Source organism: Brienomyrus brachyistius, unplaced genomic scaffold (assembly GCF_023856365.1).
Source record: "Brienomyrus brachyistius isolate T26 unplaced genomic scaffold, BBRACH_0.4 scaffold50, whole genome shotgun sequence".
NCBI classification, from domain to species: Eukaryota; Metazoa; Chordata; class Actinopteri; order Osteoglossiformes; family Mormyridae; genus Brienomyrus; species Brienomyrus brachyistius.
The window spans coordinates 2,322,745-2,462,481 of NW_026042325.1; the positions used below are offsets into that span (position 1 = coordinate 2,322,745).

At 43.0% G+C, this 139,737-nt stretch overlaps 11 protein-coding genes across 23 annotated transcripts; 5 read left to right on the forward strand and 6 right to left on the reverse strand.

Moving 5' to 3' along the window:
• Positions 1-311: 311 nt before the first annotated feature.
• On the reverse strand, positions 312-15,884 carry dgkab (diacylglycerol kinase, alpha b). The gene is made up of 24 exons (XM_049000298.1): positions 15,477-15,884; positions 10,749-10,830; positions 10,022-10,098; positions 9,520-9,664; positions 8,626-8,700; positions 8,457-8,506; positions 8,084-8,158; positions 7,292-7,408; positions 6,602-6,719; positions 6,359-6,447; positions 5,404-5,514; positions 5,123-5,221; positions 4,730-4,786; positions 3,948-4,021; positions 3,788-3,862; positions 3,525-3,610; positions 2,999-3,088; positions 2,736-2,896; positions 2,572-2,636; positions 1,966-2,056; positions 1,608-1,791; positions 1,156-1,276; positions 860-920; positions 312-653 (listed from the first exon to the last, which is right to left on the reverse strand). Exons 2-24 carry the CDS (start codon positions 10,822-10,824, stop codon positions 576-578), a joined length of 2,175 nt encoding a protein of 724 aa, XP_048856255.1. The 5' UTR covers positions 10,825-10,830; positions 15,477-15,884; the 3' UTR covers positions 312-575.
• A 2,553-nt stretch (positions 15,885-18,437) lies between these two features.
• On the reverse strand, positions 18,438-28,063 carry LOC125723573 (E3 ubiquitin-protein ligase NRDP1). Of its 4 annotated transcripts, none has more exons than XM_049000305.1 (7): positions 27,176-28,063; positions 25,803-25,921; positions 24,760-24,874; positions 21,728-21,999; positions 20,598-20,733; positions 19,573-19,676; positions 18,438-18,918 (listed from the first exon to the last, which is right to left on the reverse strand). In XM_049000305.1, the coding sequence occupies exons 3-7, from the start codon at positions 24,847-24,849 to the stop codon at positions 18,564-18,566; spliced, it is 957 nt and encodes a 318-aa protein (XP_048856262.1). In that variant the 5' UTR covers positions 24,850-24,874; positions 25,803-25,921; positions 27,176-28,063; the 3' UTR covers positions 18,438-18,563. The 4 variants fall into 4 exon arrangements, with proteins under 4 accessions (XP_048856262.1, XP_048856260.1, XP_048856261.1 ...); XM_049000303.1 differs by lacking the exon at positions 27,176-28,063 and adding an exon at positions 26,939-27,156; XM_049000304.1 differs by lacking the exon at positions 27,176-28,063 and adding an exon at positions 26,939-27,156 and having other exon boundaries at positions 25,794-25,921.
• Positions 28,064-28,213: 150 nt separating this feature from the next.
• On the forward strand, positions 28,214-31,869 carry nabp2 (nucleic acid binding protein 2). 3 transcript variants are annotated; one of them, XM_049000309.1, is made up of 7 exons: positions 28,214-28,375; positions 28,758-28,911; positions 29,165-29,303; positions 29,556-29,627; positions 30,169-30,244; positions 30,700-30,760; positions 30,950-31,869. In XM_049000309.1, exons 2-7 carry the CDS (start codon positions 28,833-28,835, stop codon positions 31,120-31,122), a joined length of 600 nt encoding a protein of 199 aa, XP_048856266.1. In that variant the 5' UTR covers positions 28,214-28,375; positions 28,758-28,832; the 3' UTR covers positions 31,123-31,869. The 3 variants fall into 3 exon arrangements, with proteins under 3 accessions (XP_048856266.1, XP_048856265.1, XP_048856267.1); XM_049000308.1 differs by having other exon boundaries at positions 28,761-28,911; XM_049000310.1 differs by having other exon boundaries at positions 28,761-28,911; positions 30,953-31,869.
• Positions 31,870-41,738: 9,869 nt separating this feature from the next.
• On the reverse strand, positions 41,739-56,547 carry ankrd52b (ankyrin repeat domain 52b). Of its 2 annotated transcripts, none has more exons than XM_049000297.1 (28): positions 56,326-56,547; positions 55,017-55,100; positions 53,609-53,687; positions 53,449-53,519; positions 52,812-53,009; positions 52,632-52,719; positions 51,856-51,998; positions 51,300-51,512; positions 51,046-51,124; positions 50,846-50,960; positions 50,643-50,725; positions 49,570-49,687; positions 49,353-49,421; positions 48,217-48,357; positions 47,904-47,957; positions 47,561-47,672; positions 47,358-47,429; positions 45,862-46,063; positions 45,690-45,777; positions 45,481-45,598; positions 45,137-45,356; positions 44,742-44,829; positions 44,587-44,670; positions 44,236-44,381; positions 44,025-44,107; positions 43,325-43,407; positions 43,137-43,228; positions 41,739-42,283 (listed from the first exon to the last, which is right to left on the reverse strand). In XM_049000297.1, exons 1-28 carry the CDS (start codon positions 56,350-56,352, stop codon positions 42,036-42,038), a joined length of 3,198 nt encoding a protein of 1,065 aa, XP_048856254.1. In that variant the 5' UTR covers positions 56,353-56,547; the 3' UTR covers positions 41,739-42,035. The 2 variants fall into 2 exon arrangements, with proteins under 2 accessions (XP_048856254.1, XP_048856253.1); XM_049000296.1 differs by having other exon boundaries at positions 52,812-53,012; positions 56,326-56,546.
• A 1,349-nt stretch (positions 56,548-57,896) lies between these two features.
• On the forward strand, positions 57,897-62,993 carry LOC125723575 (coenzyme Q-binding protein COQ10 homolog A, mitochondrial-like). The gene is made up of 6 exons (XM_049000307.1): positions 57,897-58,049; positions 58,386-58,518; positions 58,909-59,055; positions 59,273-59,465; positions 59,589-59,690; positions 59,801-62,993. Exons 2-6 carry the CDS (start codon positions 58,403-58,405, stop codon positions 59,966-59,968), a joined length of 726 nt encoding a protein of 241 aa, XP_048856264.1. The 5' UTR covers positions 57,897-58,049; positions 58,386-58,402; the 3' UTR covers positions 59,969-62,993.
• A 1,544-nt stretch (positions 62,994-64,537) lies between these two features.
• Positions 64,538-73,792, reverse strand: LOC125723572 (citrate synthase, mitochondrial-like). Its single transcript, XM_049000302.1, has 11 exons — positions 73,635-73,792; positions 70,676-70,723; positions 70,446-70,553; positions 69,970-70,035; positions 69,571-69,702; positions 69,237-69,425; positions 68,720-68,919; positions 68,011-68,140; positions 67,620-67,721; positions 66,695-66,904; positions 64,538-66,205 (listed from the first exon to the last, which is right to left on the reverse strand). The coding sequence occupies exons 1-11, from the start codon at positions 73,683-73,685 to the stop codon at positions 66,035-66,037; spliced, it is 1,407 nt and encodes a 468-aa protein (XP_048856259.1). The 5' UTR covers positions 73,686-73,792; the 3' UTR covers positions 64,538-66,034.
• Positions 73,793-74,447: 655 nt separating this feature from the next.
• On the reverse strand, positions 74,448-77,185 carry cnpy2 (canopy FGF signaling regulator 2). The gene is made up of 6 exons (XM_049000311.1): positions 77,070-77,185; positions 76,550-76,661; positions 76,273-76,388; positions 75,418-75,615; positions 75,118-75,214; positions 74,448-74,962 (listed from the first exon to the last, which is right to left on the reverse strand). Exons 1-6 carry the CDS (start codon positions 77,070-77,072, stop codon positions 74,919-74,921), a joined length of 570 nt encoding a protein of 189 aa, XP_048856268.1. The 5' UTR covers positions 77,073-77,185; the 3' UTR covers positions 74,448-74,918.
• Positions 77,186-78,737: 1,552 nt separating this feature from the next.
• bin2b (bridging integrator 2b) lies at positions 78,738-90,485 on the forward strand. 2 transcript variants are annotated; one of them, XM_049000299.1, is made up of 14 exons: positions 78,738-78,893; positions 81,410-81,451; positions 82,011-82,142; positions 83,288-83,368; positions 83,757-83,811; positions 84,887-84,981; positions 85,150-85,245; positions 86,122-86,229; positions 86,619-86,704; positions 87,088-87,163; positions 87,455-87,537; positions 88,234-88,822; positions 89,513-89,608; positions 89,798-90,485. In XM_049000299.1, exons 3-14 carry the CDS (start codon positions 82,050-82,052, stop codon positions 89,909-89,911), a joined length of 1,572 nt encoding a protein of 523 aa, XP_048856256.1. In that variant the 5' UTR covers positions 78,738-78,893; positions 81,410-81,451; positions 82,011-82,049; the 3' UTR covers positions 89,912-90,485. The 2 variants fall into 2 exon arrangements, with proteins under 2 accessions (XP_048856256.1, XP_048856258.1); XM_049000301.1 differs by lacking the exon at positions 78,738-78,893 and adding an exon at positions 81,183-81,252.
• A 1,854-nt stretch (positions 90,486-92,339) lies between these two features.
• On the reverse strand, positions 92,340-95,544 carry LOC125723578 (DAZ-associated protein 2-like). Its single transcript, XM_049000312.1, has 4 exons — positions 95,360-95,544; positions 94,388-94,506; positions 93,960-94,208; positions 92,340-93,631 (listed from the first exon to the last, which is right to left on the reverse strand). Exons 1-4 carry the CDS (start codon positions 95,370-95,372, stop codon positions 93,503-93,505), a joined length of 510 nt encoding a protein of 169 aa, XP_048856269.1. The 5' UTR covers positions 95,373-95,544; the 3' UTR covers positions 92,340-93,502.
• Positions 95,545-102,768: 7,224 nt separating this feature from the next.
• Positions 102,769-112,587, forward strand: LOC125723595 (transcription factor CP2-like). 3 transcript variants are annotated; one of them, XM_049000329.1, is made up of 17 exons: positions 102,769-102,874; positions 102,995-103,340; positions 103,696-103,871; positions 105,148-105,299; positions 105,887-105,963; positions 106,477-106,582; positions 106,686-106,792; positions 106,977-107,129; positions 107,239-107,349; positions 107,504-107,589; positions 107,741-107,789; positions 109,610-109,703; positions 110,007-110,097; positions 110,270-110,385; positions 110,550-110,692; positions 110,807-110,858; positions 110,970-112,587. In XM_049000329.1, the coding sequence occupies exons 3-17, from the start codon at positions 103,750-103,752 to the stop codon at positions 111,005-111,007; spliced, it is 1,497 nt and encodes a 498-aa protein (XP_048856286.1). In that variant the 5' UTR covers positions 102,769-102,874; positions 102,995-103,340; positions 103,696-103,749; the 3' UTR covers positions 111,008-112,587. The 3 variants fall into 3 exon arrangements, with proteins under 3 accessions (XP_048856286.1, XP_048856285.1, XP_048856287.1); XM_049000328.1 differs by lacking the exon at positions 102,769-102,874 and having other exon boundaries at positions 102,885-103,340; XM_049000330.1 differs by lacking the exons at positions 102,769-102,874; positions 102,995-103,340 and adding an exon at positions 104,346-104,505 and having other exon boundaries at positions 103,732-103,871.
• A 611-nt stretch (positions 112,588-113,198) lies between these two features.
• Positions 113,199-123,459, forward strand: LOC125723622 (cysteine/serine-rich nuclear protein 2-like). 4 transcript variants are annotated; one of them, XM_049000380.1, is made up of 5 exons: positions 113,199-113,702; positions 118,885-119,111; positions 120,206-120,468; positions 120,871-121,035; positions 121,537-123,459. In XM_049000380.1, the coding sequence occupies exons 2-5, from the start codon at positions 118,919-118,921 to the stop codon at positions 122,329-122,331; spliced, it is 1,416 nt and encodes a 471-aa protein (XP_048856337.1). In that variant the 5' UTR covers positions 113,199-113,702; positions 118,885-118,918; the 3' UTR covers positions 122,332-123,459. The 4 variants fall into 4 exon arrangements, with proteins under 4 accessions (XP_048856337.1, XP_048856338.1, XP_048856340.1 ...); XM_049000381.1 differs by having other exon boundaries at positions 118,885-119,078; XM_049000383.1 differs by lacking the exon at positions 113,199-113,702 and having other exon boundaries at positions 118,969-119,997.
• The last annotated feature ends 16,278 nt before the right edge of the window (positions 123,460-139,737 follow it).

The following is a 139,737-nucleotide window of genomic DNA, read 5'->3' on the forward strand; positions in this document are numbered from 1 at the left end:
AATACCACACCAATTCAATTGCTTACGAAATGTTTTGTGTAATGCCTTCATAAAACAAAGTAATTGTTTAGAAAGCAGTTCTATTTTTTACACTCAGGACTCGAATGCACTGAAGAGCTCTCATGCAAAACGTCATTGTGCTTTGCCACTTCAGCGCTCTTTAAATACCTATAAATTCATAAAATTGTTAAGCGCATTCTTAAGTAATGCAGAACGATGATCACATTTCAGCAAACTATTTTTTCGACGATCAAACACATTCACCCTTTGCATTCACATTTTTGGAGAGAAAATGAGGCGTGAACACCATCTACTCCAAATGCAACACACAGACCATTTGTTTTATTTATAATGCAATACATCACATATAACATCAAAATATGATAACATTTAAGAATGAGTTTGATTGAAATCAATTACGACAAATGCACATACTAAACCTGTTCGGATCCTTGAGATTTTAGCGATAATGAAAACATGTTGAAGATTCTGAAACATTAAGGCATCGTACAATGTAACGGCCATTGTGTTTAAGGAAGAAAATCGAGGAGCAGCTTCGGCTGAGATGGGGGGTCCTACTTATGGGTGAAGAAGGCAGACCGAGATGCTGGTCCCATCAGCATGTTTGCCTGGTTCTTGTGCGAGATATGGATCTAGAGGGATCATTAACAATAGCAGGGATGTTAATGAAAAGAAGTACATCTGTAAATGTGTATTTTTTGACATGACAATGTAAATTAATAAAAAAAAAAATCTGTCAAATTAAATAATGGTGTCACATGGTGTTTGTCTCAGACGTGCACATGAACTGTGCTGTCTTACCCCTGGCAGTGTGTTAGTGCTCCGATTTCACACTTACTGTGCAGGGGGGCTGTAGCCAGGGTTCGCCATCAATCTGCATGGGCAACCGCTTATTTGTCCTGGGAAGGAGGAAGTCATTGGGAGAGTGATAAAGGGGGTGGGCAAAATGGCAGGGCTGAAAAAACAATTGTCAAAATCCACCCTGCACTTCATTGACATTTGTAAACTAAGACTTTATGCAAGTCTATGTGGAAAAACTTTTAAATATAGATATACTCAGTTCAGGTTCACTTTTTCAAGACAAAATACGAGTCCTGCTCTTTGGTGAGTACTGATGACCTTTTTAGCCGGTACCTTATTGTGATCTGTGATGTTTTGGCCAGTCGGTGCCCGGCACTCTTCAGCCCAGTGTAGATCTGGCCCATTTCTATTACGCCCTCTAGGCCAACCACCTCCAGCCTCTTGTCACTGAGATCTTGGAAAGACGACAGAGATCAAAATAAATGTAGTGAGGCATCTATGTTGAGAAGGTTGCTGTATAACATTAAACTTAATTGGATTGGCAAAGATGGAATATAAATGATAGAAATTTGGAGGAATGCTACTTATACTTCTTAGCAGTGTTTCCCAACCTGGACCTTGGCAACTCCCAGACACATGTTTGCTCCCTCCTGAAAGTAGGAGCTGAGAGGGAGCAAAAACATGGACTGTCTGGGGGCTCTCGGGGACCAGGTTGGCAAACACTGCTTTATAGCATGAAATTTTATAGCACATGTAAGCACAAGTAATAGAGGATATGAATCTACCTTGTGAGCTGAATTTCAGGTCGTTGTGGTCAAGGACGACTTCCTGTGGTTTCTGGCCTGCTAAGTCTTTGTCTGACTTCTTGGGCTCCCCCCACAAGTTGGAGCCCCCATGCATGCTGGGAATGTTGACAACAGCTATCCCTTCCAAGGACCGGCTGCTCAGGTCCAGTGTGGTACCACAGCACTTTCAAGGCAGAAAGAAACAGATGAACTGCCTTAAACGACACTGATTCAGTCGAATAAATAATCGAGATTAAGATTTGCTTCATGTCAGCTGTTATTCCAAAGCGAGTATAGACTTGACTTCCAGTCTCTGCGACGTAGACTACATGCAGCACCACGTAATCAGGCTCAGCACCTCGACTGTAAGACACTCCTTCAGCTTCTTGCAGGAGGCGGAGATGGTCTCAGAGGTGGCAAACTCAAAATACCGTAGCTTGTTCTTTATCCTAGAAGCAAAGGGGTCAGTATGTGTAAAGAAAAACTCAACTACAATTGTTTTACAAGACGGATTAATTATTTTTTATAAGTTAACAATTCAAATCTGACATTTGGCATTTAAAGTAGCACTAGTCTAAATTGTTGAGCAATGTGCACTTCAACCAGACTATGGAGTATTGCTCCCCCTGGTGGCAGGCAGTGACTTGTGCCGCTTGGGTTTAATTATCTTAGAAGACCGAACAAAATTTTATTTACAGGAATATTTCAAACTCAGTTGGTAAAAAAAAATAATTTAGTTTGTATAAAGATCTGTATTGAGAAAATAACATATAAATAGTGTCATATGAAGGGCAGGATTGGGATTATAAAAAGGCTCTGGACTTCAGTAAACTTTGGCCTCACAGTAAATTTTGCCCATTGGCCCTCCGGGAAGATGCCCAGTATGTCTGATGACCTTTCCTGCCCTGGCAATATGCCCAATCTGTAGTTTGTAGTTCAGGAACCGACTCAAGTGCAGGTTTACCTGCTATTAAACTTCTGTGGGTGTTTCTCTCTCATCACATGGAAACGATGAGCGATAGACGCATCCTGTTAACGGCAGGGAAAAAATTAATAGCCTTAGAGGGAGAATGCGTAAATGGATACCCCAAAAAATTACGACATTTTTCTCCTTTGTGTCTGACTCACCACTCCAATGGAGAAGTAATTGTTGATAATCTCGTAAGGCACCTGGTCCCCTTCTTCTTGGCTGTCCTCTGGAATCACCTGTATGCTCCAGCGATCCATGAGAATGCAGGAGCTCACCTCGATCTCCTTTAAAATCAGTGACAGATCCATCCCATCGTAGCCTATAAGAAGAGAAAGGCCGTAACACAGGCACTGGTTATGCCACTGCTGACATGCTGCCTTGTTCCTGGAACTTCCTGGAAGCAGGGAATATTGATCCTCACCTCCACCCCAACGAAGGCAGCGTGCCAAGTCATTCCCTGTGCCCAGGGGCAGCACGGCCACAGGAGGGCATACTGGGAGGTTCGCTTTGTCTGAAAAGAGGCACAGGCTAACTTTTAAAAGTTAGTTTCCTAGAGTTTTACTTATTCAGTTATTTATTCAACGTTTATCCTCAGTCATTGTTCTAATTTACAATGCTAGATTATTTTTAAACCCATCTGTGATGGAGAGGTTGAAGGGACAGTGTTTATTCCAAATATCCACCAAAAACGTGAGCCTTAAGCTTAGGTATTCCAGCTGCATAGAGTGATTAGTAGTGATGGACAAAATGACACTTCATGAACCACTTGCTGTATTTGTTTGACCCCACTAGATGGCGATCTTGGTTTGCTTTGGGGCATGTTTTGTGCATTTCTTTTTAACAGGGAGCACCATCAAGCAGGGTGAAAATAATGCAGCAAATGGTTCATGAAGCATCATTCTGTTCATCACTAGTGATTAGACAGAGAGCCAGGTAGGAATTCTCACCTATAGCATCTAGAACCCAGCCAACAGTGCCATCCCCTCCACACACCAGGATCCTGTAGTCCTTTAAGTCCTTGAAAAAATTAAGTCTGACAAGCACAAGAATCCAATTAATGAAATTATCCTAAATGTGTTTCTAATATTGTACTTTATATATAGTAACACGAGTATCACATCAGGCTAGCAGACCATAGGTGAACCACACAGTGTTTGATTAGTTACTGCCCGCCCTGCATGATACTGTACAGATTAGAGACAGGTCTTACCCTGGTCCCGGTCCTCCACTACACAGGTTGAACACCTGTCGTGGGTTCAGCAGGTGCTGGAATTTACGCAGAACCCTAGAACATGAGCCAGAGGGAGGTCAAGATCAGGTTTTCAAACCATGCAGGTTGTTTAGCGGAAGATGAGTAGGCTGCCTCTCACCTCTTACCCTGTTTACCTCCACTTTTGGGGTTTACATATACCAGTAGAGGGTGAGTGCCTGGAACAGGCATGATCTGCGCAGAAAGGGAGCCTGACTTTAAAATTCAGGAAGCATGGGGGGAAATGCAACAGAGGTGAGATATGTGTAGAACTGGTGTATTAAGGCTGGTTCATACCTCTCCACAAGAGGGCAACACTCGCGTATCCACTCTGCGCATGTGCACACAGAATCGTTTATAGTTCTCCAGTCAAGCCGCGTACTTTGTACATGAATACATCGTGCTGTATTTATATTCTTAATAATAATATAAAGGATAATTCTGATATTCCCTGCACATGTACCACAGCAGTGAGGTTTGTGTCCATTTTTCTGTGTTCAAATTCAGAGAGTCAGCTCACAGGGTTGCCAACTTTGGTCAGCTGGCTGACGTGAGATTTTCAATTTGAGAGAAGTCTGCACACACACACACACACACACACACACACACACACACACACGTATGTAACAGTTTAATTACTTTGTAAATAGTCCACACAGTTTTCAAACTAACCCAATGCTCGTCATCCATGTTGGTATTTAAAGTGGACACTAGCGAATCGATCATGCACAGTGTGACCAGAGCTGCGCGTACACCACTGCGCGTACACCACTGCGCGTACACCACTGGAAGGACACAAATTTGGAGGGCAGCAAGCGTTCATGCGTGTGGAGAAGTATGTACCAGTCTCTAGTTGAAAGGGGATAAAGGACCTTTGGCTGGTTGCGTTTGGCAGGAACATACCTGCAGCACCTGCCCGTCAGCCATACTGTTCTGCATATCAGTAATCTTTGAATTTTCCTGCAACACAGAAAAATCGTCACTTACTAGTGTCAGAAACCCAGTACTGACCAACCACAGAAAGGCACTTCTGCAATTTTTTCCAGTGCTTTAATGCAGATGTCGTGGTCAGTGTCTTTAACTGTGTTTCAATAGCAGATATATTTTCAGTAAATATGGAACAGTGTTACTGGTATCCTGTCCAGAGTTTGCCACTGTTTTACGCATTATGCTGCCTGGAATAGGCTGACACCCTCTGCTGAGTCCATAATAATACAACCTCATTCCCAGAACTTATTTCTATTATGTGACAAAGCAAAGCAGCCACATATGTCAAATCCCACCATGCCATGGTACCTTGATCACTGAGTATATGGCCCAGTGAGGCAGGACATGATCCCTCAATGGCCCACAACTGCACTCAGAGGGCTCTTTAGATGCACAGTCATCGTGACGCTAGGAAACAACAACAACAACACCACCATTGAACAGCTTGCCCACTTTCTCACGGACCTCCAGGAAACTGTCATACAGTTAGTGCATCTGAGCAGTACAGGCTCACAGACAGCGAATGCTCTGGATTCATGTATGTTTCCCAGGTTACTGAATGGTCTCCCGGTGACACGTCGGGTCCTCACCATGACGCGGCACCACACGCAGTGCTTTCCGCTCAGGCTCTTTATCTTGTTCTGGCACTTCTCACACCGACCCGATGTGTCGTTCCCACTGGCCCAGGAATGCACTAGTACCTGAATCACCGGAAAATGTCAGACACGCACCCCAGGATGACACAAAGGCCTCCCACCACATAGTCATTCCTAAACACTGAGTCCCATTAAGGATGTTCTAACGGTCCTTGGAGACCACTAGACAGTCCATATTTTTGCTCCCTCTCAGCTCTCGGCACCCCTGAAGCAAACAGTCAAGGACACCAAACACCTGGTACAGGTGTGTTGGGACATGGGACAATGCGGACTCTCTGGAGACTCTCTGTGCGGGACAATGCGGACTCTGGGGACTCTCTGTGCGGGACAATGCGCACTCTCTGGGGACTCTCTGTGTGGGACAATGCGGACTCTCTGGGGACTCTCTGTGTGGGACAATGCGGACTCTCTGGGGACTCTCTGTGTGGGACAATGCGGACTCTCTGGGGACTCTCTGTGTGGGACAATGCAGACTCTCTGGGGGCCCCACAGGACTGCATTGAGAAACACTATTTGAAGATAAATTTCCTTCTTTAAATAACTTTAGCCTGGTTTTGATTACATTTTGATTAATACAGAAACCACAAACTGCAGTTTAACTAGCAGAGCAAAAAAACCGTAAGGGAAGTAAAGTTTTGAGTAATAGAGTTAATGCATATAGGATAATGACTATCCTCACAAACGTAAAAACCAATTCAATCAGCCATTCTTTTAAGGAAAAAAAAAAACTTTTATTATGGTTATTTATTTTCCAGATCAGTGATTCTCAAGTTGTGCAATATGTTCTCCAAATTTCATAATCATTATGACAATGATGTGAGTTCAAACTCTGACACATGAAACTGACCATTCCTGCAGTCCAGAGAGCCCAACCCCCCCCAGAGCTCACCCCAATGTCTTGCTTGGATTTGACATAGGTGTTGATGCAGGGGGCAGGGTTTTTGTTGGCACAGCGGCTGTGGACAATGTACTTGCAATCTAACAGAAAGGAAAAAGGACAAAAAGAAGTGCTTGTAAGATACAACGCAGACATGACTTTGTGTGCACGCCATGCATGTACGCATCTGCTATGAGATTTTATCGAAAATATGGTGACAAACTCATGCAGATTTCCTCTCCTTGCAGCACTCACAGATGCAGCATAGCCCCTGGCGATACAACCCCAGCAGCATGCTCTGGCAGACGTTGCAGTAAACAGGCCTCTTAAAATTCTTCATCCTCCATAAATGTTGCCCGTCTCTCTGGGTCACCTTAAGATCGGGGAGAGGCAAACAGACGGCGATTATGTCATTCAGAAAATAAATTCAAATAGGGAGAAAAACCTATTAAAACCTCCAAAAATGCCATGAGAGGAAAAATAAGAGATTGTGAATATCATATTGTCAAGGTCTCGGGGGTTTCTGAGGCGTGGGGCAGGCAGGAAAAGAAATGGACGATCGACTGGCTGCGACGAACACGACAGGGGTTTCACAACAGAAAACACAAAATGGACCATGAGCGGTCAAAACTAAACAAATTCTTTGACAACGAGGAGGAACAGGACGGCCAGCGACACCTGCTGGCCAAACGGGGAGGAGACATGGAAGATTGGGACAAACAGGTGCCGACCGTGACACATATGGCAAAAATAAAAAAGAACATTGTGATTTTGCTTGTACATCAGATATATATTTAATGCACTGGCTATTTTAAAACACTCCTAATTTGAAAACTCATAAATAAACATAAAATTCTGCTCGTTGGCCCCCTGGTCTTTGATCGAATGGGGAAGACTGACTGGACTGGAGAGGACCCTGTGCCCCCCTCCTTAAATGAGTCCTACCTTAAGCCCAAGAAGCACCAAGAGGGGTGTGTTGTTCATTCCGCCCTGCACCCACTCCTGGAGGGAGACAGTACCGCTGCTGTCCACATCGAATGCCGCCAACATTTCCTCTAGCACCTGACCAGAGACAGCAGGGTCACGACCAAGCTGAGCAAAGGACCTCAAATCTCACTGAAGGACGCCCTTGTCTCACATTCCAGCCCGTTACCCCAACTAAACTGGTCAATTATTATTCAATCTAATTGAAAATGTATGTAATTGCCACTGAACATGAATACAGTATCGATTAAATGAAAGTGCACCCAGCTGTCTAAAAGCTAACAACAGTTGATCACAGAAAAAAGCACAGCTACAGTAAATGAACAGCATTCATTAAGTGATTAAAAAGATTAGTGGAATAAAGGTCTATTTTACATGTGACCCATCACCACGAGATGAGTCTTATGGGTGTATTTCTACCAGTGCGACTTCAGACTCATTTCGTGGTGATGGGTCACATATCGTCCTATATGAGCTTAGTTTGAGATCCTTGTTTTTGGGTAGGACAGGGTCTTACCCATGGACAGAGCACCCCTCAAAAAATGCAAATGAAAGAACCACCTAAGACTAACAAATCAATATTATAGCTGACGTGGTTTTTAACAGACCTGCCAGACACACATCAAGTGACCAGTGGACGACCTCGTTACAGATCTGATGCGTACAGCTTTGATACACGTTGACCTTGAGTCAGGGCTTAGCTCTTCAGTTTCGTTCGTTTCACATTTCAGGTTATACAGTGAAGTCCCTTACCGGTCTGAGCTCAGTCACATCCCAGCCCAGATATTCCGCAGCCTTCATCATCTGCGTGATGATCCGATCCACCTCCTAAAACAAAGGTTTCCGGGAGTTCCGAAGAGTCAAAATCTCATAACCTCAATTGAGGAGCTTTGTGAGATCATTTACAGGTGTAATGAGGCTTTGAAGCTCAGGCTGGATGGGACTGACCATGCATTGTCCTTCATTGCTTGGTTTAACCAATTCACAATCAATAAAAAAACTAATGAAAAGTGTGTTAAACCCGTCTGTAATTCATTGGGAACAACCATAGATTCAAAACCTTTTTTGCTCAAACTTACATCGACTATAGATCATTTTTATATATGAATGTATTTAAGTCACTTACTGTGCTGTCCAGAACCCCATTACCATCTTTGTCATAAAGTTTGAAAGTGTCTAAACAGACATAAAAAAAACGTATCATTATAAATACATTCCAGATGCTCTTGTGTTATTATCAGGATGATCTAAGCTCACAGATCACGGCACAGATAACTAGCTGAAAACACACTCACACTTCAGCTTTTCTGCAGGTTGTCCTTCTTCCAGCAGAGAGAAGTAACATGACACATCTTTAAGGAAGACGGTGCCTGGCAGGAAGTACATCATGTGTTTTCGTGAACAGATGCAAAAATGCCTGCTTATCTTTATAGACCCAGCACCATTATTGATAATTAATACAAGCAGTTCTGCCATTTCACAAGTTTCCAAAAGGCAAAGTTGTTCATATCAGTAAACTAGGCAAAGACCTCTGTATAATATGACGACATCTGAAGTGGCTTACACTCTATTTCACCCTGACATGCTTAGATTTTGGAGAGGAAAACACCTGATAATCAGTTAGCTCACATTCTTAATTTTGGAAGCGCTAATTTTCAGCTAATCTACTCCATTGCCAGGAATGTCAGTGAAGAAGGTGATAAGAAAGTTTCTAAGAAGAGTATTGGTGACATTTCAGGCGTTAACGGTTGAAAAGTATTTGATTTTATAAAGCATGATAAATTAAATCTGGTAACACTTGTGTTAAGCATTTGGTGAATCATTGACTGGTCTGCGCCCAACTATTTGTTCTTGTAAGCTGTTATTTTTATTGCGCAATTTTTCATAACATGAAGTTTTGTCGGAAAACACTGCGGTAAAATACTTAAGATACTCAGCTAACCTGCTTATGGATGTGCCCGTTATATCTGGATCCTGAATATTTCCAGTTCTGATACATTATTTACATTCTGTAACGCGCTAAACACAGAGTAATTCATTTAAAGGAGGGTTCAGTGACTGATAGCATGATAGCGTGACGCAGCAGCGGCAGTTTCTGAGGTTTCCCCTATTTAAAGACACTTCCATTATAATAATTATAATGGGATTATAAACTGCTTATCTGGTGAGGTAGGAAAAGGAAACCTCACTTTTCGCGGTTTGAGCAGCACTGCTCTGTCCATTTTGGCCACATTTCTGGAAGGAGTAGAAGAGACGCTGACAAAGGTCCACAGGGATGTCCTTCACTTCCAGGTAGATCTTTAGGAACTGAACAAAGCCCTCCTCAGTTATTTGCTAGAAAAAAAAATAAAGAAATAAGGTCATATAAACAAAACATCAGATATAAAAGACTGAAGTATGAAAACATTGATGACTAATATATTCCCCAGTGAATTAAACCAGGGTTTTGTCACAGTAATAACAGAAAGGTGCCAGGCGAGATCATGTAAAAGCTACATGTTATACTGCAAAGAAATTCTGATTTATAAGGTCAATTCCCAGTCTTGGGGAAGCTTATATACCAACTTCTACAAGTATGGGTCTGGCAGGAATGTTCTGTGTGTTTTTTCAGCCATCCTATCTACAGAAAGAAGTTGACTGAACAGGCCTGGACATTTTCACACTTGCAGACACTGGGGGTGGGTGACTCACTTCTCCCTGGCGACACTGAAACAACTTTCCGTCCGAGTCGAACTCCTGCATCACATCTTCTACTTTCATGCTGCTGTCTGATGGGAGAAGCAAACAGCAGCTGTGATCCATAAACAGGCAATGCTTTTCTTTTTAACGAAACAGGATTACCAACCGAAATCCATTGCAAAACATTATGTATACAGCTTAGTGCGTAAGACTGGTAAAAACAAATTTCTATGTTTGGTACATATATGTTTGTATGCATAACTATGGTATAACAGATTTATACATTTAGTGTATATATTGGCTAATATACACAAAATCACAGGAGAAGGAGAAGGGGGCGGCATGGTGGTGCAGTGGTTAGCGCTGTTGCCTCACACCTCTGGGACCCGGGTTCGAGTCTCCGCCTGGGTTACATGTGTGTGGAGTTTGCATGTTCTCCCCATGTCGTCGTGGGGTTTCCTCCGGGTACTCCGGTTTCCCCCCACAGTCCAAAAACATGCTGAGGCTGATTGGAGTCACTAAATTGCCTGTAGGTGTGCATGTGTGAGTGAATGGTGTGTGAGTGTGCCCTGCGATGGGCTGGCCCCCTATCCTGGGTTGTTCCCTGCCTCATGCCCATTGCTTCCAGGATAGGCTCCGGACCCCCCATGGCCCAGTAAGATAAGCGGTTTGGAAAATGGATGGATGGACGAAGCGGGGAAGAGGATCCCTCAGGATCCACCTCCAGTCAGACACTCACATTCCATGTACTGCTGCAGCTGGATGAACTCCAGAGGACGCAGGTCCTTCTCCTCATCGTCCGCCGCGGTGGACATGTTTCACTGCAGACAAAAGCCCTGTTCACACCTGACATTAACATGCGTCCTGGGTGACCCGCAGGTTAATCACTACCGCATGCAGAATCTGCCGAACATTAAAAGCAGGAGAAGAAATCAAAAGGTTTTTTGATTTGCGAGTTTTAGGGTAATCAAACCGCTTAAAATGTTTGTATGGAACGCCATAATACTCACAATGAAATAAATAAAAATATCTACAAATAAATACATGGATGGGGCAGCATGGTGGTGCAGTGGTTAGCGCTGTTGCCTCACACCTCTGAGACCCGGGTTCAAATCTCTGCCTGGGTCACATGTGTGCGGAGTTTGCATGTTCTCCCCATGTCGTCGTGGGGTTTCCTCCGGGTACTCCGGTTTCCCCCCACAGTCCAAAAACATGCTGAGGCTAATTGGACTTGCTAAATTGCCGTAGGAATGCATGTGAAAGTGAGTGTGCCCTGCGATGGGCTGGCCCCCCATCCTGGGTTGTTCCCTGCCTCGTGCCCATTGCTTCCGGGATAGGCTCCGGACCCCCCGTGACCCAGTAGGATAAGCGGTTTGGAAAATGGATGGATGGATGAAATACATGGATTAATATTATAATGTGTAATGTGTCCTTTTATTTTTAAATAATTCACTAAAGGTATCATATTTCATAATGTTTGTCGTCTGCGTATAATATTCACACTGTATTTTGTAATAACCTTGTCATTTTCATTAGACAGACTGAACATTATTATGAAATGTTCAGATAATGCAAATGTGATTACCTAAAAAATCTAACTAGCCTATATTACACAGTAAAGTTTTCATGTTGTAGACATGCATTGTCACGTCAACACAGTACAAATATACGTGTTAAAAATATCTTTCAGTACTAAGTTATAGCTGTAGGGCAGCCTGATACTCTTAAGTTGGTTAAGGGTTTCGTCTATAATTCATTTTGTTGGTAATATTTCTGCTTTTGATCATAACCAATGAAGCTCAAAATTTGTGATACTTTTAACAGATATTAATTATTTTTGTCTGATACGCTGAATTATACATCTGACTTGGAGCAAGTGAAGTAAAAGAAGCAAAGTAATCAGGGCCGGAGTGGGACTGAATTTCTGACCGGGAGTTCAAGCCCCCGGACAGCTCAGCATAAAACTATATGAACAATGCCACTGTTATTATATGTTTATATTAACATATCAGTTCTGTAGGCTATTGAACGCTATTGATCATTTTACGTTCATTTATGTTTTTACCGGCACATTTCACCAATATTAATAAAGCGTGGAGCAGTTTTGACATAACTATGAAAGTGTCAAAGTTCACATTAAATATGGTCTGTGAGAATTCCGTAACATTTTAAAGAAATTACCTCTTACAAAATGTATTAAACAATTTATTTTTCCGAATTTGCACGGAATATTAATGATGCGCACTTTTCACAATGTTTCCATACGAATGGGCCGCGATAGCCCGATATCGAACTTCCCAGCAGATTAAAACTTATTAGAAAAAAAAGATGCGTTATTCGCAATGCAGCTTACTACACAGCAGCCCATGTTGCACTGACAGACGTTGTGACATAAATCACGTGTAAGTACTGCTTTAATGAGTACGTACGCCACAACGAGGACGTCAGCTGAGTAGCCGGTCCCTCAGTGCGGCCTGGGGGCAGATATGCGTTCACCGTGGTATAAGAATTTGTACCAGACTACCTCCGAATGTGGTTTGAGCGATCCGATGTCAAGGCGTCCTCAATCCATTTTGGGTGCGTTCACACCTGTATTTAGCGCTGTCCACTTGTGATCGGATCACCCAGGACGCATATTAATACCAGTTGTGACCAGGGCCAAAGGGCAGGACCAGACATCAACAATGGGACCAATTGCCCCTAGGATAGACCACGCCTGGTGGGGACGTTGGCTGCAACTGGACTGATGGCATTCTCGGGAGGACCTGACAGAAGACTCCCTGACAAGCAGTCATCTCCATCGCCCAAGCTCTGTCATTTCATCCACCCATGAAACGGGTCACAACGATTTTTTGCAACTAAATGTAAATTCTGCTTCCTGGTGAAAAATGCAAATGGGGAAATGCAGCAAGTGCCCTAGTTTTAGACAAAATTGTTGCTTGTAAAAACAAGTTAATAAGAAAAAGGTTTGGTGCTACTTAAACACACATAACATAAAAAAGGAAATTACAGCAGCTAAATACTTGTAATATAATTTTATTACATTTTTTAAATAGTAACAAAATCTAAATTAAAATAACACAATCTATGTAAGGTTTGCAACATTAAGCAAAAACCAATAACTTGATTCTTCTTGTGAGATAACTTGCACTGCCAAGTACACAGACTGCATGCTAGTTTCACGAAAGCTTGATACGGCAAGGAATCCATGCAACCTTGCAAGAAGGCTGGTTCTCAACACGACTCGACTTGATCAGCTCTGACATCACTACGCCACTGATGACTCGAAAGAAGAATATATCATTTGGTGTGTCTGGGTTATACGCTAATCTGTCGCCCCCCCTCCTCCGTATTTTTCCATCGATGCTTTGTGTACCCAGGCAATAATGTTCTACGAGTATTTTAAAAAAATAAGGGAAGCTACGAGAACAGATAAAATACTAATAATAATCCATCCATCTATCCATCCATCCATCTTTCCAATACAGGATTGTTGAGAAAAACAAACAAACATATGAATTAAATCAGTCATAAAGCCCTACAGTCACCTTTCCCCCTTTTCACTTTGTCATTTTCTGCCTTGTGATCTAGGCTGTATCCCAGTGGAGCAACCTGGGGTTGTGTCCACGTCCCACTATACCCCTGACCAGTGTAAGCAGTTGAAGAATGGATGAACGGCTAGATGGATGTATAACAGTATTTAGCAACCCTCTGACTGAAACACCACAACAGAGCAAGCTGCCACTTTCAGTGTGAGGGGGTCTTAAGCAGACTGCCTATCGGAGTCAAGCAGGAAAGAGGGAATTGAATAGTTTTATATAGCAGGTAATAGGAAAACCACGCAGGGCGTTATAGTAAAAAGGAGAACATTAATGGCGTGTCATGCTTGTGAAGGGAGGCTGGTGCAGTTCCCAAAGCATGGAACAAGTTATAGCAGATATGAGACATGCAGGGAAGTCTTAGATCTGTTGCAACCTGTGGCAGGTGTGGAGGGGAAGAGCGCAGCATTCCATTATTGTGGCACTTTCAGCCAGAAGGCACCAAATCCTACAAGCTGAACATTATAAAGGGAAAAAAGAAAACCTGTAAAACGACTTTTTTCTGTTTTGATTTTAGTATGGAGAAATGTGATGAATGGATAGACAAGCTGCTATTGTCTGAAGTATTACTTCATAGCTCACCCCTATCCTCACCCCACGCCTGTCTAAAGTGAACATCATTCTTACACCTAGGTTGCTGAGGGGTTAAAGACTTTAAGGAAGGAAACATATATTTGGGATCAGGTATCCTAAACTTACAGGTCAAGGTGTTTGCAACAAAAGGATGAATTTAATACTATCTTCTGTTTCTGTGTGATTCCCTGCACACCTCCTCAGACTTGGAGGTTAGTTTAATTTCTTACCAAAATTAATAAGAAGCCACAATTCCTACTTGCTGAAAAGATTGATTGGTTGCAGCCAGAGACTAACGTTTTAAAACGGCTGTAGCAAACTCTTAAAAGCCCGGCATATAACTGTGAGGCAAAGAAAACAACAACAAACGGAACAAACGGATACGGGGGTTGAAACGCAAATCCTCAAATACCTCAACAGACTTCATCTTTCTCTGTTTATCACGGTGTGGCAAGGGCCAAGACTAAGCAGAAGAAACTGGTAACATTGATTTAGCGGAGTTTTTTTATAAACCTCTGGAACCGGCCCATGAAAATAATACGCGGCTTAGGAGGTTTTCTGCGCGATATTATCCGCCTGTTTTTGTTTCACCTTAAGAATATTGAAGACGCTATGAGTCATACTGGGTGACCCGCACAAAGGAGAGAAGAAATTACCTGGCGAATGTCGACTGGAATAAAATAGACTGAGTTAGTATGTAAAAGGTTTCAGATGTCATGATAAACTAGCAAAAAGGGGCCGAGTCGTCTCCTCCCGTTTGTAACCCTCTCATATGGCATATGTATCGCAAAAGTAATTTGAAAGAATCCTTTTACAGATTTTCTGTGGTTGCCTGAATAATTTTGTCTGTTAACAGTGCTGGTATAACTTATTCTAACATTTATGCTCGTAACAACTAGGGAAGTTTGCAAAAAACGGACATTAGTTTGCTCGGCAAAAACGTCGAGAGCTTAGATTCCTGGCATTTCTCAGTGTAAACACTCTGGATAATATGCATCTTGTGTCCTTTTCGGAAACCCACAAGCAAACAGGGACATACAGCGCGGTACTGGGAAGCAGCGCAGCCCACATGCGCAATAAACCCAAGCGAGGTGAAGAAAGATCTTACCAAATGTAAACATGTATTCCCATATCTTACGTGGGACCCAGTGTTAAACAGATCGGCTTTACATAGTACATTTTAGCATGCAAACAACATTGGGGTTTTCTTTTTTAAAGTTCAGACGATAGTTAGGCTATTTAACAACACACCCCGACGTAAAACTAATACAGAACGTTTAACAGGACGGAGTTACCTTGTGTTGCCGGGTGTTAGACGACGAGTGAACGTGAAATAAAAGTCACGACGAAGACGTGTAAAGGCGGCAAGAGAGAAATGGATCTGGGCGGGTTTGGTCGCGACTGCTTAGGCTTGATTTGCCGGATCCAGGAGGAAAGCGAGAGAACCGTGACCTAACACGCCCAAGTCTGCGTGTCCTGCATGGGACTGTCCTTTGGTTCGATGCGCACTTCAAACTCCTCTCCTTTTCTTGTCCTGTCAGCAATGGCGATTCTAAGCTTAACAAGGCTGCATTTAGATACGGACATAGAGCTTGGCTACGTTGCCAACATTCAGCTGCACTGCAAACCGAACCGACATTTCCAAACTACGGATTTATGCGTCCCGATCTAGCCGCCCCTCCCGGACTCACTGCGCTTTTTCTTGACATCAGGCGACTGACACATAATGACGCATCGATTATTTTACACTTGAGACACTCGAGTAAAGCGATTATTTTTATTTCACAATGCTTATCTATTTATGCTTTATATGTGCTTCGCTACATACCCAATCTCCTATCATTACTTCCACACGCAAATTATATGAACCTAATACTAACTGTCCTGCGAAAGTCTCATTGCAGTACTACTGTATATTTAATACAAAAAAAGACAAAAATAATTCAAGGTCGGTACGTCTATTGCCATTTTAATTAAATAATAATAAAAAAAAAAAACACACAAACACCAGTAATCTGCTGCTGAAACAAACACAAAGAAAGGTACATGAGGAGATTTTGGTTGAAAGTGCTTTTCATTATTTATAATATCCATTATATTTACATACTTCAAAAATAAAATTCAGACAAAATTTAGAATAAATCTTTCCTCACTTAAGTGCTTCTCCCAGAACAGAAGTTCAGCTGTGTAATAAGCAGGACTATTGCCACAGTTCAGACCTACACATGTTCAGCCACGACATGGTTGTTTCGTGCATTACATATATCCCATCTTGTGGAAGAAACAGAAGAGACTAACGTTCCAGTTCACAGAATTCAGTCCTTTTCAAAGAGTAACACTCCCCCCGCCCCCCGGGAGAGGAGGTCCCTCTGCATCATGTGGTCGACTACAGCATTATTTACAACGCTGAGCTAGGGGCTGCAGCCAACCAGTCCTCCCAATCATCTCTACAGATACATGCCTACTTTATACCGCACTGAACAAAACAGCTGGAAACACTGCACTCTAAAAAGGCCCAAACAAACTGGCAAACCTAATGGCCATGCAGAACCAGAAAACTGGAATAAGAACATTGATAACCAGACGCTGCTGAGAAGCAAACATCTTTATGAGGAGTTCATGGGTTACTATGCAAGCAGGATGTTGTCCTACTAACTCTGCACAAACTGTACCATGTTGTACTAATCCTAATGTTGAACAAGTAACCACAAAAAAAACCCACATTAAACAAAGAAAAACAAGCATAAACACAGAATGCAAGACGAGCCTGATGTTCCTGGTGTACATGTGATATTTTGTCTGCCCTAGAGTCAAGCTCACCATTAGGAAATCCTCATTCAAATTTCAACACAGAAAGTAAACCGTTTCACCACTGCTGTCACTGTTGTACACATTTTGGTAGCAGGAAATAAAAAGTACGACAGAAGAAAATTACCAGTTATATACAGCACAGCAATACACACAAAAGTAAACTTTCTTCCTACAGAGATAAATTCCGCAGTCAAAATTATACACTGCACACTAAATGGTTACTTGCCTTTGAGAGGGTAACAAAAGTCACACACAGATCACTACAGTATTCAAAGGAAAAGGTTATGAAAAATAAATTTGTGAGAAAGACTATGATCGGTGAAGTGAGAAGCAGCACAATATGTCAGCTACCATGTTGGTTTTCAGGCCTTTCAGTATCCATGACTGTGGGAACAAAGAAAGGCCGTCGTAGCCCGTCGGGGAGCATATGAGCCACCAGTTCCAAGTCAAAGGACTCTTGCGTGCCATATTGTGTCCGAAATCCCATAGAACTGAGTTGCACCAGTGTAATTTTGCTAAATTGACAGAAAAACCGTGACAACTTATTGACGCAGGGTGGGTCCATAGTTGTTGGAATTCCGGGTAGTGCACACTTTGGGAACCAAGTACATTTCCAAGGCAGGGAATCCCAAAACAATCCAGACAAAAATGGAGAGCGAAATCGTAAGTCTTTATTGGTCCAGCTGACACTCACCCAGCTTGACCGTCACTTCAAAAGCACAGTGGTCTCCCAGCCAACACATCACCCACACAGAAGCCTTTGCAGAGCCGGGATTGGGGCGGCAGATAAGACGGCGGCACGCGTTCCTCCTCACCTGCAGCCCACAAACGGAACAGACCAGCGCTTCTGCATTAACTTCCAAAGAGGTGAGCTGAAGTGGAAACGATTAGGGGTCCTGAGCTTCGCGACGTTCAGAGGTAATTATGGCCAGCTAAAGTGGGAAATAACGTGGAACCACTTATTCCAAGCTACTCATGAAATCCGCGTGACAGCATTAAAATCACGAAACGTATCATTTATTATATACTAAATCTAAATCATATTCTCTGTTTATATTATTTATAGTTAGATAAATACCTTTTCAGCAGACATCTGCATGATTGGAAGCAACTGGGGGAAGGAATTAACCTTAGGTTTTATTTTGCCTTTGGAAGCCTACGTTAGCGGAGCCCAAGGCAATATCAGGGTTGGCATACTAAAGTACGATTCTGTCTCATTGAGTGACACCATTCTACAGCTGCGCATCTCCTGACCGTTGGTAGTGTTTAAGGACCATAGATACACATTTTCCTCCCTGGTCCATCTGCTTGACTGTCCACGTAAAGGCAGGGAAAGCTACGTGGCTGGTGGTCATCTGCTTCCCAGGAATGGTTATGCAATTTTAAAGAGCCCTCTCCCCCAATGGACATTTATGCAGCATATATAGGAATGGGGGGGGGGGGGGGGGGGGAGGGCGGGGCAGATGTGTAGGCAAAAATGAGGTTTAGAGGTGGCCAGAGTCCAAACTGATGTGCACTCCATGTAGGCGTCCACGCCACATCACTCCCAGGCTCACTGCTCCTCTCCTCCATTACAAGATCTCCTCCACCCCGTGGGCGAAGATCATGACCAGGCCCGGCTCCAGGATCATGTCCTCGCCCATGTGCTGGTTCTCGCAGGCCATCACCACCACCGCCTGTTTGCCCGGGATGCGCTTCGCCACATAGTTCTCGTAGTATCGCCGGTTCATCTGCCGCGTCTCCAGCGTGGCCAGGCCCTGCGGCCAGCTGCGCTCGTGGGCGTTTTCGATCAGGTCGTTGACGATGGACAGCGGGCAGCCGCTGTCGATCAGGGAGCGCTTGATCACCGCCTGCAGCACGGCGTCCGGCGTGGAGATCATTCCACCCCAGCGTGTCACGCGGGCCGGCTGGAGGGAGTTCACCCACCTGGGAAAGCAGATGAGGGGGGTTAGGGTTACATCACACGTTACCTAGGTGCAGATAACCCACAATTATAAACACAAAGTCTTTAAGATACAGTGCTAGGCTGCCAAAATGTTGCAACTCGGCAAACCATCACTAGCTTTGTAGCGCTGGAACTGCAGTAAAGGATATCAGAAATGTGCAAATTATAAGGCTACAGCCCTCACTCATGTGTGGCGAACAAATTGTTTAAAAAAAATTAAAAAAAATCGACAGCATTGCATTCTGCTGTAAAGGAAATATATGTTCTATAGTAACCTGTGATTTAGGACATGCCATTACATAAATGTTCTTAACCTGTGAGGTTCCTGACATTAGCTGGAGGAAGAGGAAGTGCATGAGAACATTGGAAGGTTACCATCACTGGCAAGGAATGACAGAATAATATATAACCATTTAACAGAAATTAAGCAAAACTACGGAGCTCAGGCGAGTTCAGAGACCGAAATCATGCTGACGGCAACAGGAAAGTCTTTGTTGTACGCGTGTATAGGACAGGAAGCGCCTTTCTCTTGGAAGACGCTTGAAGATTTTGTCTGAAAGTGCTTCCCGATACTGCAGTGAATAAAGGCGTAGAACCGCTCGCTAGAGCGGCACGCAAGACTGCAGGGTACTCACTCTACGATTTCGTTGTACTCGATGGTCTCTTCCAGGTTCTGAAGGTTGGGGTTGGCACTGCGTATGGCTCGCATGTAGGCCTTCAGCAGCTGGATGTCCCGTTTCTGCCAGGACGACAGTGATGCACAGAGATATGACCCAAATTAAAATCACACTATCCCTGTCACAGTTAATACTTCCAGCGGACTGATGACATATAACCAAACAGAAAATGAACCACTGTACATTATTCTTGAAGATTAAGGTATCAGTAAAAGTCTAGATTTTGGTACCACATGTTCAGACATCAGCAGCCCAATTTGTCGAGGAGTCACCGAGTGAAAGATTTACACGTCTTGGTAACAGTGTGGTGCCCCACCCCCTGCGTAGAGAGATCAGCGTCACTTAATCCAATTCACAGGTGTCTACACTGTATGCCTGCAATCCCTTCTGATGCCAATGAGCGGTGCATTGATGTGTAAAGAACGTGGGCAAGCGGAGGCCATGATGTCTGCCAACACTTCCTTTTCCCCATCTGTTCTCCAGACTGTGCAACAGAAGGTGAAGTGTGCTTACCATGAACAGTCTAATGCCAAGTATTACTTTACGGGCTATGAAATGTCAAATATTTCATAAAGGAAAATATCACAGGTAAGATCTAAACGCCAATGTTTGGCCTTTATTTGCCATGTTCAGCAGACCTTTGCTGCCTTCTCATTTAGAGCCTCTTGGAAGAGCTTGACAGCAGCTGGCAGCCTAAGGCAGCGTTTCCCAACCCAATCCTGGGGGAACCTCAGAGTGTAAATTGTTTTTTTTTTTTTTGCTGAGAGGAAGCAAAAGTGCACCTGTACCAGCTATTCGGTGTTCCTGATTGGCTGGGAGCTGAGAGGAAGCAAAAATGTGTACTGTCTGGGGTTCCCCGAGGACTTGGTTGGAAAACACTGCCTTATGGGAATCTAAACAGGGCTCTGCACACCCTTTGAAAGACCAGGAGGCGGCTTGTAGAGCACCATGGACCCCCCCCCCCCCCCCCCCGAACCTCAGACCTGCTCGGCGAGTTGGTGCTTGTGCTCGGCCGCCGTCTTCTCCAGCTCGGCGATCTTGGTCTGCTGCTGCTGCACTACACCACGCAGGTGCCTGATGCAGTTGTGGTTCGGCAGCTCATCCTTGGGCATCTCAAGCCTGGGTTGGGGGGAGGGAGCAGAATCATAATTATGAAACCGCATCTGATTCAGGACAGCCTGTCCAGTGATTTTACACAAGAGGAGTCCCAGTGAACACTAAAGGGTCTGTGTTTCACTGAGAGAGTGAGCATGGTGTGTGTGTCCATTATAGAGCAGTAGGGAAAAGTAAGCAAACAGCATCTCAAAGAATAAGGCCTAACCATTGTGAAAAGAATTTTCCAAAAGTAGGGAAAAAAAATTTATGTGCACGTCATTCTTAACCAAATTAACTTCCATGGAACAATAAAGTCCAGAATATTAGATTCCACAGCATCTCAAGCCTGCCTCATGTGATCAATAAGGTAATCTCATAAAGACTAGACGGAACAAAATGTAAAAAACAAAAAGTGATTTTTCTGAATTTTTTATTTTGGGCGAGTGTAATGCACATCTATTTTGTGGCAGATTTGCAGAGACGCCACAATAATTTTGTCATTTCTTTTCATGTTCACAAGGTGACGGTGGTTATTGACCCAAATAATGAATTCATCCAGGCTCCCCGGAAACACCATGGGGAATTCCAGATTGTTACAAGGGTAATAAGGACTGGAAGATTCCGAAAGGGTTTTCGGCAGGTTTCCTGCTGTTCTCCGCTTTCGTTTACAAACGTGTCTCTGACGTGCGAGTGCTCTCGGATAATGCTAGCATGCGTGACAAATGAGAGAAACTCCCATCCTGGGAACACTGCAGCCCTGTGATGCCTGAAGTAGCCTCTCGGTCTCGGACGCTGCCACTCCAGATAAACAAATCGAAATGATTAACAATTACCACTTTAAAACAAAGTAGGGATTTATAAGGAGCGCGAGACAGAAAGCTCTCTGACTTCTGCTGACATCACAGATGGGCAATCAGCTGTTTTGATGACGTGGGAATTCGATAAAGGGGTGTTCCAGGAGAGGTGTGTGATGTGTGTGACCCCCCCCAGCAGAGCAGAGGGGCGCTGGGCCGCTCACCCGCAGCCCTGCTCGCACATCACGGGCCTCTTGGGGTTGTGCTCGCAGTCCTTCAGGTGCGACTGCAGCTGGTCGAGGCGCAGCACAGCTGTGCAGCCGAAGGCGGCGTTGTCGCAGGTTATCTGCAGCTTGGACAGCATGTTGCGCATGATGCGAGGCACGGGCCGCAGGTGAGCCAGTGTGACCACGGTGCGGTCCACAGGACAGATCTGCTGCTGGGAGAACCACTGGGTGATGCAGGCGTTGCAGAAGGCATGCTCACAGTGAGGAGCCTGTTGGGAAAAGAAAACTCACAAAATTACAGCAAACAGTCTCGGCAATGGAGTACATGCACATTTTATACGTCTTGTAGGCTCAGTTGTCCTTTATTGGCCTACAGATGTCTTTGTAAGTGTCCATAAGCAGTCATTACAATTCATTTTCAAATTATTATTTTTTTTCATACAAAATAGGCATGTACATATAATCCACTGGATCCATACCGATGTTCTGATGCCCAAGCCCATCCCCTGTAAGTTCTAGTCTTCATTTGACTAGCTGAAGAACTGCATTTCGGGTTCTAACACCACATTAAAAACGTCAAGTGCCAAATTATAAGAACATAACCAAGCAGAGGCCTGCACTGTGATGCTTTAATTCACGTCACCGAGCCTGACCAGTTTGAGAAGTTGCCCACAGCACGACTGATTAAAGGGTGGCCCTCGGGGATTATAAGATTAACTGAGCCCTTTTGAAAGCACTACTAGTCTGATAGATCTCGTACTCGGTGTAAACATGTACAGGTTTGTGTAAACAATGTTACAGAAAATAATTTTTAAAACTATATTTAGACTCCTCCTTCCCATGACTTCTACCAAGTTTCACGTTGCAGTCAGTCACATCGTTCCTCGGCTGAAAACAAAGCAACTAATTATATTCTGGAGACTAAATAGAAGATGCACGACACACACAGTCTCACAGCAGAACAGCATAGTAGCTACAGTCAAGGGCTAATTTTTGCCTTGTAGGTTATGCTCCGTTTCCTACATCATAATCTCCCCCCACCCACTCCAGAAGCTGAGCAAGACACATCGGCTCTTGTATCACTGCCAACTCGCTGCGCAAAGTAGCTGAACCCAGCGGCTGGTAGAGGCACAGTGACAGATCATGTCCAATGACACCAACATGTGCCTGCAGCTGCAGAAATATGGCTACCGAAACACACAGACATACAAGCAAGAGTTCCGGGATCTCACCACGTCCGAAAGAAGCATACAGCAGCGACAGACGTCTTAACAAAATTGTGACACGTGCAGCGCGCAGACATGACACACACACACTCACTCACTCACCGGTTCAGGAGGGGCTTAGAATAATCAGACACAGCATGGAGGAAAACTGAATCCCTGCAGCGAAGGGAAGCCCTGACACTCCCATGACCGACACTCCATGCAGATCTTTGTGCACAAAGATGACATTATGCGGGACAGAGCAGCCAGCATCACCGCATATCTTCACAGGGATGTAAACAGTGCACATGACACAGCGTCCTCTCTCTATTACAGCTTCCAGGGTATCTCCCCCCAACCCCCTTCTCCTCAGCCAGTTCCGTCTCCTGCTCCAGCACCCCACCCCCACCTTGCCTGAAATAGGCTCAGTTCCAGCTGTCCACTTTTGCACAATGCGGGTTCTTGCCAGCCAGTTACTACAGTATTTCAGTTCACATTTGGGCCACACAGAGTAGAGAGAGAGGGTAATCACAATGTCAGTTTCAGAGAGTCAAATGAAGAAGAAAAAAATCTGACATTGGCAAAGGCTGCAACATAGAATTTATGACTTGTGTCCTTGGACACAAGAACACTAAAGGGATTCTGGGAGATGTAGTACAACATCGAATTTCACCCCTTCCCAGACCATAAAATATCCACATCACATTAACAGAATTCAATTACAGTGTTATAGCAATCAGACTGCTTCCTACTACTAGTCACAATTTATATATATATATATATATATATCTGATTTCCTCCCAGTAGAATCATTCTCTGGAGGGTCCCAAAGACGCATCAATGCAGACTGGCATTTTCATCAGCTGGAAGCAATTTTTTCCCCCCCCCCTCTCACTGTGAGTCACTGCATGCCAGTGCTTACAACTTCTGCTCTGCTGGGTTAGCCCAGAAAGAGGATATCATTCCTTAAGGCCGAATTTTTCACTCTCAGAATCCTACAAGACACAATACCTACATCACCACCAGGAAATTAAGGAGCCAAGGACTACTACAGGGTTATACTCTCAGATCACTCCTAAACTAATGCCAGGCACTGCAGCTACAACCAACCAAAAAACTGCAGCCCTCTTTCCTGATTAGGTTTAGTAGGACCTTGAAGAATCTGGCTCCCTGTTACACAAATGAAGTCAGACCCACAAACAGGAAGCACTTTCCCAGGTGAATTCTTCTGGATGTCATGTGACAATAGAGCAATTACACTTTGATTTAAACGGCCCTAAGCTCCAGAAAAAGCCAGCCATCATTTGACATGGACCTCTTTATATCCAAAATGAAGTCTTTGTATTTTAACCAAGTCTATTCTTATTAAAACACTGCTTTGATTGCTATTGTCTATTGGCTATTGTCACTGGATGATACTGATCTGTTATGTGGTATTCAGACACTGATTTCTACTCTCATCTCCGGCACCCCAGACAGCTAACCGAGCACAGAGCATTTTGCTGTTCAAAAGGTCTGAAGGGACCAGGAATCTCACTCCTCCCAGTGCTGCTCACACAGTCGTTTCCTTTTGCCCTCCCTCACTTTACCTACTCTGAGTCTTTTCCCGATCCTCTGGTGTCTTTTGGACCCTCACCCAGAAATGGTGCTTTCGACCATATAACACTCATCATTTGTGTCCACTGCCCCAAATCTACTTCTCCTGATTTTGATTAATGTCACATAAAGTGCTTTTGAGGGACTTTCGGAAAGGGCACTAAATAAAAATTGACTTAACAGCAGCACAAGCACCAACAAAATGGGGGAAAAAAAAAAACTGCTGACCTGCACAGGTTCTTCTAAAACTCCACTGCATATGGGACACAGCAGATCCTCATCCACTTCCCCCTGGAACCTGGTGACCTCGTAGCCCATGGCACATTACTGGAGCCACCCAGACCTACAGAGAGTGGTAAACAATGAACATTATTGAATATACATTACTTGCAAGATTTCTTCCTATACTGCTTCATTAACACAGACAAGCAGGTTCTCTCCATATGTTTACATGCACTAATATTTACCAATCCTATCAGGTGTGTTACTGTATTGGAGACCTTGTATATTCACTTTTCGGTGTGTTACTGTATTGGAGATCTTGTATATTCACTTTTCGATGCCTTCATTTCAAAATACTGACTGAAACTTTTCAGAGTCTAGCTCATCACTGCAATTTAAGACATCAATCAAAATTCTAGAAAGGGGCACTTTCATTACAAATTAAATCCTTAAATACAGACTACCTGGTTCCTTAATACTTAATAGTCATATTATGATAGAACTTTTTTTTAATTTGCCAGAATCAAGTGACTCTGCCCGGACCCCAAGTTTCACGCTCTATATACATGTGTGTATGTCTCAATGGAAAGCAAAATGTAATAGACGAGTGTACCAACACTTGTGCAAATAAAGGACACTCATTTCGTCATTTCTATCAGATAAGAGGCAAAAAACGTACACATCTGTCTTCTTGTGCATTAGTCTTGATGTACACAGAAGACAAATCTATATGCCTGTGCTCAACAGAAACGTTTCATTTAATAGAAAACAACAGTTATCCACATACTGTCACTATAGAGCATTTAAAACGTATTGGTAAAAACGTACAGAAGTACACAACCAGGAAAACCAAAATGGATTTCCATAATAAAGTAAAAATACGATTGGTTTAGCATTTAGGAAAGGGGTTTACATGCAGATGTAATTTACTTTGATCAAAAACTACTCCAACTCTGCCATTTTAAATATATGGCTTAATTGTGTAACAAACGAGAAGGAACAGGACAACTCCTAAGCCAACACACAACGCACGTCTTTACCTTACTCACATGTGGTTTTCATCTCTTGGGCGGAGTGGGCCCCAATGTCTCTCCTGGGTCTTACGCACCGCCAGAGTCCAGGTGGAATTGATACACAGACCGGTCACGACACGTGTGCGCCTGAATGACTGCATGACAAAAATCCATTGGGCTTGTATTAATAATAAAGAATGATGGCACCGAGAACAAGACCTGAATTCCTTTCTGACGTGGATTTATCGTAGCAAGACCAAAGTACATGAAAATGAAACCAGCTTCACATTACACGACAAAAATACAAGCATGTACACAGCTAATAGTATATAGTATGACCAAAGACATTTACTAAATCAGTTCAAAATCGTGAAATGAGTACACGGGTTACAAAACCAAAGTGGTAACCAAAAAGAAAAACCCTAAGTAAATAAAGTAGAAAACGGCACAGAGTGTAGAGGAATAGATGGAATGGTAACAGATTAAAAATATTTTGCCATGATTGGGTCATATATTCTGTGGTCTTTTCACGTAAAAATGCAGAGACCCGGCACATGATCGCTAACTAATTAATTACATCGATGACGACGATGATGATAATCTGGACGTTTATGTAGCATAATTATTGTGAACATCATCAGAAATAAAAGCACAGGTTCTGTCATTAATGGCTGCGGTAACAGACTTCACTCGTGATACTACCTGTATTGCTAAACTAATAGCACAACGCGATAACACCAACCCTTTATCAACTGAAACAATTTTTGTACATTTTCTCCAATAATACGCTGCCTTTAAACGCCCCGGTAGCGGAAGGCTCGTTTAAAGGTGGACGGCGCAAAGGCAAGACGATGCTCAGGCTGCATGTCGCGGTCTGCTACACTCGTACCGGTCCCCAAAACAGTTACCTTTAATCAGTGGACAGCTTTCACACAATTTGGCTTTCATTTCTTTTTACTTATTCCGATTTAAATCGCCGAGGCCCTGACTCACTTCGCCGACTAAACTATATTTACCCGGCTAGCCAGCGTCTTCCGTGCCAAAACCACCCTGAGACCCCATGCTTTTACGAAACCCAAAAAGATACAGTAGTAACATTCAAAACATCCATAAATGCACAGTACCAAAGGAATATGTAAAACTAACTTATTTTAAAGTATAAAAACAAATACCTTTTTCAAAAGGTTGCGTTTTAAACACTAACAGCTGTCCGAACACGTTAGCCAAATGCCCAATTTAGCCATCTCCCCCCCTCAGCCAGTCAGTACGCCGCGAGCCCACCTCCGCTGCTCAAATCCCGAGTCAAATTTAAGATTGACAGCTCACTGCACCTATCATTATCGACAGTTTTTCTTTTATTATTTACAGTGAACGCTTGAACCAATCAGATGTAAACGACTGTTCCGTACACAGAGGGGTGAGAGCCCCCGTTGAAGAGGGAAGGCTAGTCAGAGACAGGTTTCTCATTGGTCGATTCCATACGGTGTCATCAACACTCTTCCAATCGCTGCTCAGTTACGCTTCTTATGTTCTTGCAGTATTCACTCGTTTCCCGCAGATTTCGTCATTGCAATTGCCTGCTTGGTCAATGGAGAGAAGTTTTATTATTGAGATGTATTTGTTTTACTGTCTTGTCATATTTGGATGACATTTCAAAAACTATACAGCATTACACATCTGACATGTATGGTATACAAACCTTCATGCATTATTAGTACACCTTCGAATAATGGCAAATATAACAAAATGCGTTACCAGAGAGGCATACATAAATACAAACTTTTTGACAGATAACGAAAAATACATAATTATAAACACCATACAATCTTGCATTCGGTGGATCTCAAATTCTGTCGGCATTAAACATCCATATATCTGAAATATGTTTTTCGTAACATTGTGACACATTATGAGCAATTATTTTTAAGTCCCTAGTCACTAAGATCACGGGAAGAATATGATTATGGCTTATCCCAGACAGCACAGGGCACGAGGCAGGAGAGCACTGCAATGGATGAATGTCTATCGAAGGATACATAAACTACAGGAAACATTCACAATATGGAGATGGCATCACACGGAGCCATCTTTAGTTATATACATTTCACTAGTTCACTATTTTAACAGTGTGTGCACCAGGTAAACCAACATTTAATTCCTAGTAAATGTAACACTAACTATATTTCATTATGAGCAACTGTAAACGGTAGTTAAACACGCATTCATCGCGATTCACACCCGCTTCGCACTGTGCAATTATCATCAGCAATGCTCACGGTTCGGCGGGTGCGCGCGATTGAGTGACGCCAGTATCGCGCGTCACCTCCTGCATACCGCGGCCCCGCTCTGCTCGCTCCCGTCTCCAAATGTCATTGGATAGACGATGTGTAGCTCAGAGAATCGGGAGGCGGGGCCACTCTGCTTGCCTTTTGCGCGTCCTCGGGAGCACGGGGGAGTGCCCAGAAAAAAAACGCGACATTTCGCTCGGGAAATAGTGTCCCCTGGGTTTCAGCTGGTCCCTCCGATGGGTCTGAGTTCCCAACTGCACAGCGACAACCTGGACAACCGCGCTGCCTTACTATTAGAAGAGCAGGAGTAAACAAGGATAGGTGGGTTTAAACAGCCTGTCAACTAGCTGGGTCCCGACCCTACGTTGAGTTAACCAGCTTCCATGACTGATAAGTGGCTTCGGGCTACTAGTCGCTGCTAAACCGAGTAGAAACGTAACAGCCCAGTCAGCATCTCTGCCAGACTAGCAGGCTAGGCTTTTTGAGCAGCATGAATTTTTTACATTCCGCATGGCTATATAATTCTAATGTTAACTTTTCTTACTATTATTAGGAAGTTTGCATGCACTAGTTGGCTCTGTGGTGTTTTGCAAGATAACCTGTTGGGTGTTTGGAGTTACTTATTTCCATACGGCGCTGGGCGCATGAATGACACGGACGGTTTAACTGCTGGACACGTTTCATTAATGCTGCCTTCTGCCAGAAGGTCTAGGTCTGGTGGCCGTGGGCACTTGAGCACCGATACAGCCTGGGTTTAACACCGAGAAAGACCTGAAAGATGACGACGGAAACCCACGTAAAGGACATCAAACCGGGACTGAAGAACCTGAACGTCATCTTTATCGTTCTGGAGACAGGTGTTTGGTTATTTACTTTTCAAAAATGTTCACATCCTGACTGCTTCAGTGTTTAACGGTTTTATGCAATTGCAGTTAAATTATATTTAGAATGAGCTGAACCTATAGTACTTAGAACTAGTTTACTCTCCGGGTACCATTGTTTGTGTTTTGAAGTTAAATGGTCCTGTTTAGGTCAGGCGTAGGGCATCATTATTGATGCATGCATTGGTGTCACAACTGGCTGTATCCTGTCATAATCTGTCCTGGAAAGGCCGAGTGACTAAGACGAAGGACGGACATGAGGTGCGCACCTGCAAGGTGGCAGACAAAACGGGAAGCATAAGCATCTCTGTGTGGGATGAGGTTGGGGGCCTGATCCAGACTGGCGACATCATCCGGCTCACTAAAGGGTCAGTCAGTTGCTGCCATGTGCTGCTATATTTTGGTCACAAAAATGACCTATTAACGTTTTCTGTACGTTTTGTATTTTAAAATGACAGAAGGTGGTAAAGTTGAAGGTATAAGTGTAAGGTAAACTAGGGCTATGTACTGTATTAGATCGACATTTTTCCAACAGCTCCATCAAGAGCAATGTGCAACAATATTGCTTTACATTTATTATATCTATTAAAATGGCCAAATTTTCTTTCATTCATTTTCAGATATGCTTCTGTATTCAAAGGCTGTTTGACCCTGTATACTGGTAGAGGTGGGGAGCTACAGAAGATTGGAGAGTAAGTTCTGCACTGGAATTTCAGTTTGCATGGTGCGGCTCCTGTCCTGACCCTACCACCCACTGGTGCTACAGTATCTTAAACTGAATCCCGTTATTCGCTTTTCATTTCAGTGATGCTGCTTCCTTGTTGGTCACTCATTTTTCTTAACTTTTTAATCTGTAATTCAATGCTTAGAATTAACCATGTTTATGAACTTCTAGGCGAAAAACATTTTTTGAAAAATCTATTAAAAATAGATAAATTGCCTTACATAATAAAATAATTAATCTCGTGCATGTGTGAGTGAATGGTGTGTGAGTGTGCCCTGCGATGGGCTAGCCCCCCATCCTGGGTTGTTCCCTGCCTCGTGCCCATTGCTTCCGGGATAGGCTCCGGACCCCCCGCGACCCAGTAGGACAAGCGGTTTGGAAAATGGATGGATGGGTGTTTGTAGTAAAACTTCCTTTGAAGCATTCCTAAGCATTGTGGTTGTAATATTGATGTCGGTATGATGTGAACCCGCCCACTTTTTACTCCTTATTCGTAATGTGACACATAGGTTCTGCATGGTTTACTCCGAGGTCCCAAACTTCAGTGAACCCAACCCTGAATATTTGGCCTTAACGAATAAGACGGTCAGTTATTTTTTATTTTCCCTGTGCTACAGTAATAACCTGCTCAACCAATGGAGAACCTCAGATTCAAACCAACTAGGGATTTGAATAAGTTGTTAAGCAAGATAAACATTTGACCTTGAAAAGGTCACTCTTACGTTTTTTAGTTAATAAATCATTACCAAAGGGTTTCCAAGAAACCCCTTTAGTCTCAAATGTGTGGCGTGTTTTGAACAAACTGAAACAGTAACAGGCAGCCGGGGCGCAAAAAATGTTTACAGTGTTTTATTTTGTTCATTAGTGTGATTTGTCCCTTTATATCATCTTGGCCTGTGTTTCGGGGTAAATCTGTATCTAATTGTCTCAAACGTGCAGGATTGTGAATCTCCATGAAACCAATTGGTCTTGAAGGTAGTTGAGAGGAGTTTGTGTTTGTCATTCTTGATGGGATGATGGTAGATGTTCCTCTGGTGCAGGCCCTCAATGACCAGTCCAGCACAGCCCTCAGTAACAATGGCACTCCAGCCAGCACATCAGGTGAGTATGCGCTTCAGTGACGTTGGTAAGAGTTTTATGTTTAATTTAATTTAGGCTGGAAAATATTCATGCTAGGAGTATTATAGTATGTCTGCAGCAACTTAGGATGTTATCTGGGGGGTCAAAAGTCTGTTTTGTGTTACTGCGATAAATACTGTTTCAGAAATGGGTTTAATTAGCATTTTCCAGCAGGGAGTGAAACGACCAATGGGAATGGGGAAGGCACCCCGGTTCCTAGCAGCTCAGGCAGTAACCAGCAAGGAGGACGCGGAGGAGGTGGTACCAGAGGCTCAGCCAGTCAGGGAGCAGGAGGGACAGGTGTCAGCAATGGGAAGGAGACCCGGCGTTCTGCTAAGAGATAAGCTGGCAGAGAGAAGAATCGAATCCCCCAACTTGCACCCCCTCACCCCTCCGACCTTCAGACCAAAAACAGAGCAGGCTGATTTGTGCCACTAAAGCCTTTTATGTGTACTCCATTACCCAGCTACTACGTTCATGCTAATAACCGTCATTCATGTCAGTGCAATGTTTATACGTTTTGCCCTTGAATCTGACCCTGGATCAGTTTGATAATTTAAGTGTTACTGAGTAAAGAGGACAAGCGGACTCTGTATCAGCTGCTTTTGTTACACACTATTCTGGACTCTCAGTTCACTTTTAAGGAATATGAGGTATAAGGCTTACAGGTCATCATATCCTTATTGTGCTTCACTAGAATATTTTTACATTCATGAAATGGTTTTATTATGAAGACCCCAAGTGGGACTGTTATTTTTAATTATTTGAAGCAGATTTGGTTGATATTAATTTTCTGTCGGACCAGAAAATATGGTTTGGTTTGATCTTTCCTCAGTGAACCCATGAAACCAAGAGGTTTCCAAACAGTCACGTTTCCCTAAGATGGCCCAATTGTCACCAATCACGTGGTATAAGAATACAGGCATTTGCACAACGGTGATTGTCGTTTGAGAGCTGTTTCACATATGTAATTTGTTTTTGCTACGGTGTTGTTTTCCAGGTCATGTTAGTAAAGGATGTAAACAGGATTTTAGTTACTGGGAAAGAACTTTTAGGCAACATCCATTTAATAAAATGTTTGAGTTATTGCATTTGATGTATTTTTTTCGTTTAGACAACATATTTTAAATGTATTTGAGTAAACAGAGAAGCCTTAGCATTGATGGTGTGATTTTTGAATTGGTGAAATCTGTCATTTCTGTACCATTTCTCAGCTAATCTTCTGAAAAGACAATTTCATGTAGAATATTTCCGATGCTCAAATAGATGTTTTGCTCTTTTTATTGATAAATTTACCACCACTGTTTTGGAAAAACATACAGAATCAGGAGGGTTTATGCTCTCTGTGTGTAGACACTGGGTGTAAATACACCATTCACATGGTCATGCCAACATGCAGGTCTGCAGACTGGAGTGGCAGAAGTTCTAAAGGTTTTCTCTTGTGTTTTACTCTCCATTTCAGTGGTGTGAGGTTCAGAGGATTAGGGTGCAGTGCCTGTGATCGGTAGGTTGTTGGTTTAAATCCCAGTTGCTGGCAGAGTGACTGTTGGGGCCCCTCAGCGATGCATCTTATGTAAAACCTACCAAGGACCATATTTGAAGACTGGGTGCTCCAAACAAAACGCAGAGCAGTATCAAAGAAAAACCCACACTTTGAATATCCAAGAGCACTTTATTTAAATATGATCAATTCTAAGCCATAATACTGGATAAACACTCATTGGCTGCAGCATACATTGTATAAAATCTACCAAGGCTGAATTTTTAACTTCTTCAATTTTTAGTCAGTGTTGATGTTTGATATAGGCTATTTATTTTAATGGTGATTGTTTTTAAACATATCGCACTGTCTTCTGACCATTAACCTCTTAGTATTACAAGGCAAACTTTTTTTTTAATAGGACAGTACCAACAGGAAGAAAAAAAAAACAAGTATCTTTAATTTGGAGGGCTGTGGCTGGGGGAGGATATGGCACAAGGAAATTTAGGCAACCCCCCCCCCCCCCCCACCACTACTACCGCCAACAATCTGACCCAAAACACCTTCTCTCATCCTAAACTAGTGCTAATCTATACCAACAAAAAACAAACAGGAGAAGCTCGGACACACAGAGACACTAATTTACTCCTTACATCAAACACGGGCATCTCAAAGGTATAAGGCTAGATAAAAATCACTTCTCTTGCCACAGAACAGATAGATTTAATCCACCTGAAATTTGTTGCTTTTGTATCCAGTATACACACACAAAACACACCACTCTGCTGTACAACGTGCACATCTAACCTTAATGCACATAGAAACACATTTTACGGATGTGAAAAACGACAATGAGAGATGTTTTGCACGAAACACACCATCAGTGTCCCTGATGTTAAAGGAAAGTCAGTATCTAGTTCGCCTTCGGACAAGGGAATACAGATTAATTAAAACTGCATCACAAAAATATCCATACAAATATGTGTTACACTTACACCATAAAATGGAACAGATCTGAGAATTAAATCATGGCTTCACATTTCCAGGGATAACTTGAGGTGTGATGTAATGTCCTGTCACATACACACAGACAAACTTCTCCCACTAACGGCAAAATAATACACATTAAATCATTGTTTCATATAAATATCACCAAGGAAATAACAAATCAGCTGAATTTACTGATCTGCAAATCAGGGATGAAGACGGCAATAATTACCAATAGCAACTGCTTTTACGTTTTATAATATTTTATAATATATTTACTGATGTCTATGAGGTAAGCAGAGGCTAATATGGAAGCCTTATTGTATGCACTTCATAAAGAACTCAAAGTAACCAGAAAAAAAAATACCCAGGCCGGCCTTACTATCAGTGCATGCTGATACTTCTTGTTCAAAGCCATTTAATGTTTTTCCAACATACTATGCAAAAAATGCTTTTTTTCTGGAGTTAGTCATAAAATGTTATTTTTTCCCTAACTACTCATTAGCTTGGGAGCCTCTTCAGGCTCTAAATATGGGGCGTGCATGTGTGTGTGTGTGTGTGTGTGTGTGTGTGCTAGCACAAGCCCTTAGCTCTGATTGGTCACAGCTTAGTTAGAATTAGAATAAAATCTCTTTATACAACACAGTGGGAGGAGCTTCACAAAGTTACCACAAAATGCTTGTCGGGACAAGCTGTAAAATATTAGGCGATGCCGGCACAGACAACACAGTACTGCTGAAAAGTGTAAAATGGAAGCTAAAGGACATATTACCGGTCATCTTTTAAGGGCAATATAACTACTGTTTAGTAAGCAAAAGGAGGTATTTATAAAGCATTATCCTGTCACTTTATCGATGAAAACTGCATGAGATTGCAGGAATCTGTGTAAGGTTGGCACCAACGGTACACTTCAAAATGGCAGACAGAATATTTATTTTTCAGAACGTCTATCAAGCCCATGATCACAGCAACCTCTTCAATATTTCTTCAGAATTTCATATTAAAACTGCATTCAACACGTACTCTCTCAAGACACCATGAGAAAGAATTATCATACACTTCTATTCAACCTTTATAATTACCAGGAGGCATAAGCAGTAGCCACCATGCTAAGACTACAACAGCAGGAGTCTAAATTGAGAAAAGATCCATAGCAGCATGTCAGCAAGTCAAACTTAATTTCAGGCCACTGAAAATGGTGCCCTTGACACAACCTTAACACTAAAGCTCATGCTGGTTTTTTAGTTAAAAAAAGCAGAGTGTCAGGAACTGTACGGCGTGGAAACTACACAACACTACACATGCTTCTGCTCACTACGGCAGGTTTGCCAGCAAAACGTCAAACGTTAAAGCAACACAATAAAAAGACCTTTGTTAAAACTGCATGCTGGAGTACGACTAGAAACATTTTCTGACATTCCAGATCACGAGTATTCAATTTGGCAGTAAAAGAGAACATCATCATTTACAAGCAGTTTGCGCCCCCCTACAAACTTGACCATGTTTCAATAGATTGTGGGTTATTTGAAATTTCCTGTCAGCGCAGTGTTATGAAATGAATCGTACATCACATGCTGATGAGATTTTATACAGGAGATGCTATGATATGGCTTGCTAGGTACTAGCAGCACTACTCATCTCAAAGGTCCTGCCCCTAAACAGTGTGACGGTCAGAAAGGGCAGAGAGCCCATTTACAGCGAGTCAAGGGGTTTGGAAGTGAACAGTCAACAATCCTGCAGGTACGAGACTCCCCACTGCACTCTGCTGTGTGCACTACAGCTGACACGGATTGATACAAGGTGTAGGCTATACTAAAACAGAACAGCCTGATGATGTATTAATCATCCCCTCAACAAGTTGCATTTATTTTTCCGTTTTTACCCCACTTCCAATTGTACCTGAAGACCAACTGTCATCATTTCATGTTTATTTTTTAAATTATTTTCTGTTCATTGAAATGTATATATTTTCAGTTTCTACATAAAGTGAATTCTTAACTGAGCGTCAGTCACTGTAAAATGACCTGAGACCTGAGAATCCACTATAGAGTATTACTAATACTACAGAGTATTAATGTCAAAGCAGGTGGAAACCACTACACTGCAGGCAACAATAAGATTCCAAGTTGTTCCACTTTCTGATCACGGGAATGAAAGAAAAATATGTACATTTTATCAACACACAACCAGCTGACAAATAGAACCACATGCAAACATCCCCCTTAAAAACAACAGAGTATGCAAAGAAAAATATATCCAATGGTTAACGTGCAAATAAATTACAGGGGCTTTGAACTGTACACAGCGTCACTCGATTTGTGAGGATGGCCCAAAGATAGATGACATGCAAATTCAATTACGTCTAGGCTGAAGGAAGTTTGTTTCATAAGAAATACTTCTGTTAATTAATAAGGCTAAATCTTGAGAATGGAAGACTGCTGACGACATGTGCGTTTACATTCATGGCTAAAAAGTTCAAGTTAGCTGACAGTTGCACGGGTGGCTCCATGTCCCATTACCCTAAGTGCTTATGTTGGATACAAAAGGCCAAACAAGCGTAAAACCACGAGTCACATCCTTTGTGACTCGTTATGGCAAAGAATCACCATGTCATGTGTGAGACCATTTAAGGAGAGTTTAAATCAGTAAGATCTGAAAAAAGTTCATTCTTTTCCCCCGAAACAGTGGAAAGACAGGCACTGCCCATCTAATAAAACTTTAAAAGAATATGATTAGTATCCAGAAAAAGACTAACAAAAATACTGATAGAAAAGTGATTGAAAACCTGCAGGTTTTGCCCATTAAAATGTCTGTTAAAAAGTGTCAAAAGAAAATTTTATTATAAATTTACTTGGTTTGTTTTACCTATGAATATAAGATCGCTTCGTACCAGCTGGAAAATAATCATAACACACTTCAAACCAGAGTAAGAAATTATATCTAATCAACCTGAACTATGTGGCCAAAATCGTTGGTAAATTTTCCTAAAGAACCTGGCTTGCCGTCTCAGAAGCAGTAGGATTAAATAAAGAGAGCAAAAGGTCGGGATCATTACAATTCAAACTTCAGCCCTAGTGCATCAAGGTAAAAACGGTCAACTTCCCTTTATTCCCATTATCAAATATCAGCATGGCATGTAAGGGAGGGGTTACTTTTGTCTTATTATCGTCAGAGATTACTCGATTCAATTTACAAGTCAACAAAGAACACTGACAACAAACACGCACACACCCTTCTTGCATTTCGGTCCACAAAAATCCATTTGGTTGTACAATTTAAGCCTCGCTGAGAAATAGCCTTCGCTCGCATCCACAGACCCATAATGCCATAGGACAGCACGATGCAGTGACTTTCCTCAGCACACCTAATGAGTGTCTGAGGAGACGCACGGCAGCCAGCAGGGAAGCCAAGGTAAAATAGCAGTGATCGTGCCAGATTTAAATTAACCAACAATCAGCTCCAGCTAGATTTGTACCACGTTCAATTTGTCCCCTTGATGCTTTCTGTTATGATTCAGGCATTTGTTTAATACATTTGTTTGGCAGATGATAAAACAGGCAAGTTACAGTATTAAAACACCATCCAATCAAATGCTTTTTGTGCTATATTTACGAGAACAGTGCAGGGAATTTCCTTTTTCTCCATTTGCAGATGATATGTATTTATATGTATGGGGGTTGGACAATGAAACTGAAACACCTGCTCAATAGTGTCTGAGGTTCTTCTCTGATGAGTCCACCTTCACCGTCTTTCCCACATCAGGGAGTTACGGTGTGGAGAAGCTCCAAAGAGACTTACCACCCTTACGGACGGCTGCAGCATGGCGGTGGATCAGTGACAATATTGGGCTGCGATATCATGCCATTTCCTAGGCCTATTACTTGTTCTAAATGGTCACATCACTGCCATGGACTATTGAACCATTCTGGAGGACCATGTTCACCCAACGGTTCAAACATTGTACCCTGAAGATGGTGCCATGTATCAGGATGATAATGTAGCAATACACACAGCAAGACAGGTGACAGAGTTGTTTGATGAATAGCTGGGCGTATTATGGGGAGATGGGTGGTTGTGACCCCCCCTAAATGGGGGGAGAGCTCAACCCCTCCCCCCATTGTGCAAAAAGTTACGCTCTTGGATTTACATGAAAGTGAAGCTGAGCATCTCCCTCGGCCTGCAGAGTCACCAGATCTGAGTATTACAGAGGGGTGTTTTGGAGGAGCGAGTCAGGAAACGTTTTCCTCCACCAGCATCCCGTAGTGACCTGACCACTGTTCTGTGAGAGGAACGGCTCTAAATACCTCTGGCCGCCGTGCAGGACGTGTGCCTGTCATCCCCAAGACAGACTGACGCTGTACTGGCTGCAAAACGAGGCCCTACACCACACTGATAAATTACCGTGGTCTAAAACCAGGGGCTTCAGTTTCATTGTCCAGCCCCTACATGTAAATTCAGTCTTTCCCTCATTTATTTAATGGTGTCCCGACAGCTAAATACTCCCATTCTTTCACACTGTATACAAACACCAACATTAAGCACGGTGGTCAGCTAGTGCTTTTCTTTGTACATAAGTGCTTTGTATCAGGACCAAACGAAAAAAAAGCAAACAAAGAATATATTTATTCTTTAATGGCCCCTTAAAAACACCCATCTGAGAGGTACATCGAATAAGATTTTTTGTAATGAAGAAAAATGTATCTTTACATTGCCAGATTTATTCTAGATATCTTCTATCATGTGGTCACATAGGGGATGATCTGGAAATTTCTATCGGAGGAAAAATTGGTCCGTTTGCCCACACAAAAGTCAAAAGTGAAATTTGTATGGCAGAAAGACTGTAGATCGATCAACCAATCGACTCACTCACCCATCATCCATTCATCCATCATAGAACATCCAGTACAGGGTTTTGGTGAGCCTGTCTCGTGGACCAGAGGACCATGTGGGATGGAACGCCAGTCCATCAGGGGCACACTCAGAGTACACATACCTGACATTCAAAAATAGAGCTTTGTCTCTGATCTCGGCTGATTTAAATCACTAGAGGCATCAAATTCCCAGAAATCCAGCCCTATACAAGCACTTTCAGAACATTTCAGTGCAGGTGCTGCTAACATTTTGGCATTTGCTGTTCCTATATGACGTAAAGCATGATGACTGCCTGCCCTCCAGCCTCAAATGCTTCTGAATTCATGTTTCGGCTTTTGTAGAAGAGCAGACTAACCTCCCAGGGCACCGAAATGAATCTCAGTTCAGGACTCAGACTGCATGTATCTATGAGGTGCTCATGCTACCGCTGAAGGTTTCTTGCTCACCCTCAGCAAGCTGTGCTCTCGTCAAAACCAAAACATTCAATCGCACATATAACCAAAACCAAACACGAAAAACACACACCAAATAAAATACGTTTCAACGAAAAACAAAAAGGGAAAAAAATATTTTAGCTAGAGATGCTACCTATTTAGCAGTTTCTTCTCCTAAGGACATCTGAAGCACACATTCTCTCCCTTTGAATAATTTTAATTGCATTAACTGAGCATACAAATGCCACTTCCAGAAAAGGTTAAAGACTGATTGTCATCCAACACACAACAATGGTGCTGTTGCTATTTCAGAAAAACATGGGGGGATAAAACAGCACCAAACAATGAGGGAAAATCATGAGAAGAATCTCGTTAGATGACGCAGCACCTCCACAGCCACATCAGCCTGAAGCTCCAGGCAGACAAATAGAAGTAGCATGACCACAGTGGCTGTTAGTCGCGAAAACCTCTCAAAGGCAAAAGCTCACTCCCAGACGAGAAAAAAAAAAAAAACAGTACTGATCCGACTTAATATCGCAAACAAAATCAAACCAAAAATCAAAACCTGTATAAAATGATAAATCAAAGAGAGATTAATTAGCACCAAGACATCCTTCTGTTTAGTGCATCAAAGTAGTTCAGTGCTCATGGTCAAAGGGAAATGGGGTGCAATAGTTTCAGCAGGGATTTCTGCAGAGCCAGACCTCTGGCTTGGGGGGGGGAGCTTTGACAGTACTGGAGGGCAGCAGAATATATATACGTGTGTATATATATTATATTATATTATATATATATATATATATATATATATATATATATATATATATATATATATATATATATAGATTTTTTTTTTTTTTAAGCAGGTCAACAAATTATACAGCCTCATTTCCACAGTAATGTGAGGTAAACATGTTGGGAAATTAGGGTGAAGGGTGAAGAGAATAGCAGTCATGTGACATCCATTAATGGATGACTGTCATTGGAAGATGCCCTTAAATAAGTGGTGTGCACAGTATCAGCCTGAATGAGGTCACTGTTGAATTTTATAAAGCTTACATCAATAAAAACGGGTTGCCTTAATTGAATGATACCCCTGAGAAGGGTCCTGTGTAAATTTATGTATAGATGCATATTTTCCCAAAGGTTGTGCATGTTACGATGATTCCCAAGAAACACAGAACTCAGCGTCAGGCCAGTCACTACATTAATGGAGAATTTAACTTGTCAGATGTACGTATCCAAAAAAACTATTACACACAGCTGTAACTGGCCATTTAAATGTCCCAAATATTATATATCCTTATGTCTAGAGATATCTGCCATCAACAAACGTCAGATGTATCTGATTGTCTCCCATTACTCCTTTACAGTAATTTTTACATTAAAGAAAAGGCCTGCATGAACCTCATCCTGGTCCTAGATTTTAGTTTCCCATAAACCAATGGTGTTATGAAGACATAGCAGAGACTGTGCAGTTTGTCTAAGAAATGCCTAGAATTCTATAAAACTGTCAAACTAACAGCTTTGATCCTCACAAAAATAAATCTGGTTTGGAGTAGATTCCTATCACCATAAACATAAGGAATAACAAACGTAACGGTCGGTCCCTTCAGCTCCAGATCACCTTTGCTGTGATAACATCATTACGACTGAATAAGGCAAGTTTGGCCAAGGCTTCAATTTCCTTTGATCACTGCCATATGTAGAGCCTTGCTCTGACTGTAAAGAAGGGTGAAACAGGCCCTTTGGGGAGTTCAGTATTTCCAGCATGAACACGTTTGTCAACCCCTGTGACGACCAGGATGTAATCAAGTGCAACATGATGCAGGAAGAATTCCCAGCTACATGAATCTGCTGCAATAAGTCAATGAACTTCAACAGAAAACCTGAAGGACAATAAAGAGAATCCAACACTTTCACCTTTACACCACACGAGTAAAATCACACTCTGCTCACATGTAAATACTGATGGTACCAAGTCCATGTATCGAGCAATGACACCTCCCCCCCCCCCCCCCACAAAGTTACATTCCTTCTAAAGAAATTAACCTGCAATTCCTAGCAAATTATGTCTTTACAGCGTCTAGTGTGGAAACCCAGTGGCTCTTCAGGGCTTAAGTATTCATAAGAGTGATTATATAAAACGTCCTTTGGTCTTTTCCTGTAAACATGTTCCTGTGCCTCACATGTGATGTTTTTAATAAATCCTGAACCAAACGCTCCCTTTATTCCTATAGCACTTGCAGAGAAAGTTTCGAAACAAACAAAACAAGAAAAAACAAAGATGTGATGGTACATGTTCAAAGAGAACCTTAAATGGCTTCTTTCATATCAAGCTGGCCAGTATGTGTTGCATTCTTGTTCCCTTATGCAGCTTTGATTCCTTTAACTCACCCTAAAACCGAACTCACTAACTTCCTTTCATTTGCATCTTACAGGCAAAATACTGAATTAAATTCAGTAATTCCAGTAAAATGCTTACAGGGCCAGTATTTCCCTCCCCTGATAACCCACATCCTACAGCTTCGTACTGCTGGAAAAACAACCAAGACTAATTAATTTCTCCCCTCAGTCTAAAAGGTGTTTCAAGACTCTTCCCATCGGGGCTCTGCGTTTCCTTGGAAACGTTTGAGGTGAGGTAGGCACTGCCAGTCTCTTTTTGACCAGCATCTGAAAGCAGACCTCTGAAAAGACAATTAGCGGAGTCTGCTTTGGATTAGAGGGTCTTTTAGACTCTCCACCTCCCCAACTAATTTGTGCAAAATGTCCTCATATATAATGAGAAATTATGGACGATGTGTGATAGTTCTGGAACGACACCTGGATATAAGATTGCTTTTACTTGTTACATGGTTAAGTGTATTAAAAGTGTTGTAGGATTAAATGCTCTATACCCCAACTCGCCACCTAGTTTCAGTCAAAAACATACCTTGTTACTCTGCAACCTCCTGCACCTGAAGTACAGTCTGACTGCATTAACTTAAAGTTTAACAAGCATTTTCATGAACGTTTCAATTCACACTGACCAATACCGATGCTTCTGGGTTAAAAACCGCGCCACTCTTTCCCACCAAGTCACAATTTGTTCTTAAATTGTGAGAAAGGACAGGGTAGGAAGAGTTTAGGGAGCTCAAATGCATGACGTTTAACTAACTTCCCTGCTGACTACACGTGAGGGGCACGGTTACAAAGTATCACGGCTGCTTGTTGTCTTAAAGCTTGTGCATTTGACTGATATGGACGTGGCCTCGTGGCGCTGAGCTTCTCCCAGCGTTAGATGCTATTGCACTTGAGGAGAGAGACGACAGACGGGAACGTAAAGTGGCGTTTAGCTGCATATCGGTTTAACTGCACTGTCAGAGAAAACTGATCCCATGCAAGCTTACAAAAGACACGGTTCCCTGCTTTCGAGGTGCAGGGGGGGTGGAGTGAGGGGGTGGGCTGGGGTGGGGCGGCGGGACACCAGGTCCAGGAGGGAGCTTCACTCGGAGAGGCAGCCATCGGGGCCGAGGGAGCGCCGGCGGGGGCCGCCGTTGTAGCCATTCCTCAGGCCGCCGTTGGGCAGGGGGCCCTGGGCTGCTGCGATGCCGCAGTGCTTCAACAGGTTCACACCCCCCAGCGGGGGGGCCGAAAGCACTCTGGGGGGGAAAGGCTTCATGGTAGACAGGATGAGGGCAAGGCAGTTGGCCACGTCTTTGTTCGGGGCACAGGCCAGGGCAGGAGTGTGACCTGAGGGAGATGCAGACAGGGATTAGGAGGAGGTCCTGCCAGCAGGCAAAGTCCACAGCAATAACCATACGCAGAAACAGCCCCCTCCCCGGAGCTAAGCGTCCTCCGACAGACTGAGTGACGCTTACCAGTGCGTCACAAACAAAGCTGCATATAATCAGGCCTTTTTTAAATTCGTGACGGGACAGTGTTTGCTTGGGTACCGATTCGTAAGTATCAGGTTACGCTTGACGAGCTGGAAATCAGCTCGGGTCAGGGGCTGAATTTGGAATAAACGTAGTCATTCGTAAAGCTATACAGTCCAGTGAGGTCAGAGGCACATAAGTAACCTAAATCCTGGACCACTGTAACAATGCATAATGTAATAACTCAACAGAATGCATGAAACTGAACGATGATAATAATGACAACAACAGTAATAATAACAATAATAATAATAGGGTAATGTTGCAATACAAACTTATAATGTAGCCTATATATTTGTAACATTTTGTCGCATTATTACGTAAGGTGGCATTACATGAATCATTGTTACACGGTGTGTGACAATATATTATGTAGTAACGCATTATGTTATGAAAATGTTACGTTTTGAGTTATTACACAATGCGGCTTTATTAAATAATGGGTTGTAACAAACGCTTTAGTCTACTATTACTGAATTATACCAATCAGCATGCTGTGCAATTAGGCTCGCAACGTGCAACGGCTTTAGCCATGGATGTGATCATTAATGGATACATATATTATAGCAGTACAGCATGGTTTCAATGGCGGGTCTGGTTAGCGATACAGGGGGTGGGTTTAGCTGGGGGTGTGGGCAGCATGCGGGCAGCATGCGGGTGTGACTCACCCTCCTTGTCCTCTGCCAGCACCGCTGCCCCTCGGCTCAGCAGCACCTGCACCACGGTGGCCAGGCCGTTTCGCGCTGCCATGTGCAGAGGCCTGTAGGCGAAGGCCGGCCACACGTCAGCGGGCCCTGTGCTCAGGCAGGGCGTGACACGTTCACAGGCCACCTTGAGGGAACAGCAGCAGACTCACATTTGCAGGGCGCTGTTAGCTGCGTTGATGAGGGTCTGGTCCTCCAGCTCTGAGAGGATCAGCAGGGCGCACATCTCCTGAGCCTGAGGACACCACGGCACTTAATAAGACCTCAGGGATGGAAGGAAGCCCTCAGGAGACAAACTTTAATAACAGCAGGCTCTCTCTCTCTCTCTCTCTCTCTCTCACACGCACACACACAGGTTTGTAATTATATCTTTATGGGGACTCATTTCTACAGGGAAAACTCTAACCCCAACATGACGACCTTAACCCCTAACCCAGCATAACCATAAGCATAAGTAACCCAACAAAATACGAGACTTTTAGTATTTTTAGTTTTCTGATTGCCTTTACCTGAAAAATGGTCCCCGCAACGTCAAAATAATAGGCTTTTATTACGTTTTGCTGGACATTTGGTCCCCACAATGTAATATAAACCTAATCTACACACACACACACACACACACACACACACACACACACAACCCAGCCGACTGTGCCACAGTAAACACATGTTACAGCGTTAACACATGTAACATTAAAATCAGCATTCTTAATCCTATAACAAGCTCGCCATGACAACTCGGTACAACTGTCACACAGGGTATCACACTCTTACACAAATCACAGCCAATTAAGGTTGAGTGTGAAGCGTCAGGGGGCGGGGAATGCCGGGGGTGTTCTCCTGCATGCTCACCCTGCTGCAGGCCAGGTGCAGGGCTGTGTTGCCGCTTGCGTCCGTGGGGTTCAGGTCAGCCTTCCCCTGCCGCACTAGGATCTCTGCCGGGGTCAGGAGGAACTCATTAGCACGTGCGGGTTAGAGAGCTGACGTGCTCAGCTAACAGACATTGACACCCGCTCGCAGTTCTACACAAAGAAACGGATCCTTTGAACTTCCCCCCACTCACCCACAGCTGCACTGTGCCCCCTGTGCGCCGCCACCATCAGGGCTGTGCGCCCCACGCGGTCCACGGCGTTAACCTGGGCACCATGGGCCAGGAGCAGCTGCAGCCCCACCGAGCTCTCTGCAAAGGCGGAGGCGTGAAGCGGGGTCCTACAGGCACGGCATAGGGCAGCCCGTTACCTCAGACACATGGAATAACGCCGTCTTTAAGCACATATCTAAACGTATAATGATATTATGATAAAAGCTAGCAGTAAGCCTCAGACCATTTACACAGGACCGGTTCCTCTCCAACAAAGTTAACGCCTGCCTTTCAAACCTTTAATCACTGCCATAGAGGAATCGGCATACTTGCCTCCCCGCTGCATCCGGAACGTTCACTGCCCACGTGCCAACTGCCTCCACCAGCAGCCGCGCCGCTGCATCATGGCCGTTCATCCTGGGAGACAGAGAGCCAGAGTGTGTGGGGGGGGCGGGATGTGGGGGGCCTGTGGGTATGGTTATACTTACAGGGCACAGTGCAAGGCAGTGAAGGAGTTCCCCTCCTGGAGGCTGACAGCGTTGAGTTCAAGTAAAACTTTCAGACAATCTTCGTGTCCTGAGAAAACAAGATGCCGGACAGACGGAAGTCAAAAACCCAGCAGGTCCCAGGTCACTTTTGTTTAAAGGCAGACAGCAATTTTTGAGCAATATTTTTATAGCCTTGTTTTACTCGTACGCATTTTCATGTACATGCATCCTTAGTGTGACGCCCTACTTGCAGAGCTACAAGAGCCAGTGGACGCTTATTTCGTTGTTTAATGGATTAATTCTTTTTCTCTCATAAAAGACAAAGAAAAATACTTTTGGTGCAAGTTAAACAAAAAGGAGATCAGAAGTGGCAGGGAGCCTGGGGCCGGATTCACCGTGGTATGCGGCCCAGTGCAAGGGTGTGTAGCCCCCATAGTCCAGCAGGCAGTCCAGGGGGTCAGCGCGGGCAGCAGCCCCCAGCAGGCAGCGCAGGACTTCCGCGTGGCCGCGGGAGGCAGCCATGTGCAGCGGAGTGAGACCCCGGGTATCCCGGCACAGGGTGTAGGCCTCGTGATCCAGCAGGGCTGACACACAGTCGCCGCGGCCCAAAGCCGCCTGCTCGAGAAGGAGAGCGAAGCTCAGGCACTTTGAAAGCCTTGGACACAGGTTCAGGCCTGGTTATGCCTTAACAAGCGTGAGTAAAGGGATCCTGGGTAAAGGATAGACGGCGGTGGGTCACCCCCCGGTGCAGGGCTGTCCGGCCGGCCTTATCCGCCATGTCTGGCAGGGCGCCCCTTTCCAGCAGGTGGCAGACGCAGTCAACGTGGCCACCCAGCACGGCCAGCATCAGGGGCGTCCTGCCACGGGGAGAAGGGGGGGGGCACGTCACCAGTTATCATGCCCGACAGCCTGGGGACTCGCCGAATGTGACAGGAGACGTCGACTTACTGTCCGAGGCCATCCGTGACGTCCACGATGTCTGGATTCTCCCGGCTGCCGACCAGCTGCATCAGGCACGTGGCGTGGCCGCTGGACGCTGTGGGAAGGACAGGCCTCAGCAAAGGGAAGGTACGGATCTGGGGCTCAGGTGTGTGGGAAGTGTGGGAAACAGGCTCCGCACCTGCAGCGTGCAGGGGGGTCCACCTCCGGCGGCGATCCCTGACGAGGCAGGAGGCCCCGTGGGCTAGCAGCACCTCCACACAGCGGCAGTGCCCCCTCTGGGCGGCCAGGTAGAGCGCAGTGCGGCCGCCCGCATCGCGCCCGTCCAGGCTGACCAGCGTCTCCGCCAGCACATGTACCGCTTCACAGTGACCGTTATATGCCTAATTGGCAGGGGAGGTGAGGGGGATGTCAGAGAAATATGTTTTATGCTGTCATGTCCAGGTACCCAGAAATCAGCACACCGGCTGTAATGCTTTTTAGGGTAACTGCTCCACAATGTTTTATTTATAACACATAGCATAAAATCCGCATTAAAACCTATAAAAACAATTTTTACACTATTCTAAATACAACCTTAAAACCAGCTCTCATCCTAATACCAAAACTAATACTATCCCTAATGCCAAGCCTAAACTTATTCCTAACCAGGCACGGATTAACTTATCTGCGAGCCCTAGGCCGACATCAGCATGAACACTCTGGTGCTGCCGATTGAACTAACTGTCCCATTTTTCCCCAGGAAGGACAGGGCGCTCGTATTTTCCAGGACCCTCAGCTATTGCCTATGCAGTAATCAACCCCTGGCCCTGATTCCAAATGTAACCCTAGCCTAAACTTAACCCTAATGCCCTAACCCCTAAACCCCAGCACTAAGCCCAATGCCAGCGCTAGCCCTAAATTTAATGTCAAGTGTAACCCGAGGCGAAGATGGTTTCTTCAGATTTCAACCAAGGCTATCACATTACAGCTGGCAGAGTTTGCAACAGGGCTGGCATAAAGGCTAGCATTACAGCTGGCATTAGGGTTAGGGCTGACATCAGGCATAAAGCTAAGGGGATAGAGATGATTTTAGCATTAGGGTTAGAGTAGAGTGACCAGATAATCCATGTCAGGGAGGACATTTTGAGCAAGGACAGGTTTTGTAAACTAGCATTTCAATTAAAAGTACTTGGATTTCACTTAAGCATTGAGTTCTTGCTGTGTGCTGATTGGTCAGTCTCCTATAATCACGCATGTGTCACTAATGTTAATGTGGAACAGCTGGATGAGTCTCTCAATCAAGGAAACATCCCAGGCAAAGCACAAGAAAAACTGAACTAATTAGCCAAACACAGGGGCCTTTCAGTTTTAAAGTAGTTTGTAAAACCTGAAATAGCTCTAAGTGTCCCCCCCTGACAGGGATTATTTGGTCAATCGATGTTAAAGGTAGCATTAGCGTTAGGGTTAAGATTGGAGTTGGATATTTTCAACAGTTATTCGTTACACATAAAAACAAATTAAAATCCACAGCTTGAGGACTTGAGACTTGTTTAAAGTTGTTGTTCCTGCATGCACAGTGTACCGTGTGGTTCTACCTGCAAACGCTAAGCACTCTTTGGTGACCTTTGTGACTGTCTTTCAAAGAGGGTCACATAAGCACAAAGTTTAAGTCAACGACTCGCGGTGCAGACTTACCGCTAAGTGCAAAGGACTAACAGGAAAGCTGCTCTTCACATCTCCCAGGGAGTTGAAAGACATTTCCAACAGCTGGAGTAGAAATGAAAATGGCAGCCGTGAATTCAGCGGCCAGGATCACTGCAATCCTTGGCATTTCTCATGCTGCTGCCAAACCTAGGAAGGGGGGCGGCTGCAGTTTCCAGCACCGCTGCGATACTCACCAGTTCGATATTTTTCTTGTTGCCGAAGGCAGCGGCATAGTGAACGGGACTGTAACCGCTGTTATTGCGCAGTGTCAGGTCGGCACCGTTGTCCAGTAAATACTCCAAGCAGCTGACGTTAAAACAGGATTGTGGCGCATTAACACAACGTCCACCAATAGGGTGCTTGACGATCACCCCCCATCCCTCCACACCCATAACCACAGCTCACTGGACACTCATGAAGTGCAGCGGTGCAAATCTTGCTGTTTCTTTGCCAGTTTTTCAATAGCTACCAGCAGCTAAATGCAGTTGAGATGCACGTTACAGATTAAGTGCAGTTGAACCGGCAGCAGACACTCACAAAAAGGTCTCCTTTGCACAGTGCTCCTTCTCCCCAGAGTAATGTCTGTCCACTCTGCAAAGACAGCATCACCCCACAAGCCGTCAGTCACAGACGGGTAGCAGACCCACAAATACACAGAAATGCTACTCATTTCTAGCTAGGAGGAATTCTGGGTAACACTTTACTTAAGGGGACACAAAAAATGTAGCAGGCCACTCTTACTTCCTTTTCAGACACATTAAGTCATTTCAAAACCAAGATCTGGCTCTAGGAAATCAGTCCACAGTATCAGACGAAGCCCATTCATCAGCAATTAGCCGGGCCAACATACCGGCGGAAAGTCTGAGACGCAGCGGAGTAGTGCAGAGGGGTGCAGCCCTTGCTGTCAGCCGCGTTGACCTCGGCACCGGTGGTCACCAGGGTCACTGTGCACTGGTAGTTTGCATTCGCTGAGGCGTAGTGCAGTGGAGTTCTGTGTGAGGCGTAAGGGAGAGTGAGCAGGACTGCTCTCTACTTCACTGCTCTATTACTGTGACTGTTTAAGCTCATCTGTTTGGCTGAAACAAAGCCTTGGTCTCTATTTATACTTTCTGGACCTGAACTTTCCACCCCTGTCTTTAATGGATTACTGTGGTGAGTAACGTCCCGGACACTGCTCCCCCTCACCATAGTCAATAGCACTGTGTCTGCCTTCCCATTTCGGGGATCTATAAGCTCCCAGACCCTTAAATGGAAGACGTAAACATCATATAAAAGGCCCAGCAGAGGACGTATCTCCTGCACCAGCTGAGGATGTTCAGCCTGTCACAGGAGATACTATACAGGAATCAAGGGGTCTCTGTTCGTCCATCACAGTCTGGGATGAATCAAGCAGCAAGAAAAGACAAGAGAAGCCTGCAGTGAATAATCAGGCCCATGGAAAAGATCATCAGTGTCAACCTGCCCTCCTAGGACCTGTATTCATCCTGAACCAGGAAGAGGTCGGGAAAGGTCATCCCAGACCCTCACACTTGATCCGCAACCTTTCTGAACTTCTCCCCTCCAACAGGTGCTACAGATCAGTGTGCTAAACAGACAGGTGCAAGAACAGATTCCTCCCACAATCCATCACTCTTACGAACAGCTGCCCCAGTTGCCTCAGTGCAGTTGACCTGTTAACCCCACCAACCTCTTAATATGTCACTTATGTAAATGACTCACTGTACTTATTCCACATATTTATTCCTGAATGTCTTACACATGCACTCTGTTTTATACACTTACCAACCACACATGCACGTTGTACATATCAACTGGACTGTACGTGACCATTTAATTGCCTAAATTGTCTCAAACTACGTACGAGAGCCACTGACCGCAGAGACAAATTCCCTGTGTGTGAACATACTTGGCCAAATAAACCTGTTTCTGAAACCCTATGTAATCATTGGTACATGTTGGGGGTTTTGAGGTCTATGTCTTACTTACCTTCCAAACTTGTCCTTCTTACTCATGTCAGCGCCGCTGCTCAACAGCAAGTTAAGACATTCAACATTTCTGAAAAACACAAAATACATTTCTGGGAAGCAGTGGTGGACCACAAAGACGTGTTAATCTTCCTCATGCAGTCTGACTCCAAGTCATAGCCGGTCGAGAGAGGACTGGTGTTCAGATTTCCTGTAGGACCAGACCATTGCTGACTCACCCTCCGGATGCAGCAGCGTGCAGACATGTCCTCCCAAGATTGTCCGGGGTGTTTATGTCAAACCCGGCTGACAGCACGTGATCATTGCTCAGAGACGACACAATGCTGTACAACTGACCTGCAGGGTTGCCAGACAAGGAAAGGCACTCAGCATGACCCCATAAAAGCAAAAGCAATTCAGACACAGCTAGAAGTGAGCTGAGATCCCACTGAGGCAGCATTCACTCGCAATGACATTTCTTGGGCTTCCTATTTTCAAAACACAATTAAATTTGATAGTACATTCCATTATGCAGGACTTGATAACATGAAGAGGTCTTTCTGTATTTTACAGGTGTTTCTGAAAAGCGGGTATCATGAAATTGCAGGTTCATGTTAAATCTAAGGGATGTATATTATTGTAGCTCAGCTCTACGTTTTTCAATTTACATCTTTTTGTAGTTAAACCGGCTAAGTAAAAAAGTTAACTATGCAAAAAATATCATAAACACTAAGGCACTACTGTCTCCAGCCAATGAAGGCTGCAAAATTAAATAAAAAACAGTTTTACTCTGATTACTAAAATGTCTGTGTTTACTTCACTTCCTTTAAAAAGGACAACACAATCGTAGGAACAGTGCGGCGCGTTTGTCCTGCCTACACTTAGAACGCCATTAAAAATACTCCCTTGACCAAAAAAAACAAGTCACGCTACTCGGTGTCACCACCTTCACGAGCAGACCGTTTTTATGCATAGTACAGAATTAAAACTGGCAGTGTCTCCCCCCCCCCCCCAACTGCAATATCAATGTGCAACTACAGCAGATTTAACATTAGAGTGTCTTAACATGTTGAATTAATTTTTAGAAGATGACTAATGACCCCGTAAACCCAAGTAGCGGCAATGGCAGAATTACCAAGGATCCTTCTGCTAAATACCACCAACTCAGCCAATTTGCACAGAACGATAAATCAGAAAAGGACTTATTCTTAACCCTTAAAGACTGGCATTACACAAAAAGCATAGCTAAATCTGCTAAGATGAGTCTTCATAGCACGTATAGTCCGAGGGAGGCTGACTCCGAGACCCTCACCTGAGGAAAGCAACTTGCGACAACAGTCTGAAAACCCGTAGAGGACGGCCAGGTGCAGGGGAAACATCCCACGGACCCCCTGCCTGAACACAGAGCTTTGTATCAAAAGCGGCTCCACACACAGATGACTGACAGGCCGTCATCGCACTCAAAGCCGATCCGAGTCGGCCGTTTGGCCGGGGAGGTGTCATCCGCGCGCTTACCGGGCCGTGTCGGCACCGTTGGTCATCAGGGTGCTAATCAACAGCTCATAGCCGTACTTAGCAGCAATGTGAAGAGGAGTATTGCCAAACTTATCCACGCAGTCAATCTCCGCACCTATGAGACACATGGGTGAAATGGTGAAGTGATATCAGGTCACAACAAGACACAGGCGTGAAAATGTGAGTCCCGGTCTTCTCACCATTCTGTATGAGGATCTGTGAACGGGTGAAGCGTCCATGGATGGCTGCCATGTGTAGGGGGCTTTTCCCTTCTTTGTTCTACAGAAGAAAGAAAGTCAACGAACCGCTGCCAACCAAACAAACAGCTCATTTGATACAACTGAAGAGCCCTGATAAGGTCCTTAGATGTTCTCAAACATTGAACGATTTCTCCAGAAGGCAGCTACAAGGGGCAGATTCCTCCCATGACAGTAAGGTGGCCACCTCCACGGACCTGCATGTTGACATCAGCTCCATTGTTGACCAGAAGCTCCAGGCACAGAGCCCCGTTGGTGGAGACAGCAGCCAGGTGGAGGGGGCTGCAGCCCCGTAGGTTGGGCTGATTCACGTTGGCCCCCCGGTTCACCAGCACGTTGGCTACTGCCTCCTGACCAGCATAGCAGGCCATGTGCAGCGCTGTGTTCCCAAAAGCGTTAGGCTCGTCAATCTGGACGGAGAGCAGAACAGCGTGGGGTGGGGGGTTTGGAAGGAGACAGCAACAGGTGGTACTTTAGACAGGCACTCCACTGGGCACCCCAGACAGCCCCTGAGGACCAGCTTGTGAAACACTGCTCTAGAGATCAGTGATGATCACCAGGTAGAAAACAGCTCCAAAAAGGTGAAGAATCCAGTTTCAGAGAGAAGAATAAGCTCTTTGAAAAGTACGCAGAAGAAAATATGTAAGCAATGGAATTTTTCACTCATTAACCTTTTAATTAAAAATAATGCCCGTAGCAGGCTCCCTTTGGCTACACATTCTTTGATCTGAGCACAGGAAACTCTGGAATCACCTCAGCCCCTAGCTGGAGGAGGTACTTCAGCACATCAACCTGGCCAGCGGCAGAGGCGACATGGAGTGGGGTGTAGCCCTGTGCATCCCTGCAGGCCGCGTTGGCACCACGAACCACGAGGACCTTCACCACTTCCAAATGCCCTGAAAGAGCAAGGGGCAAGATGGAGGCAGAATTTACATTATGTACAGAAGTTACAGGCCGAAAATATCTTGACATTTCACATCCTAAAATACAGCACACTGTCTGGCACACCGTCACCCCCAACTCCTGCAGGGAGCAAAAATGTGGACTGTCTGGCAGGGAACTTGGAGGGAGCAAAAACATGTACTGTCTGTGGGTCCCTGAGGACTAGGTTGGGAAACATGCTGTAGGCTAATAGTAGGGTGACCAGATAATCCATGCTAAGGAGGACACCTTCAGCTACTTCATATGTGGCTAATTAGTTCAGTTCTTCTTGTGCTTCAACTGGTTTGTTTCCTTGATTGAAAAACTCGAATTAAAGCGAATTCCGGGTCCTTTTAATTGAAGTGGTAGAAATCCTGTCCTTGATCAAAATGTCTTTCATGACATGGATTATCAGGTCACCCTACTAATAGCATTACGTCTGAGTACATAGAATTTTAATTTTCTTTTATTATTAATGTGTGTGAAGAAAGCTAAAGAGTCCAACAACAGGTATAATCAACAAGGGAGGGGGGAGGCTCATTATTTAATTAAACTGCTAAATATTCCCCCACCCCAACATTATTACTAAGATTCTGGGTCCAACTCACCCATGTAAGCTGCCCAGTGCAGTGCCTGTCTGTCCTTCTTGTCAATGGCACTGAGATTAACCCCTCTATTCAGCAACAAAGTCACCATCTGAAAGCAGAAGACAGACGCGTGCGGACGATCCACACATACTAGATGTTGGCGTCCAAGCATGGGTAGACCTCTGACCTCAGGTCCCTCACCTCCAGGTGGCCACTGTGGGCCGCATGGTGCAGGGCTGTCCTTCCCATCCGGTCAGCCAGGTTCAGGCTGCTCAAGTGGGGCAACAGGGCCTCGGCACAGCGCACGGCGCGACCAGCGGCTGCCACGTGCAGCGCCGTAAGCCAGGACTTATCCCGCGCGTTGACCTCTGCCCCTTGCCGCAGCAGCAAATCCACTGCCTTCTGGGACAGTTCAAACGTGACAACACCACCTCATTATCTCACTGGGTTACTAGGCATGGCCAGATTAAATGGCTACAGCATGTGTTTACTACTTCCACAGCAGGAGGTGATGTGGTGCGATGAAGAAATTTTACACCGACTCCAAAACTTCTGTTTTTATTCATTCTGAAACACCAATTTTTTTTTTTTGAGCTGCCAGGAAAAGTTAAAGGCGGCGTGAGGATCTTGCATCACTGGCAGGTCCCTGATGCTTGTAAGGAGATAACGACCGAATAAGACACGCCGGCTGATGCAAGCCCCTCTCGCTTACCAGTTAAGTAACATTCGGAAGAACACTTATAGCTTACAGACATCATTAAAAATGTTCCCGTTAAGGTATAGAAGAAACACTGACACACACACTTCCTGCTCATTTTTTTTAGACAGGTGTGCTTACTTCATTTCGTGATGCAGCAGCCCGATGCAGAGGAGTCAGCCATGCGTGGTCCTTAGCATTAACACAAGCACCTGAGAGAGAGGAAATCGGCATCTTAAAGAGAAAGACACACAGTTTAACCGTGAAGTGCATCTACTCGGGTTTCGGAAGTGTGGTGGACCTGAATGAATGAGGAGCTCCATTATATAAACATCACCGAGGCATGAGGCAGCGTGGAGAGGCGTACGACGTTCTTGGTCCTTTGGAGGAAGCACAGGAGGGAAAGAGAAAGAGAGAGAGAGAGAGAGAAAGAGAGAGAGAGCAGCTGATTTGAGCAATACCAAAACACAAATCTACCCTGCTGTGATGTCATTTTGGTACATGCTAGAGCAAATCAATCAGGCTTATCCAGGCATACAGAACAGACAATGATAACACAAACAACAGGGGAATCAGATTATTTTTTAACCACTCTTTTTTTTTATTTAGCATAAGCAAGTGTCTCCTGGCAAGACTGACTAAGCTCACAACCCATTAACTGAAATCACAGCAAGTATGGGGACCTAGTGACAGTCTGAAGCATCTTCCAGGAATGTGTACAAGCCCCCAACAAGAAAACCGGGAACAACCAGGCAGCTACTCTGTTGGGCTCTCTGTCCCATGCAGTCCAGCATTCACACTCCAAACTACCACCTGCATTAAAAGTGCAAACATACTGTCCAAGAGGAAAGAATGCATGGAGTCATGACAGTAACAGGCTTAACATAAATGCAGGTATAACCACCCGAAAACCCTCAGCCATGTTTAATGTCACTATTCCTCCCTCGATGAATTTCAAAGCACTGGTCACTGCACGCTGCACCAGCATCAGAGGCTAATCGCACCCTTCAGTCGTGATATTCATTGCTGCGTCATTCTGTGAGCAATCATCTAGAATCCTGATACAGGTGAGCGGCACAACCAGGTGGGCAAGGTCCAGGGGAGGAGAAGCGAATGACGAGAGGAACACAGAGGTCCACTGACGCCTCTGCACGCCATATAACTATCAGAATGAGTTCAAATAATTATCTTTTCAAAAATAATGCAATGATTTAAAAATATGACCACAAAAACTATCGAGTTCAACAAAAAAACATGATAACAAATGTGATCATTTAATTCAATAACGTTGAATTAAAAAGTAATTGACCAGTAACGCTTCACAAGAACCAGCACAGGGCTTGGCGACAGATAAGGACCATCCACTCTATGACTTGGGGGTTCCTCGATATACTCCAATTTTCTCCCACAGTCCAAAAACATTCAAGTTAGATGGAATGGTGTCTCGAAATTGTATCCAATCCAGGGCCCCCTGCCTACTCAGGACAGGCTTCAGGCTCAGTGTAATCCGGGGGTGCTTAAAGAATTATGGGAAATGGGTGGATAGGGTCCCGAAAGCCAAAAAAAGGTGAAGTACTGAAATATTCCGGTAATCGCAGCCGTCGGAAACTGCTGCTCAGCCTCATGTTTGGGGACCAGTTATCAAACAGTCATTTCTTGGTCTGTTAAGAGATGGACATAGTTTAAAGAAACACCTTCCATGTACTTACCAGCACATTGACATCCTCCTTCTTGTGCAATAATGCTTTGACTTCATCTGTATTCCGGTTGAAGATGGCCTGAACCAATGGGGTCTGCAAAAATGACATTATTCACATAGTAGCCAATAGCTAGTTAGCACCAAATTCAATTATATATAACTGATCTAAAACACATACTACAAAAAACATCAACACCAGCAATAACAGGCAATCTGCCAACATGTTTGGACAATTTTAAAAAATCTGATTTTACAAAACTACCGCAAGTTTTGTCAGAGTCCATTTCATTTTCCATTAGAATATTAGCAATGATCACAACTGCACCAGTACAATACCATTTATACTCTCCCTTTTATTCAGTCTAGCAATGGGCAACCCAAATCTTTTATGATTTCTAATGTCCTAGGCCCTGAACACAACTATTCATTTGCTGGTGTAAGGTTGCAAGTTCTGTTCAAAACCTGAAATTGTGTTTTCGTATAACTCCATTAAAGAGAGTTTTTACATTTAAGTTCCTAACTGGGGCGAGTTCTAATGGTTAATTAATACATGTCATTAATGCCCGTGTCATTTTAGTGTTTATTGGGCAGATAAAACGTTTTTCGAAAATGCAGTGCAGTAATTTACCACAATATAACAAGTGAGTTTGACGTCCTGACTTCAAGAACTGTGGGTAAATACAATTAATTAAATCATGCATCATCGTAGTCGCACAGTACGACTTAAAAAGACGAAACAGGGTTAACATTCAAGGACGTCAATAATAAATACTTGAAGCTGCAAAAATATTGAGTCATCGGGAAAAAATGCATGTAGAAAATGTCAGGCAGCCTGCTGTACAGCCCATGCCTGGTACCCGAGAGACCGTGTCAATAGCCGGCAATGCGGGGCTGCGACGTCCCTCCGTGTCCCCGTTTAAAAAAAGCAAATGTCGCTGTATATGTCAAAACTTACAATCAACCTTCTCCCTTAGCAGCTACCCACACAAGTTACGCGAACCACTTAAAATATAAAAATATAATTAACATTAACTAACCACCAGCAAAGACACAAGAATGGAGACAGGCTATGTAGAGATGTACACACTTACATACACACTATTAAATACACACTTGACTGCATATTTATTTATACCATACGGATAAGAACAATATTTAAATTAATAGATCAGTAAAGGCCTTTAAAATGCCAGTTTTCCAAGTCCGCGTATGCAAGGCAAAGCAAAATACATCTGCAACGATTTAAGGAGGAAAGATACATGCAGAAAGCGGCCGGATAATTAATGTGGTTATTTTGCGGCAATGTTTTCCGTTTCTACCTGGTCTGTTATACTGAGTATTCCCATCTCCCGTAGTCAGTCAGGGCGGAGCTCCTTCATCAGGCCGCGATTGAGAGGTACGCCTTGCTTGTTTTACCGTGGTATTTACAGAAGGGCTGCTCCAGCGGCCGTGCATGCACGCAGTTGTTTATTGCTCTGACAGATAGACGACGGAAAAGCTGTCCGTCCGCAAGGGTGGCGGCTGCGCGGCAGTTCCTTCACGGACGGAACAGCGCCACACCGCGGTACCCCTGCGTAAGTGCCACTCCGATCAGTGGCTGTCATACAAATTGCAGCCCACGCTGTAGGCGAAAGGCTTCCTTGGTTCCAGAAAGCTGCAGTACTTCTGGATTTTACACATGTTTTACCGAAATATTCACCTTGTTTGGCGCTTGGGCAATTAAAAGTTTGTTAATTAAACCTGGCGTCCTAAAATCCCACAACCCATCGGCATTGCTGGATCCCTCCCGCGACTCCTACCCTGCCTTACACAAACAAGATTAAACTCTGTTCAACTTTATAATTCGCAAAAAGCTGGCATTTTCTGCCGCTGCATTGTATAATTATAGCCTGAATTATACTGACATTTCTGACGCTAAATGTAGTGTAAAAATAACCACTTAAATGCAGAAGTTCCTTACATAACCTTGACAGCTTCCTTGATATCAGGAACAATTATGCCCCAGACCTTAGCATGCCCGGTCCTCTTCATGATGGCCCGATTTGATCTATGTGGAGTCAGGATGTCCTGAAATAAAGATTTAAATATTGTCTTCTGGCAAGAACTGTATATATCCCTGTTCTGGCAAAAGGATAAGTCTTAACAGTATGAATGAGAAACAGAAGCAGCTAAGACTAATTTTGACATTTACATTCAAATTTAAGGGTAGCATGGTCACACTCCTGGCCCTGTTGCCTTTCACCTTCAAGGTTGAGGACTGAATTCTGCCCCTGTTGCGTACATGGAATTTGAACGTTTATTCTATGTTGCATGGATTTCCACCTACAATCCACAGACATACAGTTAGGTGAATCGTGTTTTCAAATTTGCGCTGTTCACCAGGATAATCAGTTAGAAGGTGGATGGATGGTTGAACACAGCAGAAACTTTTAGGGTGCAATTATGGTAAATCGTTTGCTTTATACAGAATGTCAAAATCCTGTCAATAATAAATTAATAACACCTTATATATGCCCTGAACGTCATACCTCTTAGAATTCTTATTGTTGAAAATACCAGACAGTATAAATCCCCTTGGATTTAATTACGCACATTTTTCGGATATCACTTTGAATGATTTCCAGACATTTATATATCACTTTTACTGATTACACACAAATGATTTTCTTCTGTACGAATAAATTCACCTGTCAGTAATTCTAAGTTTTTGAACATCTCGTCTGACTACGCAATAGTAATACACATATATAATGCTTCAGGTGTGTAAAGGTTTATTTTGTTTCTTTTGAGATCTGATGTCTATTTTAAGAGCCGCTAAGCACTTTGTAACCTCGCGGAGCAGCGGTGCGCGCAGTGACGCATACTTCGATACTTCCGCTTTGCCAATAGCTGTTCGGCGTATCTTGGAAACGGCGTGACGTTTCGTGCGATGACAAGCGAAGGGAAAGGCGATCAGCCGACACCGGTATGCGGCGCAAGGTCGGTAAAGAGGGGGTTTGAACCGAAGCTGGAGAAAACTCTTTTCAACTGAGCCAAATACAAGGTAACTGTATAAAAAGGCCGGATTGGAGCACATTTTTGTTAGCTAGCTAACCAGCTAACATTTGCTTAGTTAAACTATGTGACTCGATAACCTTGTTTGGCTGAAGAGAATGCGGGCATTTATGATTCAGCTGAAAGACTGATTACCGGCTTGATCCAAATCTCCCTCAATTTATCCATTTAATATTTTTTTGAAACGAGCTTTTTTCATGTGGACTCGGCGAACAGGATTTAAACTTAGTAACCTGACGTTTGGATCTTAGGTTGGACATTTATGGTAGTATTGTGCAAAGCATCGAGCTAATTTTTTGACATTTTATTTGCCGGGTGGTGGAAGATATTCTAACTTGGACAATGGCCGTTTCGGCGAGCCGCCGGTTACCAGCGGCAGTAAGGACATTTGGCGAGGTCGCTGCCATGGGCTCGAGCCGGCCCTGCGCGGCGTTGCCCAGACCTCGGCATCCAATCAGGTGAGGTGGAAACCCTGACGTGAGAGGTCACGACGGGTAGCGGACCAATAGCGTGGAAGTATGATTCACTGCCGTTGTTCTGAGTGCAACGAAATTGTGAATAAAATTTCTAAACTGCATTTAAACAATATGATCAGAAATTTTGCCAAGCTTTCTGTATACGGTCATATATGTAAATTTATTGAAGTATCTACGGTATATATGCGTGACTTAAACCTGTCTCATTTTTCTGTACCTGAAATTACTCCTGACAGCTGTAAACGATTTTCAGAACAATTCTTTAAAAATAGAAAAAAAATCAGCATATAGATATAATATGAGAATTTGTAGTAAACACTTGGGATAGAGGGGTGATGCTGCATGACTGACGATAATTTCCTTTTACATTAGATACCTGTCATCTTGTGGCATTTTAATGACAAGGACCCACAGATTGCTTTGCTGCTTAGATCTGGAAGCAACACCTTCTCCACACTGCAGGACTTTCCTCAGTCTACCCAATAAGAGAAAGGAATACTCAGAGCGTAGAATACTAGGGTAAGTGTGTGATCCTGGGCACAATCTTCTAATCTGCCTTGTTCTATTATATGAATGACAGCAGCACTAATTCCATGATAAATTTTACTTGGAGCAGAAACTATGACCTAAAGCTCTTATTTGTTTCTGCTTATGTTTGCATTTCAAGTCAACGGTGGAAAAAGACTCCACAGTACAGTATAGTGCAACACTTTCCGTTCACTCTTGCCGCATTCAGGTACTCGATGCAGGAGATGTACGATGTGGTGTCCAATGTGGATGACTACAAGCTGTTTGTGCCGTGGTGCAAGAAGTCCCAGACCATCATGAAGAGGACTGGGCATGCTAAGGCCCAGCTGGAGGTTGGCTTTGCTCCAGTTGTGGAAAGATACACATCCATGATCACCAATGTGCGACCTCACCTAGTCAAGGTAACAGGGCTGCTTTCTTAAAGAACGTAATTTCGTAGATTCCTGGATTTTATTTCAGATGAAAACACTGCAGATTGACTGAGCCAAAGCGTGTTCCACCTGTGATGTGTGGGTTCTCTTTAGGCTGTTTGTACAGATGGGAAACTCTTCAACCATCTAGAAACGATATGGCGCTTCAGCCCTGGAATCCCTGGTTACCCCCGGACCTGCACAGTGGATTTCTCTGTCAGTAACTGTCTTTGACCTCCTCTATCATACTGCAAGGCCTGCCTGTCTGCCACCATCATTCTCCAGTTCCTGCCGCTTATGCTCCTGTTTTTATCTACTTCTCCCAGATATCCTTCGAATTTCGCTCCTTGCTGCACTCCCAGCTGGCTACGGTCTTCTTCGACGAAGTGGTGAAGCAGATGGTGGCCGCGTTCGAGCGCCGCGCCTACAAGCTGTACGGCCCAGAGACCCGAATCCCACGGGAGCTTATGTTCCATGAGGTGCACCAGACGTGAGCCTGGCTGTGGCACCTGTGTGTGCCTGTGTGTGTGTGCGCGCGCATGTCCTTCTGCTCCTTTGTATTTCCGCATCACAGTGAATGATATGCACATTGTCCTGGAACGTTATACGGGACTGATAAAACACAGGCTCACCCCCTGGGTGTTTACCACCATTCCCTTTACACAGTTTCTATTCAGTTGGTGTCTCCATGGCAACATTGTAAGGAACTCAGTTTTTTTTTTTTATTGCATTGGCTGCCAATAGAATCCATCCACGCCTTGTTTAGAGCTTCCTCTACTTAAGTTTGTCCTGCAAGGTCCATTCATTTAGATGGATACATGTGTTGGTTTTGGCTTCCTGTTTTGCCAGTGAATTTTGATTTCACCAGTCCTGTCCAGTCTGTCACCTCCATTGTATGCGGCAGCTTTTTAAAAAAAAAAAAAAAAAAAAAAATTGTGATTTTATTTTTTCCATCCACATATTTCACCTGTATTTATTGGAATAGAAAGGAACAAACAATCCTGACTATTGTTTTTATTTATTTGTCTAGTGTTTGACTTAGGAAGTTGAGAGGGACTCTTTTCTAAGCCCCGAAGTTGCTCAGTGTGTCCAGATGTCCCTAAACACAAGCACCTATTGAAAGAAATAGGAAATAAAAATGTTAGTACAGTAACCAACCCCCCCCCCCCATTTATAGGCCTTTCCAATAGAAGTACCTGTCGTTCCACTTGGCATGCAGCTAATAAATTCCGTGGTTAACTGGTGTCCTATAAAGTCCCTCAGCAAAGTTTTAACAGGAAGTACTCCAGTGTTTGCTATAATTTATGTAAGGGCTGTAGGTCACCCTGGGCAGGAGATGATAGAGGTGAAGTGGAATGCATTATTTACCCCCCCCCCTTTACTCTAGCCAGTTTGAAGGCAAATGATTTTTTTAAGACACAGCAGAGAAATTCAGTTTTGTCAGTCTGTGGATAGATCGTCTTGCTTTCTTACTACTGTGGCGTACTGGACATGCAGCAGGCCTCATGCAGCAGGCCTCATGCAGCAGGCCTCATGCAGCAGGCCTCATGCAGCAGGCCTCATGCAGCAGGCCTCATGCAGCAGGCCTCATGCAGCAGGCCTCATGCAGCAGGCCTCATGCAGCAGTTAACAGAACAGGGAGAGAGTCCATCTTTTCATTGGACTAATTTGCATCCGGTTGGATGTATCAGACCAGCTTTGTTTTTGAATTCAGCCTAGGGTTTTGTAAAATTCCCTTCAGTAGGAAAGGGATTAGGATGCAGAGCAACAGCGAGTAGTCAGGGCAATTTAATCATCACGGTTATTACATGGAAGATGTACTTGTGTGAATGGGAATATTTCCTACAGTAATTCATCCAATATCCTGGAAATGTACTGTTATAAAGGAAGAGACTCTATATATGTATATTATATATGCAACAACGTCCATATAGGGTTGTAAGTTACTGATATACAATATTAAAAATACAAAGGAAAATATGTTTTTAGTGTAGAAACAATGTAAAGTAATTTGAAATACATTTTCATATTGTAATGAAATAAGCCTGAATATTACTAGACTGTTATAAAACTACAATTATAAATTTGAATTGTAATTCCATACAGAACTATGCTAAAGTGTTAAGCAGCTATAGAGGATGCCTAAGACAATTTCTCAGGGTGTTTATATTTGCTAAGAAAAAAACACCATATTACATTACAACTTTTGCAAATTAACTGTAACAGTACAAAAATTAATCAAGAATTCCTTCTGTTCTCCAAAAATTCAGTTGTATCTTGTTGGGCGGCTAGATGAGCATCACTTTGCTTCTCAAATCTCTTTTCAGGGGCACCTCAGCCATTCCGTATATTTGTTAGATGTCACCACCAGTTCAAATAATTAACATAATTAGTTAAATGGCAGCATGGTGGTGCAGTGGTTAGCACTGTTGCCTCACACCTCTGGGACCCGGGTTCGAGTCTCCGCCTGGGTCACATGTGTGCGGAGTTTGCATGTTCTCCCCATGTCGTCGTGGGGTTTCCTCCGGGTACTCCGGTTTCCCCCCACAGTCCAAAGACATGCTGAGGCTAATTGGAGTTACTAAATTGCCCGTAGGAGTGAATGGTGTGTGAGTGTGCCCTGTGATGGACTGCCCCCCCCATCTTGGGTTGTTCCCTGCCTTGTGTCTATAGCTTCCGGGATAGGCTCCGGACCCCCCGCAACCCAGAAGGATAAGTGGTTTGGAAAATGGATGGATAGTTAAATGGCTCAGTGAGATATTAATTAGGCAAACAAGGTGGTGTAACGGTCAAAAAATAGACTGATACATTGGACAGTTGTAGTAAATCCTGGGGTGACCTTAGGAGAGGTTTAGGAATGGTTAATACACTCTGACAAACATCAGTTTTACACAGAATTTGCAAAATTCTGTATTTGATAAATTTATATTATAAAAATTGGCAAGGTCATTTAACCAGTTAACAGATACAATTACTTAGTGTGAATAAGCAAACAAGCACATTAGGAATTTACAGCTTCCTTTAACAGGAAGTAATCTATGACCATAAGGAGACAGCATTTGGTAATGAGGGCCACCCTGCAGCTGCAGTGACTGCCTCGCAGTGAAGGACAATGAGACCACAACCATGTTCTACATTTCTTCTGTCGTAGATTCACTTAGAATGGAGCCTCTGTTTCATCCAACAGTTTCTCTCCTGATCTTTATCTTTAATTTTGGTTATGGTGCTATTTATATTTATGGAGTAGACTTCCTATTGTATTCAGTTTAAAGAACATCTTTTTGATTGTAGTCTCAGGGTTTTAAAGTGAAATGTGGGACAAACAAAATGTGTCGCTATATTCTGTAAATGTTACACAATGATGTGCAGGACTGACACGGATATTGCCGATTTATTTGTATCCCAGTGTAAAAGACCTGCGATGATTCTGCTTTATTTTGGTAAATAAAAATCACATGAACGTGAACAAACAAAAGGAAACGTGCTGTCAGATGCCGTCTCGCGTGTCACACACCCCCCCATCATAATCTTACTGTACTATTAAGGCAGTTTGTCAGAGATTGACATCCTTCATTTACAGTCTTTATGTCAGATCCTGATGAGCACTTTGTACCAGATATACTGATGTGACGTTTGGATTAACGGCCAGTTAATAGTTAACATGTCTTACTGTCATCAAACTTGCATCTCATTATAAACTAAATGATTAAATCAACACTCCATTAGAGGATTTTGTCTTTTAAAGTATATATAAGGGTTAAAATATGAGCATCCCATAGATTTCTGGTTTTATAATCAAGCACAAATCTATGCAATAACTAGGAGAATTTTACTGGCAAAATTAGATCACTATTGCAACTATGGAACAAAGATAACTGTCAGCTGTGAATAAGCGTCAATCACAAAGGCGGCACTCTGCAGGCGTCATTACAATCTGACTGCTATGAAGAGAGCAGTGCTCAGCAAGTGTAGAAACAAGTGTGCACTCTGCACCCAATAGCCAATAATAGCCAAGGATATTTTTAAATTTGCCTTGACACCCCTGCAAGCACTAACAGCTCGTGTGCAGCTCCCATTCTGAGAGAACATCCAATAAACCTAATCCATTTGTCACAAAGATCCTTCTAAGTAGCTTTAATGAACCATGGCGTAAAGGGTAAACGCACAGTAAGGTTCACCAGTTCTGGTGCTATAGGGCAAGAATCCAACAGAGAGTTTGCCCGCTCAAACACAATCAGCTAATCACCAGGTTTAAGTGTAAGTGTCTGAGCAAGGAAATCTGAAAGCTGTGTTGCAAACTGGCTCTCCAGAACTGGAATTAGGTAACCCGGTTTAATTTCACCAATACTTTTTTTTTTAGATTCCAGATATCGGTCTAAAATCAGATGGGTCTCCGTAGTCATTGCCAGGTTGTTACACTGGTGAGTTTCCTGCCCTTTGCTTCTGCAAAAACATCGCTCCTCCATTAATTTGCCAAACTGCATTGTTGTTTTGAATCGGGGTTTCAGAGATAACCAGGACATCTATGCTGTTCACACGGGAAGCTTGAAGAGTCACAAATAGGATGTAGCCTTTTAAAGGGCAGAAGCAGGAGCAGAAATCCGAGTACAGCAGGGGCATGTGGAACAGCTATTAATAAGACCTCAGGGAAAGATGGAAGCCCCGAAATAGACGAGATGAACATTCAACAGCATTCGCTCACTCACACACAGAGCACTATAACCAGTTCAAAGGGGCAGACAGAGAAAGTGTTCAGGCCACTCCATGTACCATTCCTTTTACCATTCCATTTACCATTCCATTTACCATTCCATTCCTATTTTCACTACAGACCTTGGTATCTATACACCACTAAGACAAAATGGCAACTGAAGTTCAGGTTGGGCACAATGAGTTACCGTTTTTCGTATGAGTTTACAGAAGACGTGGATACAAAGTTCCTCTTGCGGCAGAGATGTAAATTGTGGCCGAAATTGCACTGAGGGACCAGCTTGAGTAGTCAAGTTCTAGGCTGTGAATTGAGAAGAAAAAAAAAAAAAAAAACTACACACACAAAAGGCAAATGATAATAAAAACATTTATTTGTATTTCCAGGTTTTTTATTCCATTTCCACCCCAATTCCAAGGCCCAAAACTCTGTTTTTTTTGTAACATCAAAGTTAGTCAAGCTAGACTTTCAGTCCTACTTTTTACCAAACTACTTCCATTTCATTCCAATACAGAACACCCTGCAGGTTTCTCCTTTATACAGGGTAGAACATAGACAGCGGACAACATAAGACACACAGCAACATAAAATAACCCACAGAAAAGTAGCACCCAATGCACCGTAGCCTGTTGTAGCAACATCAGACAGACCTTCAATGAGATCATAGTAAATCTGACTATATGCAAGAAAGAATGGAGTGTATTAGGTGCATGAGTCCCACCTCCTTCTGAAACCAAAAGGCCATTTAAGCTGGGAGTGGTGAGAGCCAGCACTTATCCGGACTGGGGAGACACAGCCGCACTGCCCAGGGAGTGTTATGTACATTAAAGCTGAACATGCTGTAATCCCCCAGTCACTTTCAGAGATACTGTAGCAAAGTCAGAATCAGCCTCACGATTTTTATTCCCATTTTTAAAACCCCGATCCTCACACTGTTTAAACTGCAAAAGACAATCTGACCATATAAAAATAAAGCCTCGTTCTTGCTATAAAACGTCTCTGAACAACTGCATAAGACATCACACTAAGTGGAGTATCACACTTAAATAAATAAAAGTAGTAAACCCGACTTTGAATCCTATATGCTTTCACCTGTAACGTATCAGTGAGCCATTCACAAAACAAGAAAAATACACCAATTGTGATTGTAGATTTATGTATTACTTTGATAAGGCTTCATTATTTTGTCAAAATTTGTCAAAAGTAATTTCCTGTGGGCTTTGAGTTACATTTGGGATCTTCAGCCACTCCTTCACTCCCACCTCATTAAAAAATAAGATATAAAAAGGACTGTAAATATAAGATCTAAATATAAGCTTTAAACCAAATACTCTCTTCCACAAATAAAACCGATACAATTCTGATATCGGTTATCCAGAAAATCCGCATCTTAACAATGGGTAGTTTTATGATAAGTGCAACTCAAATGCAGCATGACAACCGAGTACAGACAGTTATAGCAATTAAAAATAAATAAATAAAAGTCAGGGACCGAACACTAATGCAATGTGGCCTTCAGTAAACAGTAATAACATTTCAGCTGGCCTTCAAAAAACGTTTCCAAGCTGGACTCCAAGATCGCTTCTGCAAGTTCCCCCGCATCATGTCAGTCCCACCAATCAAAGCATGCAGAAGTTCTGGATGGACGGCCAGTGGTGGCCTCAGCTTATGAAAGACTGGTGAGAGTTACACAATCTGACAGTGCTCTATGGGGGTAAAAAAATCGTTGATATAGTAAGTGTAAAATTATTACCCTCAAATGTGGACGGACACACACACACACACAGGTTCTCTTTTTAAAGCACCCTGCCTCCTCTGAAGTACAAGTATATTCTTTCCTTTCCTGACAGCTCTAACCAGACTTGGCTCCCACCATGGCCATCAGCCCATCGGTGCTCATGGACTTGGGGCGCTCCAGGGGAAAGCCCAGTGCTCTGCTCCACACCAGCTGGGCCAGGACGCCCAGCGCCCGGGATACACCGAACAGCACGGTGTAGTAGTTCATCTCTGTCATGCCATAGTACTGCGAAGAAGGAGGGGGGACGAGAGACAGCTAAAGATCCACCTGTCCATTGTGAAGAAACATCCCTGCATCCTGTACCCTTAGAGCAGGGGTGTCAAACTCCACTCCTGGGGGGGGGCGCAGTTTTTGTTTTCCCCTCATTTAACACACCTGATTCAGCTCCTTCTGTTAATTACCACACAGCTCTTGAGCTGAATGATTTGTGGTGGAACAGGGACAGAATTAAGCTACACCGGGCTCTGGCCCCCCAGGACTGGAGTTCGATTTATGGTGAAGATGTCTTCCCCATCTGAGAACACCCTCTAAGGTCAAACCAACCCAATAAGGACAGGGGGTGTCCCCAGACGGGGAAGACACTCTTCATAAATCAAAGTCTTTATCAAACTATGATGGATAAGAAACTGATTAATAGTATTCTGATATCTGGCAACTAAAAAAAAAATCTTTCAATAAAATTATTTTCATAAAGGGATCAGATCCCAAAAATACCTGCAGCAGGACCCCGCTATGGGCATCCACATTGGGCCAGGGGTTCTTGGCCTTGCCCTGCTCCAGCAGCACGTTGGGCACGATCTTGTATAGCTGGGCCACCAGCTTGAACATGGGGTCATTTGGCAGGTGCTTCAGGGCGAACTCACGCTGACAGGTGTACCGAGGATCCGTCTTCCTCAGGACCGCGTGCCCGTAACCTGGGACCACCTGGGTAAATGAGGAAAACCAGACATGCTGGTGGATTATGGGAGTTCAAAGAATTTTTCTCATGCCATTTGGTGTGCAGCTTATTCTTAGGAAGGCTGCCCTACATTTAGATCACGGTAACCAAAGCAATGCTGTCAGTATGTTTACTAAAAAATAGACATTTCTGTCAATGAATACAGTGGTACCTCTTTTCCAGAATTGAGTTTAAACACCGATCCGTTCGAGAACTGAACATATTTTTCCCATAAATTATGCGAATCCAAATAATCAAATCAAAAAATTACACATATAAATTAGTTGATTCAAGACTTTAACTCAAAGTTAACAGGCCTATTTTGCATCTAAAACATCTAAACACAATAAATAAAACAGTAAATAGCAAAACAATAAATTGAGTGAAAAACTTTTTGTAATTCACCTTAACTTGGAGGCTTCTTGGCGAAAAGCTTAAGCTACAGCGTCTCCCATTTGTGTTTGCGGAGAAATGTGGATGTACAACATTTTCACACGTACAGGTTCTTCTAGGTTGGCGTCTTGGTTGAAATACTGAACAATTTTTTCCGAAAAAAGCTGTTCGGGTGGTGGATCGTTTGGGCTCGGAGCCGGTTGACGGCCGAGGTACCACTGCACTCAGTAATTAGTGATTCAGAATCTGTCCTCGGATGCCCAATGCACAAGGCAGCGCATGCTCTGGACGGGACACCATTATCCTCACCCTCCCAGACTTCAGCGTGTTCCAGATGTAGTCCCTCAGCTTCTCATCGGACACCTCCCCTCCCAACTCCTTCTGCAGGGCCGTCAGCCACACTAGCACCTCCTGCATAGACAACCTTACATTAGGCAGCGTCCACTTTCCCAGGGAATGGGAGGTTCTTTACATTTACTTTCATTTATTTAGCAGATGGTTTAATCCAAAGTAACAAACAATTGAGCAGCAGGGTCAGTCAGTTCCTGGGAGCAGAGTTAAGGGCCTTGCTCAAGGGCCCAATGGTGACACTGCTCTGCCAGCCATGAGATTTGAACATGAGACCTTCCGATCATGAGCACAAGAGTCCTAACCCACAGAGCCGAACGCCGCCCCTTAAATGTGTTTCAGATGCACCAACCTGATTGGCCAGTCCATGCAGAGGCCCAGCCAATCCATTCATGGCGGCACTGAAGGAGAGGTAGGGGTCAGACAAAGCACTGCCCACAAGGTGAGATGTATGGGCACTGACGTTGCCACCTTCATGGTCACTGTAGAGGGACAGAAACATTTTTATTCACACCTCACCTCTATGTGGCACCACACATGGAGATTTTTGTGTGTATCTATGCTAGCAATCAGAAGGTTGCTGGTTCGAATCCCATGGATGCCTGGAGTGATTCTACTCCGTTGGGCCTTTGAGCAAGGCCCTTAACCTGCAATTACTTCGCCCTGGGTATGACATTAATCTACATGCAGCCCTGCAAGGAGGTCTTCCAACTTACAGGGAAAAACTTGGCGGTTGGTGGCAGGATCGGCACTCCAGCCACCGGAAAAAAAACACTGGTCCATTTTGGAGTAGTGTGGTGCTGAGGTCGTTTGTCATATGGTCGGTATGGCAATGTGCTATAATCAGCACATGCTCTTTACCTCTCTCATTAGCACTGATTAGCACTCATTCCCCCCCGCAGCAAATGCGAGTTACTGATAGCTATCTATTGGCTTGATATTTTTAGATTGGCTCACACAAAATGACATATTGGCATGACAACACAATCCAATTCAAGTGTAACCTGTCAAATGAGGTCAGCCAAGTGACAGACAAATGTCCAGTTTCCACAGCTCCCCACCTGTGAATGGTAAGATACAACCGCATCAGCTCCGTGAACTGTGGGTCGCTGTAGCCCAGCATGTTGGTGAAGTTGTGGGACCAGTCCAGATTGGGGTTGATGGCACCAATGCCGCTGCCCTCGCGGTAGAGATTGCGGTAGATCTTTGCTGCGACGCACGGCAGCTTGGCGATCAGGTCCATGGAGTCCTCGTAAATAAACTGACAGAGGAGCCCAGAAGAAGGGGTCCACCAACCGAAGGAATGAATATGATATTCAAATCAGGATCTGACAAATCATGCAGACCATGTCAAGATTCTGGTTTCCTCCAGCACTCTAAAGATACGGTGTCTCTAAGTTGCACCTATAATGCATGACTGTGTGTGTGTGTGTCCTGCAATGCACAGGAATCCCATCCAGGGAATCCCCTAGCCATTTGCTGCTACCTTCCCCCACGACTCTGACCAGGATCAGGGTTAGGAAGCTGGATGGATGGGTGGGTGGGTGTACGGAATAGCAAGAGTGAGAGAGGCTTTACCTCCCAGTATTTGGTCTTGCTGACACCCTCCGAGTAGGCATGGGCGAAGGTGCTCTCACTGTTCAGGGCAGTGATTGCGGCACTAAACTGGGACATCGGGTGCAGGTTGGTGGGGAAGTTGTCCAGCATGGTGGCCACGTGGGATGGAAGCGCCGCTCTCTTGGCCCACTCCTTCGACAGCCAGCTCACCTGAATGTACACAAATTGGAAATTCACGCAGCCGATGAGCAAGGCCTATGACGACTGAGACTGGCTTCCACTTTGAAAACAAATCTTCTATGTTTGGGTAACAGCAAATCGGCCCGTCAAACTTGAACACTTCTCCTCAAATCACCTGTTCTTCTGTAGGCACTTGGCCAGTGATCAACAGCCAAAACAGGCCCTCAGGTAGTGGTTCGTGACTTCCGGATGCTTTGGGCAGTAGCTTTTGGCATTCTGGGATGCTGTAGCCACGGAAACGGATTCCCTGAAAACATTTAATAACATTCAACTGGGCAGAGTACAGCACTGATGTAGTTCTCAGTGCAAAATTGCCAATATTCAACTCATTTCTGTCATTTCTTACTTGCATCTTAACCATTTCATTTATAGACAAAAGCTTCTCTGCTTGTGAATGTGAAGGCCCGTTGTGGGTAGGTCTACCTCTTTACCATGACTACCCTCCCCCCACAGATGGGATACTGGGTGTCCTGGTGCCGTATCTGTTCAGGACATTGAGGTTAGTACGCCTCACCTCATCAGGATCCAGGACAGATGTCTCGTACACCAGGCCCTTCATGCCTCTCATCCCTCCGTAAACCTGTAGGGAAATCCAGCCAGAATGGACCTTGAACGTTTACATTGCACCCTGTAGCCAACCAACCAGGGGAACTACACAGAAGCTCTGAGGCCGACCTGGACCACAACACTGAATAGTTTAATCAAAGAGCTGAGTATAACTCATATTACACCATGCTCTGATAAGTTATTTATAGTGAACGTTGCATTTTAAACGGTTTATACTGTTAGCAGAGGTAAACAGACAATGTTATTGTAACAGAAGAAACATAAAAAATTATTATTGAGCGCTGACAAATTTGTGAACTTAATGGATTGGAAATTATAGGTAAAATTTAATTGAGACACTCATAAAAATGGACACTAACATGGCGTGAAGTTCCAGTAGAAGGTGGAATACTGTCACCCTGGCAGAGTAAGAGTCCTCCTTACCATGTCCACAGTGATCTGGCCAATATTGGTTTTTCCATATTGCTGCTTGAAATTCTTGACCCGGCTCTGTTCTTTGGGGATGAGATCGGCCAGGATGTCCTTTAGGTTCTACAACACAAAGGAATGAGCAGGTGAGCAACTCACAGCACGGTTGTCTGTCTTCACAACACTGCATGGTAACTTCTTGGTTCAGTCAAGAAAGAGGCAGTAATGGGCATTTAGACACTTACTGTGGATGATGTGACGCTTCTAGAAGCTACAGAGACACAAGCAGCATTCTGCAAGAGACAAATAATGTTTTAAATAAGGCAGTGTTTCATTACCCTTAAAGCAGGGCTGTCAAACTCCAGTCCTGGAGGCCCAGACCCCTGTGTATCTTAGTTCTTTCCCTGTTTCACCACAAATGATTCAGCTCGAGAGCTGTGCTGTGATTAGCACAAGGAGCTGGATCAGGTGTGTTAAATGAGGATAAACCAAAAACTGTGCCGGGCTCCGGCCCCCCAGTGGCCTGTACCACGAAGTGGGGTTACTGGCTTATCGGGTAACTTGTCGGATTTAAGGTACCGCAGTTTAAATGGACTTCATATCCGTTCACTTACATTTTGCCCAGACTACCCTAAATCCGACAAGTTACCCCGATAAGCTAATAACCCCGATTTGTAGTACAGGCCACAGAAGTGGAGTTTGACACCCCAGCCTTAAAGGAAAATACTATGAAACTATCCATTGATAGACAGCACCGGGACCAGCATTCAAGAAGAGCTGCTCTGAGTTTTGCTTGACATTCATTATACTTAGATATATTTAGATTCTTAACACCTCTGAAGATTAATGTAGAACTGAAACAAAAAAAAAAAACAAACAAACAAGAATGGAAGGCTGAATGAAAGTTAGTTATAAACCTCATTCCCTACTGCTGATCCTCACCCCATCACTGTGTAGCATTGACTGGTTGCACTGTGAAATGGTTTGCTAGTTACTGCTTTTTAAAATAGCATTTTAATCTTTTTAAGGTGTACCTGGGCAATCAGTGGAAGCTCAGCCTAGCAGCACTGGTATCCAAGTCAGTTCCATCAAACAATCCATCTCAAAATGTAGTAAAATTCTAGCTCCTCGCCCATAAATGCCTCTTCAAAGTGAAGGAACTAAAGGAACAAAATTAATGTAATTTGTGACAACATTTTAAAAGGGTAATGGGATCCAGAAGAGACCGTTACACTGAACAAAAGAACGAGTCAGGTGTCATTCAACTGCCAAAGAGAATAAAAATACAGGCAAGCCCCAGGTTAAGAACGTCTGACTTACACACCTAGCACTTATGAATGGACTGCCATAAAGCCTAGCATACTGAATATTGGGTTAAATGCAATGATCCCTAATAACGAAAGCACACACTACTTTGTGACACTCGTGACAACATTGCACGGCTCCAGCGATTCGTTGCTTGAACTACTGCATGCATTAACTTTTATCACTACTGTATAATTATCATTAGTATGTGCTGCATTATTTTTGCAACTTATCTATAAATTCAAAAACAGACATAGGAAACATCTCTTTGGTAACCTGTGTTTCAAAAATGAATAAAAGATCACGAACACTGAATGAAAATGAACTACGTTTTACATCGCAACACTGACAGTCCCATTAAATCCCCAAATCCTGCCGTAACCCTTTGGTTACGGAGAAGGTCTGTAACTGACATTAAACTGAATATGACACAGAAGAGTTCAGCTGCCTTCAGTTGGCCCCAGGACATCACCAAGCAAACAAAGTGCCAAGCACAGAGCAAGACAGACCAGCACTCTCTGAAACCCACAATCAGGGCATGCTTACACATAAAAAAATGTTTCATTTTTTTAAGCATCAAGCATGTCCCGTATTTTAGGTGTTCACCTTCCAACTTGTTTCATTGAACACCAAACCCAAAACAGCCCTGTTTTCTAAAATATAAGTGCAAGCATGACGATCTTATTTCTACATGATGTAGTTCACATAGGTGACTCTGGCAGGTGCTCAAAAACAGCATTAAGTATTACACCAACTGGGGCTTCCTTCAATACTGAAGTGTTCATGCCACTTTCCTAGTCTAAAATTCGTAGAAAAGTCAGTCAAGGTCAGCACAGTTCCAGGCAAAAAAAAAACTTGAATGTGTTTCCTCAGATATCATACAGTTACTGCAAAATCTTCCAGAAATTCGACACCCTTTGACAAAAGATGACCATTCAGTAACTAGAGGACAGACTTCGAATCGCAGAGGGAGCGTTAGCTTACAGGTGCAAACAAAGACCAGACTGTTAACCTTTACAAAGCAGAAGGCGCTGAGAAACCTTTGTAAGCAAGTAACCAAGGGGAATCTGACCAACAGCTAAAATACTGTAATGCGCTGTGAAACTGTGGCACACAGCGGCTCCCCCTGCACTGACTATGACATACCCTGTAAATGAAGAATTGATGTAGTGATTTCGTTAATCATTTATGACAAATGCATTGTTCTCTGGACCACGTTCAAGTTATAAACCTTATGTTTCTCCTAAAAACCGAACTAGCCACCGTCACATACAACCCTTCCTCAGCCACAGTGAAATTGGGCATCTTCCAGCCTATCCAGTACGTAAACTTGACTGGCAGACAGTTACTGTCAGACTAATCTGATCCAATGATAAGTTATCAGATACCTAGTTTAACACCAATCATATCAGTTACGGCCGCACTAAACAATTTACTAAACGGCCTGACGTGTTCAATCGAACACGAGGATGAAACACTCCGGTGAAACCGGCAAGGAAGGCCCTGACAGCCGGTCCTGATCTCTCGGTGCGTGGGGATGGCCATTTAACAAGCTTTATTTAAGTCTTTGATCGTGTCGCCGGTGCCTGGCAGGCAGGCTGGACGTAGAGAGGCGGACCCCCCAACCAGGGCATTAAGTTACAGCATAAAATTAGGTAAATGTTTAACCAGCACAGAAAACCTCAAACATTTACGCTTAGGCTTTTAAACTTTGTTTTTAGAAGTATGTTTAAACTGTGTGGAGCTCATAGTGGTGGGTGGCTGAGCGAGCTCGCAGCCAAGAGATTCCGCTACACCCGGAACAGGCCCCGCTAGCTTGGTTAGCGAGCCAGCCGGCATATAGTTAACCACTGAAATCCCCAGGCAGGAGCCGCATTTCTTTAAGCGTCTCTTTCTTACCTTTGACCTGAGGAGCCTAGGTGCTGCCCTGCCGACAATGAAGAGCGACATGATGAACCTGTAGGCAAATGTCTCCTGCAGCTGGCCGTTCCCGCCTCAGTCAGTGAAGGTGCCCCACTGCAGTAGTGCTATCGGGAACGGATCCAGGCCCGCGCGTACGCTGGATTTGGATTGGATAATGTCCCTCTTGACGACCGCGAACTAATTATGTGATTGGTCAGTAGGACCACAGTTGAAGAAAATGATTGGTAGACGTAGCCGGCATTTTTTTTTCCAAGCTGAACGTTCTAGTGGATGTCTGCATCACTGATGACAGATTTTAAATACCATGTTTGGAAAAGCCTCATAAATCAAATGTCTAAAACGAATGACCATGCATTACTTTATACTGGGAAATGTTTGAGCACAGGTAGATTGCTTTATTTATTTTACCAATTTAGTGCCTTTAAAGCGGCATTTGCCACTGACTGTGGTTATGACTTGTTTTTGCTCTTTCCACTTTTATTCCATTGGATCTACCTGTACAGCATTGTCCAATTTCTGGACTTTCTTTTAAGTCTTCATCAGTTTCAAATGAACCGAAAACAACAGACTTGTGAAGTGACTATATTAACTGCTAAGCCAGTGTAAGGCTAAGAAGAGGAAGCTTATTCACGTTGTCTTCCCAATTTAATATTAGCTTATTGGCTGCTGAATGATTCAAAAGCAACAAGCAAGCATGAAAGCAATGTACATACCATTTCCCCCATACACAAGATATTGCGGCTGCAAAAATATCCCAATCTTATTAAAAAAAGAAACCCAGACTGTGGATGTTGTTGTACAAATATATTTCCATCAAATGTAAAAAATGGTTAGAAGTAAACCAGTTCCAAGTGTCAAAGAACTATTAATCCCAAAAAGAGTAAATGGATCGATCTCAATGCCTCTTCAAGGATTGTGAAATTTGAAATGTATGCAATAATTTCAAACTGATCTTGGAAGTGCTTTAGGAAGGCTTCAGTTAAGATATTTTGTAGTTTATATTCAGAAACGGACTGTGACCTTCTACACCTTTTTCATTTTGATTTCTATTCTGACCTTCGTATTAGAATGCGCATCCTACTGAGAATGGCAAATGATATGAAACAGGGAAACGGAATGTATGCAGCAACTAAACGAATGGATATTTTTTAAGTTCTAAGAGGTAACTGTTGCTGACGACGTGTGATATTTTGTGCCCCCACATATGAGGGGGTGCTGCTCATTGCGAGGTTGAGGACATGGGTGTTCTTCACTGTTGAGTTAAAGCTCATCATGGGACATAGTGAGGGCGTGGTCACAAAGATCTGGAAATAGAATGAAAATAAAGGTGGGGAGGTAAGACCAATGCAATTAGGTGACCAAAGACAAATTGATTATTTATAGGGTTACACACACTAGATAAACCCAACAGTGTAGCAGGATGTAGGATTTTCATTCTTGTAAGTCAGGGGAAACTTACCAGTCCGTTTACTACAGAGTTTGTCTTTGACATTGTCGGTCTCATGTGAAAAGAATTCGATAATTTCATCCTCATGCTGTTCCACAATTGTTTCACACTAGAAGAAACAAAATTGAGCAAAAATAACCAATTTAAAGTACATTAACATTATACAGAGTGGGTAAGACCTTTTTCTGGAAAATACTACCATTGATGTTTCATGTACATTTAATAGCACTTTGGGAGAGCGACGATGAGCAATGCATCATGCCAATCTAATTTAGAAACATTCAGGAAGTACTGTGAAGGCTGGGAGCTTACAGCGTATTTAAGGCTTGAGGTAACTCGTGAATCAAAGCTGGTTTCAGAGAGGTCCATCGTTTTGCCATCCCTTGAATTTGCCCTTGCGTAGGTCTTCCGGTTAGTTGAGGTGTCAATACGTTCCCCGTAGTCCTTCATCTTGTCACACACCTCCTCAAGAAGTTCAAGGAGGTGACCTTCAGATCGGGCAAAAGGAACCTACGAATGACCAAACATGCATGTTAGGTTGACCAGATTCAAGCTAAATTCCTACAGATGATATGTACAAAGAAAACATCAACAAGTAAAAACCACTGGACCCTAACAAGCCAAAGCTTTTTTGAAGGAAGTCAGAGAGAGAAGAAAGCTGCCTTGACTAACAGAATTTAGACCAGTTTACCTCTGCCAAATTACTTGCATTTTTTTAAAGAATGAAATAAAATATAAAACTTTGCAAGTCAGTGCATATCATCAGTTAACTCAAATACCACATTCTTCAAAACAACAAGCTTAAGAGCAATTTAGAGGAACATTTCATCTTTCAACAACACAATGTTTAAGGGAGCTTTCTTAAAAAAGAAAGAGAGAGACCAGGAGACATAAAATTACGTGATCAATATCAAAAAGCAATAAAATTAACATCAATGGTTTGTTTGGATCACTACAGAAACAATAAGCTGGAGCCTGTATGGGAGACGGATGGAAGATAAGATACGATAAGATAAGATAAGATAAGATAAGATAAGATAAGATAAGATAAGATAAGATAAGATGAACGTTTTTATCCCAGGGGCATATTGTCTAAGGCAGGACACCAGAGATCCATTAAAATATTCAATGTACAGCCAAGCTTTTTTGAGACCTTAATCTTCTGACCTCTTTGACAGACTGGCTGCCATCTGGATTGATCCTGAAGGACCCAGTCTGGATCTTTTTTTTGGGGTCCACCTGTGAGATTGCCCATTCCAGCTCATCCACCAAAGCCCTGCATGCTGCACACAGGGTGAAGAACACCATTAAAACAGCAGAAAGACCAGAGAAGCTACAGAGAGCTAAATGCAATATTCTTAAAGATATTCAGCAGGCACACTCAAGTGTATTTATGTAAAACAGAAGTGATTAAATAAAAGGAATATGTAAACCAATATATTACCTCCACATCTCACATCTTGTCCTTGTCTGGCACTTTGGCCAGCATGCAGAAAAAAACAAAGGAACAAACAGAAAGACAATACGTGCAAATAGGTGCTCATTTTCGCCTGCCACTAGAAAAAAAAACAATTTGCATAAATCATTATTTCTCAGTGTTCCAAATAACAGATAAAAGCAGAGCAAAGAAAAAAAATCTTGCAAACGTCTGTATTATTTACAATATATCTTTTCAATTAAGTGCGATTCGAGTAAATAATTTATAATAAATGCGAATATCACCATGTTAGATAAATATCAATATTTCTCCACATGAAACCGAAATCATGGGATAATAAGACACAGATGACGAATAGAGCTCGTACAGTATAACAATCATTAACATTACTGAATGAGGTTAAATACTAAATACAGAAAGAACTGTAATCTATTGAAAATGGAATAAACAACGATCCGCAGTTTTATTTAGGATGTTCAACTAAAAAATATTTTAAGAAATAACATTTTCGTGTGAAAATATTTACCATTTCAGGTAACGTCCACCACCTTTACGATAAAAGATTCATTCCACGCTTTTCCATTGCATTCTTCAAATCGATGACGTAGCCAAGTAGGCGCTTACAAAATACGTCATCGCCCCCGCCCCGGTCGTTTCCTATTCCGTCGCATATTTAATATGTTAACATCTTGACAGTAATTCATAGTAGTGTGTTTTAATTTATGCGGTTTCATCATCTATCCATCCATGTCCATTCATCCATTCGTACTCTAACCGCTTATCTTGGTCGCGGAGAGGCCTGTCATATCATTCATATATATAACCACACACAAGATTATTGGCTATAGGCAGAATAGTAATACTTCTATACTAGCTGTGAGTACAATGACTGACCAGTAATAAGTATAAAAAAGCCGTGGGGTATTTTGTAGACTTATTAAAAATGTTATATTTGTTACTGGAAATGTTGCAACTTGGGACTATCCGTTATGCTGGGTGTCACGGTAGTTCGGGAGATAGGCGGGTTAATTCGTGTCTTTCCGTGTTACACGGCTTTCTTCGGGGATGCTCAACGTGTGCGGTTGTGAAAGACGGATGTTACGGAGCTGTATGATCAGTCTGCTTAAGGGCGTCTGCCACATGCCGTAAATGTAAAGACTTTTACTCTGCTATTCTTCTTTATATCTACATTACACCATTCTTTAGAATCATATTAGTCTCATAATATTTTGAAGACACGACGAGATTTTCAGCAACTTTCGTATGGAAATAGTTTTATATCTAAAATACTCGTACATAACAAATAAACTGCCAATTATTTAATCATATTTGTTTGCTTGTAACTTGACTTGTAGGCAAATATTTTAGAAGTACAGTTCTGTGACATTTACGGTAACATGTTCATACATTCAGTTCGAAATGCACGTGTTGCACTTAAGTTTTACAGATTCTCATGTTACATTAATAGTTTACACGGATAGTAGCTGCTAAGGTGTATTCGATTTGTGGGCGTAGGTAGATAAATGTACGTCTCAAGTAATCATACTTATATGTCATGACGATCTCGTAATTTTATAAAACGCAAATCCATATTGGGTTTCAAAATGAATACCTATACCTGTCGCCAACTTTTACGAATACCATCTTCCTTTTACAATTACGAAACCCAATTTACGATGTTCAAGTTGCAATTACGAATCAGTTCATGCATTTGCAGCTTCTTAACGTTGGCGAGTCAGTAGTTATGGGGGAAAATTTCCGTTGCCAATGGTCACAAGAGGCTCTAGCTGCAGACGCCTGTAGAGTGGAGATCCACCAGAAATACGTAATCTCCAGAGTTCAGTTCACATGTTTCCTGTGGAGATGACGCATTTCCGATGGATCTCCACTCTACAGGCGTCTGCAGCTGGACCCTTCGCAATGGTCAATGGGTTTAGACAAAAACATGACCGCGTCTTCCATTCCTATAGGCGGCTGATAGGTGAACTGTAGAGGGTCCATCGAAGACTTCACCAGGGGTCTGAGATGGAAAAGGATATGCTTTTCCGTGTGCTGTGATGTCAGTGCCACTGATCTCTAGTCATTTAGTTCCCTCAGGTGGTACCGTCACTAGACAGGAGGTCTTCCACAGGACTGGGACTCCTCCAAGCTCAAGTTGAGCTTGAAGATGTGTTGAACCACTCCACACAACTGGTCTGCAGAAGCCTTTATCACTCTGGAGCTGATGCATCTGGTCCAGCAGCTTTGATCACCCTGGTCTTCCTCAGCTCTCTTCACATCTGGAGATGTCAGGAACCATCACCATCACCAGCCATCACCAACTACAGGGCATCTCCACCTGCCTGTGACGGTGAGGCCTCCCTTCCAGATGTGCTGAATAGCTTCTATGCACGGTTTGAAGCCCAAAACATCATACCACACACACACATCTGTACATCTGTATATACTATTTATTGTTAATTATTGCCTCTCAACTCCTTACTCTTCTATACCACGGCATTTTTGCACAGCATTTTTGCACAAATAACCTTCGCTGCTACCATACAGTAACTTAAATACTGTATCCAGACTGTTACCATCATTAATTTGCATTGTATGTTGTCTTGTCTTGTCAGTTTGTGCTGTTATGCTTGTGTCCTGTCTGCACTTATGATGTTGCTCTGTCTTTGTCCTGCTCTGTGTTGCACCATGGTCCTGGAGGAACGTTATCTCATTTCTCTATATACTGTGTGTACAGTTGAAATGACAATAAAACCTACTTGACTTGACTTGAGGAAGGAGGGGAGGGAGGCGAGGGTCGAGGGAATCACAGCAATAGGTTGTTTAGTCAGAGCAGCTGCTAAGGGTCAGAATATAAGATGGGGGTGGGTGAGGGGCATGAAAGTAGAAATTAAGGTCATAGACGTAGGGTTAGATTTACAGATAGAGTTAGGATAAGTGTAGCTATTAGGATTAGATCTTAGAAGATTTTAGATTTAGACCTAAGGTTAGGGATACGGTTGCCAGTAAGATTGGGGTTGAAATGCGATTCCTGGACACTCATACCATCCATCCATCCATTTTCCAAACCGCTTATCCTACTGGGTCGCGGGGGGTCCGGAGCCTATTCCGGAAGCAATGGGCATGAGGCAGGGAACAACCCAGGATGGGGGGCCAGCCCATCGCAGGGCACCCTCACACACGCATTCCTATGGGCAATTTAGGAAGTCCAATTAGCCTCAGCATGTTTTTGGACTGTGGGGGGAAACCGGAGTACCCGGAGGAAACCCCACAATGACATGGGGAGAACATGCAAACTCCACACACACGTGACCCGGGCGGAGACTTGAATCCGGGTCCCAGAGGTGTGAGGCAACAGTCAACATAATATCATAACAGACACATATTTGATTTTATTTGCAATATAATTTAGGGCAACCAATCAATTTTAAACCTATGTATTGCAGAAAAAGATTTTTCAATTCAATTATGCTTTCTGTTTGAATAATTATTGTGTTAAAAGTAAATAGCTTTCCCAAATGCTTGAGTTGTATGCTGTCATTATATGTACATGTATTTCATTAAGAGTGTTCTGTGTCTGAATTGTTCGATGTTTTTTGTACGATTGTACGATGATCAAGTGTGTCAGTAATTAAATCTTTTAATATGAATACATATAAACATGAGCCCGTGAATAACACGGTATTACTTTATTATAATGTACAAGTAAAGTGTCATTAAAAGTTTAATCTGCACAACTACCTACTAATTGATCGGAATTCATAAACTTACACATAACTCCACAAATGATATCCTTTATTAGCATAAGAATCCACGCAGTGCCAGAGGTGAGTGTTGTGTCATCCAGTCTACAACTTAGGAACCACCAGAGCGAGTCACGCATTGTAACTCGATCATTTTCCAGGGAAATTTGTATTGTATTTATATGTAATGGGGTGTGCCGCCATTTCCTGCCACAGTGAGAAGACAGATCGGAGCTGGGGGTTCATTAATCACTGGTTCCCTACATACAGGCCACCGCATATAACGGAGATCTAATGAAGTGAGGGGAGGAATGGCTCTTCTGTCGCTAACCTCTTCTGGGGGACTAACTAATTAATTAAATCAGAAATAGTTTCCAGCGTGCTACTGCGACCTGTACGTGATACTTCCACTGTATAGCATGAAGTAGTCGTCATCAGATTGATGTATATTTTAAACACACTATCTTCTTCTAAAATCAATTTACATTGTTCCCCCCATTCGTAACCGAAAATGACTCAGTATTTCAAAAACATTTCTAAATCTAAAAGTTCAGGGAAATTAGATACATTTCTAATCTGTGTTATTGCTTGAATATCTTGCTGAGACGCATAATTTGCAAGTTTAACGAGGACTATAAATTCACTATATGTGTATAAAACAAACACTGGAATTTAAGACAAGCATTCATTTTATAAAATAAAAAACCCACCACATAGAATCTTTTAAAAATTATTCTCACCATAGGTTAAGGGCGGGTGCTTTATTGACACTACAACTGAGTAATACCGGATACCAAGTCCCCCCGCCTGTAAATACCTGTATACAGTGGTTTGCACATGGTAAATAAATTTCAGCTTATACGCATTGTCCTGTTATACGTAATTTGCGGGGGACCAACGACCAACCCACGGAAGGTGGCCGCCCTTCCGATCTCAGCACTGAGCTTAGCGACACCCCAGCATTGTGTGAGAAAAAGCGAAGCATTTGGTCAAAATATACCGGATCCCGCTTCAGCAAACGTCAGATAATAACAGCCGCTGTTTGGTGTTATCTGCCTTTCACTTGCATGTTGGTTTCCGAATGGCTTTTTCATCTTAATTTTTTTGTCCGGCAATCTTATAGAGAACGTGTACAATCCTGAGCGACACCACTGCAAAGTTTCAGGTGAGTTAAAACAAAATAAAAATAACCATCATTATATTATATTAAAATAATTATCCGACGAGTAAATCAGTCCAGCTGGTCAGCACACTGGGATCGAGTTGAATATGATTAGGATTAAATAGTTTCAAACTATGATGTTTATTCGACGATAATGTGGTGAAAAACTTGTGAATATACCCTCACCCAATTCCTGTCTAACTGGTCATAACTTCAAATCGGTGGTTGTGCTTGTTTGGGCATGAAGTCCGTAAAACGATAGGACTGTTAAGGTCTTCTTTCTGCAATGTGTCCCGCAGGTTATCTTTTAAAATCCTGGCCCTGTTCATAAAGTCAAAACAAAACCGAACACTAACCTGTGTAGATCATTTTGCAGCAGAACTTGTTCTGACAGTAGAGCTGCTGCAGGTTGAATTTGTGTTAAACACTGTCTTTTTGTAAAGTTTAGAGCATATTGTGGCAGATAATAAGGTCCCGAGGGAGACTGACACACGTACTGTAGCCTACTTTCCTTCGGCGTGCCAACTTGCCTCCGTCTCCTCCACCTTGCTCTCCATCACAGGGAAGCCATTTCTGGAGTCTACAACAAGAAAGAGCAGAGATGGCAGAGAACAAGTCAAGCGGTGCCGGGAGTGGCGGAGCTGGACTTATCGCGAAACGGTTTCAGAAGCAATTGAGTCGGGCACAAGAGAAGGTAAACCACGGGTTCAGCTATTTCAAGTTCATTGGCAGAAACATGTATTTGCGTCTGTCCAACTTTAGGTTTTAAAAAAAAACATTGGTAATACTTTTTAGTGATGCAATATGTTTGGATTATATGTTATTTTGCTTTCTGATACTGGAATGTGTGTGACCTTGTAGGACGTGATATCGTACTCAAGGCAGAAGTATATTGTGTAGTTCCTGTCTCGGGCTTACTGGATTGTCCTGATAATGGTGGTTACCTCGTTTATTTTGGAAATTGTTATATTCAGTGTTTCATCAGTATGCTCAGATGAGTGTTTGTGGTATTTTGTGTGCCGTTTTAAAGCTGAAGTGTTTTTACATCCAGATCAAGTCTAATCTTCACATTTAGGTTTAACAAACCACCTCTCTAGAAATTACCAAAGATTAGGCCTGAGTTACTCATAGAGTTTCTGAAGACTTTTGAAGACAACAGTGTAGGAGAGAGTTTGATATTGGGAGGAGGAACCAACTTAATGATTTTAAATACAAAGATCTGTTTATTGGGAGATGAATGAAGCCAAATTAAATATTAGGAGATACACCCTTCGGTTTCTCCTTGTTATAGAGTGTTAATCCCATGGATGCAATGCTCTCAGCAGGTAAATGCATCTGAAGAGCAAAACTCTCTGTGCTCATTTGGGGTTTCTTAGCATCTGAATATGTTGACATACATGATGGATTTTTTGGCATTAATGTTTCAACTCCCTAGTAAATCCCATGCTAAAGAGTAGCAGTATTTACATCGTTGTTCTGTCGCTGGCAGATATGGGCACAAAAGCACAATGATTCGCAACGGCTGCGCAGAGGCTTGTTACTTCCTGCCTACTTCTCACTTCCTCTCACATGTCTTGCCGAGCCATTTACTGCTTAGTTGTTGCATGTTACCTTTTTGCTGATCGGTGCATAGAACCAGGTGGATGGCCCAATACAAAAGTCTGTATTTCCCAAATCCCGCGGAAGAAGTCAAACTGATATTGGACTTGAAAGTCTTTGGGATGTCCTGCAGTTTGCTCTTCCAAAAGATCGTCCATATTAATGATCTTATATTGTTGAGGTGACACAACCTCTTAGATTAGTTCCAACTTTTAAGTTAGATTTGTTGCTTCATTTCAGGTGTTGCAGAAGTTGGGTAAGACCATGGAAACCAAGGATGAGCAGTTTGAGCAGTGTTCTCACAATCTGAATAAACAGCAGGTACCGGCGCACCATTGCAAAACCACCTTTCTAGTGTAATTTACTTGCGTCACATACCGTGACGATCTTGAATGTGTGTAGACAGTATTAGCTGCTTCTAACTCCTGTGATTCATTTGATGAGACACGTTTGTCTGCAGACAGAGGCCGATGAGTAGCTTGTTGACTGAGAATATCAGATTTCAGCCCGATACAGGAAGTTCCTTTACCTTAAACTATATTTTGTTTTTAACCACAGCACTTTCAGCTACCAATGTTTTGTTACTTCAGTTAAACTGACTAACAACCAGAAAAAAAAACTTCGAATAAGAATTGAAGGTCAAATGTTTAATCTTGCTGGTGACCTACAGTATAATGGCATAAAAAGGTTTATTTCTGTGTATTTGCAGAGTGACGGGAACAGGCTATACAAAGACATTAAGGCATATTACAATGCCGTCAAAGGTACTTTTTAAATATTACTTTGTGTTTAGTGAGTTTTTTTTTACAAAAAAATGCTGCTTTTGGTTAAGTTTGATTTAGGTGTAGAAATGTAAGAAGCTAATGTAGTTTGGAAGCCGTTAAGGTGGAGGTCTGCTGTCGTCTTGTATGAGATCTGCATTCAGGGTCAGATGGTCTGTAGCCAAAACCCAGCCTTGTATCTTTGTTGTATCTTCTGTTGTCTCACAGCATACGGATCAGCAGTTTTCACCATGTACTTTTTATAAGTTTTTTGTAACAGTTTTATTTATTTGTTTCTGCTTGCCACTTGAAAAGTATTTCCCTTTGGGGGTGGGGGGGGCAGGGGGTTAGAATTTCGGAGTTTCCCTAAAGAATTTTTCTGTTCTTCTTTCATGGGATTAAATGAGGCAAATGAAGAAGTGTATTTCTCCTTAGCACCAGAAAGATTTCAGTTTTGCCCCCTGCTATTCCTGTAACTGCGGGCAGCCCCGCAGATGGTAAAGTGAGGTGTTGGGCAATAAAAAAAATGTTATCAACAAACCAATCAGTTGAATCATGTTGTAAACGGAACACGGGAAACTACTTCACCTTTCAGTGAACGTAGCAATATTTGTACAGAGTGTGTAGCAGTAGATGGGCAGGTAAGGTGGGCAGTTTGGCAGGGCGGCATCCTGTGAAGGGTTGCCTTGGCTGACAATTTCAGATTCCCCCCCCCCCATCCCGGTCAACAACGTTACCCACCACTGACCGCCCCCACAGATACTTAGTTTTTAGTGGGGGCGCTCAGGGGGTGGGGATTTCACTCAGAGTATCAAATATGCCCTAAGTGTGCCGGAATTACCGTGTATCGTCGTAATGGTCTTTTCTGCTCATTGTCATGCTGTACAGCCCCTTTTTGTGCACTGTGGATGATAGACAGTTACATATGAGATATTGCCGTGAGCAAGCAGGCCATGTTGACTCAGTGGCTGGCCTGAGACGAGTGCCTTCATGGGCACGGCTACACCACACCACGTTTCTTCAGATTATGTCTGAGATGTTTACCTTTAACACATTACTGGCCTCTCTTGTACCACAGCGATGCACGAGACCTCCAAACGCCTATCCCAGACGCTGAAGGATGTCTATGAACCTGACTGGAAAGGAGCAGAAGGTCTAGCCGCGATCATAGATGTAAGTTTGCAGCATACTGCCAATCAGATGGAGATACTGGTAGCATGTGATAGGTAGTCAGGAGGAAGTAGATGGTTTCCTCCCAACACATCTCATGAAGTTTTATATGCAAATATTATGTGCTTTAAATTTTAAGAATCGTCTTAAAAAATGTGCCTTTGGTAACAGAATGAAGACCTTCTGTGGAATGACTATGAGGAGAAGCTAGCAGATCAAACAGTGCGCACCATGGAAAGCTACGTTAGCCAATTTCCTGAAGTGAAGGTAGATCTTACTTCTATCACGCCCTCATGTTTCTTCTGACACCACAATAACAGGAACCATCTACACTTCTGGTAGCTGGTGCTCTGAGAAGAGCTGTGTGTCGTTCAGCTATGCTCAGTATAACGGGGGGGGGGGGGGGGCGTGAATGTTTTTCTCTGTTCCCTCGTGCTCAGACTGAAATGCCTGTCATAGCTCCTTGCCGTAGTTCACTTAAACTCATGTTAATTCTTGAACCCAAATAAAGTTCCCATTCCTCCCTACTGTCCCCATATCAGATAAAATACCAGTCAAAAGTCTTGACACGCCTGCTTGTAATGCACTTGTTTCGATTTTAGCTTTGTAAATCACCTTTCACTATAAAGGCTTGACGAAATGAAGTAATGCTCATCGAAATAGTTGATATGTAAGAGATATGTTGAACATCCTAAAATTTTCTTAAACTGTACACTATTCAATAGAGCCCCCCCCCCCCCTTTGCTTTGATGACAGCATCGCAGACTCTTGCCGTTCTTTCAACCACCTTCCAGATGTAGCCACAAGTCCTGGGCATAAGCTGGCTACCTTGCTCTTACTGTTTGATCCAACTCATCCCAAACCAGCTCTATAGGGTTATTGGTTAGAGGTTCGTGGGGGTCAGGTAGTCTGTCTCAGTGCTGTTTTCTTGTTCATAAGATAAAATAATACCTACTATATAACCTCATGGTGTGCTTCAGGTAATTATCTTGATAAACAAATGATCTTCGGTAGGGGTGTCCAGCTTGTAGTTTTGTTTGCCATCCTGCCCATAACCCATTTATGTTTAGTCATATGATTTGTTTTTTTTTTTTTTTTCACAAAGCTGCTTAGATTGGTCACTCTGTTTTGCTTTTCCTACAGGAGAGAGTGTCTAAACGTGGGAGGAAGCTCGTCGACTATGATTCTGCCCGTCACCACCTGGAGGGGCTGCAAAACACCAAAAAGAAAGATGAAGCGAAAATCACCAAGGTCAGGTCTGATAGCATAGGGCTGCTCAAAAGCTCTGCAATATTTCTCAAAACTTTGAAGGCTTTGGCATTACCATTATGACCGACCTATTCTGTACTGAGGACTTTCAGTTATATCCATCTGCAAGTATATCCTTCCATCCTTCCCTCAGTTATTGGCTGAGAAATGTAGTTTCCCGTCTGCTTGGTACCAGCTGCTTTTTGGTGAAACAAGCAGCTAAAAAATTCCTGCGAACACTATGTATAGGGACCACAATCACTCCTACTCTGGGAACACAGAACATGCAGCTTGAAGTAGGAAACTGATTATCTAATGTATAAAGCGGAAATGAAGATTCCGTGGATCAGAGTGAATATATGAAGTAGTGTTTTTTTTTTTTGTCTTGTTAGGCAGAGGAAGAATTCAACAAAGCACAGACTGTCTTTGAGGACATCAACAAAGAGCTGAGGGAAGAGTTACCAGTTCTCTATCAAAGGTGAGCCTGTCGGAGGAAAATAACTGCGATTTACTCATTTTTATTTGATTTGCTGTAATCACACTGGGCTTAAAGAGTCTGGCTTAAAGGTTACTTTCAAATATTGAACTGGGTATTTTCAAGTAGAATGAGCCTGATGTATTCCCTTCCTAGGACAGGAATTGGCACCTCTGCTCTAGAAAATGATCGTTACAACACGTCTCTTAACAGTAGTCCAGTGGTTTCTACATACTTACACTTTCAAACGGGTTTCTCGTTTGGGAATATTTTAACGTTTCATAAATGTTAAAAGAAAAGATGAATTGTACTGTTCTGCTAGAGTGTTGCTTCGCCACGCCGGCACCATAAATAATAACATTGCTGATATCCTGGTTTCTCTTCAGCCGAATTGGTTGCTATGTGACGGTCTTCCAGAACATCTCCAATTTGCGGGATGTCTTCTACAAAGAGATGAGCAAGGTCATTTTTGCCTGGATATTTACATTGATGTATATTTGAAAGCTGGGTGGACCAACATTCCACGTATAAACATGATCATATATATTTCTTTAAGTACATGAATATGACTTAAAAAGGTCCACAATTTAAGTTAAAGTTATAAAATGACTTCAAATATTATCAATATAAAAAAAAAATCGCATACAGTTTTTATTGCTATTACACTGTTGGTTCCATATTGGCTATTTCTTGTTCATTTGGTGTCCTTTTGTGATGAAATGTAACCTTCCTGGTTGAAAATGTCAAATTCAGCTCAACAATGAACTTTACAATGTGATGAAGAAACTGGAGACTCAACATTCAGACATTACGTTTATCATCAAAGGGCTGCACAGGTGGGTACATTTCACATGTTACTGTTAGTATGTAGGTCTTTGTCAACACCTGTATTTTGAAATGTATGGTGGGGGATGGGAAGGAATGGTGCAGAAATGGTTAGCATCAGCTCTGTGAACTGTGGGTCGCTGTAGCCCAGCATGTTGGTGAAGTTGTGGGACCAGTCAAGATTGGGGTTGATGGCACCAATGCCGCTGCCCTCGCGGTAGAGATTGCGGTAGATCTTTGCTGCGACGCACGGCAGCTTGGCGATCAGGTCCATGGAGTCCTCGTAAATAAACTGACAGAGGAGCCCAGAAGAAGGGGTCCACCAACCGAAGGAATGAATATGATATTCAAATCAGGATCTGACACATCATGCAGACCATGTCAAGATTCTGGTTTCCTTCAGCACTCTAAAGATACGGTGTCTCTAAGTTGCACCTATAATGCATGACTGTGTGTGTGTGTGTGTGTGTGTGTGTGTGTGCGCGTGCAGACCCCTGTGACAAGCAGGTATAGAAAATGGATGGATGGATGGTGGGGTAACTCATTAGGTAGCACTGCTGTCTCAGGCCCTGTCACTGGTCTTTATGTGTGTGTGGAGTTTGCAGCTATAGAGAAAAGCCTGTATCTTTTCAGGCAGCAGGGATAGTAGCTCTCACTACTTATGGACTACTTTTATTTTCCTGTTTTTTTTTTTATTTTTTGTGCAGCACATCCACGAAAAAACGGCGATCTCTGATTATCTCCGCGCCCATCCCTTGTAACACGGCCTTCCCCTCAGATCACAAAGCCAACCATGGGCCCACCCAGGATGAGAACCGGTCCGATCCAGCCAGCCCCATAAATAAAGTAGGGGAAAAAGACAAAGAGGAGGGAGAGGAGGAGGAAGACCAGACTGGGGCTTTGGTGGAACAGCAGACACCTGAAGATCCAGATGTTTCACAGAGTGAAGTCCCCGAGGAGCCAGATATGAATGGTCATAGCGATGCCAAAGCAGAAAGCCTGTGTGAAGATGAACCTGAACTGAACGACACCAATAATGAGAGTGACGGGGAGGAAATGCCAAATGTAGAGGAGGAGGGAAGGAAAGAGGCGGTGTCAGAGGTCACTACTGACCAATCAGAATACAGCCCTGCTCAGGACCCCCTCGTGGAGGAAGATAACCCTACTGAAACACTGGAGAGACATGGTGATATGTCTGACCCTGCCGCTAACATTGAAGACACACCAGTGTCTTCCTCCAGTACGGATGTAAAAAATACAGACCATCCTGACTTTCCACCTGGATTTCTCTACAAGGTGAAAGATGTGTGTAGAAATTATACAGATATAGTTCGCAGGAGGGGGTGGCATGGTGGTGCAGTGGTTAGCACTGTTTCCTCACACCTCTGGGACCCGGGTTCGAGTCTAATTGGACTTGCTAAATTGCCCATAGGAATGTATGTGAGAGTGAATGGTGTGTGAGTGTGCCCTGCGATGGGCTGGCCCCCCATCCTGGGCTGTTCCCTGCCTCGTGCCCATTGCTTCCGGGATAGGCTCCGGACCCCCCGTGACCCAATAGGATAAGCGGTTTGGAAAATGGATGGATGGATAGTTCCCAGGAGGTGGGGGGACAAGATGTGTGAGCTTGTTTAATGTGCCATTTATCAGTCGGTGCTTTAGTAAATATTAGTGTAGATGATCGTGGAAATTGTATCACATTGCAAGGTACCAGTTGTAGTCCATGCACTAGAAAAAGAAACTAGGAAAATAGTTATTTGTATAGATATTGAACTACTGGTGAAGTAACCTGAAAAACAGCCAATGAAAGTATCGTTTTGGTGGAATTCCTGTGATTTATGGACATACCCATTACATGGTCATATTTATGAAGAAATTATATGGGAAATTATATATAACTCTCCTAGATGGAATAACCAGACTGTGAAAAGGTATGTAAGCTTGGGAGATTCCTTCACCATATCATAGTGTTTTTGTACCTAAACTCAGGGGGTGGCCCTGGAGGATAATCCCACCAAGGACACCGGAGAACTGCAGTTTAAAGAAGGTGACGTCATTCTGGTTGTTTGTGATTTGGAGGAAAAGGTGAGTACCTAGTGCTTGTGAGAAATTTAGACATATCTCTAACTCTGTTAAATTGATGTTGTTAATGTACCAGTATGCTTTCAAGAAAGTGAGAAATTTAAGAACACTGTCAAACGCTGCTAAAACTCTTTTCAAAGAATGCAGAATATAACCAAAACTTGACTGTGGATTTTCTTTTGTCCCTGTAAGCCTGAAGGCATTTTAAATGGTGTGAAAGAGACTGACTGGATTCAGCACAAGGATCATCTGAACCACTCTGGGACCTTCATGGAAAAATCGATCAGACGCATTGATTCAAGTTAACCTCGGTATTCCTGTCTGTCTTCACTTACCTGAATCCAATGCACACCTGAGCCAAACCAAGTAGCCCTGAGTGGAGACCAAGCTCTCTTGCTGAGGCTGATGACCAGCCAGTTGTTTTTCTTCTTCATGTGGTTCCTTTTGTGTTCTTGACTTCAAGACCCATGGAATCAAATATTTTGCTGTGTTCCCCTTGGAATATTATGGGGGTACAAATGGTCTTAACAGGTTTTAATATATTCAGTCACAGCAAGCAAAAATATGTATTTCTGTGTTCAATGAGCTTTAAAACAAACTTTTACTGCATTACTGATGGAGTTTGCATTTAAAATCTTTCACTCGAGAAATTTAACGTGTTTGGAACGCCACAGTAAAGGGTCGTGATGACATTCCATATCATCACAGCACCGTGTATATTATAGGTATTTGTCCTCTACATAAAATACTGGAAGCTTGGAGTTAGCAATACACATTAGCTTGTTGCCTTTTTGTCATGTTACATTTTAATTTTGATTGGAAAGACCTGTACATGATGTATTTGACTGTAATAAATTCATCACCACTCTGTTTGCTACTATGAAGAGAACACTGCCCTTTTCTTTGACCCAGCAAAGGGATTTTGGACTGCATGTTTATTACCACTGCTTCAGTATGTGTAGGCTTTGCTTGTTCTCCATGTCTGTATGAATGACTTGATCTTCATTATGAGAAAAAGACTATGGATCTTTACATCATAAGCCGTATTTAGCTCCATTTAATTCTTTTGCTTCCCCTGTTAAGCAAAATTTGTCTGAATTTTAAGATGCGAACAACTGCAGCAGAGGAATTCATTCAGCGGTAAATGACTGTGAAACCCCTTAACTAGATTATTTTAATCTATTGAAAGGCTTGTAGATTACCTGTAATCAGATTATGCAAGTCACCAATAACCAGAGTAAACCACTGATTACAACTACTGTAGGAATATAGTAAAAAAAAAAACACCAGTCACTTACTGTATGTGGCAGTAAGCAGCTTGCACTCTACCTCTAACATAAACTGTGCCTGTGTTCATGCATTCAGCTATTGCATACTACCCTGCACCTCTTCTATTGCACCTGTCAGTTACAAACAAATGCACAACAGACGATAAAATGACAATAAAATTTCCATTCAAATGTACAAAAGTTATTTTATTCTAATTTTTAATTTAATGTTTTCGGTTTAGTATAAAAAAAAGTTAAGTACACCACAGCACCAATGTAAACTCTCAAACAGCCTTTAACAGCTTTTACAGACACTAACAGTGACGCTCCATCCGACGCCGTCACATAACACTGTTCCTTCTCAGCGCTGGGATAAAATATATTCACAAGCTTCAAATACCATTAAAATATATATGCATATAAAAATCTGAGAATCGCTGTACTATCGTCTTCCTTACATCCAAAATCTTAAAATCTCATAAGTCGTACATTATATATTTGGGCCGTTTGCATGTTATTTTTTTAATATGGCTAATTTGTATAGTGCTTCTAAAACTGGGAGTGTTTATATTATGCAAGGTCAGGATGAAAAGAAATTCTGGCAGTACAGTATTCAACAGTTTAGTTTCAGTCCTGGAATTTGTTTTGAAAGTTATGCCCCATGCAATAGCATTAACAGCTTGATAACAGTAACTGCTTTGTTTGACGTTAATCTTCACCTGAACAGCCTGGGATGTGTCGAATGGGAGGCTCTTGCTTACAAATTACAAGCAGGCATATTGGGTTTCAACAACAAGGCAGGGTTATCGACTCTGGTAACCAAAATAACAGGCCGGCAAACTGAGCATGAGACCAAAAGTCTGGAAATGGTTTAAACATTAGGCGTTAGTGGCCCTGTAATCCGGGGGCAAAACTTTCAATAGTAACGTGTGTCGGATACCCATAGTTCATCCTCCCAGGTGAATGCTTACAGGGTTCCTACTTCAGCTCCGAATGCAAGAGAAAGCACAATGAGACATGGAATGCCAAACATTCCTGAAGTGCTATCGTGGTGGTTTTGGATAGAGAGCAGTAACGTCTTTTTTAATTAGGTGGTCGAAGACCATGAAAAAGCTCTGCATGGTGTGGCAGGAGCTTACTGACCAATTAATGACACAGTACAGAAGAGAACAGAAATAAAAGAAATATAGACACTTCCTTTTGTAAGACTGTTCACCTGGATCATTTTGCAATATCACTGCCCGGCCCCCAGATTATCCACTTCTTCTTGGCTCAGGTGCACAATTTCATTGAAGTCTCTGATGAGCTCAAAAGCAGTATTCAATTACAGGAGGCAGTAGCAATTCTGAGGAATATGCTACAGGTGGAATCGACATACGGAAATATGCGGGCCCATATTTTCCAGTTTCAAACAGTGGTGCAAGAGAATTTACCGAAACTGTAAACTATTTACTAGTTTACATTCATTAATAGATGAAAACAGTCTTTAATCAAAATTACAATAATGTTGCATATTAATTTAAGAAAAAGAAAATTAATACAAATGTGCAAAAAAACATGCTAAATTAATCACTGTGCAGTTATACAAATGCCTGCTTTAATACACCTCTCAGAGAAAACATACACACTTATTTGTGGAGAGGGCGTGCAGGTGTGATAGACCCTAAATAGCAACAGTACCTCAAATTTTACAAGTTACTTTTTAAATCAATACAATGGTGATGTTTATATACGACCCAGTTTTCAATTAAAATTCCTTGCTGTAGCATCTAAATATAAATTTACAAATGATATAACGACAATGCCAACAAGGCTTACGTAATTCATGATTCAAGTACTTGTACATGAACAAGCACGAGAATACATGGTTTTAGCCTTGAACAAGGAGATATTTTATACTAACTTAACATATTTAAAGTTTATATTATGAACTAAACTCTGGGTATCCGACAAAAGTAAAACCAAGGGCCAACAACTCTTCCCGCCATCCATCTACGGCTTGAATATACACTTATGGATATTGATACATTTCTTGTATTTTTTTGTTTTGTTCAAGGTGCTGACAAATGAAAAATCTAGGCACCTGATAATATTCCTTTGCCCGTCAAACAGGTACAGCAAACCACTGTTTTCATATTTTTTAAATTTCATTTCAGCCTTTATAAGCAAGTAAAGATAAGGAAGACTTGGCTATATATAGTTTTACGGGGGAGGGGGCTGACAGATTAAAACAAACATGATCATATAATTCAATGATTGTGCATATCTGACAAGGTTTTTCAGTGTATAATTTGAGGGAGTTATTACCAAAATAGGTACCCTGTCTAGACAAACTAGTATACTGAAGAAACTACAACAGAATACCATAATAACTGTAGCAATTAGCTTTCTTTATGCCCTTAGGCTGGATGTGCTACCCTCACATAGACCAATGATCTGAAAGATTTCCACAAAGACATGGTGGGTGGAGGGCAATCTCAACCCCACCCTTTCTTCAGTAACAGTGGGATTCTGTACCAGGTCCCCGGGCGCTAAAATATTACATTCTGTTAAACAATGTCAGTATCGTTTGTAGCAAGTAGCCCAGAGGGAGGTCAGAAAGAGTGATCGGGATGTGGAGGCCTCACTGTTACCAGATGGTGTAGCCCCCACCTGAGCCCCCCAAGAAGAAATTGCTCTTGCGCTGTGTCATCACCACATTGGCGCCTTGCATGGCTGCAAGCTGGGCTGCATTGGGGTGCTGCCCCGGGGGCGGAGGCTGCATAGAGTGGGGGAAAGCATGCAAAAAAAAAAAAAAAGCCATGGGTGGGTCGTAACTTTTACCAACTGCAAAAGGCTGCACCTTTAATTCAAAAGCAGTGCAGCTGGAATCGAGAACTTCATCCACATGGTGAGATCTGATCTCCAGAATGAGGCAGAGGGGTTCGTGTCCCAAAAAGACGCGTCAGTCACACGGCATGTTCTTACGTGTTCATTTTCTGTATGAAATGCTTATGTGTGAACGGCTCCCATGGCATCGCTCCTCATATTACTGCTATCTGGCGAACAAAGGTAACTTAGGGACACAGTAACAGGGAATTACTCACAGGGATAGAGGCAGTGCCGCTTGCTCCAAAGCGGGCCCCCGCATCGTACGCCCCCTCCACAAGCACAGTGGAGCCTGCTGGATAGACAGGACCCACGGGGTAGTATGCCATCGGCACGTTGGGGCCCACAGGTGCCACAGGGACAGTCTGGGGAAGGGACATATACATTTGGGCACCGGGATAGGAGCTGGACATCTGGGGCAGCTGGCCTGGAGCCTGGGGAGGGTGCATGTATCTGGGCTGGTATATCTGAATACAAGAGGGGGAGAGAAAAACTATTATTACAAATGGCGGTCACCATGTCACATATTTGTTATAATACAGGGGACACATTTTGTTGTGTGCTGTGGTGCGTAAACAATGACAACTAATTGCTTTCATGAGCATATTTCTACATACATATTTTAAATTAAATAATGGAATTTTACCTCAGAATAAGAAGGAGGGGCATCAGAGTAAGGTGGTGCCTGGGAGGACACCTGCATAGCTGGGGGATACAGGGGTGCAGTAGCCTGCTGGGGATATGGGCTCTGCTGGGGATAAGAACCTGAAACACAACAGAAATGAGGTTTCACTGCACATCAAGACCCCGCCTCCTTTCTGTGTTCAGCGTCTCATTCAAATTATTACATGGAATCGGATCCGCAAACCACGAAACTTAAAAATTTGAAACGGCAACCGGTTATATTTTAAAATTTTACAATAATACACGGTTACTGAGCGATCTCAAGGTTCTGGGCTTGGCCTCCACAAACACAGATAGGCCCGACGTAATTTAAAATGTTATTGAATGCCATCCCCTTGTATCGCAGTTTACACCATCGGTATACCCGTCCACCGCGACAGCTGGAGGTAACGCAACTGGCCTTTCAAAAACAGTTTTCCCCACATACCAGTTTAAGCGCTCAATTAGAAATGTGGGTAGGTATCAGACACATATACGGAAGAACAGCGGAATGTTTTTCCGTCGAGCTGAGCAAGCTGACTGCATAAGGCGAGGTCGCTGCTTAACTTAATGTTTTATTCGGGTATCTCCTTTTAGGGCCCCTAAGAGGGTGATGTATTGCCTGGCAGAAAAAAAATCTCAAACGTGAACCCAACTTTAACGACCTAGTTAGTCTTCCCAGCCGCGTACCGAACAACGAAGCTCGCTACAGTTTCAAAAATCCGTGACGCACACAGCCCAACTTACGTCTTTGTTAGCTAGCTAGCAATGCAAGCACAACAGCCAGCGTCGCGCAAAACCAGCAGAACGGAGCCCGCTATCGTTGCATTTATGCTTAACGGGGCCCGGAACCCGACGGACACAAACGGACATGTCCGTCTTTATAGCACGCAGAAAGCCCCAATCCGACATGAATCGAAATATTATCGCATGAAAACGGTGGTCGTCACCATACCTTTGTTGTTCATGGTCTTGGTTGTCCGTGTAAATGTAGAGAAAAGGATGGCAAATAACGCAGAAGAACCGAATATTTATTCAGGCCTCGGGATTTATTAGTAACCACCGATGATTTTTTTAACCCCCAGTGCGGAACTGCTGCCCTTCCTGTGTGCGTTACTTCCTTGTTTGCGATTCGCCTCGACACTGCGCGAGATATGCGTCACTGCCACGCCCCGTTCACGTGATTCTGCCAGTTGTGTATATAGTATATATTAGTATTTCGTTGCTTTCTGTTCCTTTTTTGTGACGGCTTTATGCAAGCTAAACGTAAGAACCGCTATAATATTCTTTGACAATGTTTAAAATGTATGTTGCTTCAACACGGACATTTTCTTGCAAGGGGAAATCCCATTGTGAATAATATTTTAACATGAATAAGGCAATGTATGAAGGTTTCACTATATATCTATTTTTTTCTATTGCAGTAAGTGTGGTTATCAGTACAGATTTGTAAACGTTTCCTTTTATACTTGCTTACAGCTTTGTTTTCCATTTGCTTCCTGTTTTCTTTTCCCCGTCTTCTTCCAGTGTTTCTTCCTCTCACTACCTTTCTCTCTTGCATCCAGTATTGTCTTCTACTGTCTCATTGTACAGGCACTGTGGCTCATGCACTTGGAAGTATTAGTAGGACGAGAGGAGAACATGTTTTGTAAGCGTACACAATACTAATAATGTAATCATTCAACATACTAAAAAGAAATGCAAATCGAACCTCACAGGTCACATCCCAGGGAGCTCAGACTATCTTGTAGTACAGTATTGATGTATGAAAACAACAGATGAGATGTGAGATAGTATGAATCATCCCTGAAAAGTGTGTCAATGAAGAAAACACCCTTTATTTATGTTTGAACACTCTGTTATGCCACTAGATGTTCCTTTACATGGTTTGACAGTCAGCTAGCAGCTTGAATTAATTCCACGCTATCAGAAAAATGAGTACCAATATGTACCTTTGCTTGTCACTGGGGCAGCACCATCAACTAGGGAATAAGCTCAAGGAGATGCCTCTATAAGGTCCTGGACCAAGGACTACCACTGAGAAGACATTGGGCTGGATGGACAACACAGATATCCTGTACAAAAACAGCCAGAAATTGTACCGTAGCTTCATGTAAATGTACCTCTTAGTCTAATTTATGGTACAGAAATGGACTCTGAGGAACATCTCCAAAGTACAAACATTGATGTAGCCCCAATAGTACGAAAATATATCATGTACTTCTGTATTATGAAAAGTACATTTACCCTTTGATTGTATAGCCCGAGTGACAATCGGTACTATTTTTTCTGAAAGAGCACAGCCACCGACTTCGCTGCTGGTGTTTCTTTTCTTGAAAGTTCAACTTCTTTTTGTAAGAAAGTAAAGGCACAGGTAAGGAAAGTTTTTATCCATAACTTAGCTAACAGTGTGCAAAGTACATATTGCACTTTTTGTCCAAGCTCAATCCTTCTGAGGAATTAAAAATAATATATACTGACAATTGCTGTCAACAAACTTTGTATATCACACGCCAAATGATGCTAAAGCGAATAATAGATGTATCTGGTAACACATGTCTACTTGGATATGTAATTTATGTCCTAAACATTGAGATTTTTGTTTTAAATATATTACCTTTCAAACACCTGCCAATGTGATGTTTTAGGTACTGCTTGACCAGTTCAAATTCTAAATCAGACCTACCAGCCAAATCTCATCTCAGAAAGGAATGCTATTTAAGCCAATAGTCCAAGGGAAAACACAGGAATTCACCAAAAGTAACAAAACAAAGGACTAGGTGGAACACAAGCCTCAATAGAACAAGTCGAAGGAGGTGTAGAGCAAAACGAGGCAACAAAAGAAATTTACAAATGAGAGGAGGCCATTCGGCCCATCAAGCTCATTTAAGGAGAACTTAACTAACAGCTCAGAGTTTTTAGAATCTTATCTAGCTCTGAGTTAAAGGAACCCAGGGTTTTAGCTTGCGCTAAATTAGCAGGAAGACTATTCCATACTCTAACTTCACGCTGTGTAAACAAGTTGTTCCTCAAATTAGTTTTAAAATGTTCTCCCGCTAATTTCCACTTATGGCCACGAGTTCTAGTATGAACAGCATCCCGGCCTGTTAGAATCTTATATACCTGGATTATGTCCCCCCTTAATCTCCTTTGCTCGAGGCTAAACAGATTTAGCTTAGCTAACCTCTCCATAAAACATTCCTCTAAGACCAGGAATCATTCTCGTAGCCCTACGTTGCACCTTTTCCAAGGCAGAAATGTCCTTCTTAAGGTATGGTGACCAAACCTGCACACAATATTCTAGGTGGGGTCTTACCAAGGAATTATATAATCGTAGCATCACTTCCCTTGTCTTAAACTCCACACACCTAGAAATGTAACCTAACATCCTATTGGCCTTTTTTATTGCTTCACCACACTGGCGAGCGTGGGACATGGAAGCATCAACATACACGCTGAGATCTTTCTTGTAATGAGCTACCTTTATTTCAGTGGAACCCATAAAATATCTGTACTTTATATTTGTGCTCCCTGCATGGATTACCTTACATTTATCTATGTTAAATTTCATCTGCCAGGTATCAGCCCAGTCGCTAATTAAATCCAGATCCCTCTCCTGCTAGTTCAGTATCTGCTACATCATCCACCTTGGTGTCATCTACAAATTTAATTAGTTTAGTGTATTTATTGGTGTCAATATCATTAATGTAAATTAGGAACAATAGTGGTCCTAAAATTGAACCCTGCAGTATCCCACTATGAACGCAGGCTCACTATGACATTGTGCCTCTAATAACTACTCGCTGCTTCCTGTCTTTTAACCAGTTTTCAGTCCAAGCTGCTACAGTTCCTAAAATCCCTGCAGCAAAGCTACTGGCTACAAGAAGACCAGTAACCAGAAGGTGGAGAGGAACTTGGACAATAGTCAATCAGTTAAATTTTTTCTGCAGCAGATTTGACACCTGCTTATCAACCAAACCCTGCCTTAGCACTTCCAAGTCTAAAGTGCTAGATGGATGAGCTTCAGCACCTTCACTGTCCTGCCTCCCTTCTGTCTCTCCTCTCCGTTGTGCCCCTGAGAACATCACTCCTGAGATATCAGACCCAACTGGTGATTTTGCATCAGAGGCATGGATATAACTTGGGAAGCTCCACGAGAAAGGCATGCCCCCAAATAAACACAGTCAATGGGTGCTGAAAACATAGTAGATTTAGCTATTAAAACCTTAAAAAGGCTGCTACTTAAACAGCTCAGAACTTTAGTCAAAAACCATCTGAACACCCAGCAGCATGCCTAAGGCACATACAGTGAATATAGATTTCAGAACTTTTCCAGTTGTCCCCATTCTATGTTTCACACTCATCCTAAAATGGATTCATTTAAAAAAAAAAATAATAATAATAATTGATCCTTTTTTGTCCCTGTGAGGAAATTATTTTTGTAGAGTAAGCTGTCCGCCTAGGGCAGCCACCTGTTGGGGCACCCAGTGAGCTGGGGGTTAGGGGCCTTACTGAAGGATCCACAGACATGCTGAGGCTGGGTCTGAACTGGCAACCTTGGTCATTATGTCGTGGTTTTTTCTCCTTCCCCGCCAAATCAGAAGTCAGAGGTCCGCTTGTGCAGTATCCAGAATTCAGTCTTTATTGCAACAAAGAAGTTACAACCAAGGCCGGACACATAAAGTGTGCCCAGTACTGTTTTACACCAATTTTTATACAAGTTATTATCATTTAACAATATCTCGTCACTTAAGCATCATCATTCCTTCAGCCATTCACAATCATTGTTTTTTCCCTTAATCCACACGCCTAGGTGATAATTTTGTCCATCATTTCTTTTACCGTTTGGTCTCTCGGCTGAACATAATGGTGGCGCGAGCAGCTCCACTTGGTTTTTTTAAAAATGCTCAGCCGTGAACTTCTGGTGAACTCAGGCGAATCCCTTCCTTCAGTAGTAAACCTTGGCAGTTTGAGCCTTTTACACATTGTCTAACTAAAAGGTTGATAATATATTTGTCCTTTAACATAGTGATAAAATATACGCTAATAAAAGTGAATATTCATAGATTCAGGACTAACATAAAGTAGCTAACAGAAACTCAGACTAACAAAAGGTGCAAATACATACTCAGTTGATTACATTGTGTTGATTACATTATAATGTTTACATTGTAATGATTACATCATGGATATTTGGCATACTTTTTAATAATATCATAATACTTGTATTCTGTGTTATATAGTGCTAAATAATATTCCATAATTACGGGCACACAGACTTAGCCCACCGTGCCACACGCTGCTTAGTAATCAGCCTACCAACAATACTCCACAATGACAAAGCATAAACAGGTTTTTGGAGTGTTTTTTCAATTTATTAAACTTAAAAAGCTGAAATATCCCATTTACATAAGTATTCAGACCCTTCACTTCATACTTGATTAAATGGCTTCAGGCAGCAATGACAGCCTGAAGTCTTTTTGTGCTTGATCCTCCAGGTATGCCACATCTTCCTTTTGGAAGAATTGTTCAAGCTCAACCAGGTTGGATGGGGAGCGTCGGTGCACAGCCATTTCCAGGTCTCTCCAACCAGGCTCTTTGACTAGGGAATTACCTCGAGGAGATGTAAGCTGATGCCTTTATAGGGTCCTGGATCAAGGACTACCACTGAACAGGCAACTTGGAGGTGCACTTAAATAACAGATTGGACTGGATGGACAACACAGATGTCCTGTACAAAAACAGCCAGAACAAGCCATTCTCTTTAAGAGCGCAGTAGTCTTTCAATGTATGCAGCAAACTACTGGGTATTGTCTACTAGTCCACAATAGGCAGCGTAATTTACAATTCTGTGATCTTATGGGGGAACAACATCACAAAAGGGCATGCAGGACAAGTGAATCGGTTGGTCAAGAGGGCTAGATCCAGTGGACATAAAGCTATACAATGTCTCGACTATCAACAGGTCCATAGCAGTTATTTGGACAGTATTCCACATAGAGTGAGCTAAATCACGTCTATCTATAAGCTACCTATCTAGCCTGTCTTTTGTACTGCCTGTACACAGGCACTTCATGTTCTTTATATTCTTGCGGTACCAGAACTTCCTGTTCGTTACTCAGATGAGTCAGACTAGGGACCTAACATTGATTTTTCTTGGCAGAATGCATTAATCACTGCCCAGAAATACACCTACAGTTGGCTGATATTTGCTGGGATCTTATAAACACTGAACTACCTGGACCTGGATAGCTTTTCTTTCTCATATCTAGTAGAGGATTCTGTGGGCTTGATGAAGAATGTTCTTAATTATTTAAAAGATGGAAAGATTGATCATTATCACTAACAACCCCTATGCTCTCCAGTACTTGGCAAAAATATCTTTATTTGTGTAGCCACATGAGCACTGGTGGTTCTGGGAATGAGCAGTTGTTCCAAATATCTAGAATAATCAGAGGTGACCAGGTAGGTGTTTGGTCTCCCTGAAATGGCAAGAAGGGTTACAGGAAGCAGTGGTTCTCTGAGTTTGTCTTACTTTGCAGCATGACCTTCTGCAGATACTGGTCATGCTCTGCTATGTGCCAGCCATGGACCACTCTGTAGGCTTGGTCAGTTTCTCTGCAATGCCACTGGCGTCCATCCCCTCCGGCGGCTTGTGGAATGGGAATTCCACATACACTGTGGACCCTGTAGGGTTGTACATTCTCCTGCACCATCTTTTGGTGCTGATGATATCAAAAATATTTTTCACTAACCCCATTGCCCGAGCTACTGGTCCTGATTATTCATGCTTCCCTTTTTGACAAAGAAAACTTTAAAAGAATAATTATTGTCTTTTATACTGTTTGTACTGTGAATACACTTCAGATGGTAGCCCTTACTATAGCCTTAGACCAGATGAGCATTTCATTGTTTTAGCATTTTTAATGTTTTCACTTATAATACACACACTATTTGGAATTTACATTTCACTAGTGTACGACCTATATTAATTAATACTGTTGACTCTTCATCACTTGAAGGTGTGCTATTCAGACAATAATTTGAAATAACTCAGGCATAGGGTAAAACCTGGCCATGATTATATCACAGTCCATATCTTCCCCTTCGTCATGGTCAGACCCACCGGGAAGGTTTTCCATCTCTCTGAGTGCTCAGTTCTATGCTTTCGTTTTCTTCATGTCTCCAATAGTTGACTGAAGGGAAGGTTCTTGACCTCTGACACTATATTCACTGGGAAATTACACCAGTTGCAGGATCAGATTAAATAGCATAATTATTTAATAGTACAGCAGTAGGTGTAACACATGTACTTTCACTTCTAAATCCCCCCCCCCCCCCCCCCCAGTTTATAGTAACCCCTCACTTTACATCACAGCAACACTGTCTTTCTGTCTATGACACATGTAAGCAACTGTAAGTAAATAGAAGAGATGGGTGTAAAGTTGTTACTGTCGTCATGACTGGCAAATGCAATCAATGCAATGACTACTGTCAAAGGTTTGTCATATGTAATCTTCAGCATGACACACGATCTGACAAAGGCTGTACATCCAGCGTTACATCAAAAACAGTATTTCGTCCTTAATTCAAGCGCACCTCGACATCGAAGGATTCCAGTCAGTTTCCCAGACCATTTTGATCGGTTTTGAATCTTAATTTATTTCGATGTATTATCTGTCTCATTTGTACGCTGCTTTGGGAAAATTCATGTGCGTGTAAAGAAATGTAAATATTAACTACGGAGGTCGGGATTTAACCCAACTTTTTAACTGATAAGTTATGAACATGAAATAATATTGCGACGCCTTTGCTTTGGACGTCTATTACAAATTAGCGGTAATACGTATCAGTATAAGAAAAGGTCACCCGATGTTTTTTTATAAGCTTTGCCACAACCCCCAGATGGGACGTAAACCTTTCCCGGGTACACAAAAACAAAACACATACGCGGCTACACGTGGAAACTTAACTGCTACAATAACAACTGTAGTTCTTTATTATTACTTGAAAAACTCTCTGAATTTCGTTCTTCTCTCATAATATGACAATCTGCACTTAAACATCTATTCCTTGTTCTCTACGTCTTATGTCATCCATATAAATGCAATAGTATAGTTTGGGGGGGGGCGTCATTTTTGGGTGGGGGGGAGCTTCTCAAAAAATGCGTACTAAAGGGATTTTACTTTTAAAAGTTTAGGAACTGTAGTTTAAGGACGCATCGAGAGGATTTGGTTGTAATCAGCTCGATATCAGTTCTATTAAAAAACAGCAGAGTTAGGAGTTATTTAAATTCACGCAATGCCTTCCGAAAACTTTTCAGACCTTGTTACTTCTTTTTCCTTTACGATCTGACAAGCGATTGGTTGGCCGCGTTACGAAATTCCGACTGCCTTCGTGTGAATGGTGGGGAGAGCCATCCATCAAAGCAAAGGGGGTGTATCCTTAGCGTTTATGTCACATGTGCCAGGTAAGTAGCTACTTCCTGATAAGCCTTGGATATTCCTGAAAATTTGTAGGAAACAGTTACAAATATCGAACCCCTTCTCAAAATATATTTGATTTAATATAAGCTGCATGTGTTTTGTAGTTTGCTTAGGGCATCGGCCGCCAGAAGTTGCAGTGGATCGTGATCCCAAAGTGGCAAGCAGTCTGACGAAGACGATGTTGTAAAAAATATCGTAAAGGTGACTGCATGGACATCACGCTGGAGCAAAGATGCGCAGCCGACTGACTTGGCTGTGCCATTTTTAAGATCCAGTGCATGGCGGATTTACCGTTTGTGCTTTGTGACGAGCTAGAACGATAGCTGGTCGAGATATTCCACCGTACCCGCCAGGAGTGTGGACGCATCTGCACTTCCAGCCAGCTTCTGACTTCAGCGCGATCTTGCGGATATTTCCAGGACTATCAGATGCAAGTTCTCTGCCAGCGAGGTAATTTGTATTCCCCAGTAAATTTCCCATGTTATTTATCGCCTTGTTTTGGAGAGTTGTCAGAGTTTTTCATGTTGACATGTTAAACACTACGTAAGACATTCAGCAATTGCGATGCCCAACATTTTTATATCATTTATGTTTCTAAAATGGTTTATATTTCGAAAATATATGAACTATACTATTGGTTTTTAGGGTTGTTGTTACTGCTAAAACATAACAAATACTGAACTGTTTGTTGTTGTTTTAGTTGTAACTATGGAAACGAAGATATTTCCTTTTGTACATTCTTTTCAAGCATGATGTGATTCTGATTATTCCTTCGGTGACTAACATTTGGTTCATTTTAATCTAGAGAGGCGTCCTTGATTTTTCCGGACCTTTGAAGTTTCGCCCGACTTCGTGTGTCATGGCGTGGGCTCTGAAATTGCCGCTTGCAGATGAAGTCATCGAATCGGGTCTGGCCCAGGACTTTGATGCAAGTCTGTCTGGAATTGGGCAAGAACTTGGAGCCGGAGCATATAGCATGAGGTAAGGGTGTTTGTTTAAGAGGGCTGTTGATGCATTGAATTAGTAGTGCATGATCTGACAGTTTGAGGTCGCTTAGTTTGCAGATTGGAATGTACTGTAGTCTTTTTTTTTTTTAATTATTATTTATTTTATTTTGCTCAGTTGTAGTCAAAGCTGCACATATGCCTGAAATGACACATTTTGCCTAAGGTTCATCAGTGTACTATTTTAATTTGTTTTATACTGTCCAGATATGCTTGCTGGGATTGTAGTTGTATAGAAGCTGCTTGGATTAATTGGATCAAGTTGAGGCATGTATTCAAGTCAGTCTGATGTGTACGCCTTTTGCGGCTGATAATTTTACTTGGACAATTCAGATAAAAACCTGGCTAAAGAATTCTATTATTGCCCCACCCCCCGTACTTGATGGAAACCCCCCTGAGTTTATAGGCTTTAAAATGAGCTGAAGGAGCAGGTTTCTCCTTTTCCTTTCAGACTATTTATCCTGGACACGGTTGGTTATCGGGGCACCTGGTACTTACCTCAGGCAGCATAGGGCACAAGGCAGGGACACATCGCAGATGGGATGGCAGAATACCCATTACCAGGCTGTATTGTCAGGGAAACTCCAAGCAAGTAACAGAAAAATTGTCAGGTCATTTTTTAAATCTTTGAGTCTTTTAAGCATGTCTAGATTATGTGAATAATGAAATGATGTTGGGTATTACCTTTTTGGTGGGATTCATAGGCTGGTAAGTCTACGTATATTTGAAATTGAAACAGTTTTGCCTGCTGTCATGGTTGCATCAATGCGTGTTTATATAAAGTGAAGCATGGATGTGTAGTTGGCTGAATGCAGAGAAGAAGTTATAAGTACTGAACAGTTAATGCTTGAAAAGTTTAAAGCCAAGATTGTTTTTAAAGATTTTAAATGGAAATGAATGGATAAAATGTATTTATGTATTTTAATTATATATGAAATACACCTTTTAGGAATTCATGCTCATTTTGTTATTAGGTCTCCAGTAGGAAGTTCAGCTCCTAATTAACATTGTCCCATGCTGTCCATAATGGTGAATACATTTTTATAGATTGTTCTTTGAGTAACTGTTCTCTTGAAGAGAATTGGGTACAGAACTATTTTTCTCTTCAAACTGGTTGTTTGAGTTTCCTCTTTTACTTTTATATTCTATGTGTGTTACGTTGGACTTACTCCAGTTAACCTCACCACATCATTAAGTATTGGCTGTCAGTTCCCTCATTAATTCTTTTTGTCTCTCTTCCCTGAACCGTACAGTGATGTGCTGGCCCTCCCCATCTTCAAGCAAGAAGAATCAAATTTGCCCCCTGACAATGAAAACAAGATCCCACCCTTCCAGTATGTTCTGTGTGCCGCCACCTCCCCCGCCGTCAAGCTGCATGAGGAGACCCTCACCTACCTTAACCAAGGTCACTTTTTGCCGTATTCTCTGCAGTTCTGATCACTGCATTGACAGTCTTTTTTTGTATTGCATAAATCCCACACACAGCTCTGTTGTGTCCGAAGGCTCTGGAGAATCAATTTTCAGGCAGTCCCCAGGTTAAGAACATCCAGCTTAAGTACAACTCATACTTAACTAACTGTCATAAAGCCTATTATATAAAAAATTTTGAGTTAAATACAAAGGTTTGTAATAACTAAGGCATGTACTGCTTTGCAGTATTCATGAAAACGTTGCATGGCTTCAGCGGTTTGTCGGCTCGAGGGGCAGTACAGTAAATATATACTGTATACTAAAATAAGCATTTGACTAACTAATGCTAAATAAGACTTCTGCGTACCTTTTCTGACTTTCCTGCAAATTCAGCTTAAAAAGTCACTCACAGTGGATCTCGTTTATAATCGTGGGGCTGCCTGTGTAGTTAAATGTGCTTTATAATAACTTGTTATAGTCTCTGAGCACAGTTTTTTGGAAGTCAAATTTAATGTCCTCTTTAGCTTGTGATTTGTATTACGTACAGGCTGTGAAGTTTGCCTGTTTTTTTTTTTTTTATAGGACAGTCCTATGAAATCCGAATGCTGGATAACCGGAAAGTGGGGGAACTCCCCGAGGTCACAGGAAAGATGGTCAAAGTAGGTGTTTGCCTGACATTACCTTACTTTCTCTGTGCAAATGAAAACACAAACTTGATATTTTGAAAATTATTGTACGTTCTTTAAGGAGCAATAATGAATAAGCTGTTCATTAACCCTAACTATAATTGGAACCATAATTTCATCTCCCTTCCTCATGTAGGTGATACACAGTGACGTACAGCAAATTAAAATACATATGTAAAGTACAGAAGAGATTACATAATATGAGAGATGGTGATTATTGATTTCTGTGATTAAATAAAATGCTCAGTAAGGTTGGAATTCATTATAAAGTCTTACAGAAATGACGTATACAGAAGGTATTACCTGTAGCACTGTTTTCTGTGATGATTTTAGTCTAATTAAAGCTGAGATTCAATTTAATGGTGTATTCTTACTCTAATTAATCTGTCTCGAACCTGGGCACTTCTGTGAGGGGTGCTGTTGTTCAGTAGTGCATCCTTTGGGTAAATTGAGCTTCTCGCTGTTGTGTGATGTCTGTGACTTCAGAGCATCATTCGTGTGGTCTTTCATGACCGACGCCTTCAATACACGGAACACCAGCAGTTAGAAGGATGGCGCTGGAACCGCCCGGGGGATCGCATTCTTGACCTAGGTGGGCCAAGCCTGGGTGGGCGAAGGTCTACGTCAGACTGATGGCAGGCATGGGCTTGTACGGATGTAGAGGAAAGTGAGCGAGTCTGCCTGGTTCTTTGCAGATGTCCCTATGTCTGTTGGCGTGACCGATCCAAGAAGCAACCCAACACAGCTGAACACCGTAGAGTTCCTATGGGATCCTTCCAAGAGGACATCCGTTTTCATCCAGGTACTGAGACCTGTGCTGTTGCAGTGGTACTGGGTCTGCAAATGCTGTTTCTTTGCTGTCCCATCGAGGTCTCTGTCAGTATGTCTCTGTCAGTATGTCTCTGTCAGTATGTCTATGTCAATGGCGCCTTCTTAAATGGCACTTGATGGCTTTTTAAAAATGTTTTATTTGTGGTTGCATGTAGGTGCACTGCATTAGTACAGAGTTTACCATGCGTAAACACGGCGGAGAGAAGGGTGTTCCGTTCCGAATCCAGATCGACACATTCAAGGAAAACGAGGGCGAGGAATACACCGAACACCTTCATTCTGCGAGCTGCCAAGTCAAAGTGTTCAAGGTGTGTGAGCAAGCGAGCGAGCGAACGAGCGTTCGGGTCAGCTGGCAGCAGAAAGTGGTGTGCAGTTTCACCCAGCAGTTCTGTGACTGTTTTCCCGTCTTGTTTGCAGCCAAAAGGTGCTGACAGAAAGCAGAAGACCGATCGGGAGAAGATGGACAAGAGGGCCCCACAGGAGAAGGAGAAATACCAGCCGGCTTATGAGACCACAATCCTCACAGAGGTGCGACTGTCATGACCGCAAGCCCGAAATCTTCTCAAGATTCATCAGCTTCTCTATGACTGCCCCCATCCCTTTATAGAGCATGCTTAATGCTCTATACCTGTCTGTAACTAATTAAACTATACTATAAATACTACATATTTTTGACTTCCAGTGTTCTCCATGGCCAGAAATTACATATGTCAACAACTCTCAGCCCCCTGTCTTCAACAACACCAACAACTTTCCAGTGGCTGACGGGTAAGTTGTGCTGTCTGAAGTGCACCATGCAGAGATCATATGCACACTTGCATGATGGCAAACTTTGGCATGTGGAACTTCTTAAACGGTTACTTGCACTGGATTCAGTGAAGATGACATTAAATGACAGCTCTGTGTTGCCGTTCTCCAGCAATAGCTCTCCCAGCCACCAGCCGGAGCCTGTCGTGCCACAGACAGATGTGAGTACTTAAGACATGGACCATCTCCTGCTGTTTATTTTGCTGATCACTGCTTAGTTAGCCACTACCTGACAGTTAGTCAATCCAGACCTACAAAAGAATTCCCCCGTAATAATAAACAGAACGGTCATGGGGACATCACTCGCTAACAGTTCTCTGCGATGTTGAACAGGAAAAGAAATGTACCTTGACCATTACAGTTCTGTTAAAAATGTAGGATTAGGCCCGGAACACAATGGCTGCGTGGCGTGTGCACCGTGGCTAAGGCATATCCGCTGTGTCGCATATCCGCTGTGTCGCATATCCGCTGTGTCGCATATCCGCTGTGTCGCATATCCGCTGTGTCGCATATCCGCTGTGTCGCATACTGCTGCGGCACTGCTACTGCAAGCCCTGTTTTTCTACTAGTAAAGGGCAAAGGAAGCTTCATGAACCGTTTGCTGTGTTTTCTGACACCACTAGATGGCGCTCTCTGTCCAAAGCATGCCCCAAAGTAAACCAAGAGCACCATCTAGTGGGGTCAGAAAACACAGCAAATGGTTCATGAGGCTTGGTCATTACTACTTTCTACCTTGAATTTACCTTTAATAATGGCCGTCAATAATAGAAAGTTTGATTTCAGTTCATTATAAATATAATTTATATTTATTTTAGACAAAGACTAAGAAGCGTATGTTCAATTGTAGTAATAATAATAGTTAATTACTACCATAAATAATATGCAGCAATTTTTTATAATTTTTGTTTATTTTATTCCATTCCATTTTCCGAACCGCTTATCCTACTGGGCCGTGGGGGGTCTGGAGCCTATCCCGGAAGCAATGGGCACGAGGCAGGGAACAACCCTGGATGGGGGGCCAGCCCATCGCAGGGCACACTCACACACCATTCACTCACGCATGCACACCTACGGGCAATTTAGTAACTCCAATTAGCCTCAGCATGTTTTTGGACTGTGGGGGGAAACCGGAGTACCCGGAGGAAACCTCACGAGGACATGGGGAGAACATGCAAACTCCACACACGTGACGCAGGCGGAGATTCGAACCTGGGTGTGAGGCAACAGTGCTAACCACTGCACCACCATGCCGCCCCTGTTTATTTAATTATTTAGTATAGTTATAGCCTACACTGGGGGTTCTGCTCTGACCTATGTAGTACACATTGAACTTCCATTTTCTCCTTTAATAATATGCAATTGCTAAAATGGTTAAAATGACTAATCTTTATATTATTTCATGTGTATATGTACCATAGACATTGAAATTATAGTGAAAGGTGTTCAGTTATGTAAATTTGCTGGTATATCAGTACTATACTACAGACTTTACTACTGACTATTTCTGATAAGAGCCGCTTACCCAACGCGTGAGAAACAGGCGCCACATCGATTCCAGGAGCCGCCGTTGCGGCGCGCCGTGAGCCGCGAGTCTCGTAGGCAGCCTGGCTGCGCTAATCTGTTAATACAGATACCGAAGTGAAAATCAATACTTTGCACAGTCGCGACTCACACGCCACACATCCAGTGTCACCCAGGCCTCAGGGTTTAGGGATATTTACAGAAGATGTGGATCAGGTGATATTTGGCCTCCAGGACCCAAGAGTAATCATTTGGACGGATTGAGTGTTGGGGTTTCTTTTGCAGTTTTATTGTTAGCTGAAGGTGGGTGGATGGATACTTTCTTAATCCTGAAAGAAACCAGAGATTAATTGCAGGAATTACCATATTATGCCGTGAAGTACAATAGTATGGTCCAGGGGTATAGTGTCCTCACCCAGGTCACTGTGCCTTTTTGTCTGTCCCCTGTGTGGAATGCTAGAACCTTCTGCCCACTGCCACGCCTCAGGAGGCCCAGCAATGGCTGCTCCGAAACCGCTTCTCACCCTTCTGTCGACTCTTCACCAACTTTTCAGGTGAGTTGAAAGTGTGTCTCCCTAAACCTGCAGGCACATTTTGGGAGAAAAACAAACTTTCCCTGAAGTGCTGGGTTGGTGTCCAGTGGAATCACTATGTGTTACCCTAACCCCGCCCCCTCAACACTAACCCCGCCCCCTCAACCCTAACCCCGCCCCCTCAACCCTAACCCCGCCCCCTCAACCCTAACCCCGCCCCCCCAATCCTAACCTTCTCCAAGATAAGAGGTTGGAAGATGAATGGACATCCACTTCATTAGGGTGCTGTGACTTAGTCTTGTTAGCATTCCTTGTTGTTTTCAGGAGGAGACTTGCTGAAACTGACGCGGGAAGATGTCATTCAGATCTGTGGCCCTGCAGACGGAATCCGACTCTTCAATGCGCTGAAGGGCCGGTTAGTGATGCCAGTCTTGTCTTTATGACCATGACATGCTAGTGGTGCCTCTCCCCTGGTCAGGTAACCACATGCCAAAGGTAATCTTGTTCGTGAGCATGACTGCATTACGGTGACTGCTGGAGCAGGAACATGACCACTAGGTGTTTTCCGTATGTGTGTGTGTGTGTAGGGTTGTGCGTCCCCGGCTCACCATATACGTGTGCCAGGAGTCGCAGCAAGCAGGAGATCATCAGCAGAAGCATGAGAACGGAGATGGGAGCAGCAGCACGAATGGAACCTTCTACGGTTGGTACCTGGAACTCTGCAGCCTGTGGAATTTGCGAAAATAGGAATAATTTGCTTTGCCTTTCCGGAGCCAATTTATGGAACTATAATTTGGATGGTGTTTAGCTTACAAAGTAAGTAGGGGGGGGGTTAAAGGGAATAAATGGTGTCTGCCTGCTCCTCAGTGTACCACGCTGTTTACCTGGAAGAACTGTCAGCCATCGAGCTGACGGAGAAGATAGCCCAGCTTTTCAACATCTCGCCAAGACAGATCAGTCAGATTTACAAGCAGGGCCCAACGGGAATCCATGTTCTGGTCAGCGATGAGGTGAGTCTCCCGATGTGTCCTGCACAGGCTCCTCGAACGCGCGGTCATCCAGTTGCATGCAGTGCGGCGGCCGAGCGGAAAGCATCAGTCTAACGTCCGTTATCTCCCTTGCAGATGATACAGAACTTCCCAGATGAGTCGTGTTTCGTCCTGGACACGATGAAAGGTAACCGTGGACTGTAGTTCCACCTAACTGACCACCGTTTTGGCCGTGAGAAGTGTCCACAGCGTCCCGAAGACAAATGTGGTTAAAAAGTCTTGCACGTTCTCTTCGCAGCCGAGAATAACGAAGGGTACCATGTCATCCTGAAGTGAAGGCCTCGTGAGAAGATGTCAAGATACGAATCAAAGCCCATGAGGTCCCAGTGATGCCCTGGTTCTCCAATATACATCTGGTTGTTTTCGCTGTTCAACTGTCAAATTAATCTGGTGGGCTTACTGTTCTCAAAAGGATGTCTTCTAAAGGGGCGGGGGGGTTATGTACTTTTTATGTTTTTAAATATTTTTTTTATCATGTTGTTGTTTTGCATCCCTGTTCTAACTTAATGGATCACGGTCCAACTTTATGGTTGCTTAAGTTATCTTATGTTCTTGTTTTAATGCTTCTGGATTTTTTTAACTGGTCTTCATCAGTTTCTCACCCTCGTTTTTCTCTCGTTCTCATGTCCAGAGAACCATGAGCAAAGTGGGTGATATTATATTTAATTTTCTTCTTATTATTAATTTTATTATTAAATGCCAGACCTCTGGGGTATTCCCCATTGCCGACCCTTAGATTGAGCGGCGCTTTCTGCTTCCTCATCTGCGTCCAGCTGCTATACATACCTGCCGTCTACGGTCCCAAAAGCGCAGCAGAGCTATGCACTAATACATGCCAGATCTCGCTACAAATAATCGTAGAAGTTCTCAGGTGGTAGCATAGGGTAAGTTTGATAGAGTATGTAGGTGATTCACTGCCTGTGGCATGTGCTGCAGACCCATGGCAGCATCCAGGATACCTGCTGCCTTATTGTTTATGCTGTGTATTGTCTGAAAGCTTCTCGGGAGGAGTGAGGTGATGATTGGCTGGCGCTGAGAGTTGCCAGGGCCTCCCGTGCTGCTGTTTGAATGTCTCCTGCCCTTTTCATCTGCATGTTCCTATACATGGCTTCTCCGTCTCATTCCAAATCATCTGCATGACTTCTCCATTCGTGGCAAAAACGGGCAGAAGTGCTGCTTGTGGATCTCCTCACCCCCCACATAATTTTTTTTCTGGGTTCTCCAGCGAGAGGCCATTTGGACTAGGTCTCCATTCTCCCTCTACTTTGTTACAAGGGTCAGACAGAAAGTAAATACTGCCGACTATTGTATGAAGATTAAGAAATTTTTTTATGCTGAAGAAGGTTTGTAGGGTTGAGCAAAAAAGTGTCTTCCTGGTTACTTTTCCTCCTCATTTTAGTTCCGGAATCGTTGGTCTAACGCCACAAGAAAGGCAGCTTTGGATCTGTAGCTCTGAGTTTTGACATTCATAGACACGAGGCTGCCGCCATACTGGAAACAGCGAGACGTCCGCGCCGAAACCTAGGCTACCAATGCGAGCCACAGATGCAGTATAAACGCTGATCCCATCCACTGTATTGAGTGCATTTGTAAACCTGACAGTACTGCCCATTTTGTTGCTATCTATGAAAACTGTGTTTTATGACCGTGGGTCTCTGTTAAGCATCATTGTGCTATTACATTTTGAACTTACAGACAAATATTAAACAGATATTTTTGCTTGTGTTATGATTATTGCATTACCGACTATGTCTACTGATCGTGTTTCCGAAGAGTATATTTTATACTTTTTTTTTTAAATGGCCTGTGTTGTTAGATTTTAAATAAAACGTTGCAGTAGCAAAAGACACTGTGAATGTTGTTTAATTTTTTCATTCTCGTGACGACTTGTGCTCTTGGTTAGAGATATATTCAGCATTTGAAGATGCAGATGATGGTAATAAGGAAGGAAGATTCCACGCTGTCCTGTTCCCTGTGCCTGCAGCTGTACTAAACATATATATATATATAAAAAAAAAATACTCACACATAAATTTGCTTTTGGCATAATTTATTCTCCAGCGGTAATCCTGCGATATAATGTAGGCTATGTGTGTAATAATTATGTGTTTGTTTTGATGAGAAGGATATGAAACAGACAGAACTGCAGTACTTAAGGTTACAATGGGGCAAATCTGAGGTGTTTGTGATCGGGTTATGGTTGATACCAAACACTCCGTCTGTTCATCCTATAGCCGCTTATCTTGCGACCGAAGACGTATCTGAACGTATTTGTTACTCCGTCTCTCTTGGACTGGAATGAAATTGGAATGAAATGACCTTTTTAGGAGACGGTGGCCAAAAATGACTTCGTCTTGCGGGTTAGTAGCCTCAGTGATGTAACTACGTTTCCCAGCTCACTCCTGGTGTTCTCGTGATGTCACTGTGAATTAATATTTATTATATATATTTAGAATTATATATTTATATAATGCTGTTAACAGCAGTCAGACCTGTTATTAGCAGTCCGAGGCAGATGGAGGGATGACAGGGACTGCCGGCTGTTTAAAGCAGGAAACGTTTCATTCCGTACAGTGTGAACGTAGGGAGGGGATAAAAGGAGAAACGCTTACGACCGATTTGGAGGAATTACACATAACACCTAAAATATTAAGGCCTTTTTGATCCCGAAATCGAAAGGAGGAAAGCCGGTCGGCGCAGATCTTTCCGGACAATCCTTAACGGAAGCGTGGAAAAGAATAGGAGATAATACTATTCCTTTATATGTCGTCTTTTTTACCAAAACAAAGAAAATCGAATACTAACGAGCCGTGTTCAGCCGCTCTTTCAGTTTATCTAGGGCTGTTCAGCTACGTTTGTAACGAAACACTGCTGTTTGGACAGGATTTGTAGTTTTCTGTTGCATTTTAATAGGCAGCATTTATTTCCCGTCTCGTTTCAGAAGAGTAACGGGGATCTTCTTTTCCCGAAGGTAAGAGGGCACTGTACTGTCTGTCAGTCGGAGATCATGAGTGTTTTAACGCAAAGATGACATGCTGTGGGTCCGAAAAGGCTGATGCCGCTCGCGCTCCGGCCCCCCCGGAGAGCCGGTACTCGCTGTTCTCTTTCCGCTTTAGTATTTCCCGTCAGATCTGGCACCGGGAGTTGGATGGTACCATGATACTATATAATAACACTAAAGTACTATAATATTCCACTAACTGATAATAATAAGAATACATGCTTCATTTAAATTCTTGCCTATTTAAATCTCAGAAAACAAATGTCAAACCTAAGGAACTGGGTGGGACAATTGATAAAACTCTAGATCATAACATTAAATAATAATATCTAAAAACAAACGAGACAAATATTACGGTATCGTCCTGCAGATAAAGTAAAGGGAACTTCCGTGTTTTGCATTGTTCCCTCGGACTCGATGAAGGGTCCTTGGTTTTATCATATTTAATGAACATCTTTGATAAGAGAGAAGACTACAATGATAAACCACACCGAAAATAAAAGTAATAATAAATTTAGCAGGGGTATCACAAACACGACTGTTCTGTTCGAAGTCTATTTAAGGAACTCCATCTTAGAGGGGGACCAGCGTGAGATTACATACAAGTATTTGACAGAGGAAAAAACAGATGACAAAAGCTATTGTTGTGGTTTATACCAAACAGGTTACGAGAAGAAATCATCCCGAAATCCATTTACAAATTCAGCAGCTGTAAATTGTCAGTGTCATGTTATGACATGCACTTTCGCAGCACTTTTCTTGGAGGGTTTAAAATAGTGTAGTTAATGCGTGCATATTTTGTTATCATATTCTTTTTCTAAATGTATCCCTTACTCTCAAAATAGCATTTGCACATTTTTTGAACAATTCAGTAACAGACTCAGAGTGACAACGAGAGATGCAGAACCCTTAACGATGTGTATCATCACAGTCTCTGTCCTCCATAGACTTCAAAGCCCCTTTGAAATGGAGCTGACTCCCTCAGAGAATTTTTAGATGCTTGCACAACCTCGCTGCCATCTTTGAGGTGCCAGAGTTGCTGGTACAGAGTTGAAATGCATATTTGAGTGGCCTTTTCAGTGTTTCTTGCCAAAGGTTGATTTAGCTCTTTGGAGATTCACTGGACATTTGCTTTATGTAATCTTGCCATCGGTCTGCTTTTTGTCTGTGTTTCACGCCCCTTCCCTGGAAAAGGGTTTGCTCCAGAATGATAGAACTAATGACTCTAAAGTTCAGCCATTTAAAGTGATTAAGGGCAATTAAAGCGACCATTTTATAGACTGTTTATCCTGCCCAACAAAAAGAAGCTTTCGTGAATAACCTGGAACTTAGTCTAAACCCATCATAGTCTAACAGATCCACAGTGCATGCAGACATAAAGTACCAGCCATAATGAGGTAAAGAGTGTAGCATATCTGTCAAGGAATATAACTTAGGGTTCTTTTTAGGACTGGCATGGAGTTGGGGCAGTAGATGTATCTGAAAGTGGCTTGTAGCTGATTTCAGGTAGAATATGCCGGGTGACCTGTGAATGTCATCTTCCCATTAAGATGGCAGATGTCAGAGAGCAATATTTCACTGTCTGAGATGAGGATCATCGTCATGCTCATGCTTTTTACTGTCGCTACAGATTTTGCACACTTTTCACACAAGTAATGCACACTTTTTGAGCACTTTTATTGCTTATTTTAGTCATGCATTATTGCGGTGCACAACATTATGTCAGTTTACATTGGAACACCAAGTAATATTTTGCTGTATACATAATAAATGAACCATAAATGTGCAGAAGTAAAACTATGAAAGTGTAATATTTGTTTGTTTGTTTGTTTTGAGGTGGGCATCATAGTAGCTCAGTGGGTTACACTGTTGTTGCATACCCCTGGGGTTGGGATTCTGAATCTTGCTTGGACTTTGTGCATGAAGAATTAGCAAGTTCTTCCCATGTTGCAGTAGTGTCCTCTAGGTTTCTTCTCCTGCAGCCCAAAGTCATGCACTGAAATGAACTGGCATCCATTGTCCATTGTGTGTCCCCAGTTGGGGACTGGCATCCCATTCAGAGCGTTCTCCTGCTCAGTGCCTAACGCTGCTGGGATAGGGTCCAGGTCCACCAGAACCCTGTACTAGATAAGCAACTGAAAAATGGATGAATCTGTGAAACTGAGAATCAGTTGTGAAGGGAGGCAGTAGTCATGCCGTATGGTGCTGCAGAGGAGCATGAAGGCTGACGTTACATTCATGATGTCTTTGTCTTTCTGATAGCTGTATGGCCACTTGGGAATCGGTGATCTCATGCTGCTGTGTTGGATTTGTCTTTATATACTAATGGTGACTCCAATTTGGATTTCATGTACTGGAAGGAGGTTTCGGGTTCTTGAGTGAGAAGGTTTCAGGTCACCCCATATCATCACCGGCTGATGAGTTTGATCTTCATAGACATTTTTGACTATGAGACCAGTAACCCAGACAGACCCTTGACAGTACTGGGAGTGGATATGAGTCTGTTACGAAGTGTTTTGGGTTTAGATTAGGGGATGGGAATTCCGTAAAAGCATTTATTTACAATGGTGATTGCTAGCCAATGAAAAGCTGAAGAAGAATTCTGATGTCACTTTGCATCTTGGTCAGTGTAGCTGACAAGTCTGATTCAGTGTCAACATCAGCATAATAAAATATCAGCATGTCAGTTGAGATTTGGGTATTTACTTCCGTAAAGGACATTAGCAATGATAAAACTGATACCAACTCTTATTGTGAACAGATGCAGGATTACACCATGTAATACTGATTATTCTGGAAAAATTATAATAATAATAGTACAAAAACAATAGAGATGCAGCACTGCAGGTGCTCGGACCCCTAATAATGCGCTAAGTAGTGTTTTTGTAAAGGTAAATGTGTTTGGGAAGTGGCTTCGTTCATTTTCAAGGTCGTTCTGAGTTACGATGTTATACAGACCTGTCACTGTTTCAAAGAGGTGACATTAAAAACTGAGAAACTGCAGTGGAGGGAAAGGACATTTGTTACAAGGTTGCTGTAAATGTTCGTTTGCCAGTTTCCATGGTAACATTTTTTATTTTTTTTCCCTTACTTGAGCTCACAATCTTAATAGAAATTTTACACTATGGAGAGAGTGATGGAAGAAGAATTACAATGAAAGTACATCCAGAGAGGGTCACCTAGGGGAGCTGGGAGCTGAAACAGTGTCAGTCGTTGTCCCACCTTTTTCCTTGGTTAATGTTGTTATTTCTTATCATCCATCAAATTTGACTTCACTGGGTCTTTTACTTCAGTAGAAGAGAAATGACTTAAAACCACTGAAAGATTACAAGGTTTTTATTTTTTTTTTGCGTCATGTTTGCGTGGGCTTCCTCTCGCAGTCCAGAAAACGTGATTCGGTCAATATGTGTCTCTAAATTGGCCATAATGCACGACTGTGCGTGACAAGTGACAGCCTGCCTTCCTGTTCATGGCGTCCACATCACTGTGCAGGGAACTTCCTGCCAGCGGCTCCAGGTGCACTGTGGCCTTGTGTTTGATAGTCGCTTGTGGAAAAGGGATGATTGTCTTATTTATCCATTCATTTTCCATACGGACTCATCCTATGCAGGGTGATGGAGGTCCGGAGCCTGTCCCAGAGGCTAAGGTCACAATGCAGGGAGTAACTCAGGATGGGGGCAGCGAGTAAGGGGTCATACACAGAGAGCAAAAGCAATTCACACTAGAGTCTGGGTTTTAAATTTATAATTAACTCTAACTTTTTCCCCTAATTACTATGCCGGAGAAAAAGATAAACAAAGGATTTTAAATATTTTTTATACAACCTTTGTAACCTAATAACTTAGGATGGGGCACCAACCCATCACAGGGTGCACACACAGTTTGATAACTCCAGGTCACCTGGGCGTGTTTTTTGACTGCGGAGGGGGGGGGGACCCCAAGATCCTGCAGACCTGCAGAGGGAGGAGAGTGCAGCACCCACCCTTACTACTACGCCTTTTCATTTCCATACAGTCACCCAGCAGAAGAAATATTCAAATAAATAGTACAGATTCAGGGGGATTTCAGGCTACTCAAGTGATGACTTCCAGTATCCATTTGAATACATTTTAAGACAAACCATATCCATTGCAATTGATTCAGATTTGATTTCTTCTTGGGGAGTTCATCAGTAGTTACTTACTTCTGGGCCTAATTAGCTGAAGAGCCAGGACATTGTTTATGCCAACAACATGTTTAATGTTTTACTAATAAAAAATAATAGATTAAAGGCATCATGCTATCAGGCTAATTACCTCATTTATCTTCTGAATATACAGATGCATTTGTGACCCCCTTACAAATATTCAGTGCTATTATTTCAGAGCAACCCATATTAAAATTTAGAAAAGTCCTTTTTTATTTCCAGTGCAGCCTGACTTCTTTTAAAGCTGCTATAGCGCGTCTGTCAGCAGGTCTCTTTGCAGCAGGAAGAGGTTTGTGGGAAAAACCGGGACAAGCTGTTATGTTACTGTTATGTTATGTTTTTATGACCTGGTGCTTTAGGTGGATACAGTGTAACTTTGATGTTTTCTTCAAGCATTGTAGAAACACGACATGCTGTAACCATAAACCGTTCCAGTAAATCGCCTCATTAGTGATGAGCGTGATTACACTAATCACACCAGCAAGATAAGCTTTGATCTAAGACATTGAATGTTACAGACATTGGTTCTTTGAGCATCCATGGTTGGACGACGTAACTAGTGATCAAAAGATTAAATATTAGCATGAAAACTAGCCTAAAATTCCATCACTCTAGCTTTGTAGAGTGTACATTTAACGTCAGTATGGCAAACACCCTTCTTCATATACGTAGCGATTATAAGACTTCTTAAGCAGTACGAATTGGGATTATCACATTTTGTCTTAGTACAGGGTGAATTTTACACAACAGAATTTGCAGAAATCTAGCAGCGGAAATGTTTCTTTTAAAATTATGACTATTCTGTTCAATTGATTAAATGTGTAGGTCTTAAGTATAAAGGGGAATTTCTGGAACCAGTTTTCGGTCAAAAATCAAGTTGAAAATACAACTTAACATGGAGCTTGGCATACTGACATGACTCCCTTCGCATTTTGCTGTGCTGACTGTCTCTCCGGTGTCCATCAGTACCCAACCCCCCCCTCCCCACAGACCAGGTTACATGGACTCCCCAACGGCATTCGGGCTGCAGAGCCGGTTTGAAGAGATGGATAGTGGCTTGCCCTGCCCTGCCCCCACCACCTCGGACGACGACGTCTTCAGCAGTGACAGCGCCGACAGCTGCGACAGCCTCCACCCGCCCTCTGCCCCCTCCCTCACTCGTAAGTGCTGTGCAGAGGGCAGCTGTCACTTAGGTAGGGGGGAATAGTTTATTCTGTCAACAAAGCAACAGGCCTATGTTTAATTACAGCAAAACCTAACCACAATCAGTCACAGAGGACCTCTAAGCTAACACCGATTTCATATTTAACTGTACGAGTTTCTAGCCTTGTTAAAAGTGAGCTTGTTCTGTGAGAAGACAGGAAGACTCCACTAGAAGCAGGCATAGCCTCTGGGCACATTATTGATCATATTAAGGCTGTTTGCTCTAACCCTTTATAATGGTGCCCTTGTCCCCTTGTAGCGGTTGGCAGCACAAATCCTACGTTTCAGACCGATGATGGAGACTCTCACTAATGTTTGCACGCCGTCTCACTAATGTTTGTACGCTGTTTGTTAGGAGTCGGGATAAACTCCTTGTCAGTGTTCAGCCAAAGTGTTTTTCGGGTGCCAAATGTCATATGGAATTAAATATGTAAATAAAAATGATTTATATTTTTTCCCCCAAGGCAAATGTCAAATAGTTTAGTTTAGACCTTGCAGCACAGTGCGTTAGTGTATCTGTCAACATCTGCTGAACATTTCTTATCTTTTATTTTCCATCTTTCTCTTTATATGCAAGTGTTTAGTTAATGATGCGTGTTGACTGCCATACAGCTGGTTGTTTCTTCCAGGTCGTTCAGGTTTAGCGCCTAGAACGAAGCTCTTGCTGCAGATATTCTCGTGAACAGAGAATCTTCAGCCCTAAGTCCTTAACCTGTACACCGGTTGCTGTTTTCTATTTATGCACATCCATCGAGTAACATCCAGTTGTACTTACTCCTGAGGTCCTATAAGAGCCTTAATAAAATCGAACGAGAGACGTCCGAAGCAGATGCAGTAAACGTGACTGGACGTATTTCAGCAGGTGTGCAGCATGCAGTAAGAACCAAAACAAACCGATTACACTGTTACAATAGAGGGTTACTTAGTGAATGCTATTGTATCTTATATTGTACAGTATTGGAGTTACGTCCTTGTCAGTCACTGGATAGCTGTAGCTTGAAACAGCTATATTTCCCATTTTGTCCTTCCCTCCTCCCATTGATATCTCTATCACCCCCCCCCCCCATCTTCCTTCCCCGATCAGCTGCTTCTATCCTCCGGCAACACAGGCTGCCTCCCAGCCGGAAGAGCGTTCGCTTCGACGCAGTCACCGTGTACTACTTCTCCAGGCGTCGGGGTGTCACCAGCATGCCCGGCCAAGGCAGTCGCCGTCTAAGCATGGCTCCTCGCCACAGTGCCGTCCGCCACTACACACTGGGCGAGATCACTTGTGAGCGGGACGACGTGCACCGGCGTCTGCTGCGCCCTCGACTGCGGCAAGGGAAGCTCCGTGCGTGCAGGAAGAAGGTGGGGCCTAAGCGGTAACAAGCGGGGATGCGAACACTGGGATCGTATGTTTAGGTCAGAGTCAGCCAACCCTGCTTCTTGACCACTGCACGGCATGATGAGTCATATCCCAGCTCAGTTTCTGATTGGTGTATTGAAGTTAAGTTCTGGTCACTATGATGCTTCCTTGATCCCTTCAGGAATTGAAATGGTTTGGTCCGGATGATTAGTTGAATCTGGTAGTTCCTTCTGGGCCGAACCATTAACTCTAGTCCAGTGCTGAATAACGCTAATATAGGACAGAAGCACTGACTGACCAGTATTGGCCACTATTGATCCAGGTTGAGAAAGCAGGCCTCCAGTCTGCCTGTCACTCTTGGTAGGAGCCATTATTCTCGCTGTCTGTGCCTCTCTCATAACCAGCTGATGCGGAGCAGTGCTGAGGTCGAGCCCTTGACTGAAGTCGTATCCAGGACGGACGTGGGTAGGGGGGCCGCGGAAGCAGATGAGCACTTCCTCCTGCGGGCTGGGTCCAGTGTGTGGTCACGTGATGACTGCGGCTGCAGCCAGACGGCTGCCGCATGCCAGGTGAGGGGTGGAGATGTGGGCAGAGGCAGGGCTGGGGTCAGGGGTAGGGCCTGGGGGGGGACTTTCGGAAGGTAATTTAGCCTTCAGTCGGCGCCCATTGCTGTTCAGTACAAATCCACACAACATGAGGTCTTATGCTCACATTGCAGATCAGCAAAAGCTTCCCTTGTCATTCTCAAGCGGCACTTATGCCCCAAAGTTTTTACTATCCTGATACATTCGCCTTCTGGTTGTGACTAAATTCAGTTCCATTAGTGTCGAGGCGAACGCCACATTAACTCTGAATTGCCCCAAGTCACCCTAAGGCCAGGTGAAAGAAGTCTAATGTAAGGAATAACAACCGCAATGTGTGTGAGCTTGTTTTTATCAAACGGACCTGTAGCCTGACTACTGTTATCTGCCGCAGATCACGTAAATTGTCACTATAGCAAATTTTTCACAAATGTGGAAGGTACTTATCTCGGCACCCCCCCCCCCCCCTGATGTCTGTGACATGTCCAGCTGAGACAGACATCTTTCCCCTGCTGGAATTCATGTGACGGCTATGCAAGCGGCCCCCTCTTTGCACATTCCCACTGCCCTCAGTCCTCCATGAAGAAAGGGCAGCTGAGCGTGGGCATGGGAGGGGGCTGTGAGGAGCTCAGTGTACCGCCTGCCCGCTGTCGTGCATCTGCTACCGAAGGAGGCCTGCAGTCCCACCTTGTGCCTATAGGGGGCACAGAGGAAGGGGTCACGGTGGCGGATCACGAGGTCCAGCGGGACACCCTGGCGCTGGAGAACAAAACAGCAGTTCTGCACCTTCAAAGCGCTGAGGAGCTGGAAAGGAAGAGGGAGCAGGAGGAGGATGAGAGCAGCAGCGTCAACCAAAGACTATGCGTGGAAACCCAGCCCCTCATGGATGGGCAGGAGGACCAGGGAGTGGGACCAGTTGACATCCAGGAGGGTTTTCCACCCGATGCCTCTGTACTCTGCTTTACGGAGACTCAGGCGTGTGCCTCAGCTTTCCTGAATGAATCCCCCACTATGGTCTACTACCAAATAGGCATTAAGGAGCCATCTGCTTTGGTGGTCTCTGACCTCCATGTAGAAGAGCGTAATGAACAGGAAGTGGTGGGCAAGGCTGTTGATGGAGATGGTTGGGGACAGGTGAGCCTCCCACAGGATTTTAATGGGAGTCCCAGGCTCCCGCTTTTGGGAGGCGACCTGGGAAGTGAGAACACCCCCCCTCTCCACCCAGTGTTCTTTCAAGAGTTGGAAAGTTTACCTCCAGAAAATGTGATGCATTCAGAGGCTTAGGGGCCTGACATTTTGCATTGTTTTGCACAGTAACCCAATAAAGCTGGTTGCCAACCTTAGTTATAATAATTGCTGATTTTAAGAGGGTTTTAATGGGTAGGAACAAATCAACAGAGGGATTATCGTATTTAAAATAGATTCACTGTCTTTTGGTGTCCTTGACAGTGGAGAATGATTTAGAGTCATTTGGTTCTCAAACTGAGGTCACGCTTGTTGAGATATCTGAGCTAAATCAATCATTGGGGGCTGGTTCAGATTAATTTAGGGCTTCAGCCCCAAATGCGGCAACTTAGTAAAGCCTCTGTTCGATATTCATAAGCACAGTGACTTCTGTAGATTCCTCAGAGGAGCCATCGGTCTTACCTCACGTTGTGATATAAAGCCCGGTCCACGTAACAGCATGGCGAATTTATTGTGTGACAACACAGTATTGAAAAGTGTCAATTTTGAGACTGAAAAGAGGTGTGTGCAGTTTGCAATCTTCTGACAAGCTCTGATATACATATAAATCCTGGGAATACTTGCTGATTTTTTCCACGTACTATGCGATGTTGGCATGGTAAAGATACTAAAAGAATGTCCTTGTTTACTCAATATATTTTAGTGTTTGTGACTGCTAATCCCACATAATTATGTACAGAATTCCCCAAAAAAGGACTTTGCCACAGTTACTCCGTCACAGTTGAAAAATTCACAACTTAACAATCCATGTTACCTAAATGCACAGTGATGTCCATTATTTCATGCAATGCTTAAGAACAAAATTATTTGGTTAAGTTAAATTCTATCTCAGACAAAAGGTTGGTAATATGAATTGTGCAATTTTAAGTAACATTCTTGACATGATGATACGAAATTCAAAAGAGGTTTATGAGACGAGGCGGATTTAAGAGTGATATTTATGTGCAGTTACTAGACTAAAGAAAACAGTGAAGTTTGAAGCTTACAATAACCTTATTTATTTATGATTAAAAATTGTGTCCACACTGTGTTTGTTCTGATTCATTGTGCTTAAAAAGGAAAGTCTACTTTGCCTTCTGGACTTCTTTCCAGTTACTGTAATGAGTGGTTGACAAAGTTGAGGTAATTTTAATCCAGCACAGAATAAAACTTCATTTGAAAAACTGTCACTGAATGTAAGCAGGTGCAATTCATGTTTACATTTGAACTTTTTCTGTGATACGGTTTTATACATTTAAAATAAATTGCATCATTGGCAACAGTCTAGATATTCAAACATGAATCTGTGTTTATTTCTCTCTTGAAATATTCTTCCGTAGTTATGTTGCAATATATTTTTCGGCAATAACAATTGCAAAACGTATTGGAAAATATGTATTGAATTATTATATCCGAAATATTAATTAACATTAACTCAAGACCGCGCTAATCAATATCCACATCTTTTAGGAGAGGCAATAGAAGATAACAATGAAATCTGAGGGACTGCTCTTAGAAATTCATAGGTCTGTACTGCAATGATGCCTAAGTAGACCTACCCGAAGAGAGGTTTGACCTGTAGTCAGGGTCTTTGGGACCCAAGAACCTTCAAGACAGGTTGGCTTGTCTCAAAAATATATGAAAGCATTTAAAAATCATTTTGGTGGTATGTTTCATGAGCAACACAGGCGTATGAACCATAACAACTTACCCGATATTTGAATCCACTCCCTGTGGTCAACTCACATATGCATGTGTTGTTAAACTGAACACATAATTGATAAAGTAAAATTTCTGGTATATAATGTAATAAGGGAGCTTAAACTGGCTACCGTCATCTATGGAGTTACCGTATTACTCTTCTTTTTCATTCATTTTTATTTTTAGTTTTGCTTTGGTAACCCGACTTACCATTTCCGCAGTGTACGTCTTCATAGTAGTTGTTAAGAAACATTTTATTTGGTTTATTTTATTATTGCTTGCAAAATAATTATGTCCAGGTTCTTATAAAGTAATGAGGAGCATTGCCGGTCTAGATGACATACAATAAGTGTTATATTCACTTCATTTGAAAATGTTAGTTCAACCTTTTGGGAATAAAAGTAGTGTTATGACTTTCATTGTGTTTTGTTGCAATAAGCTATTATAAAATATCTTAATGATGTTCTTAGAAGTTTACAATGGTTTGGAATGTGTCATCGTAATGTGTCTTCTGTGAGTACAGATGCAAGCCAAAATGTCATTTGCATAAATGAATCTGAAACCTAAAACTGTTTGTGTGAAAATATATATAAAAAAAATTCATATCACTATGGGATATTTCTAAATGCAAAATATAAAACCTTGCTGTTTTTCATTATGTATATAATTATTCTTATACATATATATTTTTTCGTTTTTTTTAAAGTAAAAATCTCTGGCTTTTACGTTGGGCCTTTTTCTCTGTTTGCTGACTGTTAAAATGCGTGACATTTAAATAGTAAATATCTAGTACATCTCACTGTGTCGGGGTGTGAAGAGTCAGTGGTGTTCACAAAGAAGCAAAAATTTCTAGGAGAAATGTCCTTTTAAAACGTTCGAATGTGCATGACAGCACCACACCTTTGCGGCACAGAGAGAAAACTCACAGGAGTGATGCAGCACCGATCGGGTAAAGAAAATGGATGGGTGGAGACCCTGCAGGTTTCTATGTCGTAACTGAGGAGTTATGACTTTGGAGAAGCGATTTTAAAACTCTTAAAAGAATAAATTTAATGATATCTTTGCAGAGCGTATTGTACAAATACACCTAGATCTACAAATTGTTAAGTAACAGTCGTTTGACTAAAGCATAATGCATCTCCTGATGTATTGCTTCTCGGTCTAGGTCTACCCTAGAGAGGTATTTGTAGTCACTCTCTGCATGGTGCTGCAGTGGCTCTGAAACTCTTTTGAAAAGTTGTTTTTGCTTCTTTGAGTATAACATGAATGCCCGGTTATCTCTCTCCAAAAAGGTGACCTGATTCAGCACACAGTCCATCGACAAGGTCCTTTAAGGTTCTTGCCTTACTGTATGAAACAGTGTCAAAAGTAAATAAACAAATAGGTCTACGAAAAATCTAATTAAATGCCTCTTTAAACCTACCACATTGTTTTAAAGGTTGCATTGTGTCTTAATGAGTGAAATAGCAATGGTTTATATTGAGTTTAATTTAATTACCTGGGGTTGCATTGGCATCTCTAATTCTCTGGAATAAGAATCTTGCCTATTAGCCCTTTCAAGGCTGTTTTTGAAAAGAAATCCGATCATGCGTTGGAAACAACTATCTTCTCAACTGATCAGAAGTCACAAAGTCTTTGGTCAGAGTTATTAATCCGCACAAAATGTGGTTTTGTTTATCCTTTCTTCCTGTTTCTTGATTACATTTCCACTGCTCAGAGAGACGAGATGCTGGTTCTCAGTCTCAATCTGTAAGGTTCCAGACTGGTGTCTGGTATAATCCAGTAGACCTGCACTGAACCGATCTCAATGTGGCATCCTGCCGTAAGTGTGCGAGCAGTAACACCTACCCCAGTGAATTGTCTCAAATGATATGTTTTAATCGTATAGACATTTGACTGCTTTACAAAAATCTCATGCTTTATATAGGAGGGGTCGCCTTGCACTTCCTGAACTGCTATTGCTGTGCTGGATGCAAATAAGTCTGAAGTCATTACAGTAGATTATAAGATGGATAGATGGGAAAGAAAGAAGTGTTCATTTGTTCAGGTGTTCAAAGAAGCGCACTTGTAATCGAAAGATTGTTGATTTGAATCCTCGAGCGGCAAGGCACCACTGAGGTACCCTGAGCAAGGTACCACCCCCAAGCACTGCCCCCCGGGCGCTGAATTAGCTGCCCCCTGCTATGCCACAGTGTCACATATGAGGTAAATGCAGAGGACAAGCTTCATTTTGGTGTGCCGGCAATGACTACTCAGCTCCCCTCATTTACGGTTTGATGTCTTCGTGTCAACACCAGAGGGCAGTATTGCCGCGAATTACTTGGCAGCTTTTACGGGAAATTTTGCAGCGTTAACCTATTGTGAAACACATAAAAGCTACACAAATTTTCTGTAAAATAGGACTGCATAATTGCTGGATGTAAAATGATAGATTTGAGTTACTACATACTGTTTCACTGTCTGCACAAACCACATTTTCCCGGATAAGTTGCACAATGTGTTTGCAGCATAAGAAGGTGTTTTCAGAACCATTTGGTTTTGTGTCTGCAGCACTTCATTTTCTTGCTCACTTTTTACATTTCTTTCCATATAAAGTGGGGAATACCAGTATGAAGTGGACGTGTGGAGGCTCAGGTAGCATCCAAAACCAGCTCCTATACCCAAGCGGCTTTAATGGAGATGCGTCAGGCATCGAGCCACACCTGCAGATAGGAGAAAATCCCACCACTCCTAGTGCTGCCCCATTGCAATTTCAGAAGCAGGGTTACCAGCTCTCACCCATCTGGTGTGACGCTCATTCTTTCCGACTCTCTGACGCAAGAAATCTTATGGAAAATGTATATTATTCCATTATAAGCCTAATTAGCTACATCCAAAATGTTGGGGTAGTTTGCAAACTCTACAGACTATTTACAAGTTAATAAAACTGTTACATACATGTAAATGCATGCGCAGACTTGTCTGTAATGGAAATTCGCATGCCAGCCAGCTGACCAAAGTTGGTGACACTTCAGAAGGTTAATTTAAGCCTCTTATTTCCATTACATCTACACCTCACGCCACAATAAATGGGCTTCACTTAAATCAACCCCATTTTGCTGCCCCTTGTATAAAAAGGGAGGTTGATACAACAGTACATCTCGATGACCATCCTCTTTTAGCTTATCGGAATGAAAATACGATATAAATTACATTTTATACAAGTCAAAACTTGGGAAATGCCTTGAAAGTCCATGCCATAGATCACATGTTAATAAAATTTTAGTATATAAAGTGTCCTGTTTTGTCATGCAAACACACGTTGACCTGCAGGGAACTTTTATAATGAATACAAAAATGTCCAAATCAAAAAATCTTTTAAAAAAGGACATAATAAGTAGAAATCCAAAAATTCAAGATTGGAATGAAGGTCTAAACCCCAGGATTATTGACCAAAACCTCATTTGACCTCAGGAAGTGGAAACTTGCTGTATTATTTCTCTGGCAGTTAGTCAGGATTGTTTTTCCTTACGTGGGACCTGAGTCACATACAAAACTGCCACAACAACTATTTTTCGTTCCTCGCAACAGAAGGAAGTGCCACAGAGATGAGTAAAATATGTTTGAGATGGCTGAGCAGTTAAGACTTGAGTTCGGGGAGAGGGAAGAACCGCATATTAATAGATGCTGGTCGGAGTCTCAGGAGAGAGGGTTATGCAGCTAAACAAATAAGTGAAATGAAGCAATAAACAACATGCTGGGTTCGCGTGGGAAAGAGGAAAAAGCGGGATCAGCATTATCAGAAAACGACAGATTCTCAAGGCATCACGAATGCTCTGCTAATGGCAAAAAGGTTGATTAAGTGGCTGCCGTCGTGCTGCTCGCTGTCTGCTCACGGCGACGTGTCAGTCTGCATTGTGGATAAAGGCGCTGTGCTCTCAGTCCCCGTTGGGTACCGTGCGTTCCGTGACATTCCGTGACATTCCGGAGCTCTTCGTGGGTGGCAGCCGTGGAGATTCCTGCTCATGCTGACAGTAGGTTCAGTCAGACTCCATATCATTCCTCAGGAAAGCATGACTAGTTCACTGGAAGCTGGGGTGTCAAAGGGGCATGGACACCACGGTAGGTTCAGGGAACCCAGCACTGGAGAGGAACTGCAGAACCTCCTGTCAAAATCTACCCAAAGGGGCCCCTCCCTCCAGCTCAGCAAATTATATACAAACCCCAAATCAGAAAAAGTTGGGACGGTATTGAAAATGCAAATTCAAATACAGTGATTCAGAAATTTACTTTGAATTTAATTTCATTGCAGATAGTATGAACTCTTAATGTTTCATGTTTTGTCTAGTCAGCTTCATTACATTTGTTAATTTTAATTTTAATGTAAAAAATACAGTTGGGACAGGGGAAATTTCGGCTAGTAATGAGGTTAAAAAAATAAATAATGATGCGATTTGAAACAGACGATGTCAACAGGTGATTGTACTCGTGATCTGGGATTTACAAAAGCACTATCCACGAAAGCCTGAGCCTTTGAGGAGCAAAGACGGGCAGAGGATCAACAAACGTGCAGGGAAATAAGTGAAATGTTTACTGAAATTTCTTCAGATTTAAAGTGCCTACTCAAGTGGGAGGCCCAAGGTGACGGGGGGCTGGAATTTTTAGCTATGCCTCTGAATGACAGCCAGGGGCTTCTAACAGGTGTGAAGAACATGGGGGGATGCTGTGTCTGATGCTGAGTCCTGTGGACTTCTCCGTCAGTCAGGCTGAGCGCCAGGAAGTGCTTCGCAGCCAGATTCCATCCACGGCCCCCGCTGCCTCAGATTGGGGGGAGCTTCTGGGTGGCTTCTGCCTTCGTGCTCCTGGCTCCGGTAACTTGCAGTCTCAAATGCTTACACATTTTTTTTAGCTGGAGTGAAAATGGACTCCATCAAGTCTGGCCTGAGTAAAAAGTCATAAAAACTGGGACGCTAATCCAGGTTTGAAACGACCCCCATGGTAACAACTGCTGCTTGCTGAGCTTCCACCCTACTGGGTCCTGCTCATGACCCTGAATGTGAAAAGACATCAATTAAATGATGAAATGCTGCTCAAATTGCCCTTTGCACAAACCCGAGTACAGCTACATTTCATCGCCTCTCTTCGCATATCCCATCTTGCTTTGAGACGCACCACAAACACAGGGGGGCTGAGCGCCTGCCCCTTTTGCCTGAACAATTGAAAGTGGTTTTCGATCACTGACGATCAGGCAAAAGTCACTGCATGGACACGCATACTGTATATACCAGGGGTAGGCAGCCCTGATCCTGCACTGCCAGTGTCCAGCAGGGGCATTGCCGTCAGAATACCTGTATTATTAGTGTATCAGAAAGCATGGTGTGAGCCCTTAGCTGCAGAGCTTATAATGGCTGACTTTCTGTGTAGATGTGCTTCGTGCGTTTGGCCCTTCTTTGTGAGTCTGCTTTGGCACCATTCTGCCTTCTCCCCGTGGCTTTCTGACAGAAAAGATTTTCTGTAGTAAAACAGATGATTGTCTTCACTGAAATGTTTTTACTGCTGGGACAACTGCACCTTAAACCCTCTAGTTGCATTTAAATCTTACAACTAATGTTTGTTCCCAGTAAAGCACGTGCCAAGGTGAGACTTGCTCTGTTGTTTGAAACGTTGTATTTTCCTCCCAAAAGAGACCCTTCTCAGGAACATCCATATTAATGAACCTTGGTAGTGAAATCCTTAACTAGATTCTTCCTCATAGCTTTCAGATATAGGAACCTTGTCAGTATGGATGCCTTGGATTTAACAGGAACCAAACTATGCATGTGCTCAGACAAAGCTGGACTTCAAACCAATATTTCCTTGCTTGCAGTAAGAACATGCTGACTTGTCCAAGAGGCGTCCATGTTTCCTGGAGAAGTTCCTGTTGGATCTGTACCATGTCTGAATCACGCAGTGAGTTGTACCACCAAATAGTATCGTATATAACATATGAGGAGGCGATGGGGAATGAGGAGATGTATATCATTTATGGGTAGGGATTAATGGGATTATTAAGGGTAGGGATTATTAAAATTTAAGGCAAAGCATTCATTCCTTCAAAAATCTTTTTTTTGTGGTGAAGAATATGCTGCCCCCCCCCCCCCCCCCCCACCGGCCAACAAGGCACTAAACCACAATGCATAATTCGGAATACTGGCTTAACTTCCAGTCCCAGATAAAATCTTCTTTGCAGAAAAAAAGCATTGATTAGGCGTGAATATGTTGGAAGAACTAAGTACCACTGCTGCCTGTGTTGTCATCTGTTGCTAAATATTTATGATAAAATTCACCCCAGCATTTCTTGCAAAAACATAAATGACACAGTGCTGTCTCCGTGCGCTCTGCGTAAGTGAAGCTTCCTACTAAGAAAGTGATAAGAAAAAAAACATGCAATATAAAAACTCAAAAGTACCTTATTTAAAGTGAAAGGAAGTGGTGATTAGATAACATGGAAGCAAGAGGAAGAACGCACTCTCTGCGTGATCCCCATGAAAGGGCTGTTAGCACAGGTTTGCTGTTAATCCCTGTACTCAGAAGGCTTTAAGATGAACTTGCTTCTTAAACACGAATTACAATCTGCCTTTGGCAGACAGAAGGGGGCGATGTTACCTGCCAATTCACTTGATAACCTGGCATAATGTCCTGGAAAATGTGTTCCTGTATTACTTGCTGTGCTCTTTGTTTAAAGTCATCTGTGCCAGATAGGGACAACTGTCATCACGACTGTTAAATTAGAAGTGGCTTTGTGGTTCCGTACCTGACATTTTTTAAAGCTTAATTTCCATTCTGTCAGTGGATAACTGAAATCCCTTTGGTCTAATCAAGGGGACCCTCTGTTTGCTTTGAATGCTGTGAGAAGTAACAGATTCCTTCACATACTCTGAAAACCAAAGGATGAGAATAGAGGTCAAGGATGCACATGGTGACTTATCTCTGTGCCCACAGTGAACAGCATACGTCGTAGCCTCCGCTGCCTCTAATCAGGCTCTGAGCGTCTTGCATGATTTGCCGATTACCAGGATCTAAGCCTCAGCATTGTGTAAAGGCTGCTTGAAAGTCTGCCTGAATTAGATCAGCATATTTCCCCTTTAGTTGACTCCGATTAAAATGATATTTGTTCTCGAGTTCTGGAAAGAAAGTGCAGCATGTCGCAATGGCTTTTCTAGAGTGGGGGAAGGAAACAATGTGTCTCAGTTGTACAGTAAAATCCAGTTATAAGGGACTTCAAGGGACCTGGAAAAACAGTCCGTTATGTCCAAAGTCCGTTATATCTAGAGTTGCTGTATGTCCAGAACACAACTACAGGACACCATTTACTCATGCCACACCCCAGCAGACACACTTGTGGCATAGATTATTATATTGTACATGCAATAATCCAACTTTACCTGAACAGATGCGTGATTATTAATAATCCGCCTTGTAGGCGGAGCCTGGATGTCCGTTATAGCAAACAAAACTACAGTTGGATATCACCGGCACGCCACGCGCCTTGTAGGCGGAGCCTGCATGTCCGTTATAGCGAACAAAACTACAGCTGGATATCACCGGCACGCCACGCGCCTTGTAGGCGGAGCCTGCGATGAACAAAAGCATGTCTTATTTTGTACTGCCCTTGGTAGATTCGGTCGGTCATTATTTAAATAATTTGACTGTCTGTGTTCATGAATTTGCTAATTTTTAATAGATCACCAACCAAAATGGCCACTTCCATTGGCGCTTTTTTGCTTGCACTCTCACGCTAACTCTTTATTGTCTTGATATTTTGGTTTGACATCATCTTTTAATTTTGTAGCTGCTACCCAGCTGTGAGACAAGATGAAGACAGACACAGTCTGTGGTCAGTGCTACCAGTGCTACCGATGTGTCTTGTAACCAAATCGGTTGACTATGCTGCAGAATATGGACTCAGAACATCTAGATAATGTGTGTCAACTGTCAGAGCCGAAACTGGGTAAAGCCGCACGATCTGAAGGAGACTGTTTTGAAACCGCAGGGCTTAAGAGGCTGCAGCTGAAGTCAGACTCTCACGGGAGCAGAGGAATTTGAGAAAGCAGGGGACACTGTTGTGAGGGGAGACGTGCAAGGAGACCAGACAAGGACAGGTGGCATGGGGTAATTAGTTAGTTTACCAGATATTTTGAAACTGGATATGCTGAAGTTGGAGACGAGGGTGTAAGACTGGTCTCTGCTGGGTGCCAAGGGGGGAGCAGGGATTAAGCGCAAATTCAGCACATGCATTCCAAATACGTGCTGAATACTGAAGTACTTAAAAACACTAAGCTTAATGTCTCCTTAATTTCCTAGTTTGCTTACTAGTTTATATGAAATGTTTTCTCGCTCAGTATCCAGAGTTCTGTACAGTTTGCTAGCCTGAAAACTATCAAAAAACTTTACCACTTCACTTTACTTATAGAATTCAAGATCGTCATATGGACAGTAAGCAGTCAGTTTCGCCATGAGAAGAGATGCAAATCAAACACAAAATACAGAGAATAAGTGCAATTATGACAATTAGTATGTAGACATGGTGCAATGTACATTGTGCAATATAAACGTAATGGGTAACACTTTACATTAACTGCTCCTTCATAGTGCATTTATTATGCATTCATAGAGCATTCATAAGCAGCACATAAGCATACCATATCCTACTAACATATTGTAACCACTTTAATATATTTTCTGTGGGAGAACGTTGCCCATGCAGATAAGGCTGTTGGTGCATCAAGAAATGCATAAAATCTGACTAGTGAGTGTTGTTTTGAGTTTTCACCATGTAAGATGTGTCTGTACAGTATAATTTGTGTGAAGTTAGCCCTCTGCTTTGAACAAGAAGAGTATCTGAAAAGTGTCTCTGGGGGCTGGGGTGTGTTTGTATGTGTGTAGGGGGTGGCACTGATATTATCCCTCATAATTACACAGCTTTGTTTTAAGGCTGCTCCTATTCTGACAGCTGACTCGTAGCCTGAGGCTGTGTGCCTGCGACGTGATTTAAAGCCTACACGCCGAGACAGCTGCTTTCGTGCTACGAGCTCCATGGTGACAGAGTTTTTCATTTAAAAATGCATTTTTAAATCTGTCTTGCATCTTAAAAAAGGTAACTTCTGCTTTTTACAACAGTGCATGTAGAACGTCTTTGAAATTGTAACTTTTTACACTCTTGCTTTGAGACACAGCTTGGAAAAGAAAAAATCCTCCATCCTAAGATAGTGCTTCAAGCAAACCTTGGTTTTCAAGCCTGAACCTGAGGCATTTTGTTCTGGGGATGTTAAAGGCATAAAGGGCATGAACATGAGATGAAAGCAGGGTGAAAACAGGCACAAAGGGAAGGGAAACATCAACGCAAGTTATTTGCATTGTTCTCTCTTTCACGTGTACTGTGAATAACAATGCATTATGTAATAATGCTGGATTATGTAATAACACAACAGAATGTAACAAATCGAACGATGATAATAATAAGAATGATGATGGTTATGATAACAGGGTAATGTTGCAATATAAAATTATTATGTAGTGTATAAATTTGTAACATTTTGTTGAGTTATCGCATAATGCAGTGCTATTACATAATGTGTTCTTACACAATGTGTGACAGCGCATTATGTAATAACATTGCATTTTTGAGATGAAAATTTGTTACATTTTGTCGTTATTACATAATGCGGCATTATTATAAAATGCGTTGTAACAACCATGGTTCTAGCACAGCCTCCTTTGGCGGTCCTTCTCTAAGAGTTTGAGGCAGCTCTTGACCTGTCAGACCTACACGGCAGGCCGAGCACTCTGGGGATGAGCCCGTAACACACATCTGTCTCTTGAAGTTGTAGACCTCGGAGGTCTAGCAGCTGTGGCTGGGAATTCTCCCTGAGTCCCCCCCAGATGCATCAGAAGCCGGCGGCATTCAGAGCTGAAGCCCCGAATGAATCCAAATGAGCCCTCTATGATTTGTTTAGCTTAAACGGTTTAACAGCCATGCTCTCACTTGTTAAGTCCAGGGCTAGTAGCAAATGGTCATACTATGATCATTGTAACTTCAAAGAGAGATACAGAATTAAATATGACCCTTGATATCTTTGGATCCTAGTAACACCCCCAGTCTGCACCACTGTCTGACCATATGTGTGGTCAGCGCAGGATCACGCTGTGAGAATCGCCTTTGTACAAAATGCGTGGTCATGCTCCCCTTTCTTCACAGGTAACCTGGCTGCTCCCTGCACACCACTGACAGTCTCTCATCTGTGATAAAATATCAGTTTTGTAATGCTTAATCTCTTTCTGCACATTTCTTTAACATTTATAAGCAGGTCCTATGAAATTGTGACCTCTTTCATGTTTCAATGCGCGAGAAATTTACATAGAAAAACATGAATCAAATTAATCACACATCCTCCATAACTGCCTTCCCCGGAAAGGGTGACAGCCAATGTGGAGCCTCTCCTTGGAAGCACAGGACATCCACTCACACGATGGGCAAAGTTCACTTCAAGGTATGTTTTTACACTAAAGGGAAAAAGTCACACCAGGGGAATTTTGCAATCTGCATGCACAGACATTGGAGGTGTGAGGGTGTGGTGTTAACCATCAAGTCATCCATTAATTAAAAATAGTCAAACGGAAATTTGGGATTAAAAAAATGTATTTGTTGATGGATTAAACGTGGTGACCTTTACTATAGTAGGCTTAAAACAAAGAGAAAATAAATATTTGCTACAAATAATGCTACTTGCTTGCAATGTCTTGGTTTAAAATTGTAACGTTCACCTAAAAGGCCTGACTTCATCCTCTCAGTTGAGGGACCCCAGGACCACCAGTGCTAATGAGTTTCAACTGTGAGTCTCCATGGGGAATTTAGAGAAGGGGGGGTGAAACTGGAGCAGGAGATCTTCGGTCAGCAGACTTTCAAATGGAGTGAAAAATGACTGACGAGGAAAGGCGTTTGTGCACATTCTGGCTTCTGTTTTACCCGCGTTGCTTTGCAGGTACTGGGGGTGTGAACGTAAGGATGGGAAATAATTAGATAATAGGGCTTTTAGCTCTGAGCCCCCAGTCGTTATACTGAAAGCTCCCATCTAATGTCTCATCTGCTGGGTCTTTCAGATGAATCGACATAAAATCCATTCCAGGTCCATCTCGGAGTGTCACGGACACAGGCCTTACACTGTCACCTGGCGCTGTTAGGGGTCAGAAGGATCAGCTTTGGTATTTGCCAAAGTGCGATGGAATCGTCTGTCCTCTTATGGCCCCATGTTGGTGCCTGTGTACCAGTGATATTTGCATTCATCTCCCATTGGTGTCCAGCAGTTTGTCCACCCAGTTGCCCCAGACATGCTCTAAAATCAATTGCACCTCGACTCGGTGCGCGTGTCCAGCTCCGCCCCGCCGGTGTGCCAGAAAGCCGGCCAGCCCAGATTAAAGGCCGCAAAGCCTGTCCTTCACCAAATGCTCATTAAGTCAATATTTCTCTCGTTCCTGCCCATTCATTAACACACGTTGCCCCAACACAGCTGGACATGTGACGTCACGTAAGGAAGACGGGTAATAATAGCCGCTGATTCCGGACAGATACTGTGATGTTGTTCACGTGCTTCAAAGCCCTAATTACCCTCTATCCGCAAAGCGCTGTCATCCTAAAGTTATTCTTCAAAGGACATTGAAGTGTAAACTACAGAGAAGGAGCTGTTGACGGCAACGTCTTTTTCATTAGGAAATCGGTGAATGACAGATGAGCAGGGAGGGGGACAGGTAGGGGGAGAACCTCATCCAGGGGGAACTGGTGGTTCTGTCCTTTGAATAGACCTGGTGTTTTTGTTTAATCTGCTGATATGTGTTACTTGCTAAAATAGAATGTGTTGCTGTTTTTTCTCCTACTCAGGTAAACTCAGGTAATTGTTTGTGCAAAATGTACATCAAAGCATTTGCTCCATACTTAATCAGTCTGCAGCTGAAAGCTATGACCCAGAAAATTATTTAAAAATTAATTACCAAGGTCTGGTGTTTGGGGGTTGGAATCAAGTCAAATTAAAAATTGGGGGGTACGTGTCCCCCCTCTCCCACGGTTCCTACGCCCTTGATCCTATGCTAAGCTGCTGAAACCTTGCAAAAAGAAACTTAGGTTTGTTAAGGGGCACATTTTTGTGAAGGAGTTATAAATAAATAGACATAATGAGCACTGGATGAGGTCAGTTAGGAAGCAGAGATGTGCAAGAGTCATGGACGATGCAAGAGTTATCTGACATGAAACTGTTCTTTTTAAAAGTCTGGCTGACCTCAGGTCAGAAGGGTGGGGATTTTAAGGGTTATGAATTCCTATGACAGCAGGGAAGACAGGGTTAAATGAGAGCCCAGGAAAGGGGGCATATGTGGTGTCACACTGTGTTAATGACAGCGAACGACCACCAGCGGAGATGGAGACCCAGGACCTGCCTCTGGGCCTCATATACCTGCCTCCCCCCAGTCCCACCTCTTTGTTAAGTTATATTTAGTTCATTCAGATTAATGGTAGCTTTCAACCAATCTGCCGTGGTTTCCACCAGCATGTCTGTCTTGTGGCAGGAGACGATTCACTTTGGTCCACTATCTATTATAAGGTAAATGTGAATTATATGCAAGTATCAATTAAGGCTTAGGCTTGCTTTAGCCACCTTGTTTTTGTATGCAGTTTTGCAGTGAAACGGCTCTATGATGAAATGCATCTGGACTGGCATGCTTGTGGCTTGGATAAATAAGTACCCCAAAATCCCTGATTGTTACATTTCCTTGTTTGCTTTTGTTTTGCAATAATAATGACAAACAAACGAAAAAAAAAAACCCCAAATGAAACATAACTGTAGGACAGCTTTCAAATGTAGTAAATAAAAACTAGCTGATCTCGGTCTGTTACATGCCTTCCTCTGTGAGGCCAGTGAATATTGACCTTACACACAAGCACCACAGTGATCCTTTGTATGGTCGATTCTCTACAGTGTCACCTATTGATGGGGAGAAGCGAGGGGGGCAGGGCGGGGGCTGGTGTTCTTAATTATTGGTCCTTGTTTCTGGCCTTTTACAAGCAGAACCTCTTCCTGAAAAATCCATTTCCTTGCTGAAACTGGCAGACAGGCCGGTGCAAGGGGACACCCCTGGTGAGTCATGCACATGCATCGACGCCGCTCACATCTGGTTCCCATTGCCGCTATTGAGCTCCATTGAGGTGGAGGAGGGGAGACGCTGAGCCATGGCTAGAGTGCAGGGTCTTGCGCTGACTTTACTCTGCTTTTGAGAGCATTGAAAAAGCATGCTGTCCGACAACGGTGGCCGAACTGTTTGGAACTGTTTACCGTATGACATTCAGTTCCCCGTCTGTTTGTTTGGTCTGAACTTTAGAGAAGCCGTCGTTAAGAATGTTTACGCTAAAACATTTGGATGTGGCAATGATTCTATTGAGTGGCTCACAGGTAAAGGAATCATGAATGTTATCGTCCGTATTTCAGCGTCGTCACACTGCTCCGTTATGGGCATCAAATGTCTGCAGGAATAGTAACAATTCACCCAGCTGCCTGCGTGTGTCGTGTCATTTCGTGACGTGACCCCTGCTTTTAAATCTTAGAGATGTTAGCTCCAGGTGTATGGGGGGGAGGGGGGGGGGTCACATAAAAAAGTCGACCGGTAAACCAAACTGTACTGTCATCCCCTCCTGGTTCCACACTCAAGGCCAGGCTTTTAAGATGCAGAAGGAAAAATCACTTTCCTGGTCCAGCTTTGAGTCTAGGCCAGTTGATGAGTTTTGTGGACGGTCTTTCGCACAGTCACTGGCCAGTTAGCATATATAGCACTGCAGCGAGCTTTTCATCAGCTGCACTAGAGTGTGACGGTTAGGGAAAGACTCAGAGAGCATGACAATGTAAATCATTTCAGCTGCACTGTGTTTGCATTTGGAATCAGAAGCATATGTGTCTAAAACCCTCAAACGATGCCCCTCCCTCCTCTTTTTCTGTTTGAATGGAAGATCCATATTCCATAATCGGGGGTCATGATTTAAGTATGGTTATACTCCACCCTCACTGGGTCATGCATGAATAGGGTAAAAAGTTCTGTAATGGTCTAAGAAGGCTGGCTTTGTACTTTGTAGCACAATGGGTGTGAATTCAAATCATAGGAGGGGGCAGAGATGTCAGGGTGGTAAACAGCCAGATGTAGCAATGTGCAATAATGTAGCCCTGTAAGATATGTAAGCTGAGTAAATGAATCTCGTTTGCACTCAGAATGGACAAGGTCTGTTAGCAGAGCTGTGTCTTTCAGGATGGACTCAGCTGTATCACTGGAAAATGCCCCCTCCCACCACTAAGGGGTGCTGTCCGGCCTTCCTGAGACTCAGTACGGTGCATACCTGTCATATTCTGCCCGTCACCTGTCTGCCTGACCTTCCCATCTCCTCTCCGACGTAGCAGAGGTAAACGTTAAACTGATTTTTAAACAAATACCACATAATCTTTCAAATAATCATTAAAATAAAATAAAAAAATAAAAAAATAAAAGTTTTTTCCTTATGACGCAGCAAGACATCCCAGACCAAGATCCAGGCCTTCAATGACTTCTTGGGCACAGCCATCAGTAATGTGTCTGTCTGCGGGGAGAATGTCGACCTTGTCGAGAAATGTACTCACTTCGGCAGCGACACTCATGTCTCTGGTGACTTTTCCTATGGAGGGGGGTAATGAGGTCGCTGGAAAGGGGTGTGTGGTGCCCCAATATCTCTGCATCAGTTTCGGCACTACGGCCATGTGGCGTGTTTCCCTGAGGGTGATCCGGCTCACAGGATCCTCACTGCTTGAGTCCCCAATGAGGCACATTACCTGTATTGTGAGGGAGCGTCAGTTAAGGCACTACGGCCATGTGACGCGTTTCCCTGAGGGTGATCCGGCTCGCAGGATTCTCACTGCTGGAATTCTGAATGAGGCACATTACCTGCATTGTGAGGGAGCGTCAGTTACGGCCATGAGGCGCGTTTCCCTGAGGGTGATCTGGCTCACAGGATCCTCACTGCTGGAGTCCTGAATGAGGCACATTACCTGCATTGTGAGGGAGCGTCAGTTACGGCACTGCGGTCATGTGGCACGTTTCCCTGAGGGTGATCCGGCTCACAGGATCCTCACTGCTGGAGTCCTGAATGAGGCACATTACCTGCATTGTGAGGGAGCGTCAGTTACGGCCATGAGGCGCGTTTCCCTGAGGGTGATCTGGCTCACAGGATCCTCACTGCTGGAGTCCCGAATGAGGTACATCACCTGCATTGTGCTTTCAAAAGGCAACAGTGAAAGACTATTTCCCCTAATTTTCCATGGATTGCAAAGCGGTCATTGAGTTTATGTAATTGTTGAATCACAGCTCAGAAAATGTAGCAGTAAGCAAAATTTATTATCTGTGACTGAATCACGAACGAGAAACATCTAAGTATTAGTGATAAGTTGTATATTTGCAGTGAGGCTTGGTTGGGCATGGTAATAGATGACTGCTGAAAAAGTTAATCTATCACAGTAACATCTGTAAGTCCTTTCAGCATCTGCATCTAGAATGATTTCTTAATCTCTGGTCGGTGATTTGGCAATTTTTTTGCATGCTTTTCAAGAAGCAAGTTGAAAATGAAAAGGAGCCCTAAGAAAATGACAGTGGAAACTCAACATTTGATGGTCCTGCAACATGTTTAATCTCCTGTGTGGAAACAATTAGCATCAGATATAAAGATTGAAACGTGTCAATTTATAGATA

Coding starts and splice junctions, on each gene's coding strand:
- nabp2 (XM_049000309.1), top strand. CDS start 28,833: ATGACGACGGAAACCCACGTAAAGGACATCAAACCGGGACTGAAGAAC. Junction 29,304..29,555: donor ATCATCCGGCTCACTAAAGG/GTCAGTCAGTTG, acceptor ATTCATTTTCAG/ATATGCTTCTGTATTCAAAG. Junction 30,245..30,699: donor TGGCCTTAACGAATAAGACG/GTCAGTTATTTT, acceptor CCTCTGGTGCAG/GCCCTCAATGACCAGTCCAG.
- LOC125723572 (XM_049000302.1), bottom strand. CDS start 73,685: ATGTCGCTCTTCATTGTCGGCAGGGCAGCACCTAGGCTCCTCAGGTCA. Junction 69,426..69,570: donor AAGTGCCTACAGAAGAACAG/GTGATTTGAGGA, acceptor GTGTACATTCAG/GTGAGCTGGCTGTCGAAGGA. Junction 68,920..69,236: donor GCAAGACCAAATACTGGGAG/GTAAAGCCTCTC, acceptor CTCCTCTGTCAG/TTTATTTACGAGGACTCCAT.
- LOC125723573 (XM_049000305.1), bottom strand. CDS start 24,849: ATGGGCTACGAGGTCACCAGGTTCCAGGGGGAAGTGGATGAGGATCTG. Junction 20,734..21,727: donor ATGTGCGAGCAGGGCTGCGG/GTGAGCGGCCCA, acceptor CCCCCAACCCAG/GCTTGAGATGCCCAAGGATG. Junction 18,919..19,572: donor GAGTACAACGAAATCGTAGA/GTGAGTACCCTG, acceptor CTGCTTTCCCAG/GTGGGTGAACTCCCTCCAGC.
- bin2b (XM_049000299.1), top strand. CDS start 82,050: ATGGCAGAGAACAAGTCAAGCGGTGCCGGGAGTGGCGGAGCTGGACTT. Junction 83,369..83,756: donor ACAATCTGAATAAACAGCAG/GTACCGGCGCAC, acceptor GTGTATTTGCAG/AGTGACGGGAACAGGCTATA. Junction 88,823..89,512: donor CACCTGGATTTCTCTACAAG/GTGAAAGATGTG, acceptor ACCTAAACTCAG/GGGGTGGCCCTGGAGGATAA.
- cnpy2 (XM_049000311.1), bottom strand. Junction 76,389..76,549: donor ACAAGATGTGAGATGTGGAG/GTAATATATTGG, acceptor CCCTGTGTGCAG/CATGCAGGGCTTTGGTGGAT. Junction 75,215..75,417: donor CCTCAAGCCTTAAATACGCT/GTAAGCTCCCAG, acceptor TGTTTCTTCTAG/TGTGAAACAATTGTGGAACA.
- LOC125723575 (XM_049000307.1), top strand. CDS start 58,403: ATGGCCGTTTCGGCGAGCCGCCGGTTACCAGCGGCAGTAAGGACATTT. Junction 59,466..59,588: donor TGCGACCTCACCTAGTCAAG/GTAACAGGGCTG, acceptor GGTTCTCTTTAG/GCTGTTTGTACAGATGGGAA. Junction 59,691..59,800: donor CCTGCACAGTGGATTTCTCT/GTCAGTAACTGT, acceptor TACTTCTCCCAG/ATATCCTTCGAATTTCGCTC.
- LOC125723578 (XM_049000312.1), bottom strand. Junction 94,209..94,387: donor CCCCTCCTTCTTATTCTGAG/GTAAAATTCCAT, acceptor TCTTGTATTCAG/ATATACCAGCCCAGATACAT. Junction 93,632..93,959: donor GCGGCACTGCCTCTATCCCT/GTGAGTAATTCC, acceptor CACTCTATGCAG/CCTCCGCCCCCGGGGCAGCA.
- ankrd52b (XM_049000296.1), bottom strand. CDS start 56,352: ATGGGAATACTCAGTATAACAGACCAG. Junction 49,688..50,642: donor TCGCAAGTTGCTTTCCTCAG/GTGAGGGTCTCG, acceptor GCAACCCTGCAG/GTCAGTTGTACAGCATTGTG. Junction 43,229..43,324: donor GCTAACAGCGCCCTGCAAAT/GTGAGTCTGCTG, acceptor CTTCGCCTACAG/GCCTCTGCACATGGCAGCGC.
- LOC125723595 (XM_049000329.1), top strand. CDS start 103,750: ATGGCGTGGGCTCTGAAATTGCCGCTTGCAGATGAAGTCATCGAATCG. Junction 107,350..107,503: donor AGACCACAATCCTCACAGAG/GTGCGACTGTCA, acceptor TTTGACTTCCAG/TGTTCTCCATGGCCAGAAAT. Junction 110,859..110,969: donor CGTCCTGGACACGATGAAAG/GTAACCGTGGAC, acceptor TTCTCTTCGCAG/CCGAGAATAACGAAGGGTAC.
- LOC125723622 (XM_049000380.1), top strand. CDS start 118,919: ATGGACTCCCCAACGGCATTCGGGCTGCAGAGCCGGTTTGAAGAGATG. Junction 119,112..120,205: donor AGAGGGCAGCTGTCACTTAG/GTAGGGGGGAAT, acceptor TTCCCCGATCAG/CTGCTTCTATCCTCCGGCAA. Junction 120,469..120,870: donor TCCGTGCGTGCAGGAAGAAG/GTGGGGCCTAAG, acceptor TCTCATAACCAG/CTGATGCGGAGCAGTGCTGA.
- dgkab (XM_049000298.1), bottom strand. CDS start 10,824: ATGTCCACCGCGGCGGACGATGAGGAGAAGGACCTGCGTCCTCTGGAG. Junction 8,701..9,519: donor TGCTGCTCAAACCGCGAAAA/GTGAGGTTTCCT, acceptor ACTTCCTGCCAG/GCACCGTCTTCCTTAAAGAT. Junction 6,448..6,601: donor CCAGGGGCTATGCTGCATCT/GTGAGTGCTGCA, acceptor CCTTTCTGTTAG/ATTGCAAGTACATTGTCCAC.